The sequence below is a fragment of the Pteropus medius genome, unplaced genomic scaffold, assembly GCF_902729225.1.
Source record: "Pteropus medius unplaced genomic scaffold, Ma_sr-lr_union100, whole genome shotgun sequence".
Taxonomy (NCBI): Eukaryota; Metazoa; Chordata; class Mammalia; order Chiroptera; family Pteropodidae; genus Pteropus; species Pteropus medius.
The window spans coordinates 9624729-9746624 of NW_024350325.1; the positions used below are offsets into that span (position 1 = coordinate 9624729).

Sequence of the window (121896 nt, forward strand, 5' to 3'; positions counted from 1 at the left end):
GCACAAGCTGTAGCTGAACTTGACCTGCAGCTGGACTCCTTCCAGGACTGTGCCACTGGGCCCACAGGACACCTACTACATAGAGCCACTCTACTAAGGCTGGGACACTTAGGAGCCCTATCCAGCGTGTAAAAAAATACACAGGGAGGCAGGAAAAATGGGGAGACAAAGGAGCACATGAAAGAACAGAACAAAGCTCCAGAAAAAGACCCAACAAAAAGGAGACAAACAACCTACCAGATGCAAAATTCAAAACACTGATTATAAGGATGCTCAATGAACTTAGGGAAAGAGAAGATGAACTCAGTGAGAACTTTAACAAAGAAATAGAAATCATAAAAATGGAGATGGAAAACATTCAGAAATGAAGAATACAACATCTGAGATGAAGAGTACATTAGAGGGAACTGACAGAGTGGACGAAGTGGGGGATGGAGTGGAGGAGGACACCCAATAAAATAGCGACAAGAAAAAAAAGAATCCCCCCCAAAATGAAGATAATTTAAGGGCCTTTGGGACAACATAAGTATGAAAACATTCTCATCCTAGGGGTAACAGAAGCAAAAAAGTGAGAGCAAGGAATTGAAAACGTATTTGAAGAAATAATGACAGAAAATTTCCCTAACCTGGTGAAAGAAATAGACATACAACCCCAGGACTCACTGTTCTGAGCTCCAGTGCTGGGGCAGCACTGGAGAGAGTCCCAAACAAGATGAACCCAAAGAGGCCCACACCAAGGCACATCATAATTAAAAAGCTAAAGGTTTAATACAAAGAGAGAATCTTTAAAGCAACAAGAGAAAAGCAATTAGTTACCTACAAGGGAGCTCCCACAAAACTATCAGCCGATTTCTCAACAGAAACTTTGCAGGCCAGAAGGGCTTGCCACAAAATATTCAAAGTGCTGAAAACCCAAGACCTACAACCAAGATTACTTTACCCAGCAAGGCTATCATTTAAGATTGCAGGACAGATAAAGAGCTTCCCGGACAAGAAAAAGCTAAAGCCAGTATTACAGGAAATGCTGGAGGGACTTCTTTAAGAAGAAGAAAGAAATACTTATAAAAAATATGAATAAAGAATGGCACAACAAGTACTTCAAATGAAAACGAATTAAATGCTCCAATCAATAGCTAGTGTGGCTGAAAGGATAAGAAAACAAGACCCTTACATAAGCTGCTTATAAGAGACTCTCCTCAGTTGAAAAGACACACATGGACCGAAAGTAAAGGGATAGAAAAAAGCTATTTCATGATGAACTTAGAGGGTATTCTGCTGAGTGGAGTAAGTCAGATAAAGAAAGACAAATGCTATCCATTTCACACCTGTGGAATCTAAAGAGTAAAATAAACAAACAAAAACAGAAACAAACTCATGGATACAGGGAACATTCTGAGGGTTACCAGATGGGAGGAGGGTTGGGGCGGGTCAGTGAAAAAGGAGGAAGGGATTAAGAAATATAAATTAAGTTGATAGTTACAAAATAGTCATGGAGATAAAACTTATAGCATAAGGAATATAGTCAATAATATTGTGTCAGAGGGGTACTAGATTTATTGGGGTAATCACTTTGTAAGTTATGTTGATGTCTAATCACTATATTGTATACCCCAAACTAATATAATATTGTATGCCTACTATAACTGAAAAATAAAAATCAATAAATCAATAAACGTACCTTAAAAAAAAAGTGTTCACCATCATGCAAACTAGAGGCAAGCTGCCTGTGATGATGATAATCATCACCTCGCACCAAGATCATTCCCAGTCACAGAAGCACCTATTGGCCATGGTGAGCCTGCACTCTATATCTGTACCTGGCACTTCATAAGCCTTCCAGCAGGATCTGCCTTGGCCTGATGTTCCCACACACCACACTTCACAGACATGGCAGCAACTGAGAACATACGGCAACGACAGATCTGAACGACTTGAGTAACCTGTCAATTCAATGAAACAACTGTTATTGATGTCTGAATTTTTCCTCCCCACTGGTTGTTTAACTGAATTGTGGGTGTTCTGTGGAATTGATTGCACCAGCCAGTTCTTTATTGTGATAGAGACAAAATGATAGTGTGTTCCCTAGAAAGTGACTGAATCTGCTCAGTAAAGAGAATGCTCAGGCAAATATTTTTTTTCCCACGACAGTGGCTTTACTTCTTGGTTCCTTCTGAATTGAGAAGTATTTAAGGGGACTTTCATTGCCTGTCGATATGCTGATAAGCTGGCTCCCTTTCTATTTCCTTAACTGTTCTCGGAGACTGATTAAGTACCAAAACGACACTCCCAGTCTCTCCCCACACACAGACTTTTGTCAGTTCTGAGTCACTGAAACAATTATCTTTTACATGTCCTCCTCCCACCCACCACCACTAATCATTCACATGAAAGCCGATTTTCAGCATTAAATGGAAATGCAGATTCTCGTGCAAGTCAACTGTATGCCAGTTCTTGGGGGTGATGATTCACTCACCTTTGATTTATATTTTCTTCCCCAGAGGTTGTTTTTCATGGATTTCGGACAGCACTGCACTTGTTTTCACTGACAGTGATGAAAAAAACAGATGTCAAGATTGGACTAGAAGGGTGAGGGGGTTGAAGCGAAAGGTGTAAAATGACAATAAATGAAGGAGCTGAGTCTAGAATTCTGAAACCCTCAGAGTTGCTGAAAGCTTAAGCTTCCTCCAGACACAGGGAGAGACCAACTATCTGACCTTCTTTTAGAAAATAGATTATAGTTGAATTTTTATTGACTTTCAAAAAAAAAAAGATCAATCTCTGTCTCTCTCAGTCTTTGCCTTGTCATTGTTATCTCGCTGTGCTGAGATCTCACTGTTATTGTAATTAGCAGTGCAACTGAAATTCTCACAGATAATAAAAGAGAAAAGGATCCTAAGGAACCGGGGTCTCATTCATCATAAAGCCTCATTAAGTCAGCTGACTTAGACTTTGCAATGTGTATTTTGCATTTTTATGCATTTTATATAGCATGGAATGTCTTATTCCTGGCAACTCACATGTAATACAGTATGGCATTAAGACTGGGTTGACACAATGCCAATTTAAAAAAAAAATTGATTTGCTCTTCCATGATGCACAAAATATAAGGCAAGAAACGAACCTCCCTCATTGAAAACTAATGAGGAATTGTGAATTGGACCAAGAGGCACTGGAAAGCAAATAATTTCTCCCTGGTGTTAGAAGAACATCCCTCATAAGAGAACTCAAAAGTCAAAATAGCAGGTGTAAAATGAGTGGGAATGCCAATAAATGATGATTTTTTTAAAAAAAAAAAAAAAACCTCTTAGCAAGCTAGAAATAGAAAGAAAATTTTTTTACCTGATTTTTAAAATGTATCTGCTAAAATCACACAGATAGTGCTATCCCTAATAGCAATCAGTAAACGCATTTTCTCTAAAATAAGGAACAGGGCAGCGATGCCTGAGGCTAGCATTTCTAGTCAACATTGTGCTAGAGATCCTGCCAGCATAGTAAGAAAAATAAAATCTGCAAAGAATGGGATACAAACTATTATTTTTCACAGTTGATATGATTATCTACAAAGAAAACTCAAGAGATAATTCATAACTAAGTAGAATTAATAAATGAGTCCCACATTACTATTCAATATAAAAATTAATGTGCCAATATCAATTGGTTTCCTGTATCCAATTCATTTAGCCAAGAGATATTTATTTAACACTATGTGCCACTCTTCGAGGTGCTTATAGTGTATTAATAAAGGAAACAAGAAAAGAGCTCTGCCTTTAGAGCTTACTGGCCAGGGCCATTTAAACAATGTAATCGAAATGAGTGGGAAAAGGAAGACTAGATGGTCGATGAAAGCTGGGAGCCCTGTAAACATAGGGTCAGGATCCCTGGCAATTTGATGCATATCAAGATATGTATCTGCTCTTGGATCATCAAAGACAAGTGGGGTAGAGAGAACTCAGACCAGCTCAATAAAAGCCATGTTTGGCACTCGTTTAGCAGACAAAAATTTTTTTTAAAAAAATCACACCTCTAAAATGTAATATTTTTTCAACAATATCAACTGTTTAGCAATCCATATTCGAATTTCCCTCATTGTCCTAATGAAAGTTCTTTATAGCAGACTTTAAAAAATCTAGAATCTCATTAACACTCACACATTCATTTGTTTGTGATGTTTTCTTAGTCTCATTTAATCTGGAACAATCCACCCACCTGTCCTCTCATTCTGTATCAAAAGCCATAGCTCTCATCAGTCAGCCCACTTACTCAGCTACCCTTTCTGGGTTCTAGTAACCACTCCTGCTTCTACCCGCTCAGACTTCTCCCTGTTTGTAATTTCAGAATATTGGATTATTGATTGTTGATGTTCCTAAACTGTGTTCACATATTCATAAAAATCTCATTTTTTTATTAAACTCGCTTTAAATTACCTAGATTTTCCCCATCAGGTCCCTGACCAATGCAGGCAAAGAATACAGATAGAACAGAGACATGAGGACTGGGACCTGAGACAGTCAGCTTAATAGGTTGGGAAATAGGAACAAGCAAAGAAGACCAAGAAAAAGTAACTAGTGAGGTAGAACAAAACTCAAGAGAGTATGGGCATCCTGGACACCAAGTAAAGAAAGCATTTTAGGAAGAATGACCAACTGTGCCCGTGGTGCTAAGTCACGTGAGGTGAGTACCGACTGAGAGTATACCATTAATTCAGCAGCATGAAGGTCATTGATCGCCTTGGCAAGAGCAACGTCAGTGGAATGCCGATGAAATGTTTCCATGTACAGCAGTCACAGATAGAAAATGAGTGCAGATTCTGCTCATTTCTTCCCAATGGCAACAATTAATCATAGTTTCTGGAAAAATATATCTAAAACTACATTTAAGCCATGTTTATAATCAGCACAGCACTACACAAATAATGACAGCTACCATTAAACAAGCACTGAGGGCCATACTCAAGGCCAGGTGCTTTGCTTATATTGTCTTATTTAATCTTCATAAGATGTGAGACAGAATTATTACTCCCATTTAACTGATTCATCCAACAGATATTTATTGAAAACATACAATGGGCCAAGTACTGATCTAAATATAGGAGATACAGTAGTAATCAAAAGAGGAAAATGTGTCTGCTGTCATGGAACTTACATTCTGATAGCAGGGGTCAAATGAGGGACGCTGACAGAGGGAAGTTACATCATTTTTCCTAGTTCAGAAAGTTAGGAAGTAGAAAAGCAGGAATTTAAATACAACTGTTTTTCTCAACATGTTCTTTTTATTCTCAAAATGCAAACAAATGAATTTACAATGTAAAACGTCGTTAAAAAATAAGAATGACTTTACATTTTCTCTATGATAAACACAATTGTCAAGCAAGTCTCAATTCTATATTAAAATACGAAACATTCAATCATTCAACATTTGTTAAAGGCTAAAATAAGAACTTCAAATATCAAGTAATTCTGTCCAAGAAACCCACCAGAAGTTTGCTGCATTTGAAGGTAGTACAAATACACACACACATATACACACACTCTCTCTCTCTTACACTTGCACATGCTTTCGCATACATCTCTCTGGGAAGATTGGGGAGGGAGACCTAGACATTGCATGTCTTCAGGAACATCAGAGGAAGGAGTGGATTTCTAGAATAAAATATGTAAAACATCTTCTGAAGCTGAAAAGCCCTGTTTGGAGATCTGTCTAATGGCAATAGTTACAAAATCCATGACTCTGGGATTCCCCAAACCCTTCCCTGAAACAGAGCCGAAGAAATTAGCCACTGAAGACCCAGGCCTTCTCTTCCAGTGGTGGCACAGGTTGCACAGGGTAGAGGAACAGGCTTGCTCCTGGGCCCTGCAAATGTCTTCGTGAGGCAAAATGACAGGAAAGTGGCAAATGGCCTTTAAATTCCATTTTTGTGGTTAGAAAAGTCTCGGTATTCCATTTTTTTTATTTTTAATCTTCTGGGTATGTCTTTTTTATATAGGAACAAATGCTCGATTAGACCTCAACAAATCAACTCTAGTGGTTTCTGATTCCACTCAGGTATGTTGGAAGATAACACACTTTTCTAACTTGATTATCAAGCTTTGGATATACATTCTACTGCCTTATGGTTTTTATTTTTAATCTCTATAAGCTCTGTATGCTCAGAGAGAAGCTTTCAAAATCATTTATCTTAAGCTCGTCAGCTGCAGCCTCTCAGCGTGTGCATCCAGCCAGAAGATGAAATTCCCATGAACACATCTGGGTTCTAAGCCTTCTAACTGTACAATAAAGTTTTCCTGATAGGCTTGCCAGAGTTTCATTCTTTCTAAAAAGGGGAGAAGAAAGGGAGCCTTCATTGTCGACCACTTACTATGAAACAGATGTTCTAACAGATATTTTGTAAACATTAATCTCCATTTCTCATCTTTATTTCATAGACAAAAAAAAAAAAAGTATCTGTGCAAGGTCCAGTTAGTAAAAGGCAAAGATTTATTTAGATTATCAATTACTTAAATTGAATGAGCAGTTTTCCATTGTCGTGTAAAATCTTATGTGCCAGAGATTGCTAATGATCCCCCAGTAACCATTCTCCCTTCTGCCTCAGTTTTAGCTCAACAAATGGCTTCCAAAATCAAAGTTAAATTTTCCAGCCTTCCTTGCAACATGGTGTAGTCATGTAACAAAGTTTGACAAATGGAAAGTAAGTGGAAGTAGGTTGCTCCGTTAAAAGAATAGGGCTTTCCCCTGGTCTGTGTGTCTGTCTTTATGCCAGTATCATGCAATTTTGATTACTATAGCTTCATGATATAGGAGCTCTTTCAGTACTTGTTTGGGGGTGGGGGGAAAGGCAATGCATTTAGGAAAATATCTCACTCTTACAAAGTTGTTTCCGCTCTACAGTGTCTATTTCACCTTCTCTTTGTCCTGCCCGCTTTCCTGTGGTGCAAACAGAATGCCTCAAGTTATTCCTAAGTATAAATGTGTACCTTTGGGGTAGAAGTGAAGCTTCTGATGCAGCCTTTGATTTACTGAGTGCCCACACCTGGTCAAGCACCACACAGACCATAGATCCAACCCAAGGGCCACTCTACAGTTTCATTAAAATGCAATGGACCCACACTGGGAGTGTTAAGACACACACCAACATCTTGAAATCACACAGCTACAAGTTATTTCTGAAGGCAAGTTACCTTCTCCATCACTCCTTTAAATGTTCCCTGTGAAATTCAGCCCCTAGAATTGACTTCCCATGCCTTGAATGATGCTGGGCTTTCGAAATTCCTTGCACTCTGCCTCCACAAGGCCAGCCATCTGTCTTGGCTGTTGAATTCTGAATTCACAAGGGATACATTAAGCTCAAGACATTCCATTTCCAAGAACATATGCTACATTCTTTCTTTTTCTTTTGTATGAGTTTTCTTAGACAAATAAAATTGACATTTAATTCCAAATCCATCTGGGAAATCAGAGAAACTCTGCCCTCACTGAGTGCATTTCTTCTCTTCAAACCCAGGAAGGTCCTTGACCCCCAAAGTCAGTGTGGCTTGGTGGAAAAAAGATGGGTCTTGGGGCCCACAGACCTGGGATTGAATACAATTTCTTCAAATCACTAGCTATGTGACTTTGGGCAAATTTTTAATTCTTCCTGAGCCTTTGTTTCACCATCTGTGAATTGAAACCACTTGGGGGATGGTGATAATTCTGCTTTGGGGATGGTGGTAACATTACTTTGCCAAATTAGTAATAATAAACATATACTATTTGGTACTTTATATTAAGTCAATAAATAGAGGCTGGTATCATTTAACACGACAGAATATAGAAATGGTTAAAAATGTGAACTTCCGTGCCAGGCAGACCTGGCTTAGTATTTACATTGGGGCTATGATTTTGGAAAATTGTTTAACTTCCTGAGTTTGTTTCTGTGTCTAGAAAGTATTAATGAAAACTAATATACTTCTTGTTGAGAGGATTAGAGGTGATTTTTGTAAAGCACCTGGAATGTACTTAATAAATGATAACTTATTATCTTTGATGTTGCTACTATTATTATTGGACATCTTCCCAAACACTGACTCAGAATACTCCTTTCATCAAAATTATCTACCAAATCGGTCTGAGAGCCTTTAGGCCTTGGGGCCCATGTTTCCATCTTCCCTACCCTACAGCTGAATCCTGAATAAGAGGAGATGAAAGGTTTCTCATTTCCTGATTGTATACTTCATCAAGGACCTTTGTGGCCTCTTTGAAAAATATTTTGGTTACCACGTCCAATCTTCAAAGTGACCAAGAAAACTGTTAGCCATGACGAAAATTTCTTCTTCACAGGTGGGACAGTGGTCCAGGGGAACTATTAGCCTAAGGTAATGGAGACTTACAGGTCTGAAAGCCCTCCAAATTCAATGCTACCTGCTTTAAAGGGAGCCAGTGAAGACTACTGTTACTCAGGCAATAGTCTCTGAGGTCTCTGCCACACAGCACCTACTTCCTTTGAAGCCTCTCTAAATTTACATTTATGATCTCCATGTTAAGCCCCAAGTAACTTTCAGATTGTTGTGTAAAATTCCACATCATGTTCCAAAAGAAGATTATGCCACGCCCATCGATTTGAGTCCTTGCTGCCCAACTGCTCATCTTTTTGCCCACAGGCAGTCCCTCAGCGAATGTGTCTGGCTTTCTTACTAAAAGAAGAACAGTTGACTGGGTTTTAATGTTCAAGACCTAAGCAGGATGCGTAGGGGAAGAGTTACTTGTTAAAAACACATCCAAGCAACTGGCTTCAATTCACTTGAAATATGAGAAATTTTGTTATGTCATCTTTCATGAATAAGAGATTGGAAAAGGACTATACTCAGTTACATTTCCATGACCACACATGATAAAAGCCAACTCTATATCCAGCTTGTATGAGCATAAATATGGAGAAACAGCACCAAAAGGATTGTAAATTAAATTACTGCATGGAAAGCATGCACCTTGTATTGAAACGGAATTTACGGCTGTGTCATATTTGTCCATTTGTCAATACAATTTTAACTGATATTTGTGATCATGTCTCCAGAACCTCCAGAATGTGACTGTGATAACTAGTTCACAATATTTATACTCATGCATGGTGAATCTGTAAACCAGAATAATAATCATATATATATATATGCGATAATCATATATACATATACATAATAATAAAGATTATGTAATATACATATAACATACATATAAACATAATATATATTATATAATTTACATATATACATAATCATACACAATGATTATATAATGTATATATAATATGTATACATATTATATAAAATATATATACATAATAGTTATATATAGCATTATTGCACTTGGCAGCCATATATGCATATGCTTTGAATAATGGCTGTCATGTGCAATAGTGAGGCCAGAACAAATTCTTAGCACTGACATCCCTGACAACCTAATTAATAATCAGTACTTTATCAAGCAGTTGTAATTTCATAGGCAGTGCCTGTTTCACTCTCCTAACTTAAATGTCCATTAAAATATATTGAAAAGGCCAATACTGAGAACATTTGTTATTAATTTTTAATTTAATTCATAATATCCTGAATTTATCCATCTATATCATGTATGTGTGTATACGTATATATACACACACATACATCTTTTTAAATGACTTTTTTCTAATTATTATCCTTTGCTCACTTTAACTGTCAGAGCCTGAATGTGGTATCTACTAATGTGGTATCTACTAATCTCCAATCCTATCATCTCACCTTTGGCCATTACCACTCCACTCCCGCCGGCCAGAACAAATCTACTCTGGAACCGGTTTCAAGCATTCTCAATTAATCTTCATGGCAAAAAATAAATCTAATCAAACCTGTAATGACAGTTCCTGAAGATGCTTCTAATAAATGAACAGAAGAATTTGAGAAACAAATTATCACTCCACATATCTCTAAAAATTACACATGAACCATGTTTGGTCTTGCCATAGACCATACAGCAAATCACAATCAATTCCTCAGTAAATTCTGGTGGAATTAGGACCCAGTTTCCCATGGGTAGGTCACCTAGATAAAGCATGTTTATATTTTCCTCATTCACTTTATCAGTGCCACTCTGCTACTCTCTGGATCCCATCCCAAATAAACCATCTGCTCACAAGTACTTGTTTCAGGCTTTGTTTTCAGAGGAAACCAAATGTAAGATATGCTCTTACTTTTGCGCTTATTGTCTACATCTGGCTCACTTTGGATTCTACTCCTAGCAGTTCTCCTCGGTGCATAGTGTCCTGCAAGGGGCTGTTGTTTGTTAGTTCTGAGAGTGCACAGGGTCCAACCCACTCTAGCACTCACCTATTAATTGAAGGTTGTAAAATATTCTCAAGTTTTTGTGTTCTCAGAACAGCCAATGGCACTTTCCTGCAAAAACGTATTAACAATTTTAAGGGTTTTAGTTCTTAGAACTGCCAGAAATTCCTTTGGTTTCTCCCAATTTCTACCTATGTAGTTGTTGACATCAAGCAAGTTTGGTTGCTGTACATAATTCATGCCAACCCAGTTGTATGTGGGGTTCGTGTGAACATTTTTTTACCTGGATTTTATCTTTGATGTCTGTTTATTTGCTTTATTTGGAATGCAATTTTGTTTCATTCCACAGCCATACAGTATGGAAAGGATATATTTAGTAAATGATCTGCAAAATAGCTGATTGAAAAAAAATAGTCATCACTTTACAAGGCATACTAAAATATGTTGTAGATGAATTAAGATAAAAGATAAAAGTTAAAATGTAAAGATAATGAAGAAATAGTAGGTAAACATATATCTTATTTGTAAAGAGACAATTGTTTTTCTAAGATTAAAACTCTGGAATACAAAAAAAAAAACCACAATAGACTCATCTGTGTAAAAATTTCAAAACTTGCTGTAAAAGAATGACAAACAAATTAATAGCAATAAACAACAAGCAAGAAAAATACTGGCAGTTAATATGGCAGGCAAAAGATTAATATTTTTAATATACAAATGCTATACAATAAATAAGCATGGATGATACTAAAACATATATAAGAAAATGAACATAAGATATGAACATGTAATTTGTAGTAAAAGAAATACAGTTGGCTAAAAAAAAAAACATGAGTAATCTTTAAGTTCTCCAGTGAGCAAAAAATTGCAAATTAAAACAACAGTATATATTTTGCCTCAAAATTGCCAATGTTTAAAACCAGGTAATGTCTTTTCCTAGCAAGGATGTTGGAGAACTGGCATCTTCAAGGACTGCTATTGAGAATTAAATTGGTACAATATTTCTGGAAGGCAATTTGGCAATAGGTATTAAAGGGTTAAAAATCTTTAATATCCTTTGACCAAGTAGTTCAGGTTTTAAGAATCTACCTTAAGTAAACAATCAGAAAATAATACAAACAATTGATTACTAGATTAGTTTATATTACTCTATTAATATAATAGTGTCCTGTTAAGAGAGGCAGGTGTTGAGACTGGATGGGCCATATAGAAGGGCTTCTGGAGTGACTGGAAAAGTTCTTTTTCTTGACCTGATTGTTCACCTTATAATTCTTTAAGCAGACATTTGTTTTGCAACTCCTTTCGCATCTGGTTTTAAAAAAATATATGAAGGGTTTTTTTTAAAAAAAAGTCTATGTGTTTAACTACTATTCTTTACTGCTTCTCTACTGTGCTATTAAGGCGAATATGAGGACCTTATGATAAATGTCAAATTGAGAAATATATAAGGCTGAATTATTTACACTAAGAATTTGAGCCCTAAAACAACTGAACAAGTAGGAATAAAGAAGATGTAAGGTTTGCATGAAAAAAAAACTTGGGAGTTTTCTTTTATAGTAAGCTTAATGTGTGATAAAACAGTTCCTAAGAGCTAACTTGGTCTTTGGTTACATTAATAAAAATACAAAATCTGGACCCGGGCAAAACGGTGTAGGTGATAGAAGCTTTGTTCATCCCCCGCTGTGACCCCATCAAACTTGAAATGAAAACACGGAACAAACAGCAAGCAAAGTTGCCTGGGGTCTAGAGGAACAGAAGCCCTCCAATTAGGGAGAAAATCACCCTGCAACAGTTGGAGGTAGGAAGGGGCGAAGATATGAGGTTTCCCCATCCCCAGCAGCTGAATAGGACAGAGGCCAAAGCAGCGGCAGACACCTCTTAAAGGGGCCACGCCCACAACCGGACTTTCATGGTGACGGACATGCTCACTCCGAGCACCAGCGCCAAGTTGGCTGCTTGGGGGACACCAGGAATTTACAGGGGAACACTGAGTTTTTGGAGCGAGGGCCGGAAGCAAAGCTTTCTATCAGACAGAAGTGCCAAAATATCCATTGTTCCTCTGTTGAGCCCTTCCCCTTCCCGGTGGGCAGATGCAGCGCTGCCATAGCTGAGACTTCATCAATCTGGATAACAGAGGTCGCTCCACCCAGAGGATTTCCTGGAACTCTGCCTCCCCCAAATCACAGCCTCACCAAAGCCACATTCAGTTGTGTCCTTGGGGAGTCCTGTGCAACTTGCTGAGCAGCTCCAAGACTCACACTGGTGGCAACTGACCTCGGTTTCTGGAGTGGTTTCTTGATGCAACCATAAGCACAGCTTCTGTGGATTGCTTGTTGAATCTTAACAGGTAGCCCCAGAGGGGCACAGGCTGGGGCTAAGCTTGACCGGCAGCTGAACCCCTTTCAGGACTGTGCCACTGGACACCTATACACAAAGCCACACTAATAAGACCAGGAGACTTAGGAGCTTTGATTATTACATAGAAACAGACACAGAAAGGCAGCCAAATTGGGAAGTTGAAGAAGCAGAAATCATATGAAAGAACAGAACATAGGTCAAGGAAAAATGGAGTCAAGCAATCTAGCAAATGTAGATTTCAAAACGCTAGTTATAAAGATGCTCAGTGAAGTTAAGGAAAGTGTAGATAAATTCAGTGAGAACTTTAACAAAGAGATACAAAACATTTAAATGAAAATGGAAATTATAAAAGAGAACCAGTCAGAAATGAAGAATATATTATTTGAGATGAAGACTATATTAGATGGAATCAACAGAATGGAGAAAGAAGAGGATCAAAACACTGATATAGAAGATGGGGAAGCCAAGGTCACCCAACCAGAACGGCAAGAAAAAAGTAACCAAGGATATAATAATCATTTAAGAAGCCTAAGGACAAAATTAAGGATAACAACATTCGTGTCATAGGGATATCTGAAGAGGGAGAATAAGAAATTGAATATATAGGGGAAGAAATAATGATGGAAAACTTTCCTAACCTGGTCAAGGAAATAGACAAGCCCAGGAAGCTCAGAGGGCCCCCCCAAAATGTACCCAAAGGGCCTCACATCAAGACACATCAGAATTAGTTTAAATACAAAGAGAAAATCTTAAAAGCAGCAAGAGAAAATCAATTAGTTACCTGCAAGGAAGCTTCCATAAGACTGGCAGCCAATTTCTCAAAAGAAATTTTGCAGAACAGAAGGGCTTGGCACAAAATATTCAAAGTGTTGAAACCCCAGGATCTACAACCAAGAATACTTTATCCAGCAAAGCTATCATTTAGAGTCAAAGGACAGATAAAAAGCTTCTCACATAAAAATAAGATAAAGCAATTTATCAACACCAAACCGATATTACAGGAAATGTTGGAAGAACTTCTTTAAGAAAAAAGAAAAAAAACATGTATCAAAAACAGAAATAAAGAATGGTAATAACTACATATTTATCAACAAGTACCTCAAATGGTAAAGAATTAGATGCTCCAAGAGTAAGACAGAGAAGCTGAATGGACAAGAAAACAAGACCCCTACATGCGCTGCCTACAAGAGACTCACTTCAGATTAAAAGACACACAGACTAAAAGGAAGGGGATGGAAAAAGATATTACCTTGATTTCACATACTTGTGAAATCTAAAGAACAAAATAAACGACAACAGCAAAGAGATTAAGTACAAATGGATAGATACAAAATAGTCATGGAGATAGAAAGTGTAACATAAGGAAAATAGTCAATAATGTTGTAAAAAATATGTAAGAGGAGGGAGAGGTACTGTATAGAGTGGGATGACCACTTCATGAGTTATATAGATCTGTAATCACTGTGCTGTACAACTGAAATGAATATATTATTATATGCGAACTATACTTGAAAAAAAAACTCATTGAACTGTACAATGTAAATATGAGCAACTAATTGTCTATTATACTTTATAAAGCTGGGGGAAAAAATATAAAATATAAAATATAAAACCAGAGAGATGATAGTTATTCTCCACGCCATTTGAATAGTTGTGGGCTCTCTACTCTCACAGGGACACTGACAGGTAAGGTTCCGTAGAGGAGATAAACTAGAAAGTGAAGGTTCTCAAAACTGTCTTATACAAGGGGTGATGAAGCAACTAAAGATATTGACTCTGGAAAGACTGGACTGAAAGACATGTGATGGTTAACTTCAAACATTTGATGAACAGCCTGTTGTAAGAGAGAATATGGTCGCTCTAAATGATCCCAAGAACAGTGGGTGAAGAGACAGAGACAAATTTTGCCTCATAAAGAGTTTTTGAACATTGGAGTCTAAGAAAAGGTGTTGAATAGCTTTAGAAAGCACAAAGTTCTTGTCATTGGAATTCAGTCACAGCGGGCTGACCACTTGAGGACAGGTAATATATAAATACTAAAAGTTTGGATAAAAAGAAATCTATAGGTTCTTTTAACACTGAGGATCTTCAAATTATTATTATTTTACACAGCACAAGGATCTCTTGGAACAAGGAGTTATAGAAATAACAGTGTCTCAATTATTGTCAATTCTTAACTTCTTCACCATGATAAGAGTGAACTGTGAGAAAAAAATATATCTTTCTTTTATAAATGCTACCAAAACTCTACCTTTTATGCTATTTAATACAAACAAATTTGAGGAGTTCAGCTTCTGGCTAAAAACCTTTGTGTGATTCTTCAGGTCCAGCCATAAGCAGTTACAAAGGCTTACCCCGGCAGGGCTCATGGAGGAAACCTGCTCTTGCCCACACGATGCCTGGTGCACAGCCAGTGTATTACAGGCTCTGAAGAAAGTTGCAGTCAAGGACTCTAGCCCCCCTGGCTGGCCATACTCTTATGTGTATCTGCATTTCTGGCCCAGGTACCTCAATCTGGAGGTCTTCTTTTGTGGGCACCTTGAAGACACTTCCCCACATCGACTCAGTATCCAGCACTTTTCCACTTCTAGTACTCCCTTTTCTCCCTCCCTCAGCCCCCAGATTAAACATGAGTCTGTTCATGTTTAAAATGATCCATAACACTACAGGAGCCATGAAACTGTAGGAGTCTTGTGTTCAGGGCTCCCTCAACAGTGAGGCAACCTCATGTCTACACTGATCCACTTGAACCTCCCCAGGAGCACCATTCCATGGGAAAAGTGGAACACTGGGGACTCAGTTCTTTCTCTGGTTTTAGCCTCTTGCTTACACTATCACAGTGAGCAATTAGAGGCTTCACTCTTACTTTTGACTTGTTGCTTTAGTTGGCTACTCTGACACCTGAGAGCTCAGCTCTCTTGAACTCAGCTGAGCTCCTGACAAAACACATAATCATGATAATTGTGCTTTAAAAATATACAAAGTTAATTTTAGATCTAAGATCACACATCATTATGAACTATTCCTTGCACTTAATAATAATGTTTTTGTGCTTGTTAAGTCTTCTAAAAAGACCCACTGTAGCCAGTCAACTTTGCTTTCTGTTACAGGTCACTATAGCCTTGATAGCTTTTCTGAAATCCACTACCAATAGATATAAATCTTACTGCACACACACGCACATACATGTTAACTTGAGACTCCTCTGTTACATGCATGTCTTGTCCATCGAACTTCCTTGAGCTCCTTCCAGATACTTCTCTTCCTACCCTTGGCAGCACTCCCCTCCCCCCACCCCACCCTACTGAATCTCATCTTAACTACCATTCAAGATAGGGCTGTAAAGGAGTAGAAGTATATTAGCAGTTAGCCTACCATCCCTTCCTTTAGGGGAAACATCCTCTTTCATTCAAGGTTGTCAAGGTGGGGACCATACTGACCTCACTTTCGTCACGGGGATGGGCATGTGATCCAAGTGAGGCCAATGAAAGGATTCCAGCCCGATGGCCTTAATGATGGTTTCAGAGAAAGGCGTGTAAGCCAGGCTGCATCATATCTTTCCAAGGTTTTGTTTGTTTGTTTGTTTTTGTTTTCTGTTTGTTTGTTTGTTTGTTTGTTTGTTTTTTGCCATAGGTATGGGTAAAGGTGCTTTTGTCTTCTCTGGCATACTAAGTCCTATAGTCTATATAAATTCAAGCTGCTTTGAGACACCTTCCCCGACTGGAAAAAGCTCTCTGCAATAAGAATGAATAAAGCCAACATTCAAAGGAAATAGAAGATAAAGAGATTGAAAAATCGATGCTTTAGGTCTAATGTTACCTAATGTGTACCTCAACTTTGTAGTTACATAAATCAATAACTTCATTTTCCTTTAGTTTAAATCAGTGTGAGTTGAGTTTGTCACTTGCAAACATAAGAATTTTGATTAATACATACAGTACATAACAAATTATGGGTTTGTTTAACATAATGATTTTTTAGATAATTGTGTTAATGAAACAAGATCTGAAATTAAAACTATAAAGTGAAGATAATAGCATTCAATTAATTGTCACATATTCATTTTTTCAATTGTCATTGAGGAGGGTAAGATTTAGGGAGGAGGATAAGAAATCAATTAAAACATAAAGCTCTGATATCTGGATTGCAAAATTCTAAACTCTGTAAGATAGATATAATATGGCTATTTATGCTTGAGAAATAAGTAGTTTCTGTCTAAATTTGAATTTTTGCCTTATTGTATGCTCTGAATCAGTCTTTCTATGAATGGGAAACATTAATTCTCATCAGAATTAATTTGAATTCTGACAATAGTTGTGATTTGTATTTGCATCTAATCACATTCTACTAGAAAAAAAAATTGGATGTAGCACAGACTGAGCCCTGTTGAGTCCTGAAGAGGTAAGGGAGTCTAGAAAACTTAAAGAAAGAGTTTGGTGAAGTGAAAAAAAAATGTAGGTAATTGAAGAGCGTGTTATTTTTATCACCTGAATGTAATACAAAGTATAGCACTCACACAGGATGTCAGCATTTTTTGGCCCTGGGTTCCCAGTGAAAACAGAGTTTCTCTGACTAAACACACACACGCACACACACACACACACACACACACACACACACACACACACACACACACTTGCAATTTAAACACATAGACAGACATGCGTTCAGATACACACACACATTTTCTCTCCCTCTCTCTCTCCTTCGCTCCCTCTCTCTTTCTCTTCCTTCCTCTCTGTTCCCAGTTCCTTAAATACCTAGAAGCCACTCACTGGCCGCGTTTATTATCCAAACAATTAAAAGTATTAGCGAAGAAGCTACAAAAGTGTTAATGTGTCTACAGGTTTGCTCATTTCATCTATCCTTTTCTATCCACTCCAGGCCTTCAATATCTTTAAAAAAAAAATTGTAAGGTTTATTAAAAAATCCCCCCCCCCCAAAATTTATGATGGCTACTTTGGGTATTTTATACAAACATCTACAGTATTTTTTTTCCACATGCCACTGGGGGGGGGGAGTTTTATTTGAAGAAGCTTCATGACTGTCCTGATTCCTCTGGTTCTAACATTAATTAATCTCCAACGAGTTTTTCAATAGCTTTGGTTCCCAAATTTTGCTGCATATCTGTATTCCCTGGGAAGCTTTCTTGGGAATCCAGATGTGGAAATTTCTGCTCTACAGCCTTGTCAATCACAGTGTGCTTCTAGGACAAGTAGCACTGGCACCACCTGGAAGATTTAGAGAAACATGGAATCACTGGCTCCACTGCACACATATCTGCAAGCAAGATTCCAAGGCGATTTTGTGTACATTGGTGTTTAAGAAACATCTACAAAACACGGTCATTCTTTTCTCCATTCCTATGACCCAAAATTCTGACTTATTCTACTTAATTAAGAACATTATATAGCACACCTAATTTGATTTATTCTTTACCTGCACCTTGCACCAATAAAATTTAAATCTCTTCTTAGACCTCAGGTAAAAATAGGCTTTAAATTTTATAAAGTTCCTCTTTAATGTCTCATTTCATTTTATTTTTGGAAGAACATTCCCCATTGGGTTGCACCACTAGAGTGTCCTGAGCTTTTGCCTCCGACACTTTTTGACCTTTGCTGTTCATGTAGGTTTCACTTCCAAGGCTGTTACATCTTATCTGTGACATTGTCATTCATCTCCTGCTACCTAATTTTTCAAAATCTTTCCTTTGACAGACTTCCCAGACTCTTGTCTGGCTTTCATCTTTTTGGCCAGCTTTAATTTTGGCTAATATAGAGACCTCATTTTCTGTAGGATCTCAGGCTAGATGCAATGACCTATGCCAAATTCTAAATTTCATTTCTAGGAAATTGTTTACCAATATCCACTTTCTGGCTTTTCCTACTTAACTTCAAAATGTCTGGGTAAAGGTGATTCATCAATCACCTTGACATTTTATCTTCCCATTGTTGGATGCTTAATGTTACACAAGCCACCTTCTTGAAGATCCTCAATTTTTCACTTCCCATCCGTATATTTTGATGTTACATAGATGCACTAGATTAAATACACACAAGAAAGCAATTGGCTTGTCATAATGAAAGCAGTATGGAATAAACAATGATAACCAGAGCCTGAAGGTTGTTAGGAATCACTTCTGCCTCAGTGTCTTTACTTCTTCACTTCCGAAGACCTTTCTACCACTGCCTTTCAGCTACTTCTCCCAGGATCAGACTCTGGACCAGGACATCACCAGGAATTGTTTACCTCTAACACCCTAAATGCCAGTTTCCCACTGCCTGATGAAAAATCTTGTCTGCCAGACTTTGTATTCCCTCATCCACACCTGCTGACCTGGATTCAGACTAAATCAACCAGAACATGAACTCAGCCTTGCAGCAGCTTCCACAGGAAATTGAATTACTTAAGAATGTCATCATTTCTGCAGTCATTACTGAAGATTTTCTGGAATCACACAGAAAGGCTGTATCACATATGGTTCAATATTACTGTTCTCCAAAGTCCAGAGGTTCTCCTAGAAGGCTCTGTCCTCTTCACTCCCAGACTTACCCCACAGACTCCTCTCTTTGACACCACCTCTTCCCCAGCTCAGGATTCCACTCAAGTTCTCCTACTCCTTTTTCAGGGAAAGTCCATTCTGCTCCAGCTCCTACTCCCCAAAAGCCAGAGTGTCCATTGAAACTAATATCAGTGTCTAGTCTGAAATCAAGGTGTGTATGTACTCTCTATGCCTCATATTGATCTAGGTTTTTACATCTCTGGCTCTCATTGTATGAAAATTAGGTAATTTCACTATACTTGAAGTATTACTGTGGGCACATGTCCATCCATTAGGCCTTACAATGCAAAGGTTAGATTCAAGGGCTCTAGAGTTCAACTGCCTCTTTACTAGCTCTCAACAAACCACCTAACTCCTCTGTGCTTCATCCTTAAAATGGGGATTATAAAAATATCTGCCCCTAAGAGTAGTGATGAGGTTTGTATGAAATCATCATTACATAGTGCTCAACACAGAGCCTGGCCCAAAGTCAGCACTAAATGCATTTCAGTTATAGTAAAGATCAGTGTTGATCATAAACCCTTCTTCTGAATGGCTCACATTAAAAAACAGCATTTTATTTTGATAACTACCTTTTATTTTGACCTAGCTTCTGTGTGGACCAAAAGATCAAAGAAATGAAATGTAGAGTGAGGTAGAGGTAGGAGCATGGACTTTGGACTTTTAAATTAAAAAAGTGATGAAAAGGAATATAATTCCTCTGCCCCAATAAATTGTTGCAAATAGACTCCAAAATTAAGTCAATATTGTCAAGGAAAATGAAAGCTCACCCACTTTGCTCCCCTGCCTTCACACAGGCCCACATCCAACTTATTTCTGGCAGACAAGGATAAAATTTATTTTCTAAGGGCTTCTCAGCAAAGATTTGGTATTCTCTCCCTTTCTCTGGCTGTGAGACAAAAATGTGGGTCTTTTATTCTAGACATGGATGTATGTATAGAACAAAAACTCAGCAGGGTGAATGGGCATAGAATTGACAAGGTTTCTGTCTTTTATTTACATTTCTGTTTCCTAATTACCACACGTGATTTGCAATGAACAGAAAATAATTGCCAAATATGCTATACTTTTACTCATATACTCTCGGCAAAACTTCACATTATTCCCTTAATTTGTTAAATCTTTGTCACTAGTATAGTCTTGTCTATCTAAATTTGTAAATATTATGTTAATAATATCAAAATGCAACTGTCACTTCGAGAATGGACCTTCTTGGGTTGAAGAGGGATAGCTCTGGCCCTGGTCGAGAGGAAACTTAAGAAGGTGTGGGCAGAAGCAGGAAGACAAGCTCTGAGGCTGTTTGGTAAACAGCTAAGAAATAATGTTGAAAGCCCAGAGTAGGCAGTGCAGTGGGGATGGGGAAACAAAGAAGGATGGAACGATAGTATGGAAGTAGGGTGACAGGACATGCTAACAAATTTCTTCTGTCTAAATTTTCCTCATTTATTATAATTAGTCTTCAGTGGGAAAAAAAGAAAAACTTCTCATCTTTATGTCTGGCAATTATACTTATGTAGTGCTTCAGGAGAAGAAAAGAAGAGGATTACTGTTTCCTGATTGTCTGTTAGGTCTTTGGACCTCTTCTCTATCTGTACCCACTCCCTTGGTGATTTCAACCAATCTCAGTTTAAAATATCTATATCTTGAGGGCTTCAAATTTTCTATGTCTAGGTTTAACTTGTTCTCTTAATTCCAGCCTTATGTATCCAGCTGCCTACTCAACTTTTCCACCTCCATGCCTATTAAGCATCTTAAACTTAACACGCCCTTAAATAAACTTGTGATCCTTCATCCAGCCTGCTATCTTCTTCGTCTTTTTTCATCTGTTATTGGCTTCTCCACTCTTAAATGCTCAGGTCAAAAATCTTTCAATCATCCTCGACTCCTCTTTTTGTTACATATCTCTTACAGCCAGTCAAAAAATCCTATTAGCTTTATCTTCAAAATATATCCAAGAGGACTCCTTCTTTCCAGTGATAATAGGCTGTACTTTTCAAACCAACTCTAACAACAAAAAATTTGGAGACAAAATATTTTTTTTAAAACTAAGATCTGAAAGATAAGAGGGAATTACAAAAACTGAAGAGAAACTAATAATATGGGAACTAGGAAAAGACCAAACTAAGATATCTTTGCCCAGAGGACATGTGCCAATCCAAGAACATTTTCCTTGTGAACATAAACATTATTGAAATATAAAAAGAAACTCTCCCCACTGTAATTTGGGACTTTAAAGGATCTACAGTGTGAGGCTGGTCCATGAATGGTTTGGTTCTCACATGGAATTATACATGAGCTTTACTTCTAGTCATCTAGTGAATCTCAAGCTTTGAACTTGACTTAAGTTGATCCCAAACTAGTTGTATCCCCATGGCTGGCAGAAGCAATGACAAATCCTTTCTGGGTGAAGTTTCCTTAATTAATTATAAGCCTCGAATTATTCCTACTCTATTTTCAAATAAAACATCCAGTAGGTAGTCAAAAATAACTAGGCATACAAGGAAACTAGAAAGAACCAGCAGAAGCAACAGATAACACAGATTCAGAAGGCTTAAGAATTACCAGAGTCTATAAGGTAATTATGCTCACTAGCTTTGAATAAACAAATGACAAACTTGAGGATCTCTGCAAAACACACAAATACACACAACAATAAAAACACACACACACACACACAACGCACACACATATAATGATAAAGCAGATAAAAATAGAATTTTATATAAATAAAAACAAAATAAAATTTTAAATTACATGAATGGGTTCAACAGCAGATTAAACACAATTGAAGAGAATTAGTGAACTGGAGGATAAGTCATAAGAAATTATACAGAATGTAGCATGGAAAAACAAAATGATTAAAAAGCATAGCATAGAGGTAGCCAGCTGGGATGGCTGGGGATATGGAGGAGTGGGGGCAGGTGTTGCTTCTTTGCCTCATATTTTCCCAGCACTGCCTGGCCATCACACAGATCACCACCACCATGAGGATCTGGATTTCAAAGCATGTTTTACACCCATGGGAAACTGTTACAACAGCTGCAATGCAGTTACTCCCAAACTCTGTGAATTCAAATTCATTGGAGTTGATGTATTGGACAGACATATAAATTCCTCTGGAAAGTTGCACAGCTGTAGACTTCTCACCACAGAGAGAGAACTGCCTTCCATTGTGAATTCATTTATTGTTGCAGCAAGAACCAAAGCATATGTGTAAGAATGTGCCGTAGTTAATCCTGCAGAGAAAATAATGGAACTTAAATCTACTAATATTTCATTTATAAATATGGTTTCAGTAGTTGAGAGACAAATGCAAACCATATCCTCAAAACCCAGAAAAATGATTTTGACTCAAGAAATCATAATGACTTTGAAATGAATCCATTTTAGCAGTTACCTAGAAGGACTAATGGCAGGTGCCACATCTTTAAAAGATAATAAAGGCTGAGAAGCAATGGACTGAGTAATTCATAAATTAAGTGCCAAGACTGAAGAGTTGACAGTTTTAGCAAGGTGAAGATAAGGACAGCCATAGCAGCAGTAGCATTTGTAGAGAAATGATAATGAAAATTGGGATACAACATATGGTACCCCAGGTGTCTCTTTGATGGTTCCAGTATCTATGTGAAAATTTAACAATTTTTGAAAAAGTACTTTGAAATTGGTATTTGCCTATTCAATCTCCTTGAGGTAGAATCTTAAAGTTTTTCACATATTGATCTTCTCTGGCTTTGGACCAATCTAGAGCAAAGCAGAGTTACCTCTTATGCACACACTATTGCCCTAAGGTAAACTCCATTCAACAGCTTGCTTGAAGGACCTCACTTTCAAAGGAGAAACTGTACGATTTTGAAGGCATATTAATTTGTATAAGATAATCTGCTTTGCTATAAACCACCATTAAGAACCACAATGTTTTAATTTGATACTTAAGGATATTTCTAGAGTAAAAATTAAAACTAAATATAATTTGATTGCATTAATGAAAACTGTATAATTTTGCCAAAGTTTTGTAAGTTAGTAAAGTTATTACCTTCCTTCAGTTTGTACTTTCAAAGTCTTTATGATTTAATATGTTGTCCAATGGGCTGGTTATGTTAATTGAAAATCTAGACATAGCTGGAAAAGAAAACAGTTTAGAATAGAAAGTAACAGAAAATGTCCATAGTGAGAAAATCTCACATTAAATCACAGTCTCAAAATAGTAGAGAAAGTGAGGAAAAAGCAATATTTGATGAGATAGTGTCAATTTTCTAAACTATAGAAGGGTAACAAACACATCTTCCAGGAGCACTATGAATCCCAAGCAGAAAAATTAAAAGGACACCACACCAAGATACATCATGGTTAAAATTCAGAAAACCAAGGACAAAAAAGGATGTCTCAAACGTGATTAAAGAAAAAAGATGTGTTATCTTTAAAAAAAAGAAAAAACTGACAGACAGTAATACTTTATAAGAGCAATAAAAGAAGTCAGAATGCAGTGAAATTACTGCCTTGATTATTTTTTTTAAATCTAAAAGTCTACATCTAGCTAAAATACCCATAAAGAAACCAATAAAGATATGTTCAAACAAACAAAATGAGTTTTCCTCCAGCAGATCTGCACTGAAGGAAATACATTTCAGAAAAAAAATAAAATAATCCCAGTGAAAGGTCTAAAATACAAGAAGTAAATAAAGAGAAAAGACAGTAACAAGTATGAGCATAAGTTCAAATAAACATTAATTATGTAAATTAATGAGTATAATTTCTTATGTTTTTAAAAAATATATAGAATTAAAATATACAACAACGATAACAGCATAGTCAGAAGAGGCGTGAATAGATTTAAACTATTCTAATGTCCTATATCAGCCGAGACTAAAAGTATTTAACAATATTAGATTTTGATAAGGTAACAATGTATGTTGTAGTTTCTAGTGTAACCACTAAAAGAAAGGAAATATAACATATAACTTCCAAACCATTCTAGCAAAATAAAAGTAACAAATGTGGAAGAAAGGAAATAGTCAAAATAATAGCATAAATTAAATACATTAAAAACAATTATGTTATAGAAAAGATAAATAAAGTCAAATACTTTTAGTTGAATTGATAATTCTCATTAAAAAAAAAAAAGAAACACAAATAACCCATACAAAGAGTACAAAGGGAAGCATTATTACAGATCCTACAGTCATTAAAAAGGTGATAAGAAGAAATTAAAAATAATTTAAGGCAAATAAATTTGAAAATGTAGTTGAAGTAGACTAATTTCTAAAAAATAATCAACCAAATGTGATTTAAAAACAAAAATAGAGGTAGAAAAAAAATGATGTCAATGATAGAGGCTCTGTTCATCCCTCTGGCGACCAAATCAAAGTTATGACAGAAACAAAGAGCAAAAAGCAAGGAAAAATCACCTGAAATCTGGATGAATAAGCCCTACAACTAGGGAGAAATCTAAGAAATTGCTCTGCAATGGCAGAAGGTAGGACAGGGCAAGGACATGAGGCTACCTAGTCCTGGGCGGCTGAGTGGGACAGAGGCAGCAACAGTGGCAGACGCCTCTTAAAGGGGCTGTGCCCATGAGTGGACTTTCGCGGTGGCAGACCTGCTCTCTCTGAGCACCAGAGCTGGGCTGGATGCTCCAGAGGCACCAGGGACTTACAGGAGGACACTGAGTTATTGGAGTGAGGGCCGAGGTGAGACACACTCTGTATAGAAGTGTCAGCAGTATCCATTGTTCCTCTGTTACACCTTCCCCACTCCCAGTGTGCAGACATAGCACCTCTGAAGCAGAGATGTCATCAAACTGGATAACAGAGGTCGCTCTGCCCAGAGGGTTCCCTAAATTCCACCTCCCCTAAATCGCGGACCCATCCAAGCCACATTCAGTTGTGTCCTCGGGGAGTCCTGTGCAACATGCTGAGCAGCTCCAAGACTCACACTGGTGGCAGCTTACTTCAGTTTCTGGCGTGGTTTCTTGTTGCAACCACAAGCACAGCATCTGTGGATTGCTTGCTGAATCTTAGCAATTGGCTCCAGAGGAGCACAGGCTTGGGCTAAGCTTGTCTTGAAGCCAACCCATCTCAGGACTGTGCCACTGGACACCTACTACACAAAGCTACGCTAATAAGACTGGGAGGCTTGGGAGCTTTGATTATTACATAGAAACAGACACAGAAAGACAGCCAAAATGGGAAGACAAAGAAGCAGAAACCATATGAGAGAACAGAACAGAGGTCCAGAAATAATGGAGTCAAGCAATCTAACAGGTGCAGAGTTCAAAACACTGGTTATAAATATGCTCAATGAACTTATGGGAAGTGCAGATGAATTCAGTCAGAACTTCAACAAAGAGATAAAAAACATAAAAACGGAAATAGAAATTATAAAAGGAAGCAGTCAGAAATGAAGAACACATTATCTGAGATGAAAAGTATATTAAATGGAATAAACAAAATGAATAAAGAAGAGGATCAAATGACCTATATAGAGGATGGGGAAGCCAAGGACACTCAATCAAAATGTCAAGAAAAAAGAAGCCAAAACTATAATAATAATTTAAGAAGCCTACAGGATACTATTAAAAGTAAAAATATCTATACCATAGGAGTACCTGAAGGAAAACAAGATGTTAAAGAGCTATTGAAGAAATAATGATGGAAAACTTTCCTAACCTGGTCAAGGAAATAGACATAAAACCCTAGGAAGCTAAGAGAGTCCCCAAAGAAATGAACCCAAAGAGGCCCACACCAAGACACATCATAATTAAAATGCCAAAAGTTAACTACAAAGAGAGAATCTTAAAAGCAGCAAGAGAAAAGCAGTTAGTTACCCACAAGGGAGCAACCATAAGACTGACAGCTGATTTCTCAAAAGAAACTATGCAGGACAGAAGGGCTTGGCATAAAATATTTGACATGATGAAAACCTAGTATCTACAACCAAGAACACTTTATCCAGCAAAGCTGTCATTTAGAGATGAAGGACAGATAAAGATCTTCCCAGACAAAAATAAGCTAAGGGAATTTATCAACACCAAGCTAGAATTACAGGAATTGTTGGAGAGACTTCTTTAAGAAACAGGAATATAGAATATCAAAAACAGGAATAAAGAATGGTACTTCAAATGGAACAAGTACCTCAAATGGAAAAGAATTAAGTGCTTCAACCAAAAGATAGAGTGGCTGAATGGATAAGAAAACAAGACCCTTACATATGCTGCCTACAAAAGACTCACTTCAGATTAAAAGACACACACAGACTAAAAGGAAGGGGATAGAATAAGATATTGCTTTAATGGACCTATAGGGTATTGTGCTGAATGAAATGGGTCAGATAGCGAAAGACAAATATCGCATGATTTTATGTACATGTGGAATCTAAAGAACAGAATCAACAATAACAACAATAAAAACATAATAAACTCATAGATACAGAGGATATTTAGAGGGATACTAGATGGGAGGGACAAAAAAGGCAAAAAGATTAGAGGTACAAATGGATAGCTGCAGAAAAGAGATAGAGATATAAGTGTAGCATGGAAAGGATGGTTAATAATGTTGTGATATCTAAGGGGAAAGAGGGGTACTGGGTTTCATGGGGTGATTGCTTTGCAAATTATGCAGAGCTCTGATCACTATGCTATACAACTGAAACTGGTATATTATTTATGCCAACTTTAATTGAAAAAAACTCATTCAATTGCACAATGTAAATACAAGAAACTAATTGTCTATTATATTTCAATAAAAATGAAAAAGAAAAAAACAAAAAATAGAAAATCTGCATGATGACCTTTTAAAAAAATGGAATCAGTAAGATGAAGTCTTCCTATCAAGCTTCTAGGTCCAGATAACTTCACTGGAGAATTCTAAAAACCATTCACGAAATTCCATACTTTCTAATCAAACAAAGTCATCCAGACAATAGAAAAGCAACTCATTTTATGAGGCTGGCATGTACCCAACACAAAAATCTTCCTGAAACACATACGAAAGGAAATCACAAGCCAATCTTTCTAATAAACATAGATGCAAAAATCCCAATCAAAACATTAGCAAATAAGTTCAGCAATAGATAAAAATGCAATACATCACAATCAAATGGGGTTTATTCCAAAAATGCAAGGTTGTTTTGACATTAGATAATGAATGCAATGCAGCACAAAAATAGCAACAAGGAGAAAAATTATATGGTTATCTCAAGATATTCAGAAAGAATTTTGATAAAATTGAACATCTATTATTATAAAAACTCTTAGTAAACTAGGATAGAAGAGAATCACCTTAAACATGATGAAAAGTATCCACCAACATCATACCTACCTTGAAACACTGAAAGTGTACTTGAAACAAAGAATAAGATAGGGCTGCCTACTAGTAACACTTCTTTTCAACATTTTACTGGAGATTCTAGCAAATGCAGGAAAGCAATAAATAAATAGATAGATAGATAGATAGATAGATAGATAGATAGATAGATAGATAGATAGATGAATGAATGAATGAATGAATGAATAAGTAAGTGTTTTACAAATTAAATGGGAAAGATTGAAACTATCATTATTTGAAATGATGTGACTGCATAGCAAGTCTCAAACCAATTGCATTTGGACATCTTGCTATATCAAAAAGCAAAGAAGCACTTACAGACTAATAGAAGCAATGCAAAGAGACACAGAAGCCAGCTTAAAGAGGATCTCAGTGACCAAAATTCGAGAAAATTTGAACATTGAATAGAAAAATGACTGCAATTAATTATAAAGTATTTGATAAATAAAACTTCACAATGAGCAACAGAGAGACAGAGAGAAAGACAGACAGACGGACAAAAAGGCTCAGCTGGGGGCACTGGCAGAATTTGTTGGGGAGCCTCTGTGTGATGCTGCTAAACTTATTGGGAAGTTGTCCTCAGGAATGCAGTTGAAACTTTCTGGGGTGTGAACACCACTGGGTCCTGCATGCCAGATGCCACAGAAGCAAGAAGAAAAGGAAGCGCACTGGAATTAGGAAGAGAAGTCCCTGTCTTCTGCATTATTCCTCCAGCAGTGTATATAATACACACATATATACGTATGTATATAATACACACATATAAAACAGTTTCATGCTAATAAAGTTAACTATATTTCAAACTGAAATTGAAAGCTTTAAATTGAATGTGCATTTATATGTGTATGTATTTTGAAACATGGACGTATAAAGATATATTAAGACTAATTTAATAAATTTTATAAAAAATAAACCTTTTCAATAGGTCTTAAAAAGATAGATCTTTAAGTATACATTTTTTCCAGCTTTACTGAGACATAATTGACATATAACATTATGTAAGTTTAAGGTGTACAACATGTTGATTTGATCCACTTATATATATTACAAAATGATTACCACTATAACATCACATCGCATAATTACCATTTCATTTTTTGTGGTGAAAATGTTTAAGATCTACTCTCTTAGCAACTTTCAAATATATAATATGGTATTATTTACTATAGTCATAATGCTATACATTAGATCCCTAGAATTTATTCATCCTACAACTGGAAGTTTGTACTCTTTAAGCAATATCTCTCCCCCATTTTACTAACCCCACCCCATCCCCACACCCTGGTAACCACAATTTTGGTCTCTGTTTCTTTTTATACTTTTTAAAATTCTACATATAAATGATACAATCCAGCATTTGTCATTTTCTGTCTGATTTATTTTACTTAGTATATACCCTCAAGTTCCATCCATGTTATTGCAAATGGCAAGATTTCCTTCTTTCTCATGCCCCAATAATACTCCATTGTGTCTATATACCACATCTTCTTCATCTATGCTAAGTATACATTGGAGGCCTTTGCTACTTTAACTAATTTTAATAAATGTTCCTAACTTATGAAAAAAGTTTAAAGATTTTAATAATCATTGTTTCTTATTGCTGTACACTTTCAAAACAGTATCTATGACTCTTGCTTGCCTTTAGATTATTCTGACATATATTCATATCTGACAACTCTTCGTTTTTGCCTTACCCAGATTTAGGCCTGAAATCAGATTAATAAAAATGTTAACATGCCTATATATATAAACCATCTTTGAGTTTTGTGGGGTAGTCACCAGGTAACTCAAAGATTTGCTCCTTCACTCTATAAAAGAAAAGATTGTAGAAATAATTATTGGGTTGGTTTTACATTCTCCAAATTTTAGATAACTCATAACTTTAGATAAATGTGTCCCAGTGACTGTGGGTTTCTTTTTTCAAGTTAAAAATATAATCTTGTTCAAGCACAAATATTGGTACAATAAATGTCTATAATACATTAGAAAGAATAGTCTCTTTAATAAATTGTTCAGGGATAGCTGGATATCCATATGGAAAAAATAAATTTGCCCCCATTTACCCATGTTCAAAAATCAGAACCTAAAAATAGACCTAAATGTAAAAGACAAACTATAAAACTCTAACAGATAAAATTGGAAAATTTCTTCATGATCTTAGGCACATGAAAGAAAAAAATGGAAAAATTGAACTACACTAAAATTAAGAGCTTCAGTTTATCAAAAGACATCATGAAGCAAGACTTGTCAAGATGGCCTGGAAGGTAGGGGCTATGCACACCTCCTCTCACAACAATACCAAAATTATAATGAAACTACAGAGCAACCAGCATGCAGAGTCACCTGAGGTCTAGCCAAACAGAAGCCCTACAACTAAAGACAAAAATAAGAGGTCACCTCAAACAAGTAGGAGGGGCGAAGACGCAAAACTCCTGGTCCCACAATCACGTGCGACAATCAAGAATCAGGAGAGTTGTCTTGGCTGCAGAGCCCCTTCCCCAACCTGAGAAGTGGGGGGTCCCAGCCCACACTGGGCTTCTCAGCACAGGGCTCCAGTGCCAGAAAGAGAAGTCCCCACAATCTCTTGCTGTGAAAACCAGTGGAGGTTGCAGCTGAGTAAAACAGAGGGCTGCGAGAGTCACAGACATTCCTCTTAAAGTGCCCATGACTGGACTTACTCGCTGAAGGACTCACTCACTCACTCTGAGATACAGCACTGGGGCAGCTGCTTGAGGAGCACCAGGGACATACAGGAAGACACTGAGTTGTCAGGCTTCAGGGTGAGGGCCGGAGGAGTGGCTTCTTCCAGAAAAGAGTGCTGGCAGTATCTATTGTTCCTTTGTTCAGCACTCCTCCTCCCAGCCTGTGGATGCAGGTCCACCATATTAGAGTTACCATCAACCTGGATAACACAGGTCATTCCACTCAGATGATTCCCTGAGACTCCTCTTCTCCTAACTTGTGGGCCCACCCAAGCCGCTTCCAGTGGTTTATTCCATACAAATTGCCTGTCTTGGCTCTTGCTGCAGACTTTCCTAAAATCTCTCAGAAGCTCACAAAACCCAAAGAAGCAGCATCTGGCCTCGGTGTGCCCTGAACCTCTTGCTGAGCAGCCCCAAGCTCTGCACTAGTGGCAGCTGGCCTCAGTTTCTGGCTTGGCCTTTTAAGGCACCTATAAACCCAGCACAGATGGCAGCCATCTGTGGATTGCTGGGTGACTCTTACCAGGTGGCCCTGTAGGTGCACAGGCTGTGACTGAACTTGGCCTGTAGCTGGACTCCTCCCAGGACTGTGCCACTGAGCCCCACAGAACATCTACTACATAAAGCCACTCTACTAAGACTGGGAGACTTAGAAGCCTTACCTATCACATAGAAACAGCCACAGGCAATGCAGGCAAAATGGGGAGACAAAGAAGCATATTCCAAATGAAAGAACAGAACAAAGCTCCGGAAAAAGGACTCGACAAAATGGAGATAAGCAATCTACTGGAAGCAGAGTTCAAAACATTGATTAGAAAGATGCTCAATGAACTTAGGGGAAGAGTAAATAAACTCAGTGAGAACTTTAACAAAAAAATAGACAACATAAAAATGGAGATGGAAAACATAAAAGGGAATCGGTCAGAAATGAAGAATACAATATCTGAGATGAAGAGTACATTAGAGGGTATCAACAAAGTGGATGAAGTGGAGGATTGAATCGGCGATACAGAAGATGAGGTAGTGGAGGACACCCAATAAGAACAGCAACAAGAAAAAATAATTTAAAAAAATGAAGATAGTTTAAGGAGCCTCTGGGACAACATCAAGTGTAAAAACATTCTCATCCTAGGGGTAGCAGAAGGAGAAGAGAGAGAGCAAAGAATTGAAAGCCTATTTGAAGAAATGAAAGGAAACTTCCGTAACCTGGTGAAGGAAATAGACATACAACCCCAGGAAGAGCAGAGAGTACCAACAAGATGAACCCAAAGAGGCCCACACAAAGACACATCATTATTAAAATGCCAAAGATTAAATACAAAGAGAGAATCTTAAAAGCAGCAAAAGAAGAGTGGTTAGTTATCTACAAGGGAGCTCCCATAAGACTCAGCTGATTTCTCAACAGAAACTTTCCAGGACAGAAGGGCTTGGCACAAAATGTTCAAAGTGATAAAAAGCAAGTACCTACAAGCAAGATTACTCTACCAAGCAAAGCTATCATTTAGAATCAAAAGACAGATAAAGAGCTTCCCAAACCAGAAAAAGATAAAAGAGTTTATCACCACCAAGCCAGTATTACAAGAAATGTTGGAGGGACTTCTCTAAGAAGAAAAAATATGTATCAAAAATATGAAAGTATGGCAATAACTACATATCTATCAACAAGCTCATCAAGTGAAAAAGAATTAAATGTTCTAATATCACCCCAATAATTTTTAATTAAAAAAAAAAGATTGGGTGGCTGAATGGATAAGAAAACAAATCACTTACATTGGCTGCCTACTAGAGAATCACTTCTAATGAAAACACACACAGATGGAAAGTAAAGGGATAGAAAAAGATATTTCACGATGGACATAGAGGGTATTGTGCTGAGTGGAGTAAGTCAGAAAAAGACAAATGCATATGATTTCACATACATGTAGAATCTAAAGAACAAAACAAACAAACAAACAAGAAATAAACTTATAGATACAGAGAACATTTTGAGGGTTACTAAATGGGAGGAGGATTAGGAGTGAGTGAAAAAAGGGGAAGGGATTAAGAAGTACAAATTGGTAGTTACAAAATAGTTATGGAGGTGTAAAGTATAAAATAGGAAATACAGTCAATAATATTGTAATAACTATATATGGTGTCAGATGGGTACAGATGTCTAATTACTATGCTGTCCACCTGGAACTAATATAATATTGTATGCCAACTATAATTGAAAAAATACTATTTTAAAAAGACCCCATAAAGAGAGTCAAAAGGCAAGTCACTAAGTAGGAAAAAGAATTTTCAATAAAAATAACTGACATAAGTCTTGTGTGCAGGCTACATAAAAAGCCCCTACTAATCAATAAGTAAAAGATAGCCCAATAGAAAAAGGGAAAGTGACTTGAACAGGTACATCATGACATAGAAAATACAAATATCAAATAAATATGTTTAAAGGTGTTAACCTCATTAGCAATCAGGTAAAAACAAAGTAAAACCACACTTAGATATCACTACATAAGCAAAAGAATAGCTAAAATGTAAAAGAATGATGATAATAAGTATTAGCAACTGAATCTTTCATATATTGCTGGTGACAATATAAATTGAACAGCCACTTTCAAAAACAGTCTAGGATTATCTATTAAAGTTGAAAATACCCACACCACTATATTCAACTATATTCAAATATAGTTGGCATACAATATGATCCAGAAAGGAATATGTCCTGATATAGATATATAGGTGGATAGAGAGAGATAGATGGATAGATAGATAGATAGATAGATAGATAGATAGATAGACAGACAGACAGACAGACAGATAGATAATAGATAGATAGATGTACAGAGAGAGAGAGACATATTTGCAAATGTTAATATATCCAAGAGTAATATCTAGATAAGTAAAAGAATGTTCACAGCAACATTAGAAGTAACTGCAAAATGGGGACAAACCCAGACCCTTCAATATGCAATGGTTTTAAAGAATTGTAATCTATTTGTGCAATTTAAAGTCTTACAAACATAATATTGAGCAAAAGAAGCCAGACCCGAAAGAAACATGTAATATGAGTTCATCTTTTAACATACAAAAAACAGGCAAAACCAAACATCATGCTTAGGTAGAAAAACTATTAAGAAAAGCAAGGAAGTGATTCCCATAAAAGTCAGAGAAGTGGTTACTGGGAGAGTGGATGCTTACGCTTGGACCTGGGGAGTATTTCTTCTTATACAACGAGCTGTTACATCTCTCTTTATATACTTTTCTTAATGTACATTATATTTCTCTATATAAATGAATTGTTAATAGCATTTTTTTAAATAAAATCTTAACTTGTATAAGTTTCTTAACCTCTCTAAACTTCAGTTCCCCCATCATCTTTAAAATGTATATCTGTGGCATTATAAGAGATAGGGTTCTGAATATCATAGCACCTCAATACAAAAAAAAATTTTTTAATTTTCCCCAAACATTCAAATAGCTAAGAGTGAAGCAAAAGCAAAAAAGATTTCACTGTCCTTTCCTATTGCCTTGATCCTGGAGGCCATTGACTGGGGCTAAGGAAAGAGAGTGGAACACAATAAGAAAAAATTTCTCTCTCTCTCTCTCTCTCTCTCTCTCTCTCTCTCTCTCTCTTTCCCTCTTTCCCTCCCCCGTCTCTCCCTCTATCCTCTATCTCACCCCTCTGTGGCCTTCCTACTACAGTTTGCAAAGACTAAGTTCTTTAGAGTGGGAGCATATGTCTGCTTCTACTGTTGCTTCCCTATGCTCCTGGGTGCGAGAAGAAGGTAGTGGCAGGTTGAGAAAGTGTCTGAGGAGTGTATGAGGAGAATAAATATTTAAGTCTCAAGATCTTGAAATAAACCAAGGAATGTTTCAGGTAGAAAAGAAGATAAAATGAAATGGAGTGGGCAGATCCCTGGCAGCCTGCAAAGCTATTTTGTCCCGCCCATGTTATGGAAGAAAAAACAATGAAGGAGGGTCAGCAGGAGCGCACACGTCTTATCTCGCCCTGCTAATCTGGAACTCTAAGAGGGGTCCTTGTGCTCCCCTCTGCTTAAGAAGTCTCACACTTAATAGAAAGGAATAAATGGAGCAATAATAGTAACTGGGCCAACCAAAGGAAGATGTAGGAATGAATTTCAGCTACGTTATGGATCAAGGCTTTGATGATAGAAACTAACCGCCATGTTTAATATGGATTACACAGGAAAATACTTTCCAGTTTCCAAACTTACAGTACTCATTTATAAATTCCTCTACGCACCTAGTTTCTTAAATTAATATAATTTATAATTGTGTCTTCTAAAAATATCTGAGCTGTAAACTAAAAGCTGGGTAAAGCATACTCATTTAAAACAAACAGAAAATAAATTTTAATAGAGGTTAGCAGATGTTATAGGGCAACTGGGATAAATTTGTTACTGTGGTTGAGGATAAGACCTACTACCACGACCCCTGGAAACTCAAAGTAGTGACTGGAACATGTAGCATTTCCCCACAGGGCAGTGACTAGAGGACTGGGCTGAGAGGAGGGGAATTGCTTCTAGGGAGCCCAGGACATCTGCAGGTTCCCTAACACCTCTTCTGTAAAAGTGATGGGATTAACTACATTACAGTAAGGCTATTTTTAGTTCTAGAATGTTATGACTCATCTTTGATTCACTGATCCATATTTTTAAATGCCCCAGTTCATTCAGAGAAGCGATTTTATTTTTCCTGGTATTGATTTATAGGGTGAATTTGTCACAAAGTTCTTTACATAATGCTCATTGGGCAACTCATTTGATAATGTGCTTACTACTGTTTTGAAAAGGACAGAGAAATGCACATTTAGTAAGCTTTTCCTGTATCTTCCCTCTATAAAATTTAAAGACCAAAAATTAAGGTAAACTCGGCATTTCCTAAATTTTGTTCCATTAATTCCATAAAACACTACTTGAAAATTTTCTTAAAAAGTGAAGATGATGGAGTAAATAAATGCTATGCTTGCCTCCTCCCACAACCACATCAAAATTACAGCTAAATTCTAGCACAACCACCTTTGAAAACCACCTGAAGCCTAGCTGAACAGAATTATTTAAGGATATTAAAAAGTGACACAGCAGCCCTTTGTCTTATCCAAATGGATTCCTCACTGACTTCCACACCCATGTGCGGCAGTTAAGAATCAGGAGGGATATCTTGGCTGCAGAGGTCTATTCCTGAGAAGGGAGAGGTCCCATCTCCTCACCAGGCTCTTCAGCATGGAGCACCAGTGCTGGGAAGGGAACTCCCCACAATAACTGGCTGTGGAAGTCAGTGAGGAATCCATTTGGATAAGACAAAGGGCTGCTGTAAACTCAGGGATTCTCTTAAAGGGCCAGAGCATAGACTCATTCACTCATGAACACTCACACTAAGCTACAGAGAAGGGACAGCAGCTCAAAAAGTGCTAGGGACAGAGAAGGATTGTCTGGCTTCACAGTGAGGGCTGAAGGAACATCTCTATCTGGGAATAAAGTACCATCAGACACCATTGTTCCTTTGTTGAGCCCTGTTTCCCATCCAGTTGGTAGACACATGTAGGCGCCAAATCTGAGTCTCCATCAACCTAGCTAACACAGTTCTCGCCCTACCTCAGTAATTTTCTCAGACTCTGCCCCACTCAATTCACATGCCCAGTCCCAACTTCTTTCAGAGGCCAATTCACAAAGAGACCAGCCTATGCCCATACTGTGGCGTTTCCTAAGATCTCTCAAATGTCCACAAACACCAAACAAATAGCATCTGACCCCAGTGTAACAGGTACGTCTTGCTAAGCAGCCCCAAGTCAAGTACTAGTGGCAGCCAGCCTCAGATCACCAGAGCATAACCACTCCCAGGTGCCTCCATGCTCAGTACAGACAGCTACCAACCAAGATCACTTTGTAGCTTCTATCAGATGTCTTTGGGCTGGGCATAGGCAGCAGCTTATCTGGGCCTGCACCAAAACCCTTCCCTAAGGCCTCAGCACACCTGTTGGAGGGCTTCAGACCACTCCAAAGCACCACCTCATTAGTGCCACAAATGACATAACCAAAGAGTGGGCTCTGAAGGCATTCTTTAGCCCTTCCCTGTGAATCCTTCCTTGTGGGGTCAGCACCCACACGACAGTTTGTTTGCTGTAGTTATGGCTAGTCCTCACAACCAGTCAGCCTGGGGATTAATCCCCACCCACTGAAATGCCAATAATGATCAAGGCTCAATTACAACAGGAGGGGACACACAACCCACTCAAGGGACACTCCTGGAGCACTGGGCTCAGGTGAACAGGGAGATTGTCCCACTATGCCCAAAGGGACACCTACTACATAAGATGTCTCTGCCAAGACTGGGAGACATAGCATATCTACCTAATACACAGAAACAAGCACAGAGAGGCAGCCAGGATGAGGAGACAAAGAAACATGTCCCAAATATAAGAAAAGGACAAAACTCCAGAAAAAGAGCTAAACAAAATAAAGGCAAGCAATCTACCAGATACAGAGTTCAAAACATTTGTTATAAGGATGCTCAATGAACTTAGGAGAAGAATTGATGATCCCAGTGAGAACTTCAACAAAGATATAGGAAACATTAAAAAAAAAAGGAATAAAAAACATAAAAAGAACCAGTCAGAAATAAAGAATATAATAACTGAAATGAAGACTACATTAGATAAAATCAATGGCAGATCAGATTAATCAGAGAATTGAATCAGCAATTTGGAAGTCAAGGAAGCAGAAAACACTCAATCGGAACAGCAAAAACAAAAAAATTTAATGAGGATAGTTTAAGGTACCTCTGAGACAACATCAAGTGTACCAAAATTCGCATCATACGGGTACCAGAAGGAGAAAAGAGAGAGCAAGAGTTGAAAACCTGTTTGAAGAAATAATGATGAAAAACTTCCACAATCTGGTGAAGAACATAGACTTACAGGTCTAGGAAGCACAGAGAGTCCGAAATGAACCCACAGAAACCCACACCAAAATACATCATAATTTAAATGCCAAAGGTTAAAGACAAAGAGAGAATCATAAAAGCAACAAGAGAAAAGCAGTTAGTTACCTACAAGGGAGCTCCCATAAGACTGTTAACTGATGTTTTAACAGAAACTTTGCCAGCAGTAAGGGATTGGCATGAAATATTGAAAGTGATGACAAGCAAGAACTTACAACTAAGATTATACTACCCAACAAGGCTATCATTTAGAATCAAAGGAGAGATAAAGCGCATCCCAGACAAGGAGAAGCTGAAGGAGTTCATTACCACTGAACCAGTATTATAAGAAATGTTAAAAGGGCTGCTTTAAGAAAAGGGGGAAAAAATAAAAATACGAATAAGAAAATATTGCAAAAAAATTCTCACTGACAAAAGCAAGTGCATAATAAAAGCAGTGTATTGACCAACACTAAAGCTAGTGCAAACATTAAAAGGCAAAAGTAAGAAGATCAGGTGTAATTATAATAGAAATTAAAGTGTACACACACACACACACACACACACACACACACACATAAGAAACAAAAAATAATGAAAAAAACATAAACGTGGAAGGAGTGAGTAAAAATGGTAATGATTCTAGAATGTGTTCAAACTTAAATAATCATCAACTTAAAATAGACTTCTATAAACATAGCTTGGTATATATGAAGTACTTGGTAACCACAAACCAAAAGTTTTCAAAAGATATAAAAGAAATAAAGGAAAGGAATTCAAACAGAATACTACAGAAAGTCATCAACGTACAAGAGAAGAGAGTAAGAAAATAAAAAAGGAACAGAGAAGCATTGAAAAAACAATCAGAAAACAATTAATAAAATGGCAATACCTATATACCTATCAATACTTTAAATGTAAATGGATTAAATGCTCTAATAAAAAAATGAATGAATAAAAAAGAAGTGGTACATATATACAATGGAATATTACTCAGCCATAAAAAAATGAAATCTTTCCATTTGTGACAACATGGGTGGACCTAGACCTGAGGGTATTATGCTAAGTGAAATAAGTCAGAGAAAGACAAATACCATATGATTTCATTTATGTGTGGAATCTGAAAAACAAAGTAAACAAATAAAATAAACAGAAACAATCTCATAAATACAGAGAACAAACTGATGGTTACCAAATGGGAGGTGGTTTGGAGAGCTGGGTGAAAAAGATGAAGGACTTCAGAAGCACAAATTGGTAATTACAAAATATACACAGGGATGTGAAGTACAGCATAGGGAATATAGTCAATAATATTGTAATAACTGTATATGGTGTCAGGTGGATGCAACATTTATGGGGGGGATCACTGCATAAGTTATGTAAATGTCTAGCCACTGTGCTGTACACCTGAACTAATATAATATTGAATGTTAGCTGTAACTGAATTTTTTTCAGTTTTTTTTTTTTTTAAACTTTCTGGCATCAAATAAGGAGAAAAATTCATGATGCATATTAACTTACCAAGGCTCTCTAAAGATAGTTAGTAAAGACGTTTTTAAACCTGTTTCTCAAAACTTTTCATATGCATTAAACCAATTAATACCTAATATGAAATGGACTGAATGTTTGCCACCCCCCCAAATTTATACATGGAAATCCTAATCCCACCTATAACAACAGGTTTTACTTTATTAACAGTTGTTCTTCCAAGGCTCCTTAAAAGCCTGTATGTGACACTCTAAGAGCTACTCATGAGCCTAAGACTTGCAGGATGGTTCCCTCGTTCTAATGCCCTCTGCAAGGACTTCCACATGGGCTGTCTCAACTCTGCACTGTCCCTGACACACAGTTGAGGCAGAGGTGGAGCAAGCCCAGATGTTCTGAAAGGGGCTGAATGTCCTCATGATTCCCTAAAAGAAAGGGGTTTTCCTTCCTTCACTTAATGTGTGTCCGCAGAAGTCTCTCATGCTGGCCACAGTTGGGCCACTGAAAGTCTGGGCAGCTGCTGCAGTTTCGGATGGTGAAGCATGGAAAGTATACTCTGTACTCCTCTCTGTGGTAGCTGAGGACCACACATGTGACTGAGACATGCACAAAAGGCCCATGAATGAATCTTAATAAAGGCTTGTGGAATTGCACTGTGAAGTCAATTCTCCCATTGCGTAAGTGGTACTTGCTGGTGCCACTTTAATAAATTCCATCTCTAGTGTAGTGTTTACATAGCTATTAAATACCTTCATTATTAGAATAGAAAATTGGACAGCAAGGGATGAAGTATGAAGCCCTATGTTTGACTAATACAGTGGGAATGCTGGAAGTAAAACAAGGTTCTGCATTCATTCGAACTAGAGGTCGAGGAAGAAATACTTTAAATTCTTGTGTTATACACTCTCATGTACTCATATGAGCAATTCTGCTTCTAACAACTTATCCTACAAATATACTTACACATGAACAAATTAACAAAGATAAGAATGTTCATAGAGCCATGGTTTGGGTTCATCAGGAGGTTACTATTGTAAAATGTGGCAACTCATTCAGAGCAACATTCAAAGAAAAGCTTTTTTTAAAGGAGGCAAGTCTGTATGTATTCATATAAGAACATCTCTATATAGGTGAAGTGAAAGAAATCGAGGCAACGCAGTCTGTATAATATTCCAATTTCATTAAAAAGAATATATTCATATATGTGAGCATGTGCATGGAAAATATGTAGAAGGAAGCAGAAAAATTGTTGGTGGAATTTAGAAACAAAGGACAAGAAGTTTGGAATGAAAAGAGCCTCACTTTTTATTGTTTATGTTTTATTCTATTTGAAGTATTTTACCATATATTTCTAAGATAAAAAAAATCTTATCACTAACTCAACTTTTACTAACAATATAACTTAATAAAATAATTTGTGTTAAGATGTTTGACATCCTTTTAGATGATTTTGTCCTCGTTTTGATTGTGCCTGAGAAGACGTTTCAGTTTTCTTTGTTGCTCAACTCTGCCCTTGCAAGTTCATTCCAAGAAGCTCACAGAGACATTTTTCAAAAAAAAAAAAGTAAATCTGTTTTGTTTACCATTATATCTCCAGCACCTAGAATAGTACCTGGTGCACAGTAGAGACAAATCAACAATTAAAATATAGAATACGTCAGATGGTGGCTAGTGCTATGAAAAAAATAAAGCAGAGTGTGAAGGGGTGAAGTATAACTTTAAAAAGTGATTAGGAAAAGTTTTATTGATATTCGAGTAAAGATGCAAAGGATTTATTAAAGTAAGGCATGAGGCAATTGGGAATAAGAGATTTTCAGGCAAAAGAGTAGCAAGTGCAAAGGCCCTGGGGTGGGATTGTATTGCTCAAATAATACACTGGATTTCTTTTAAATTTTACACTACAAATATACACAGGTCATTTCTGAACTTAACACATGAGTATGAATGCAATATCTTTGATCTATTTCATCATTTCTTTATTTCCTAGGGTTTGTGTATAAATACAAAACTGATGCTATTTGTGTCTGTCCAACAGTCAAGCAAGTTTGGGAGTACCTTCATCTCAGAGAAACACAACTGGAGTGGGATTTTTAGCTAAGAAATCTGAAATGTGAACAATTGTATCTTGCATTTTCTGAAGAAAAACTTGAATAGAAGAATGTAGTCAGCAGGTGGCCTAGAGAAAGAGCAAGACATGTGGCTCTGTCTACGTGTCCAACGCACAGATCAGAGGAGAGGAAATCCATGTGGCCTGACTTGAGGGCTCACCTTGTGGTTCATGCTCTGTTCTCCCCAGCCTGCCTCATGGTTTGCCTGAAGCAAGAAGTCTGTAGCCAAGCTACTTAAGAAAAGAATCCCATTTTTTGATATGTGGGTAAGAAAGGAAAAACAGAGAAGGCGCCAACAATGCAGCCTCCATCTCAGACCCTTCTCCTACTCTAGGTCTCAGAAAGAACCCTTCCATGGCCAGAGGCGTATGTCTCCTCAAGCAGATGGTGACCTACTGCAGTCATGATGTTATTGGCTCTTCCCGGACCATGAATCTCCAACTTGGGACTTTCTCTCACTTCCAAGGAGAACAAAAGGAAGAGGTTGGGATCCTGAGACTCTGAACTCAGGAATCAAACCACCTGAGTTCAAATCCCAGGGCAGCCACTTTCTAACTATGTGACTTCAGCAAGTTATCTGCCTCAACATGCCTCAGTTTTCTTGTCTGCAAAGTGGCAATGAATAGAGCATTTACCTCACAGAATTTTAAGCATACAATGAGTTAATATATTTCAAGGATGTAGAACAGTGCTTGGCTGAGAGTTAAATTCTCACTGTCATCTTAATGGGCAGAGAGGAGCATGAGAAAGACTACAGATGTCAGCAGTTCTGAGCTTAGGACACTTATTGCGCCTCCCACAATTTTTGCTCATTAGAGCAGAGCTTGCTTCTCACTGATTCTTTTCCCCCAAGGCAATTACATTAGAAGCATGGTGCTGATCACTCTCTGGTTATTTTTTCCTAAGACTCAAGCAGAAGAGAGGATTCAAATGATTATTCTCTCAACTGCTTTATCTTCCTCAGGGCAAAAATTTTAATAAATTAGAACATTCTTCTAACTGGGTCCCATTGAGAGTACAAATTTACCTTTTGTAGGCAGTACATTTTGACAAAATATTTCTAACTTTATGCTGAACATTTCCATAGCCTTGTGTTTCTCTTTGGTTGTTTGCTGTTTTTTGTTTTGTTTTTATAAGGCAACGGAAACCATTTGTAGAAAAAAAATTCTCATATATAAGTAAAAATTGCTTCATTGTTTTTATCCAAACCTCAAGTTTAGCTAAGCATAAATAGAACTTTAAGACACAGCATCAACAGTGCCTGGAAACATGTATATGAATATTCTGGACCAAGAATTCAATGGAAACCATTCATCTCACTTCCCTAGCTTGGATTTTATGTTCACCAAGCAACTTTCTGATTATAATTTGTCTTACAGTAATTTCTCTTTGGAAAAAGAATGTTTGAGCAGTGAACTCAGTACCTTCTTTGGGCAAATTTGATAGTTATATTTCTCACTCTAAATTAATGAATTGACATGATAATACAGCAATTTCTTGTGAGTTAAGTGTATACAAAATAGCCCCTAAACAACTGAGGGCTTCAGCAAATTAGAGTTCCTTGTCCTCTGAAGCCTCAAGAATGCTGTGGTCACACCTAGTATGATTGCCATTCTGTGAACCCAATTGGGGGAACACCTAGATCACCTTTATAGTATCTCCATGTGATTCTCAGTTACGGCAGCAACTACTCCAATTATATCTCCTGCTGTGACCTCTACATACATCTGCCCTAAGGATCCTATCTGAATTTCCAACAGACATTTCAAGCTTAACATTTCTAAGACATAATTTATAGTCTTGACTTGCAAGCCCATTCTTTCTACTGCTCCTAGAGGTGTTGGAAGATCACAGACGGGCTTTAAGCAGAGTAGTAAGATGATTGAGTTTGCATTGCTATAAAATTTCTCTACCTGGTATAGAGATAGATTGTTAGAAGGTAGGAGTGGATACAACAGTGTCATGAGGTTATTGTAGTCATCTAGGTCAGCAATGATGTTGGCTTGGACTGAGGGGGTGATATTAGAGATGAACATGAGAGGATGATTCAAAAGATACTTATGAGGTGTATTTGTGATGATTGGATGTAAAAGGATGGGACAGATGGAGATATCAAAGATTACTCCTTGGTTTCTGGTGGATGGTGGGATCATTTACTAAAAAAATGCAGAAGAAAAGCAGCAGGTTTGGAGAGAAAGATTATCATTTCTGTTTTGGACATGTTGAATTTGACACATCTCTGAGACATCCAAGTGAAATGCCATGTAGGGAATTGGGCTGAGGGTTGGAGCTCAGCTGGAACAAATGGTCAAAGAAACAAATTTAGAAGTCATCAGCATAATGATAGCACTTGCAGTCATGAGCTTACATAGGATCACCAAGGAAATGAGTGAAGAATGAGTGAGGCTGAGGAGTGGAGTTGGGGTACAGAACGAGTGTTAACAGTGACTCCAACACAAGAAGTTCAACTGATCTGCAGGATCTGGCAAAAGAATCTGAAAAGCAGCAGCATCCAGAGATTTAGGAGGAAACCCAGCAGGGGTAATGTCAAGGGAAGGGAGTACTCTACGAAGACGGGTGAGGCTGTCTGTGTGGGCTGCTGCTGACAGGTTAAGTTGAAGTGTCTATAATCTTTCTCTTGGGAAAAATTCCATGATAGAGTCAGAAAAATGTTTATTTTTTTAAAACAACTCTCTGGATACCCATAGGTTATGTTTAGAAATGCAATGTAAATCCTACCTACATATAATAAGGAAACTTTTCAAAAATGATTTATGTGGCACCACAATAAGAAATTGAAAAAAATACATAATTGTTCATCCAGAAAGTTTGTCATTGCAATGCCAGACATTTGAATGTTTCCAAATATCTTAATGTAAACCAAATGGGCATGTAAACCAAGTGGGCAGATGTTTGGCAGTGTTTTATTTTTTTCACAAATTATTCCAAAATCTGGTATCATGTGCAAAATAACCTAAAGCTTTCCACAGCTCACTGACCCACATTCTACCTTTTTAACATAAGCCAGCATTTGCACCTTGATCTTTCTGGTTTATGCACTGTTGGTTTCTTAAATCACTTAGAACACCATTTGTCAGTGTTCCCAGACTCACAGATAAAATACCACATGTGTTCCCACCATGAAGCCAAATCCAGATAAATTTTGAGTCAGTAGCATAAGCCCTCCGAGATCCTCATATCGGGCTTTGCTTGTTTCCTAGGTGACCAAGCTGTGCAGCTAGTTACTATTCCAAAGCACACAGCCAGATTTCCATCACTATGATATATTCCATTTTCTATTCAGTTTCATCCCCAGGAGAAAACTCAAGGGTTATATGGAATTGCATATTTAGACTTGCCCTTCTGTCAAACATCAATAGGATCACAGAATCATCATGAAGAGGGAGACCTGGGAAACTCACGGAATCAATTCACTACCCTTCAGCAGAAGGATGTTTAACCTAACCCTGAGGAACTAAGGTATCCTATGTTTAAAAGGCAGCTCCTTTCCCCATCAGGAGAGAAGATTCCACAAACTCCACGAAACAATTCTCAGTGCTTAGCAACCTCTACTCTGTGATGACCCTGGGGTGACATGGCATCAACAACTGTCAACAACCATCAAAGTAGGACATTGCTAGTAAAGACAGACTGGGAAGAAAATTACCTCATTTACCTAGAGATAATTCAGATATAATACTTTGAATTCTGGAAAATATTACAGAAAAGTGAAAGCATAAAACCACAGCCAGTTCATAATATAATGTTTTCCACATTAAATTACTCATGCTTGGAAGAGTTCAGGGGTCACTTGGGTCAATTTTTGAGGGGTTGTGGGAATTAACCACTGTCATTCAGTGTATACTTTTTTCATGCTTCTTCCAGTAAGTAAATCTCCCAAAGGGATAAAACCTAATTATTTGAATTGTGTCTTCTCTGTTACATATTCTGTCCTGCCCATGAAGAATGCTGTAATAAAACTGTCTTTTTTAAGAGGAAAGTGAACATCTTTGAGAATTTTTCTAGTTTCCTCCAAGGGATTAGAAAAGTCATCATAACATTCACAGCCCATATGCTTAGTCATACTTTCAGCAACATTCGCAGAATACCTACTGTGTGTTAGGCTTGATATTAAGTGCTAGGCATAGAAGAATCTGCTATAATAGTACTCACCATGTGTCGAGCACTATTAGACAGTGAAGGTACAATGGTGAACAGAATCATCTGGTTTTCAAGAAGCTTCTAATTTAGAGGAGAAAACAGGAATGATGAAAGAACCACACAAACAAATATGAAATGACCACTTTTGTTAAGGTCTTCTGAATATATAAACAGGGGGATCTATCTAGTCAAGTAGGCAATAATGATTCAGAAGTGACCTGACAACCAAGTAGCAGTCAACCAGGTGAAGATGAACCAAGAAGAGTATTACAGAGAGAGAAATCGCCATATGCAAAAGTCTGGGCCTGGAAAGAAAGCATAGTTGGTCATTGGAGGAATTAAAGTAGGCTAGTATAATTGGAGCACAGAGAATGCTGAGAGAATTGGGAGTGGGCTGTGATGACACATGGCTGGAGGTTTGGTACGATTCTGGCCTCCATCCTATAGAGCAACAGAAAGCTATTGCAATTCTTTATGTTGTTACAGGAATAACATTCCAGATTTGCCTTTCAGGAAGAGAACTCTGGCTACAGCATGGTGACAAGATAAGAGGACAGGAATGGATATGAAGCTATTTGAAAGACTAGTGTAATGAGCTAGCCTAGAGAGGAGGGAAGAATGGATTAGTACGATGGCAACAGAATAGGAAGCAAGAAGAAATATTCCAGGGCACATCTCGCAAGCAGAAACGATAGCACCTGGTGATATATTGATAAATGATTAAGTTAAAGAGAGTTTTTTAAGGATGACATCTAATATCTGGCTTGCATACTAGGACAGATGATGAGAAATAGGGAAGAGAATCATAGGAGGATAAGGGGAGGGGAGAAGAGAGGGTGGGATGGTGATCATGAGTTCAGTTTGTATAACTTTAATTGGAAGTAACTTTGTAACATCCAAGAAAAGCTACTAAGGAGATAGTAAGATCAACAATAGGTCTGAGGCACAGAGATGTCACTGTTGGATTCTCATTGAGAGTCGTATGTGCATCAATTGAAATCATGGGCCAAGGGCAATGGTGCAAAGAAGAGAAGAGAGCTTAGAAACAGAGTTTATAAAGGGGAAGATGCATGGGAGACAAAGTAGACAAAGCCAGAGAGCTGAGAAGAAAACCCAGGAGCATCATACTGTGGAAACCAAGGGAAGAGACTGTTCCAAGAAGAAGGGAGGACTGAATAGTGTCTAGAGAAATTGAAACCTATCTATAATGGAAAGGAAGTGGAGTTTACAAATATGCACAACACTTTTAGGAAATTTGCTGTGTGAAAGAGTGGCAGTTAATGAAAGAGGATGTAGAATTATTACAAAGATTTTTTTTATTTTTCAACATGAGAGAGATGAATGTATTTAAATGTTGATAGGAGAAATCCCAGGAGAAGTTAAAGATAGAGCAGAGAGAAGTGGCCAAGCAATAGGGTAGTTTATGAGTAGGCCAGAGGAGATAGGATCTTTAGATGGAGAGATATTATTCTGAAGGTACTCACTGTGGGTGTTGACAAGGTCAGGTTCTCAGACTATATTAAAAACAGCAACCATCAGGCATGAAAGAGGAGAAGTTACAACAGACACCACAAAAATACAAAGGATCATACAAGAATACTATGAAAAAGTATGTAACACCAAATTTGATGACCTAAAAGAAATGGACAAGTACTTTGAAAGATACAACCTTCTGAGACTGAATCAAGAAGAACTGGAAAATCTAAGTAGACCGATCAGCGTATGGAGATTGAAACAATCATCAAAAACCTACCAAAAAGTAAAAGTCCAGGACCAGATGGCTTCATCAGTGAATTCTACCAAACATTCAAAGAGATTTAATACCTATTCTCCTCAAACTCTTCCAAAATATCAGAGAGGAAGGAATACGTCCCAACTCATTTTTTGAGGCTGATATTACCATGATACAAAACCTGGTAAAGATAACACAGAAAAAGAAAACTACAGACCGATATCTCTCATGAACACAGATGCAAAAATCCTAAATAAGATACTAGTGAACCGAATACAGTGACATATTGAAAAGATTATATACCATGATCGAGTGGGCTTCATCCCAGAGGCACAGGGATGGTTCAACATACACAAATCGATTCATGTGATACACCACATAAACAAATTAAAAAATAAGAATCATACGATCATATCAGTAGATGCAGAAAAAGCCTTTGACAGGATACAGCATCTATTTATGATAAAAACACTTAACAAAATTGGTATAGAAGGAAAGTATCTTAATATAATAAAGTTCATATATGACATATCCTCAGCCAACATTAAATTTAATGCTGAAAAACTAAAAGCCTTCCCTCTAAGATCAGGAACAAGACAAGGCTGTCCACTATCACCATTGTTGTTCAATATAACATTGGAGGTCCTAGCAAATGCAATCAGGCAAGGGAAGGATTAAAAAAAAGCATTCATATAGGAAATGAAGAAGTCAAACTGTCACTATTTGTGGATGACATGATTCTCTATATAGAAAATCCTAAAGACTCTACAAGAACACTAACAGAAACAACAAGAAAATACAATAAAGTTTCTGGATACAAAATTCAATGTTCAAAAACCCATAGTGTTCCTATACTCTAATAATGAAATGTCAGAAAAAGAAGTGGAAAAAATAATTCCTTTTGCAATTGCAACAAAAAGAATAAAATACCTAGGAATAAATTTAATGATACATATGAAGGATCTATATGATGAAAACTATCCGACCCTATTAAAAGACATTGAAGAAAATTAACATAGTTAGAATGATCTTATTACCTAAAGCATTATGTAGGTTTAATGCAATCTCCATCAAAATCTTATCAGCATTTTTTAAAATAAATAGAACAAAAAATCATCAGATTTGTATGGAAGCACAAAAGACCCCAAATCGCCAAAGCCATCCTGAGAAAAAAGAACAAACCTGGAGGCATCACTCTGCCTGACTTCAAATTATACTATACTATAAAGTGACAATAATCAAAACAGCATGATATTGGCAGAAAAACAGACACACAGACCACTGGAACAGAATCAAGAGTCCAGAAGTAAACTCATGGTAGTACAGGCAAATAACTTTTGACAAAAGAGCCAAAAGCATACAGTGGAGAAAAGAAAGCCTCTTCAAGAAATGGTGGTGGCAAAACTGGAAAGCCACCTGCAAAGAATGAAACTAGACTGTTGTCTATCACCACACACCAAAATTAACTCAACATGGATTAAGGACCTGAATATAAGACAATAAATTGCATAGAAGAAAACATAGGAACTAAACTCATGGACCTTGGACTTAAAGAGGATTTTATGAATTTGACCTCAAAAGCAAGGGAAATAAAGGCAAAAATAAATGAATGGGATTACATCAAACTAAAAAGCTTCTGCATAGCAAAATAAACCATCAACAAGGTAAAGAAACAACCATTGGAATGGGAAAATATATTTGCAAGCGATGTCTCCGATAAGGACTGAATATCCAAAATATACAAAGAACTCATACAACTCAATAACAACAACAACAACAACAACAAGTAATCCAGTTTAAAAATGGGCAGAAGACCTGAACAGACACTTCTCCCGAGAAGACATACAAATGGCCAACAAACATATGAAAAGATGTTCAACATCGCTAGCTATTAAAGAAATGCAAATCAAAACCACAATGAGATACCATCTCACACCTATTAAAATAGTTGTTATCAATGGAACAGGTAATAAAAAGTGTGAAGAGGAAATGGAGAAAAAGGAACCCTCATATATTGCTGGTGGGACTACAAATTGGTACAGCCACTATAGAAAACACTATGGAGGTTCCTCAAAAAACTAAGAGTTGATCTACCATATGATCCAGCAATCCCTCTACTGGGTGTTTACCCCAAAGACTTGAAAACATATATCTGAAAAGATATTTGCACACCAATGTTCACAGGAGCATTATTCACAGTGGCCAGGACATGGAAGCAACTGAAGCGTTCTACAACAGATGATTAGATAAAGAAGCTGTGGTACATACATGCAATGGAATATTATTCAGCCATAAGAAGAGATGAAATACTGCCATTTGTGACAATATAGATAGACCTTGAGATAATCATGCTAAGCAAAATAAGCCAGATAGAAAAAGTTGAAAACCACATAAAAATCACTTATACGTGGGATATAAACCTAAAAGCAACAAACAGACAGGACAAAGACTCATGGACATGGACAAAAGACTAGTGGTTACCAGAGGGTAAGGGGGTGGGGGAGGTAGATGGTGTAAGGTGGTTCAAATATGTGGTGACAGAAAGAAATCTAACTATGGGAGGTGAACATACAATGCAATATATATATGCCTTAGTTTTGAACTGTACACTTGAACTTACTGAATTTCGTTAACCAATGTTGCCATAAAACAAACAAACAAACAAAAAACAGCAGCTCTGTTGACAGAGCAAGCAGCACTATTGCTAGCCTCAGAGAACCCCAAAGATACTGTTAGTTTTTCCTCTTGTTGCCACCCTTTAAACAGCTGATCTAGTCAGGACACTGCTTGCTGGTTGACCCAGCAGAGCATTGTCTGAGACTGAGGTTTTAACAACCCCAGCTTGCCCACTCAGTGGGCTTCTCATTCAATGGCCATTGTAAAACCCACAACACAGAAAAAGGGCTCCAGACCTCCAGACATAGTTCTGGTTAAAAATTAAAATAAAGCAAACAAACAAGATGCGTATAACAATAGGTATTACATGCATGGTTTGGGATTTAGCGGGGAAAGGTGGATCCCATCATCCTTAGGGTTTAAGAAAGGTTATCACATTATTTTCAAACTGTCAGGTTACTTTTTAATTGTTGAATATAGTTGGCAGAAATTTAAGGGCAAAGATCGTGTCCTTTTTATATGTGTATCTCCAGTGCCTAGCGCCATCCCTCATATAGAGCAGTTGATGGACGAGGAGGACAGGATCCATTACAGAGAGCCGAAGGAGAGTAGAGAGAGAAATGAGGCTGGAAAGACAGGCAGTGTAGGAGGTAGGTGTTGTGGTGTTTGCCTGTATTCTGTGACTAGATGGTAGAAATGCAAGTTCTTAAAGCTGAGCTATATGGGAATCTCTCTCAAAGGAGCACATGTATCCAGAGACCTTTTAGGATAGTCAACTCTGAGATGCATAAATAAAAGTCTTTATGAGGTTGGGAATGGATGGGAAGACAGAGAGGAGAGTAAAAAGGACTGGCACTGGTAGTCATAAATTTGTTTCTTGGCGTCTTAAATTACTGTTGGAGGCAAGAATTAGGGTGCGAAGAGTGATTGTGAGCAAAGGGCAAGGTCCTCGTTGGACCTGGGGTGGCAGGGAGGGACTAGGATATCCATAACAGCAACACACCAGAAGCAGCAATAGGGGACAGGGGTAGAGGGCGGGCAGAGGTGATCGGGGATTTGGGATGGGAAAAGAAGGCTGAATGGCCTAGGCCTCAAAAAAAAGGGGGAGTTTCTGACCTTCCCCTTTCCGTGTATTCACTCTTTAAGTCCCAACCTTCATTTTCTACTCTATGTAATTTATTTCTATCAATGCCTCCTTTTTTCCCCCTTGCCTCCCACCCTACTCAGGATGTATTGTTTTTTCTCTTACACAGGCTCTAACAGCATCTTGTACATGTTTCTAAACTGAATCGCACACATGTCTGCCGTAACATTTATGACAATGTATTGAGGGTTTACTTGTCTGGATTGCCCACTAATGACTGTCAGCGTTCAAGGGCAGGGTCTCTATCTTATTGGGACCAGATCCAGTGGGATATCCAGGTCAATATCATTTTGAGAAGTGAGTGCGTAGCATTCATGTGGAGAGGGTCAAGAGCATTTGGACAGTAAAGACCCAAGAGAGCACATGAAGAGAGATACAGATTTGGAATTTGACTGCAGAGCAAAATGATAATATCCAACACTTTCCATGTTCCAGACACTATCTCAGAACTCTCCACGTAATCACTTCTCAGTCCTCTTAGAATGCCAGTGACACACAGGGAAACCGACTCTCAGAGGGGTGGAGTGACTTGCCCCAGATCGTAAACCTAGGGAGGAGGGAGGGTTTGACTAAGGCAGTCGGGCCAGCATCAAAATTCAGTCTAACCCTCAGGACCTCAGCATGTGACTGCATTTGGAGATAGTTTTTACAGAGGTTATTAAGTTAAAATGAGGCATTTAGGATGGGCCCTAATCCAATATTACTGGTGTTCTTATAGAAAGAGGAAATTCGGACACAAAAAGAGACACAGGGATGTGTGCACAGAGGAAAGACAAGGAAGGAGAACTCGGAAAAAACCAAACCCGCCAACAGCTTCCTCTTGGACTTCTATCCTCCAGAACTGTGAGAAAATAAATTTCTCTTGTTTAAGCCCCCCGGTCTATGGTGTTTTGTTATGACAGCCCTAGCAAACTAATACAGGCAGTTAGAGCTGTGGAAGATGGGGTCACTAAAGGAAAGTGTGAGAATGAAGAGACCACAGAGGGTCCAGCCTTTCCAAGTCTAGACGATTAATATGAGGATAAATAGGTGACGCAGCCACTGTCACCAGAAGGCAGGTCTATCCTCACAGGGGTCCAGAGGGCGCTGTCCTGGGTCTAGGGTTTCAGCGTATTCTTAAGTTTCCACAGCACTTTTCCAGACGCCTTTCTCATTCTGTCTCATCTTTCAGCCACCACCCTGCAGTTGGAGGGGCCACCGTGGGCTCATTGTCGGACGTCTGGCCTTGGACTCAGATCTCATCCCATACACTGCAGACCGAGAGTTCTTGGATAGGCTCCAAGGCAGGACCACTGTCTCTGCTCTCCCTTATCAAAACTGAGTCATTTATATTTTAATGAGATTATTTTCCAACTCAACAGTTTATCTTTAGTTTCATTTTCCCCTTACCATCTGGTCTCCTTATGCTTGCATGTAAGGCTAGTGGTTTTCTTTGTCTAAGTAGATTTGTCAATAGTTTATAATTTTTCTTGTCGTGATCATAATATTTATTTTTCACATGAGACAAACTCTTCTGGAGACTTGGAAGAAAGAGTTTTATTGTTTTTGGTTTTGGTTTTTGGTTTTGTTTTGTTTTGGGGGGGGGCGTGTTTGTTTGTCATGTCTCTCTTTAACCTGAAATTTTTGTTTCTGGGAAATATGTTTTAAAAATAAAGAATTAAATAAAAATAAATGAACAAAACTTCTCAAGCCACATCTTCAAGTAACCCCTTAACCAGTGGTCCCCAACTTTTTTGGTACCAGGGACCGGTGCTCCTATGCAAATCTAATGCCTGATGATCTGAGGCGGAGCTGAGGCGGTGATGCTAGTGCTGGGGAGCAGCTGCAAATATAGATGAAGCTTTGCTCACTCGCCTCCTGCCGTGCATCCCAGTTCCTCTCAGGCGATAAACCTCTACTGATCTGTGGCCCAGGGGGTTGGGGACTCCTGCTCTAAACTAATACTTCAATTAAAGAACTATATTAGATCAAGCTGGCCTTATAGCAAATGGAACAGAAGGTTTGGACTCATGCAGTGGAAATAGCCTAGCTTCCTCCTAACTTGAAACTCAAATCCAGGAAAATCTCATGCCCAGGAGATTTTTATTTTTATCTGTTTTCAATCTCTAGTCCTTACAGCAGCTTATTTTCTATTGTTCAAAACCCTTGGCGCCTTCCCAATTACTTTTGTCCTCTTGCTTACTAATTTCTTTCATCATCAAAACCAAAGCTTTTTATTTACCATCAGATTATTTTGAGATTTTTTTTCTTCAGATTTTCCAGTCCTACTCTAATGGCCCATGGCACTATGCACCTGTCAGGTGTGTGGTGGTGCTTAAGGAGCCCTCTAAAGAAGGGCAGTGTCGGTGGGGAGGCTAGCCCTGCCCATGGGGCCTGGGACATGATAAACTGCCCTCTCCTGACCTCGAAATCTCGATTAGGCCAGTCACTGCCTCTGGCCTGTTCCCAGTGTGTCCCTGGCACCCAGCCACTGCCTGGCACACTGAGTGCTCAATAAATAAATGGATGAATGGCCTTGTTTTCTAATACCAACATGTGCAATAACATCAACCAAGACTGAAACAAGTATTATGGGTGAAATACAACATGAGAGTGTTGTTCAGACCTGTTTGAGAAAAAGTGATTAAAAAATCAGTGACAACTTAAATTTATATGCTTCATAGTTTCTAGAAATCTTCAAGTCTCCTTTGAGATTTATATCAACAACCCTATTTTAAGAATGAGGGAGCCTCACAAGATTATCCTGATGATTAAAGAGATCATGTATATAAAGTGCCTACCACAGTGCCTGACATGTAGTAAGAGCTTTTAAAGTAGTTGGTGGTCTCACCCTTTTCCTCTGGTGACATGATGGATTCAGGTCCAGAGTTGGGTTTCATGGTTCCCGGCCTATTACACTTCCTGCCGTCCCTCAGTGTTCCACCTATACTGTCCTCAGACTCTGATGGGAACCTCTTTAGTGCAGCAGGCAGAGCAGCCTAAGCAGACCAGTGACACTCCTCTGCCCCCATCTTACAGGGGTGAGGGAGGAGGGCATTGCAACCCATGATTAAAATGATTGATACTAAATAGCTGCAAGTAGAGCCTGGGGACCATGTAAGGTTATGGGCATCACGATGAGGTCTTTGTGCTGATTTCCTGCTGATAGTCCTATTTCCAATAATAATAACGACAACAACAACAATAACAATAAAGTGGTACTCTTAACACCCAAGACTGAAGTGGGAGCCCATGCAGAGCCACCATACCTCTGCTCAGGGGGACCGTGATTACCATTCATACTTTTCTTCTGGATAATAAATGCATCACTAAAATGTCATCAAACACTGTGCCGATGATAAATAATAACACTTGTGCCCCTGTGGTCGAGGGGACCTGAATCAATGCATCATTTTGAGATGTGGCCTAGACTTTTTCTCTGGTCTGACCTTTCTCTGGATGTTATAAAAGACTGAAGTAATTTAAATAGCATCTCATTTTCTACAGCTCTCCTTTTAAGGGTCATGATAATTTCACTCTTCCTTCTCTGACCTTTTTCTTAATGCCATCTTCCTGAGGATGCAACTGGCCCATCCATTAGCCCTCCAAGTAGATGACATGGACTCCATTACATTTAAGGGCCACCTGGATCCTCCGATCACTCATTAGGTGGCCTGGGGCAGGCACTGGAATCGCTGGAGTTTAGTTTTTTCCACTGTAAAAAGGAAAAATAGACCTACTTTGCAGAACTTTCTTTGTCAAGGATTAAATGAGATGACAAATATGACTTATCCTTACACAGAATAGACAAAGGTGGCTGTAAGGATAACGAGATGGTAGAATGTGCATTATACTTAGTTATTGTTCCACTTTTCATCTGGTTTCATTGACACCATATTTGTCCTTCTGCTTTCTAAATAGGCTATACTTGTCTATCAATTTCCTGGAGATGTCATATTTATGTAGAAATGTCTACCATCTTTGCCATTTTGTGTTCTTCCGATCACCTAGCTTTCCTTAACTCTCCCCCTAATGGAATGCTCAGTGCCCCACCCTGCCTCACACTTGCTGGTCTCCACCAGGAATGCTTTCCTCACTCCCCATCTCCATGCTGGGGCTCCTTCCCTTTCATTCGCCCTTTCACAAAGAAAGAATAGAAATGCAATCTCATAATCAAGAAGAAACACAGGTGAATATGCTAACTCCAAATCTTAACTCAATTGTCCTTACTGAGCACACAATTCCTTTTATACAAAACAGAAATTGATATATTTATTTATTACTCCAGGTGTTGGGGATATAGCAGTGAACAAAACAGAGTCCGTGCTCTCATGGAGCCGGCATTGTTGGAGTAAAGTTGGGGAGGGAAGAGCAGGTAATCAGTAAATAAATCTCTTATATGCCAGGTGCCAGTCAAATTATAAGAGTAGAAGAGGTAAGGAGATTCTGTGATGTAGGATTAGTTTGGAAGGGCTCTCTGATGAAGTGTCATTTGAACAGAGTCCTGAAGGACATGTAGCAGGAGTCTTGCAGAAAATCTAGGAGAAGGTAATCCAGCGAGAAAGAATGTCAAGTGCAAAGGCCCTGAGGCAGCAGATAGCTAAAATATCTCTTCCTGAGAGAGCTTTCCCCAACATCCAAATTTAAACTATGTTCTCTTTCTCTCAGGGCACACTATTCTTTTCCTTCATAACATTTATCTTTATTTGTGTTATGTATATTTTAATATGTCTATTTCATTTAATTAGTTCCTCCCTCGGGATTATAGGCTCCATGAAGGCAGGCATCATATGTGTTACTGTTTTCTCTCATTTGTATATTCAAAATTCATCTTCCTGTCTGGTTATTCAATGAATTAATAAATTTAAAATGGTCGCTAATGACATTGTGCAGTAAATCACTCACAAAGTTTCTTTGCCTCTTGAGAATTTTCTTTTAGAAATTGGTACATGGGAGTGGGGAGACATCTCCCTTTAAAAAAACTGGCATGCTCCTTTCTTTCAGCTAATGTGCACAAACTGAGTAGACTATATTCGTGTCTGTTCTGTGTAAAAGGAATTTTATGCTCAGTAAGGAAAATTCAGTTAAGATTTGGGGTTGGCATATTTACCTGAGTTTTTCTTGATGATGAGATTGCCTTTCTATTCTTTTGTTAATTGGTTTCTCTTTTGTGTAATTTAATTAAGAGAAAGGAATGATATTTAGATAGTAAGTGAGAAGGAATAAATAAAGGGTTGAGGAGAAGGAGAGAGGAAAGAAAATATATTCCTCTTCACGGTATCACTTGTCACCCAGAGTGACACTGCTTTGCAAACTGAGAATGGGAATGTAGCTAGCTCACACTTTAAATGTAATGATAGTTGCCTTGTGTATAATGCTTGGCATGTATAAGGACCAATGCTAAGTATTTTACATACATGATCTTGTTAAATTCACAACAGGCAATAGAGTAGATATCACTAGCCTTATTTACAGATAGGTAAATTAAGCCTCAAGGAGGTTAAATAACTTGGCTTAAAATGGAAGAAAGGAGAAATGAGTGTCCTCCAATGGCTTGGACAGGGCTGTCAGAATTAAATCCAGATCGTTCTGATCCTCCCACCCCACCAAGCTTCCATCCTGCCTCACCTGACTAAGGGAAGTGAGCCCCTCCAATAGTGACCATTAACTCACTTTGAGGCCTTGACAGGGGTACTTTACAAACATCCATTATCCCCTTACTACAACGATCTCTGATTGAAGATACATCTAATGGTCTTTAGATGATTTTGAAGACATTTTGATATAAATAAATAAATAAATAAATAAATAAATAAATAAATAGCAAAAGAATGCATGACACCGACCATAAACTGGCAACTTGAATGGTGGGAAGCCACTCAGACCTGCGCTAACAAAAGTGATAACGAATTCAGTGTTGGCAATTGAGGAAACTGTAAGAAAACATCTAGATGTTCCAGCTGGTCTCAGAAGTGAAACAAATCCCCCCTTGCTTTCACCGTGCAGTCAGGTACTTCTCCGTGCTGCTCGCAGAGCCGGGCTGGAGAACCTTGAGGCAATCCCTGGAACTCCGATTCACAGACTGTGGGCCCAGGGAAAACACGCGCACACATACACACACACACCACAAGCGGTTACAAAGCACAGACAGGCGCAGGGTCATACACAGAAGAGTGCACCTACAAATACGTATCTCACCTGTCCACTCACGTTACACCACAAATAGGCGCACGCGGCCTCACACACTTCTTCCATTCATGCACGGACATCACACACAGCCGCGCGATACGCGAGCTCACACAGGCTCGCGCACATGTGCCCATCTGCGCGCACACGCTCACACTCCGTGCACACACCCTCTTGCGCACGCACATGCCCTCGTACACATGCATACACCACGCGCGCACACTCACACCCGGAGCACACAGCGTCTTGTGCACGCACATACTCTAGCGCGCCCACGCTCACACCGCCGAGCGGGAGGCGGGGCGGGGCGGGAGCGGCAGCCGGGGCCCCGCCGGCGCCGCCAGGAGAGGGCGCGGCGCAGGGGACCGCGGCCGGCGAGAGTGTGTTTGCCCTAGCCCGGCCCGGGAGACGCCTGCAGGGAGCACCGCCATCAGACTGCGCTGGGCTGGGCTGCTCGGAGGGAGCGCGCCCGGGTCACGCCCGCGTCCGTGAGCCGAGCGCGGCTGGGGGCGCGCCATGGACCCCAAGACGGGAGGCGGCGAGGAGGATGACTGCGTGGACTCGGGCGCGGAAACTGGAGGGTGAGCCGCGCCAGGCCGGGCCGTGGGCGGGGTCGCTCTCTGAGTTGCGCGGCAGCTCCTACCCCGCGCGGGACCTTCTTGGACCTCGCCGCGGAGCCGGAGCCGCTGCGGCGGAATGGGGCGGCGGGGACTGCTCCTCCCTCCGGGTCCCTTGCAAAAGCCGGAGGGACTGCGGTGGGCCCGCTTCCTCCCAGGCGGATCCCGAGGGTAGAGTTGCGCGGTCCACGGCTGCTCGCGGCAGATAGGACCTACCCCGGGGATGCGGGAAGAGTGGAAAGACTCCGGGTTCAGAGTACCCCCCTGCACAGCCCTCCACCCCGATCCCTCTTGCCCTCCATTATCACTGAGGTAATGTGGAGTGCCAGGCAAATGCAGTGTCTCTCTGAGATTATCATTAGACCAGAGATGCTCTTGCACTTGTTTCGACCTTCCTGTGAGGACTTTCTTCTTGTAGCTCCTGAGCCCTCCGGGGTCCGGGATGGGGGCTTGGGGAAGAGGAAAAGCGGGTAGGACAGCCGGCACCTAAAGTCTTTCAGAAGTCATCTAAGAGGATGGCATTTTTCATTTTATGGCTTTACTGAGCTTGCTGAGACCCCCAACCCTCTCCAGCACTCCCCCGCCGAACTTCCTCAGCTCTGTGCGCATCTGTCCCACCCGGAACGATTGCCTTGGGTACAGGTGGGATGAATTTGGGGGGACAAAGACATTTAAAGAAATACTCCTCTCTTTAACGGATTCAGTTACCCCAAACCTTTGGAGACTAATTAGCCCTCTCCCAGCAAAACCGGTTTCCTGAATGTCTTTTATGGGGTGTAGGTCATTGTAAAGGCTTCCACCCAGCCCCTATCTCTAGAGGATTTCCCTCTGCAGAGTCAGCGACACATCCGGGATGCCGGTACCAACTCAGGAGGAAAGGGTGTCTTTTCCTATCTGTAGTAATAACCCTGGAGAAAGTCTGGAGCTGCCCTGACAGAAAGCTTTTATCTCTGAAGGTTGGGGAGGGGGATGGGATGGGGACATAGACTAATCTCAGAGGTTGGTAACTCTGTGAGGGCAGGAAAAGAGTCCAGGTCCAGAATGGACCCAGGGGTCTGACCTGACCCAGAGAAGGAATTCCTACTCAGCCTTTCCTGCCAGCCCAACACCCACCCCCACTTCTTTGCAGCCTCCACTGGCACTGCTAGCCCAAATCTGGGACTTTATGCCCTAAAGCATTTACCTTGCAATGGACTTTCCCTGTTATCCAAACTTGTGATAATCTAAGGTTCACTACAGAACCTGATGACATTCCAGTGGAGTAATCTGATTCCAAATACTAAACTCCCTTGGTTTTTCCCACACTTCGCATATATGGCATTTATCAACTTTAATAAAAGATCCTTGGCTCCGCCCCCACCCCACCTTAGCTGGACCATGAATAGAAGAAAGCAAAATTAACCAGCTCATTTTCAGCTGAGTTAAATAAAGCACCAACTAGTCCATTTGTTTTCCATTTTCAGAGCTCACCTAAAACACTTTTTCCAAAGGCTCGCTCTTGAAGAAGTGGGTGGAGAGCAATCCCTGACATAGGGGGTGACATCACACCCAGTTACAAAGGAGCAACATGACAGCTGCCAGGGCTCCTGGGAGGGGCTTACTGAACAAACTGACACCAGAGCTGCTGTTCTCTGCCTGTCACGAAAGTGTGCAGTTGTAACAGGACAGTTGTTTAAATTCTTATTGCCTCGGTAGCAGCCTTGAAGATACAGGTAAAATGGCCTGCATTTAAATACAATAGTTTCTGTGTATGCTTATTAGTCTTGTATTTGCCACATAGTCACATTTTTTGAGTTTAGTTATCAAAAAACTGTTCACAGTTTTCCTACTTTTCCAGAGCTTGCAGTCTCTTACCCTTTCTAGCTTTCATATAGCCGCCTGTGGAGATTGTGTATAAAACACAGAGAAAGCGCTCAATACATGATGGCTACCATTATTTTTAAAACACAAATCTGCTCACGTCTCTCTCTCCCATTCAAACTTTTAGTGCCTCTGTCATCTATAAAAGGCAAAGATCTCAGCGTGGCCACAGGCCTCCATGTTGTGGGGTTCCTCTCTCTCTGGCCTTGTTTCTTAGTGGGTCCACCCTTGCACCCTGCATCTAGCTATGTCAATAGGGTGCTTCCAGTTCCTTGCCTTTGTCAAGCTGCCCTCTTTGCCACCTCTACCCTTCTCCACCTGGCATACCTATCTAGGTGATGAAACTCTACTCTTAAGACTCAGCTCAAGTGTCACATTCACAAAGACAGGGATGCTTAGTCCGGGGTCCATGAATTGCTTCAAGTTGTATGCAAAATGTTGTCGTTTGTGAAATTTTATGAGAACAGACTGATTTTTCATCAGATTCTCGAAGTAGCCTGATCCCTTCCAAACCAGGTTGGGGTTGGGTGTGAGAAGTTTCATTTTCAACATGTTGCATTTGAGGTATTGAGAGATGTCCAAGTAGAGATGATGAGCCAGCATGTGAGTCTATCTGCCTAAGGTTTAGAGAAGAGGTCTGCCTGATGACATCACATTTGGGAACTGTCAGCCTAAAAATGGCAATTGAAGCCACAGGAGTAGACTAAATAGTAGGGACAATAGCAACCACTTACCTAGCATTTACTATGTGCCAGGTACTGTTCTGAGCCTTTACTATAGTTCATTAACTCATTTAATCCTTCAACAACTCTGTGAAGCAGGTACTATTTAAGGCTAGCCTTGAGAAACTACAACAGTTAAGTGGCAGATAAAGGAGAATGAGCCCAAAAAAGTAGTCATGGAATAAAAAAGGAAGAATGTGATATCCCAGAAACCAAAGGAAGAAAAGAAACAGATCAACTGTGCTACTGAGAAACTAATTAAGAATGTGAAGTGTCTTCTTTGTAAAAGGAGATAATGAAGAGAAGGTAAAGAAGTATTTGACAGAGGAATGGCAGAGTAGAAGCCAGGAGGGAGTGGAAGGGGAGGAGGAGGAGGAGATAGTTGGAGTTCTCTGTCTGGAAAAGGGGAGGGAAGAGGTGGGGCAGTAGCTAGAGGAAAGAGTAGGGTGAGGGAAAGATTTTCTAAATATATATATGAGAAAAGCTGATAATCTGTCATGTCAGCTGTCTGAAAGGGTAGAAATTGGTGGACTTCAGACCATCTGTTTGATGGATTGGCTTTGGCTAGGATGGGGGACTTCTCCCCTCTTAAAACTAGCAGGAGAGAAGGGAATATGGGTTTCCATTTGGTGAAAATGCAGCCCTCCTCCCCCAGGAGAATGAAGATTTTAAATAGTTTGGACAATGTTGAGTGAAAACCCAGTTGAGATTAGTGGTTACATATTTATGGTGGTACCAGTCTACCTTGCTATTTATTTTCTTGCAACAGTGCTGGCAGAGAGAGACCATGGGTAGCTCGAATCATCAAGGCTAAGGGGAGATGAACTATTGTTATTGTAAACCAAAATTAATTTTAGGCTGTAATAAAGAATAAAAAGCATTTATTTGAGCAAAATGAGCTGCAGCCTGGCACACACAGATTCAGGTAGCAACTTAAATTGTGCTCCTCTGAGCCAAAGATGAGGCAGCCTTTTATAGTGAAAGTTTCTTCCCCTGTTCTTAATTAGGTCTGTTTTATGTAAATGAGATATCCAGATTTGTATACGCTGATTGGTCTGAATTGTGCAATCCTGATTGGTAGGCATTATGCCTCCTGATTGGTCATTATGGAGCAGTTCTGATCAGACAGGGCAGGTCTTAGTACTTGGTGAAAGAGGAAACCAGGAACTCCCTTAAAGTAGTTGACTCAGGTGGCATAAGTGAGCAAGGTGTAAGCTGAGAGTTCAATTTGAGGTTTTTCCTGGTACACAGGATATATTAGAAGCCCCTGTCAGCAAATGGCCACTAGGTGCTTATTATTTATACAATTTGGGCCCTCGGTTGGCCATGGGGGTCCGTCCTAGCAGAAAAAATTCCTTCTCAGGGTTCACATCAAATGAATCTTTCTTCTCAGGGTCCACACTAGGTTATTATGAACAAACGAGCAAAGGATTTGTGCGTAATGCTTGAGCTGATTATCAATCCTTTCCACATTATAGTCAAAGAGATGGTTCCAGGAACGCTTGCGGGTTCCACTAACAGTGGGCAGACTGTACTGATCATTTTGAAAGTTACAATCAAAAGAGCCACCCCACCAGGGTTCAAATTCTGCCTCTTCCACTTAAGCATTGTGGAAGCTTGAGCCAATTACTTAACCTCTCTCTGCCCTCAGTTGTCTCCTCTGAAATATGACAGTAATCGCACCCACCTCATAGGATGGTTATGAGGATTAAATTAGTGTATACATTTAAAGCCTGTAGAACAGTGCCCGGCATACGTGAACTCTCAGTACATTATTATTTCTCATCATAATATTGTTATGAAAAATACTCCAAATGATAAACTTAGTTTTATATAATAAAACTATGTATTTCCTGGTGCACTGAAGACCATGTGTTCTTTATACTCATCACAGTAGATGCTCTGGTGCTTTTCAATGCCTTAAGCAATTTACTCATCGCTCAGAACATCTGAGACTATAGAACATACCTCAGTATTATAAACATTATTTTACAGATGAGGAAATGGAAGTTCAGAGGGTACATGAGTAATTAGTGGTAAACGGAAGCAGAATTAGCCACCACAAAATATACCTCTTTGGGATGTTATTTTAGGCTGGGTAATTTTAAGGAGCAGCAGACTTGGGAGAAGCTCTGAAAGCCCAGCAGAAGCTACCCTGTGTAAAAGGACGTTTACATTCGTGAGGGTGTTCCCTTCACTGTACCAGCCCGGCCTACACTGTCCGCAAGAAGGCCTGAACTTAAATCTGCATAACAGTCTTACCCTCGTTTTCCTGGTAACCTTCTATAACTGATTTTTCATCACCAATGACTTCTTTTGTCTTCAGCTGAAGGTGGTATTTAAGGTGGTGGTTTCTGCCTTTTTGGCAAGTCACTCAGTTTTCCTGGGTCTCTCTCGTATATAGGAGGTATACATGTTATTAAACTTCAATTTGTTTTTCTCTTGCTAATCTGTATCATGTCAATTTGATTATTCAACCAACTAGAAGAACGTAAAAGAGTAGAGGAAATTTATTCCTCCCCCACAGTGGCCTAAAGTGAAGCCTGGATCTGTATCACACTTGCCACCTAGTGAAGTTGCCTCTCAAGAAGCTGTTTGATCTGGAATTCTTGTTTTTAGGTCAGACATTTTCTTTTGCCTGTACCTTTACTGTCTGACCCACCTAATACAGGCCAAAACTGAAAGCAAACTAGTGTTCTTCTGTGGTGATTGATGCCATTTTGAAACTCAAGTTTTCCACTTGAAAGCAAGCCTTGTGCTTTTGTGCACTTTTTGTTAGAAAAAAACTAGCAAGTCAGCTGCTGACGTTGGTAAACTATCTTAACAGAATCTTTTAATAGAGAGGCAGGCAATGCTGTAGGCCCAAATAAAAGACATAGAATAAGTAAGACAAATGCTTTATAATGGATGATGCTTCTTTAGTGATGTCTCCCAGATTTGGCCTCTAAGCCACTCTTTCCAATATGACTGTACCTGATGAATTATTTTCATTCAAATGTTTGGTTTGACATCAGTGGACCTCCTCTTCTGTGTCAGCTGTCCCCAGTCTTCTGAAAACATAGGGTCTGTCAACAAAAGAACATCCAGACTATGAAAAGTTTTATAAGAGTTTATTTGAGTGAAAACTGATGACAATTGCTGGTAAGCAAAATCTCAATGGTTTGAGAAAATGCTCAGGAGAATGGCAGTTTTGCTGCTTATTTTATACATTAGAATCAAAGGAGGACATGTAAGGAGGGTTACATGAAATTCGTTGGGGGTAGATTAAGGGTGACAAGAGAAAGCAAAGTGGGCAGGGGAAGGGGGAATCTCTGAGACTGGAATAAAAGCAAAATGAAGAGACACATACTTCTTTTACATTGGTGGGTCAGGATAGTTAATGTTTACAGTACACAGAGATGCTGTGAGGGCAATAAGACAACAGTGGGGTCTCGTGCTCTGGTGCTGGGCAGTTCGAGGGAAAAGAAAATTACTCTGACATTTCAAAGGTATGTTATCTTAGATACACAAAGACCATAGACAAGTTCAAAGGTAAAGACTGACGTTGTCAAGGAAGCTACAGGCCTCGGACATGACTACCTGCCCTGACTCACTTGTAGTTAGGAATTTTTATATTCAGACAATCCTGTGTGTCTACTTTTGGTTTCTGAGTTTGTAAGGCCTGCTATGCAGGCCTCCCCTGAGCTTCTCTGGTTTAGTATGTGGCCCCTTTTTTGTCCACAGGTCATACCATGTCCTTTATCTTTGGGTGACCTTGAACTGATATGTATTGTGATTTAAGAAATAACAAACAATTCACAGGTCTAGAGTTTATAAACAGGTGTATGGGAAAGAATAGGTGGAATAAATTTTAAAATGGGATGAGTTTAAAGAAGACAAAAGGAGAAATCTCGCATAGGAGACAAGATGATCTATTAGGTACTTTATTTTCTTCGTGTCCAGGGTGGAGCTAGTTAACTCTAAATTACCATGGCATCTGATTCAATAGACTGAGAGTTAACAGATGAGGTCCGTGATGCACTGTGCCAATGTTTTATAGAAACGTCAAGATCAATTTTACTGAAATGCCAAGATCAATTCTTTTGCCAAGTTTTTCCTAAAACAGAATTTAGGAAGGTATTTGTTATATACATATGAATTGACAAGTAGGCTACTAACAGTGGTAAACTATCTAAAGTGTAGAACCTTTTATATATGATTTCTATATGTATTATTATGATTAAAATACAGTCAAAGGACTGCATCTGATATTCTGTTCATTATTGGCACAGATACTAGATAAATGTGATATTTGGAAATGTGTCTACTATATGTGTCAAGTGTGTGAAAATATGTAATCCTTGCATTATTCTGCTCATCTGTATTATGTGTCTATGAATTTTTCATCCTAAAATTTATGGATTCACCTTTCATGCTTCATTCTGGCAGAGCTGAATGTCTTATGCAGAGCCAGCTGGGTAAATTCTTAGGATGTGCAACCAGTAAACAGATTCCTGAGACAGGTACCCTACTGCTATTCCTTCCTTCTCTAAAAAAGCTGAGGCATACATACCCCTCCAGAGATTGAAATTGTTTGAGCCTGCTTAGTATGCACAAAGTTGCTTTAAGCTTTACAGTTTGTCTTTCACTGACAGTATTTCCAGTAAATACTCTTTTGGGGTTATTCGGACTGTATTTTAAGAGCTATACCTCGACTCAATACCTGCTCCTCACGGTAACTTTTCTATGGAAAAGAAAGTAAATATCAAGCTGTATTTATAAATATCTCATCACCGTGTGCTTTGCAAAAGTGAACAATCAGGAACAGTCATATATCCAACAAAAGGGAAATGGTTGAATAAATTATAGTACATCACTTTATCTAAAATCATAATTACAGGAACTATTTAGCAGCATGTTTTGATGGCGGTTAGTGAAGAGAGCAGTTTAAAACTGTATCTTTATGGCAACTGTGTACAAATTATATAAACAAGATCAGAGGCTGGAAAGCAATGTGAGATTTTAGGTGACTTTTTTTTCTGTTGATATCTGTTTTGATGGCAGACAGGAATGAAAGTAGGGGTGGTGATAGATGAGACTGCAAAGCTGGGCAAGGGCCATTGGTCATGGAAAGAGAGGATTATGCTATATCATGTCAAGCTTGAACTTTATCCAGAGAAAGACACAGTCAGATTCGTACTTTGAAAAAATTGGCTGCTGTGTGGGGAAGGAGTTGGAGCAGGGTGAAGGTGACAATAAAGAGACTGACCAGTTGGCAGGCCTGACCTGGGCAATGCCTTTAGTCACAAGAAATGTGAAAGATTCATGGCAGGGGTATTATACTAGCACCTATCCCAAAATACTACTAGTGCACTTTAAGATTCTTGAAATATGTGTCAAGTGTAAATTTCATTCTACATATATTTCCATCTATATGCAGATCTTTAAAATGTATGCATATGTGAAACCCATCTGTCTCAGGAGTATTTGGAAAATCCTAGCTGAAAATACTGACAAATTGTTAATAATAAGATAAATAGCCCCATCGCACATTCTTATTGAACATTTTATTTGAATTGTCATAAAATTTCTCTCAGTCTGACCATCTTAAGATGATCATATTGTAATGGAATTGTTTTGCTGTTGCATATACCATGGTGGATGTTTGTCGAGCATTCATTGCATTTATATAGAGTTACATTTCTAAGTACTGTCCTAAAGTTTATTTGTGTCCTGCCTGATTCCAGAAAACATGGAGTGCACCAACACCGGGGTTACAAATCCTGGGTTTCAGAATGTTACTGATTCTTGACTGTCCTTTCTCGTTCATTTCCCTGAGCCAGCCTGTCATCTTGCCCTAGCCAATTCGTTCTACATTTTAACTTCTTCCTTGCCACCACCCTGCACACATAGTTCAAGTCCTTATCATTACTCTCCTCCTTGTCTCTTTACGAATAGTATCACTTTAGTTTCCTAATCAAAAATGTAAAAAATTGGATTAGATCTAGGCAGATGCAGTTGGTAATATATAAAGGGATATGCAAATGGTAGTAGTTGTTATTCTTTCCAGTTTTAAAATTCAGTGATTCTATGACTGCTGAAATATTTCATTTGAAAAGAGACCACATGCTGTTTTTCTTCCATTTTCTTTCTCTAACAATAAATCAGTGCATATTTTTGTGTGAGAGATTACTTTAACTAGTAAGAGGCATGCTTTTTATGTTTTTTTAAAGTTTCGCATATATTATACTTTTTTAATGTGATGAGAAACTCAGTGGAGTAAAAATTAGATGATTCAAGAAAGGCACTATGAGACTAAGTTAATAAAAGAAGTTAGAATCTACAAAATTAAATATAATTAACCACTTTATTTGCATAACTATGTCCCCTAACTACCACCTTGGCCTACATACCTGAGAGATTAATTCCTACTGTGAACGACTTTGGGACACTTGGGGGGAGAAAACTAATAGCTTCTATACCAAATACGTTGCTAGAGAGGGAAGGCTTAGGAGCCACACCAGTATGACAGAAGCTTAGTAGAGATTAAGCAGGCATATCCTTGGCCAGACGCCCATCCGCGCAGAGACCAAATGCCAGCAGCTGATTTCTTAGCATAGAAACTGATGGCTAATTTCACCCTGGCCCTAACCCTGCCTTTTCCCTTTCCTGCTCACAGCCCACATCCTGTTACTCTACTGTTCAGCAAGATTTCTCAGTCAGGCATCATTGTGCCTTTGTGTTTCCTGATGGTTGACCAGACCCTGAATGTGGAAGCCCTCACAGCCAGGGTCCCCGCGCTCTCCCCAGGGTACACCACTCCTCTGCACAGAGACATTTGCCTGTGCTGTGGTGATAACATTTGAAGGGTAGTCATTTGCAGTAGTTTAACTTTGAGGGAAGTCATGACCCTTTTTGAGAATCTGTTGAAAACTTCGAGCATCTCCCCAGAAAAATAAGCATCCATTCAAATATTTGCGAGCAAATTTAAATGGTTCAGTACCCAGCTGGTCTCCCATGTGAGAGAGTCATAGAGCTCATACTAAGGACCCCTGATTTCTAAAGTACCTTTAAAGTTTTGCTTTCAAGTTCAGACATAACTTTATTTGCACAAACAATACTCAGCACTGTATTTTTTTATTTATAGCATTTCTTTGCTAGTTAAATATTACGTACCATTGACTTTAAAATTCTAGCGAAGAAATTATTTGGATAAAGAAAAATAATGCCTAATCCTACTAATACTAAGATTTTGTGTTTCAGGTCTGACTACAGCCACATGTCTTCCACTAGCAGTAAGTATGGTTTAAATGTCCTTTAGCATTGTCTTCACAGTCCCCTAGGGGTCATTCTCATCTATGCATGTAGAGAAAGCCATCTATGTGACCCATGCTTTAATGGTAAGACTCACTGAAGGTATACTTGCCAAAGAATCTGAGACAGATCTTCTATCTCTGGAAATGGGGCTTTTCCCTGTGGACACTCAGCCTGGAGGAACTAGCTTTATTAGTACAAAATGCTTCTAAAACACCTTCTCTGAAGAATTTGAGATAACTCATTCATTCAACAAATACTTATCAAATACCTGCTGCCCGAAGGCTAACAGCTCAGAGCACTTTCGTTGGATCTGTGGGGTGGCCTCAGCTCATCTGTTGGGCAAACTTCCTCCCTTGTATTTCTGTGTCTGCAGGCAGATGTCATAGATAATTACTGTACATGGTTAAAAAAAAAAGATTGGGAATATGTTTATAAACATACTCTGAGCATAGAAAAAAGTGCCTCTACATTAAATATTAAATTACAAGTAAATCCATTTATGGGAAACAGGCTTTACATCTACGAACAATTTATAGTGATTAAGATCACTGTATAAATGACCAAAGCCATTCAAACATTTATTTTAAAATAACAAAAAATTCTTATAATAAATTCCTGATGTTTTGAGTTAGGACAAAACACTTCAGTATTCACTATCTCACTATCCTGTTAAACTCTCAGTTCAAAGTAGTTCCCAATTGGAAAGACATTTAATTGGATTATTCTGTTTACTGATGTTCTGGCTTAGTTTTCCCTTGCAATAAGAGACAGTGCAGAAAGCTGTAAATCTGAAATTGTAATTTAGTGTCAAACTATATTTAGTTATTAGTATAACTGCAAGGAGCATCTTCTGCTCATTTCAGCCAACTGGAGACTCAGCATTGCCCCTTCGTTATTAAGAACCATTAGTAATAATGAGAATAATGCTCCAGTGATTTGCATTCATTCCCTGAAGCTTTTGCATTCCTAAAATCAGAGCAAGCTCTCTTGAACTCTCTCTCTGTGCCACCATTTTCATTCCGGTTTTGCCCAGAGGCTATATTTTTTAAAGAATTATTTTTATAAAATACTTGCCCCAAGCCTTTGCTCAATTTGTAGCTCCCTAATCAGCCCTCTGGGTCACAACAAAGCACCTCTCTTGTCAGAGAAACCAGTAATTTGGTTTGGGATGTTTTCCTCTCCATTATTTTAATTGCAATCTCTGAATTGGAATTTCTCTTAGTGCAGCTGGGATCAATAGTTTTTTACTGCTCTTTATTTTCTCTTTAAATATTTGGTGATTCCTGTCTCACCATTTAGTGTTGGGGCTGCTTAATGAGTGAGGATGTGTATGTATGTATATGTATTTCATATTTCAGTTAGGAAATATATTTGCTTACAAATAATATAGGAAAAACAATGACTTGAACAAGTAGGGGTTTGTTTTCCTTTGACATTAAAAAAGAAACACCCAGAGGAGAGAGTGTAGGTGCGGTGTAGAAACTCTTTCAATCACTCTGCTGCACCATTCTCAGTTTTGGCTTCCAGCCTCAGGGTTGCCTCAGAGTCACAAAATGGCTGCCTCCACCATAGCCATCACATCCTTGTTCTGGGCAGGAAGAAGGGGTGAGTGGATACTGGTGGGCCCCTGGCTGTCTTTGCCTGGTATTTTGCCTGGCCTGCCTTTCCTCCCTGCCAGAAACATGAATCCTGGCCACACTCATACTCAGGAAAAGGCCCCTTAAGCAGTCAGTGAAAGGTAACAGCGTGGACCCTTTCTGAAAAGGAAAAGGAAAATTTAAGTCTAGAGTTTTAAATCTATCCTTTAAAACAGTGGTCCCCAGCCTCTGGGCCGCGGACCACTAGGGGTCTATGACCTGTTAGGACCTGGACCACACCACAGTAGGTGAGCAGTGGGCAAGCGAAGCTTCATCTGTATTTGCAGCTGTTCCCCAGCGCTAGCATCACCGCCTCAGCTCCACCTCAGATCATCAGATATTAGATTCTCATAGGAGCACTGGTCCCTGGTGCCAAAAAGGTTGGGGACCACTGCTTTAAAACATAAGTTCAATGGCACTGCAATTTAAAAAAAAAAAAAAGTATTTTCCGAGTAGATTTTAAAAATAGTATTTCCCCACAAACTATATAATCATACTCAGAGGACTGAATAGAGTGAAAGGTAATGTGTTTACTATCTACTCTGAATGATTCACTTCCAGGGTCACTCTCCCTTCACAACTGACTTGGTGCCAGTGCCCACGTGTGACCAGCAGGGCCCAGAGGCCTGACTGTCGCAGGTCTTTCCCACTTGTTGATCCTGGGAGCAGCTCCTGCATCTCATTGTCATTCCATTGCCCTGTCAGCCTCTCTCCGCTCAGTGGCTTGTTTCGGAATGATTCCCAGGTCCTGATAGGGATTCGAGCACTGGTTCTAACCATTCACGGTTACGAAATGAATTTTCCTGTCTGTGAATGGTTCTTACTCAACATTCATGTGATGCTCCTTTCCCTGTTTGTTCCTGCATTCACAAGGACATAAATGCTTCCTTGGGGTGAGCTAGGGTTAGAGTCTGTTTATCCACAGTTGGTTTTTCTCCTTACCACAATGATCAGGAAAGCTTTCTCCAAGAACAGCAGTAACTGTTTAGTCATCTTTTCCCTTGGAATGCAGGGGTTGCTTCCTCATGCTGCTTGCGCCTGATGGGAAAAGAAGAGAGGTCATCAGCAAAAGTACAAGACTTAGTTGTCCTAGGCCGTAGTCCTGGGTCCACCATGACTGAGCGGTATACCCTCAAGTCAGTTACCCTCTCTTAGCATCGCTTTCCTCATCTGTGAAGGAGATGTTGAGCTGGATGGCCTCTAAGGACCTTTCCAGAAGCTCTGGGATGCTATGATATAAATATCCTAGAAATTCCTCTAAACAGAGAAGAGAAGAAGGAAAAATGGAGGAGAGGAGGGAAGGAGTGAAGAATTGAGGAATCTGTACCTTTTTTCTTTGTCCCCAAATAGAGTTTGGAAGATGAGCATTCTCTCTGGTAACCTGTAGCATCAATCTACAGAATCAACCTGAGCTTCTGTACTGTGAGCTGCCTGTAAGTTGGTGGCGGTAGAGACATTGTGGTGAGGGGCAGTCAATGCTTTTTAATCCCCCTCGCCTCAAAAAAATGGACAAAGTATGGGACTGGGGAGGGCACGTGTGTTGCTGGGCCCTGTTTTTCCCCCACCTTATGGATCACGGAATTGCATCTCCACTGTGTCCGATGGATGTCACTTTCAACTCTTGGGGGAGTAGCTGAGCAGACTTCTTTAATGGATGGCTTGGTTTTGTGTGAGTGAATTTTTTCTAGTTGCGATTGATCCATTTGTCTTTCCAGATTGACAGGGCAGACAGGCTTTCTTTATGCTTTCTGCAGAGCCAAACACTGTTAGCACTCAGGAGATCTCAATAAGTCATAACACTTCCCAAGGAAGACAATAATTTAAACTCTCAGAATTTTAGGTTGTTTTTCTGGAATCCTGGTAAGAAGATCATCAAGCCACTATCTACAATTTGCATTCTTAAGTGAGTTAAATAAAAAGGGGAAATTTTATTAACAAGGTAAAAGAAAAACAATAATTATGCCAGGATGGAAAAATCAACTGTGCCACATAATGCTAATGAAACTTCCATCATGTATGATTGACTTTCCATTCAAATAAAAATTATAATTATACTTGGAGAACTACTCTCAGAAGATGCAGGGAGTTTTTAAATGGTATTTTTAGAACTGTATAAATTTCTCGAGGATTTCTAGCCCCAGGATAATGCCAGTAAGAAGTAGCCAAAGAATGAACGAGTTCTATTTGAAACTGTTCTCTATTCGCCCTCCTAATTTATGCCCTAAAATTATTCTTTCTCAAATATCAGGTGTAGTCATTGACCCTACCTGGCCCTTGTGAACTGCTGGGGATATCAGAAATGCCTTGCAGTTTTGTGCCCCATCATACTTTTCAAAGCACAAATGGTAAAAGATCAGTTGACGTGACAGAGGCCCTTGGCAATGCCCTGAGAATTCTCCTAGTCTGAAATTGTGGAGAAATTGCCATGAACAGTGTGTTCTGCTGATTTGAATCCAGAAGCATGAACCAAGCTGTGCCATAAAAGACACACATCATGGGCGGATGGGAGCCCCTGAATCTTCTTCATCCCTCTCAGACTTCAGATTCCTGCCCTTTTGTTTTTTCCCTAGAGTTTTTTTCTTAGCTTCCTGCTCCATCCTTCCAGCGACTCTGGTAGCTTCCTCATTTCCTGCCCACATGCTTCCTTCTGGCCCTGAGCTTCCGAAGTCCACAGGTCCAATGGAGTGCTGTCCCATCAGTTTTCCTGGGGTCTGTGACCTGCCCTGAGAGCAGCCCCATCTAGGCCCAACTGCTGCTGCGAGCCCCTGGATGTACTCTCATCTCAAGGAAAAAGGATCAGGTGATCACAGGTGTTTTTCAAATAGGAAAGTCGGTGTCTTGGTTAACTGCATGGCACTGTAGCTGGTCAGAGCCACCATGGGGACTTAACCAGTTCTGCTCACTGTCTGAGAGGACGTCTCATTGCTTCATGAGGCATCCTTTTCTTACAGGTGTATCTTTCTACATAAATGCTGTCTTTTCCCTTTCATTTCTCAGTAGTTTCATCATTTCCTTGCAGTTTCAGGATACTGAAGAAAAATATGCTTTGATTTTTTCTCTGGCCATATCTGTGCCTCTTCTCAGCATGGAGGAAAAGATAAGCCCATTGCGATTTAATTAATAACAAATGTAAGGAGCTTTAAAAGCAACACATTGAGAAGATATGATTGAATACTATAGAACTCATCACTGTTGGGGAGTATTTGAATGTATATAATCTGTGTCTTCATATCCAAGCGCTAAATTCAGACTTAGAATAATGAAATATTATTTTTTTCTGTTTTTATTAGAGGAGATAATAACTTATTGACATATTTTATTCATTTTGGCGCCAGTTTTTTATCATGTTACCAAAAAAGAAGATCAGAATTTTGGAAGAGGTGGTAGTAACCAATTTAACTTTGATCCATTTGTACATTTCAGTTTTTCATTTTTTTCTTCTGTGTACAATACTTTCCCCATTATGATTTTCAGAGCAAATATTCTTTCAGAGTCTTATTCAATAAGATCTAGGCAATCTCAAATCTATTCATTAGTCCTATGAAGAACAATTTTAGGTATTGAACATGCTTAATTTAGTGATTAGCATGGAGTTTGCAGATTAGAATATAGCCTTTTAGATAAAGTTAGTTCTGGATGGTGACATAGTTTTCAGGGACCAACCTACCTTATATCAGTTCAAGGCCATCACTACTTTCATTTTCTACTTCCTTAGTTTCCAAAGGGCTTATTAGTAATACTAATGATGTTGTTTGATATACTATTGTAAACCCAACAGTTGACATAAAGCAAAATCGAAGCATCGGGGAAATAGTATATTTATTTCCAAATGGAGGAAAATCGGGATTTTGAATTCTACTCTACCACACTGCAGAGCCAAGAGCACTTGAGTGTGCAACTTCTCACTAATGAACCTCACATAAGAACTACTTCCATTTTTATCATGTTGAAGACCATGTTCTGGCACAACAGTCACATTTACTCGCAGAGCTGTTCCCAGAGGAGGTTCATGGTGAGCTGTTGCACAGCTGGAATCAGTCTCCACGAGTGGCCTTGTGTTGGACGGTGGTGTCACTGGTAACGTGGCCCTCGATATGTGGTCATAGCTACAGAGACCAATCATAAACTGCCAAGGTGTTGAGCGAGTGGATGGATCAATCTGATTTCCTTGTCTGGTTTGTCCTCCTCTGTGGCTCTGCCTTCCAACATGACTGTAGGATTAAAGCTTTTACTCACCAGTACCTTTCGTTTTCCCCGGCATGGGGCATCTGGTACACCTCTAGCTGCTGCTCCTTAGCCGTGTGGGAAAGAACCCTTAAAGCTGCTGCTCTGCTCCTCGGAACGCACTGGCCTCACTCCAGCTTGCCCTGACTATGGAGAGAGGGCCCTGCTGCCAATGGCTCTTCCCATGTCTCCAAGCATGGAAGCTTTCTGGAGCAAGTATGGCTTCAGGTCTGAGATTTATGTTTCTGGACCTTATTCTATGTGCTGGAGCCACTTAGCGTGTAGCTTGTAGGAACACTCATAATAAAAACACTACAGTCCTGGGAGTGTCCTTTTTGACAGGCCTGGGTCTTGTAGCCACTCAGGTAAGGGGTTAGTCACAGCCTGAGAACCACGGAATGCCAGCTGGCACAAGTCGGGGTATCTGCTCCCTCCATGTTTTGTCAGTTACCTGGAGAAGACATTTTTGGCTCAGCAGAACACATAAAAATCACCAAACTGGAAAACTTGCCACTCGGAGTGGTATAAGAAGCACTGCATCAGCATCGCCCTGGCACTTGTTCGAAATGCCGTATCCTGGCCGGGCTGAGACCTTCCAGGTCAGGCGAGCTGCTTGTGCTGCGGGTTTGAGGAGTGCCGATCGAGCCTGTCTCCCCAGTAAGCAAGATTGCTCTTAAATCATCCCTGGTAAATGTGGTGTGTCCAGATTCCCTACTCTGAGAGTCTAACTTCTAATGGCATAATGAAATTTACCATTAGATTTGCATAATGTCTAGAGGAGAAAATGTTACATTTGATAAATATTTAAATTATTTTATTGATAAATTAAAAGAAGAAAAATGTGTTCATCTTCTAAGAATGGTTTATTTTAAAACATAGGATTTGTCATTTATTAGGCAAGCTCAACATAGGTATCTGGAGCTTTTTTAAGAAGCACGTGGCAGCCTTATCTATAAGATCATGAAAGTAGCAAATGAAACCTCTCAGGTAAATGAAACTACTGAGGCTGGAAGCGTGACCGCGCTTAGACTGTTAATTGATAGTATGAGGTCTGTATATTCAGAACCTTCCACATAGGAACCTGAAAAACTAGACAATATTACTGTTTGACAGTTGATAAGCAAAAAGCAATAACCAAAGATACACATCAGGAAATCAAAGGCTGAGGACACTATACCACACAGACAACTCCTCTGATGCTTTGTTCTACTGACATCCGCTTCTAAATAAAATATGGTGTAGTCCTTCTGGCTTCAAAATAAGTTTTAATTGTGAGGTTTCAACTATGTAGAGAATGTTGATTTCTATCCAGGATATGAAAAAAATGAAGGCAAATTTCTCATACCACATTTCCCCTGAGAAGCTGAAATGACACTTTAGGGACGTCTGGTCTACCAGGGTTATCAGGACGCCCCCACCCCTGCCTAAGGGAGCGAACAGAAGTGCATAGTTACCACTGTACATCCCCCTGATATGCCTGGTGCTTTTCTTAATTTTAAATAATTATTATTATCCAAATAATACATTATTATTATCCAAATAATACATAGTCATTATAGAAAAATAAGAAAATACAAATTAGTAAAAAGAATAAAACTCAGAATCCTACTATCCAGAAAAAAACAGTAGTCACAATTTGATATCTGCCTTTATAGGTTTTTTCCTTATTTGTACTAAGAACAGTTGTGAGAAATATTTCCTCTGTCATTCTATATTTAACATTTCATTGCCTCAGGCTTGAGCATTATTTGCCTAGACTCAGAGTTGGAGGTCTTTCTATGAGATGACATGCTTAAGGGTTCACCATCAATTAGATTATAACACTTTCTACTATCTGTTGAAATCTAAGAACTTCCTATGAATTTTCAGTCACATGCTCAGGAATAAAAATAGACTGATGTATTTCTCAATAATTGAGCTGAACTTCATTCTTGAGCTGCCACCCTCACACCCTGCCAAGTGAAGGCACAGGTCTGCTCTGCTGGGGGATTCCACCACTGCAGGGCTCAACCCATGGGAAGTTCGGTACGTGATCCTTTCTCAGAAATCTTCTGGTGTCCAGACTTTGGTCAGGTCCCTTCCAGTCTTCCTTTCACCAGAAGCCGAAACTCGACGTCTTCTGAGCTGGAAAAGCCACCCTTGCAGCATCACACATTGTTCTGCATCCCAGTTTGTGGGGTGAACCCTCTGTTCTAGGTTTTTGGCCTTTCCTGACTCAGAAATCCTTTTCTGTTTTCAAAACCCAGGCCTTCCATTAGAGAGCTTTGCCCTTCAAGACTGTTTCCTTCACCATGATTTGAAAATATATATATAAATTTAGTAACTTGACGAATGGGTCTATCTGCTCCCACCCTCCCTGAAGCAATGAACAATGCAGACTCTATGTGGAGGGCCATAGGCAATAAGGAAATTGTGGGAAAGGTAAACTTTGGTTATTATCTCTGAAATTCATCCAATGCATCATTTAGAACTTACCATCTCCCATTTATGTTTTTCTTATATTATTCACAAGTGAACATTTTGCTTCTTCAGCTAGGTCGTGAGCTCTGGAAGGGACCATGTTTCCTGCTTAGCAGCCCTTGGGGCTGTTAGCAGGAGTAGGCACTTCAGAGCCAGGGGCAGCTGAGGTGCAAAGGGGAGAGCCCGAAATTGGGAGTTCAGAGATGTTCATTCTCTTTCTAGACCTGCTACTGACTAAGTGCTCAACATGGGCAAGTCACCTGACCTCACCTGTAAAAGGAGGGGGCTGGCTTACATGCCTTACCTGCTTTTAATTTTCTCATCATGTTCAGTAAACTTGTTCTTCATATAGGCTTCAAGGTACATATATTCTAAGGAAATGTGGAAACAAGATCAGCAACTTGTGTCATATTCAAACTGGCAAAGCATTTGAATATTTCATTGAATTTTAGCCTCCCCCCGATCCCAAAAAATGAGTCCACAGGCTCCATTGCTAGTTTGATCATGAACAAAGCCAGTGCCAGATTTCATCAGTGATTTTTCTATTTCACATTCAGGATATGTTTTATAAGTATGCATGTAGTGCTTTCTCCTAGAACAGTTGTAATAGCTAATCATTGTTCATGTGATTTCTCTACATCTTGCCAGAATAAATCCCTTTGTAAAATAAATCTTAATTACTATAATTGTGAGGATTTCTCCAGCTAGCTCTAGTGTAAGACTGAAAAGTCTACATAGAGTTCTTTGATGAATAAGTCCTTGGGATAGGTTTTGATTAATATCCTCCTCTTTTGTCTGTTTTGTTTTGATAAATGTACTTTACTTCTTAAAAACAAAATGTATATTCTAATCCTGTCTTTGGCAAGCCCTGCTGCCTCGTCTCCAGATCTACAGAATTTTATTGAAGTCCTGGCTGTCTCAGGATGCTTTGCTACTGATAAAAATGACAAGACAATGTAGTTTAGAAAGAATGGAAATTACTGAGTAGAAGAAAGGATTCTATGTAAAATATGAGATACTTCATTTTGAATCCTTTAGCTTTGATACACAAAGGGTCTTAGTATATTATTAAGCATTGGACATTGGTATGTGTCAGACCTATTACCATCTCATAAACTTCCAAAGTCATGATAGTCCTAAGCACTCAGATAACTATACTAGGTATGTTTAAGTGTTTCTCCCTGCATTTATACCTTCTCAGACTAATTATGTATCAACCTCCTGGTGCTCTTCCAGAATTCAGGCCAAGCTGTGTCGGAATGTACAGTGTCTTTGTCACTACTCTCCGGTTAGTCTCTGGCCTTTGCTTCCACACCCCTCCTCTTCCCACCCAGAGGTTTGTTTCAGAATGAAGATCAGAAACACATTTTAAGTAAAATGGATGTCTCATTTCCACATGGAAAAAAAATGCAGCGGATCTGAAGTGTCTGCTTACTTTCTATATTATTTCTTTCTTAATAGCGTCCTGGTTTCAGAATGAGCTCAAGAACATCCAGATTCCTGATATCGTTTCCATAACAGTGATGAAAATTGAGAGAGCCATCCAGTAACACAGTTATAGAAAAGCGGCCCTTCTGACAAAAGCTTGAGAGAGGGGCCAAAGGATCAGAAAGATTCTGCATTCTTCTCCGTTGTCAAATGAATATATAGGTTCAGGCCTAACTGTTTCAGGCTATATTCCATTCCTCAATTACGGGAAAATTCTGTGAATTTGAGCTGAGAGAGGAGAACCTTATTATCTACATGATGAACACAGTTAAGCTTCCTTATGTTAAAAACTCTGCATGTCACCTCATTGCCAACACTAGATTCCCACTATTCCCAACTCTGCATCTAATTTCGACTTCAGTTTGGGGCTGGCACTGGGACCAGCCTTGCTACTTTCACAGCTCAAAGTTGTAGGCCGACCAAAGGCCTTGTCGAAATTATAAAATCGCTAAAAATTGAGAAAGTCTGAGATTTTATCCTAAGTATTGGCAGGGGCAAAGGGGATTGCTTCAATTTTTTCATTAGTTCAAAGGTTCAAGGAACTGGCTTTAAAAAAACTGCACAAAAAGAGAGGAAAGCAGATTATTCATTACATTGCAGATGAATAGACTCTTAGGGGAAGGAATTTGGGAGCTCTTTCAGAGAGCATTTATTTCAGGCATTCTGGGAAGACCAGGCAGCTTCATGGGGCAGCTGGCTCTCCTAGGGCACTTCGTAGATGCAATGGGTTTTGATTTCATTGTCATTCTGAGGCCTCTTTTTCCCTCTCGTTTTCTGACCTAATTGTTCTTCACTGCATCAACCTGTGCCCTGCATGTGTCTTGTTGCATACCTGACCCACCATCGCATGTGGGTTTACTGCCACTGGATCAGGTGGGTCTGGCTGAAGGGCCAAGTATCTAAGCCCCCTGAACTGTTCATTGCCACAGAGTGGGGCTTTAGAAATGCAAATGAGGAATTTATTTAACCTCTAAGGAGTTTCTTAGAGTCATGCATATGAGATTGGAAGATCTCAAGCCAGGCTCTAGGGCCAAATTCTCTAAACCAAGCAGCTTGTAGCAGCTAGAGGTGACTTTATTCAGACTGTTAGCCTCCTGGGGACTTAGGGGCACTGAGGCGCTAGCAGTTCTTATGGCACTGGAATGCTGCTTGGTGATTTATTCAGCTGATGGTAAATGGTTATGGCTGCTGCCGTGAATACCTCTTATTATACCTTCATTGAACATGGGTTTGTTCAGTGAAGTGTCTCTTACATTTAGCTACTTGACTTCATCTTACATATTTGTTAGTTTATTGTCTATCTCCCCCATTAGATTATATGTTTTAGGAAGGCAGAAATTCTTTTATTCACCACTGTATCTTACAGTGGCCAGTACATAATAGGTTCTCAATAAACATCCCTCGATTAAATAAATGATTGCAAATTGTCCATGATAAATTGTGGCTAAAATGACAGTGACATCAATCATTACCCAAAAATTCTATAAAGAGGTATTTGAGCTTTGGAATGAGAGATCTGGACCTTCAATTATATTTACCTATTGCTGGAAAGGAAGTGCTTTGGGGACATACCAGTGTGCCAGTTCTTGGAGGCGGGCCAGTCTGGCAGGCACTGGACAGATGGAGACAGTGCAGGCAAGGCTAGTGTGAAACCCTGGGATGCAGAGAATGGCAGCAAGGGGTCCCGGTGCCAGCAGCATTAAGATAGCTTAGGGGCTTCCAGCATCAACACATCACCAGGCAGAAGGACCTCAGTCTCCTTCCTCTCCTTCACCAGACTCAAACTTAGGATGTCCGTGCAGGTCAGGGATGGCCAGGAACTGCCCAGGAATAATGGTCAGTCCATTCACAGTAGAATCTCCCATCTATATTGCCTGCAGGAGCTAAGCCACAGTTTCAGAGTCCAAGCAAGGAAACTGAGGTTCTAGTCAAGAAACCCACGGGATGATTCTAAGGAGGATTGACTTGAGAGACAAGAAAGCACATGGTGAGGAGCACAGAGACCCTGAATGACCTTTAGCAAGACAGATGACATTTCACCTGCAAAATGGGGACAATACACCTACATGTAAAGCTTTTAAGACAGTGTCTGGCAAATATAAAGAGCTTAATACATGGTTATTATTGTCTAAATTATTTTCTGTTAAGAGACCAAAAAAAAGGTGGCAGGGGGGATGTACAGGGGAGGTGAAATATTGGAGAAAAATGTAAAAACTACTCAGATTGATAGTACACTTTCCACCTCGTAGAAGGCCTGAACTTGTGTGTTCTTACCCAAGGCTATTTTTTGTTTCACATTATGGAAGGGAAATCTAATAGTGTATAATCACATAGGAAAGACTCTTCCTTGTCCTCTTGGGAAGCACAAACTAATTTGAAAGCTTTGTTACTATTGTGTGGGTAGCTCCTTTCCGCTAACCAGCCTTGTGGGGGAGGGTGTCCGTCACCCAGTCTGTTTTGGGGCTGTGCTTTGCCCCAGATGAACAGGTGCTCTCTGAGGGCCTTTGAGAAGACATGTAACAGATATGATAAAGGCAGAGCATATCCCATAGTTGTGGCATCTTTGCTTCTCCAGGGAGGCTTTTCGTGACAATTAATTATTCACATTTTCTCTCCTACCCCTCAAATACTTGGTTTCCTGTCTAGCTCCACAGACGCAGTTTTTCCTTGGGGGATGTGTAACCCTAGCCCCCCGATGACAGTTAGGCGCTGTATACTGTGGCTCTTTGAGCCTGTTTATGTTAGGCTTATGTGCAGTGGGCACATGCTGGCGATGGCTGGAGCATACTAATGCTGCCACTCATTCTCCTTCCTCTTTTGAGGGCAAGACTTTAGCCACTGACCTGTCCCTGGTTCTTACAGTGCAGAGGGAGAGAGCTCTAGAGTCGGTCAATTGTGTGTACCCAGAGCTGCCCAGGCAAGCTGGTGCTTGAGCTGCTGCTTGGTCCAGTGCCCTTCAGCCCCACCCCCCTGCTCCTACTGGGCATCTTGCCCTTTGGCAAAGCTGTGAATATTCATTCACTCATCCATGCAGACTCAGAGTGGCCTTTGTAACTGCTCCCTGGGAAACCTTTGTGAGGCTGATAGAGGTGGCCCAATGCTGAGCACCCTGACAACTCTGTCTGGAGACTCGGAAGCTACCTTACCCCAGGTTTCTTCACAGCCGGGCTGCTTACGCATCCGCAGACTTTCTCTGTCACTCACTCTTCTGCTTTCCTTTCACTGTTGCACCCACCTACAGTGCTGGCCTGTTTCAGATGCTCTCTGCGGCAGTGCTCAGATGTAAAGACCTGGATATGTGCCATTGGTGAGGTGGTTTATGGGTTATTCTTCCTCAGAAACCCAGGGCCAGAAGAAAGAGGTGTAAATGGGTGTCCAAGACATGAAGCTATTGGCTGGTGGCTGAGAAGCCAGCTAGGCAGAAGGAGGCAGGAGAGCAGTAGAGAGAGGTAAAGTAGTAGCATTGTGGCCGGAGATGGCTGGAGAGTCACAGCAGCTCTCATTCTGCTGTGAAACAAATACAGAAGAGAGCGTGAGCATACCTCTCTTCAGAGCTGTGGTGACTGTGCCACAAAGTCAGATACTGGGTGACATGGGCAGGTGACCTCACCTCTTTGTGCCTCAATCTCCGGCTCTCTAACATGGGGATAATTATAGCACCCCCTCCTTCAGGGTTGTTGTGAAGATTAAATGGTTCATACATGTAGAACACCAGGAAAGTGCCAGCCCCCCTACAGTAGTGAATGTCATACGAGTGTTAGCTAATGTTGTCACCCCAGGTTCATGGCCATATGCACGCCCTGAGTGTGGTGCAGGATCGGAGCAGAGCTGCCTGACTGCTCCGACGACTTCTTTTCCCAAACACTCTTTATGTAACATGTGTCCTTTTTTCTCCTCACAGAAATCATCTCTAATTTTCTCAAGTAAATTTTATCCCCAAATTGTTTCAAAGCCTTTCTGCCCCCTTCCATTTATATTGGGCATTCATTAATATTTTAGCAAAGTCACATGTCTCCACTGTCAGGAGATCAAGTCACCATGGAAAAGTGAAATATGCATTTTAGGTGATTGTGGTATCTTCTCCTATCTTTACTAGAGTTACTGACTGGCAGAAAATTTCATTGATTTGCATTTTCACTACTTTTGTTTCTATTGCACTTTTGATAATGGTGCTAATGTTCAGTGAGACAGAAAATAGCCAGGTGTGCAGAAAGAGCAAGAGAAGAAAAGGACCAGAATAATCCACGAATTCGGATTGCTTTTTAAGCCATTGTGATGAATTCCCGCATAAGTGGGGCCACACACTAATGAGATAACTGCATAAAAGCAAGAATATAGTCTAAAAGTAACTGGCCCATCCTTATTCAGCCCATTACCTCAGCAACACACAGGTCCAGTGCCAGCAGGACATCTATCCTGGAAGTCATCTGGGCATCTCAGGCCAACATAGCCAGAATGGAACTTCTACCTTTCCCCTTCTTCCTCTGTTTCCTAGCTCTGTTAAGCATCAACATCAGGCCAGTGCTCAAGCTGGAAACAGCAAAGTGCACTCCTCTCCTGCTTTTCCTGCTCCCCACCAGGCCTGTGGGTTCCAAGTCCTGTCACATGTGCCACTAAATAGCGTCTTAATCTATGTCTCTTCCATATACCCACTGACTGCCTGAATCTATAATATTGCTCTATAACAACCATCCCCAAATGGTGGCTTACAAAACAGTCATTTATTATTTTCCATGTGTCTTGGGTCAGCTGATCTAGACCAAACTAGCTAGGTGGCTTGTACCATGTGCCATTGGAGGTCTGAGGTTGGCCGATGTAGGCGAGCTTGCCTAGGGTGGCTCTGCTCCATTATCTCTCATCCTCCTTTCTGGCAGCAGTGAGCTAACCTGAGCATGCTCTTCTCATGGAAATGTCAGAAGCACAAGAAGTCAGGCTGACAAACATGTCACCCTTGTTTCTTTCTACTGGCCTAGCTAGGCTTATGGTCTAACCCAAAGTCAAAGAGTAGCCAAACACACTTCACCCACTTAGTAGGAGTAACCAAGTCATATGGCAGAGAGCAAAGAGCTAGGGCAGGATAAAGAACTAGGGCCAATAATACCATCTCCTGCACTGACTTGTTATCTCTCGTCTAGACTCTCCACTCATCTTCTAACTTCTGACTTTGTCCTTGGTTAACCTCCCCCTGACTTGATGCTAACATCTCTTTGTTAAAACTTTCCATTGTCCCTTATCAGTACCAAATTGAGCTAAAGTCCTGTACAGCTTGGTTCCAATACATTTTTTCCGGCTGTATCTGTTGTGATGTTTCAGAATTACTCACCACCCCCTTCCAAATGTGCTTGTTTTTTGCACAGTTCTGTGCCTTCATAAACAGTCTTCCCTCTTCCCACTGTCATCTACCCCACATGGTGGTTATTATAAGTGAGATGTTGTTTACCTTTCAAGACCTATTCACTTGGCACCTCCTCCAGAAAGCCTCCTCAGAAACCCTCTGGAGAAAAAGTTGCTCCTTCCTTTGTCATGTGGTAGTAAATGAGAATTGTATCATGCTCATATTTAACTCATACAAATTAGGGAATACATGCTCAGCCAAAGTGGGGTCAGAGCGGCGGGGTGGGCAGGATTTAAATAAGTCCACTCTGTGATCATGGAGCACTGAGATTTAACGCTGCTGTTGCCTTTGTCATCCTTTGGTTCCAGAAGCCCCTCAAGCTCTCAGAATCCTCTTGTAGAGTGAAAAGAGTAAGGGGGAATAGTGTTTAATAATACAAGACTATTCTTTTTTAACAGCCACGAAGCAAACCTGTTGTTTCACTGGGTATTCAATCAAAGGGACATCTATCTGACTGTGTTGTCTTCTTGTAAGTCAATGCCTTCCATACAGTATTAGAAATTTAAGAGACTTTCAGTGATAATATTGTCTATAGGTACTTTTTCTTTTATGGTGGCTTTAGGATCCAACCCTTGCCTAAGATAGTCTATTGTATTTCCTATAGGCACATATCAGGTTGAATTTTAATTTTTTATGTCTTTGTTTCCCAACTAAATCTTGAAGTGGCTTATGATTCTCATTTGTGGCTTATGGTTCTTCAGAGGGCTACTGCCTGTGGCTGGGCAGTGCACAAGTCTCAGGGTACACTATTCACCCCAGAGTCTATGTAAACAGACTCCTGTAGTAGTCAATCGTACCAGCTTTCTTGTCTCCCCAATGCCTAGTACATATGGCTTGCTAAAGGAATGTGTGAATGAATGAATAAATGAGAAAAAGAAAAGGCAACAACAAATTAAACTAACTATTCCCAAGCGAGATATCTAAAAGTTGGAGTTGGGACGAAAATTCAGATAGGTTTTGATCCAACAAAATTAAAACTATGTTATTACAGTTGCATATGATGGAATATACCCATAAGTCCACTTAGAATGTCTGGTTTACCTACAACAACAAAAAAAATTACTTTCATCCTGTGAACTGACTTAAGATTATGGTTCCTGAAAGCACATCACACTTCTCAAACATGACTGATTGCATGGTTGCCCTATGCCTAACACCCTAGTAGACATTATGAGGCTCGTGTGTGAAGACAGATCTGGATTCTAGATGACTCTAGACCCCCAAGTCACAATAGACTTACAGATCTCTTGATTGCCCTTGGATGAGTCATAAAGCTTAAATATAGATGGCAAATAGAGCCATCTTTTAAAAGAGCAAGACGTTTGTCAAGTTATCTCATACGATATGCTGAATATTTCTGAATTAGAAGTATGTCAGTGTGGCCAGCAAACTGTTCACTCCGTAGAAAAGTGTTGCCAGGTTAAACAGTCAACTTCACACTTGGAACTTGATGCTTCCAGACGTTCTGCCAGAGGATACAGAGTAACTGACCCATCTAGGATGTATGGGCTTCTGAGTGGACATGGCCTGAGCAGAGTCCTAAAAGATAGCATTACACAGGCAGTAATGGTCCCACCCTGCATCTCCCACCCCTAACCATAGCCCCCGTAAGCTCCAACAGCAGGAACACTGTTCTTGTTCCAATTATTCTTCCCTGTATTCCAGCAGCAAGATGACCGTGATTAGGCCACCCATCATCAGGACACTGTTGGCAGAATGTCTCAACAGCCAGCACTTGATCTGTCAGAGTAAGTGCCTAGCATAGCACCTAGCCTAGGTCATGAAGAAAAGATTCCATAAATGTTTGTTAAATGAATGAACCAAAGAAACCAATGAAATAAGCAAACCAGAGGAGTACAAAGGTATAGGGAACATTTGCTCAGTAAGGCACTGTAGTTACTTCAGGAAATACTAAATGGTGTACACTTAATGCTACAGCATCTTACCTAATGGGCCTGTTATCCCTTCCAGATCAATGGAGACTTGACTTTCTGCTGCCTAATAGAAAGTATACTCAACCCGATGAAGCACAGAACCAGAATTTTCCTAACACTGCCAGGTTGGGAACCACTCTTAGCGACAGTTCTTTAGTTTTTGGCTGCTACAGTACTGGAACAATAGATTTTGCACATGAACTTGGGATCAGGGAGGCAATCAGTTAGAATTTAGTTTGTCTTCCTGCCAAGGCTTTGCATGTCGTTACAGGTCACCTGAATGACATAGTCACAATTTGGGGACTTTTTCGTTTTTGTGCTCCCAGGTGAGCTTTCCTTGGAGGAGGCGCAGGACCCTTTCCTGGTCAGCATCCACATAATCGCAGACCCAGGGGAATCCCAGCCCCTGCAGGAGGCCATCGACAAGGTCTTGGCTTGGATCCACCCAGACCTCCACTTGTTCCTGGTCTCTGAAAGGAGGGCTTCCCGGCGGCGCAGAAAGCCCCCAAAGGTGGCGCAGCCTGCCCTGGCGGTGGTCCTCTTCCTGCAGGAAGAGTATGGCGAGGAGCAGATCCTGCAGCTGCACCGCACGCTGCAGCGGCCACCCTGGCGCCACCACCACACAGAGCGCGTGCCCAGCAGGTTCCTGCCCTACCTGCCTTGCAGCCAGGACTTCTTCACGCTGGCCCCCGGGACGCCGCTGTGGGCCATCCGGCCTGTGCACTACGGCAGGGAAATCGTGCGCTTCACCATCTACTGCCGCCACGACAACTACGCCGACATCCTCAAGTTCTACGAGCTCATCCTCAGGCGGAGCCCCAGCCAGAGGAAAACGGACTTCTGCATCTTCCCCATTTTCTCCAACCTGGATGTGGACATCCAGTTCTCCCTGAAAAGACTGCCCTGTGACCAGAACCCGGTCCCCACTGACTCCTCGGTGCTGGAGTTCCGAGTCAAGGACATCGGCGAGCTAGTGCCGCTCCTGCCCAACCCCTGCAGCCCCATCAGTGAGGGACGCTGGCAGACAGAGGACCACGACGGGAACAAGATCCTTCTGCAGGTACCCTGGGGGAGGTCTGACTGCGTCTGTCTCCTTGTCTGTTTGCGGGACCAAGAAACAAGTGGGTGGGCTCTGCCATAAACCCTAGTTAGTAGAACAATGAGTTAAGAAAATGAGGGGTCCCCCTGTCTGCCCTTAGACTAAGTCAGGGTGTCTATACTCTACCGAAACAAAAGAGGAGGCATGGAGGCTCTTCCATGGTTCTTTTCACTTTACCATCATTGCCATGTACCTCAGGCAGCTGCCAGTCCACCCTGCCTCCTCACCCACCTGTGTCTGTGCACCCACTAAATGCTCGTGGCTCCTGGGGATTTCTGATGAGCTTGTATGGGGGGAACTTATTAAAGATTCCTGAATCTATTTCCTGACTCACTTAGAGAGTTTTTGTCAATGTATTCTTCACTCCCATAAAGGAACTTAGGGAAAACCCGTGAAAATAGTAAAATATGGAAATAGTAAAGTATATTGCAGTCAAGAGAGAAGATGTCTGTTCTCTTCTTCACTCTGATGCCACTTCCACCCTTCCACACGTCCTCCACTGGGCAATAGGTTGTTAAAATTCAGTGACCACTTGAAAAATGACTTTCTCATAAACATTTTAAGAAGTAAGTGATACCTGTGGAGTTTCTGGTTTCATTAAGCTTGGGAAGGGATGAGTGAATATTTTTTAAGGAAATGGATGCAGTAGACTACCCTGTTCCTGCCATGGTTAACGCCTTTCTCCTTCTATCCTTCCAGCACTTGTCCAACACTCTTTCAAGATCATAAATCACACTCTAGGATTCAAAATTCAGCATACAGATTTCTGAATGTCCTCCCCCTGGCCTTACCTGATAAATGCTTTCTAAACCCAGGCTTTCTTGAATTAACATGCACATCAGTTTGAGGGATATAGGACTTTGTTTTACTGAAAAGTCTCTGCCAGCTCAGTTTTCGCTTTTGACTACCTGAAAGGAGAAAGTTGATAGCAAATTAAGGGCCATTGTCTTGAAGGGTGCTGACTGTAGTTACTTGTATCACAGGTTAAGTTTCCGTTTTGGTTGGTTTGGGCATTAAACATCAGGACTGTAATCTACGTTATCACAAAATGAACTGAAATCTTGGCACATGTCAGATATGGGTTAAAACTACAGCCAGGCCACATTGCTTAAGTCAGAAAGGTCACCTTTCTATTTATAGGAACTAGATAATTTTCAGATTTCTCGTTGAACTATACAGATAAGTAAATAATATCGCTTTATTATTCAGTGAACTAAAAGCTAGCTCGCTTTGCTCTATAATCCTTTTCGAAAAGTGAGAAAAAAATTTTCTTCTGTGTTTGAAGACTGCCAGTTCTTTATGCAAAATATAATGCAGTTGAATAAAAAAGTTAATGGAAGGTTTTATTTATACTAAAAATGAATGTAATTGTTTCTGAAGGGACTTCTTCCTTTTTGCTCTTGATCCCTATAATAACGTAAGTGAAAGAACAAAGTGTGAAAGCTGGGCCTGGACTCTGCTCAAAAGAACCATTGAAAGAATATTTCAAAGAAGATCCACACATAAATGGTTATAAAATCTGTACAGGTGCAGGATTTTGAAGTTACAGCATCAAAGTGTGAAAAGGATAAGAAAAAAGATTGGTATCTTAGGCCTCAGAAATTCAGGTCTTTGTTCAAAATAGTAATATGTCAAGGAGTTAAATTAACGTGAGCAGAAATGACTAATAGCCCTCTCATAAATTTTGATCATGGCCATTTGAATGGGTTAGTTACTTCAGCACTGCAGAAAGCAACCTTCTGCTCTAGCATGATATATACACCTGCTCACCTCTTTAAGTTACTTTTAAAAGTAAAAATTTATGTTTCAGCCTTTAGCAAAATCAAGATATTTAGGTCATGGGGGAGGGATGAAGTTGAGAGAGTTCATTTTTTTCCACATTTTCTTTAGCAGTATATGTTTTCCCAAGTTCCATTTTCAACTATAATTTTTAATATAAATTATTTTGTTCAGTTGGGTGGAGTTATACATTGAAGAAAAATCTTTGTTGGGTAGTTTTTAATTACTTCTCGAAATATAGGTTGCATTTTATTTCCTTCTCCTGTCCCATTCACTTAAAATTCCACATTTCAGAGGCCTCTTCCCCCCATTTAATTCCTTTTCAGGAGAAAAGCTGAGAGGCTTTTTCTGAGAGCTACTCAGCCTTTCGTAAGAATTTGGAAATGTTTTTTACTAAGCTCTGATAAGATGAAGAGAAAGCCTTCTTCCTCCTGAAACTTATCTTTCCTTTTTTTCTTGGCATTGCTGGGTTCAGGGGAATAGGCAGGAGGTGGGTGTGCGGGGAGTTGCCAGCATTAGGAGTTGTCTGAGATCCCCCCGAAAAATGCATCTTAGAAATTTGCATTAATGGCTGATGATACTAAGCTTTCTGGAATCAAAGTCTGTGTTCGTGAATTTTTTCACATCTCCTAGAACTAAACTAATATAAATTATATACCTACAAAAAAATACACACATCATAAATATACAGCTCAGTGAATTTTCAAAAATTGAACATTTGCATTAGCAGAATCCAGATGAAAAAACAGAACAGAGATGAAAACAGAAAGAAGGCCTCTCCTCCCCACTCTTGGGACTTCCTGCCCTTAAACAAACATATTAATTACTCTATATTGCTTGAAAGTGGGACAGAAGTACCTAGTCAAAAGTGTAGGGAATATGGGCATAATATCTTTTTCTCTTTTTTGTATTTGCAAGTAGATTTCATATGTTTAAAACAAGATTTAAGATTGCCGACAAAGATATATACCACATAAGATTAGTAAAAATCATTACATGCTGAAGAGATTTGAAGTAGAAGAAAAATAAGAAAGTAAGGTAAACCAAGTATGACATCCAAAATGCACGTCATTTTCTGTATGCTGTCTAAAGCTGTACTATACAATTGGTAGCCACTAGCCACATGTGGCCATTTAAATTTAAAACTTAAGTTAATTAAAATTAAATAAAATTGAAAATTCACTATATACATTTCAAGCATTCAGGTGGCTACTATACATATACAGAAAATTTCCATCATCACAGAAAGTCTATTGAACAGTGTTCTAGAAGTAGGCCCCAAATTTGACTTTGAGTTTTCCAGCAGCAAAAGCAAAATGGAAAATCATCAGTGATATAATTTAGAGTCTGTGAGCTAAAAATAAACCAGATGTACGGTATTGCTGGTTTTGAGTCCTGATAGCAGTGTTCCCTGACTGACCTTCTCACGTTCCTGGTGGTGTCAACAGCCCACCATCAACTGTACCTCTACAACAACTACAAAGCCTCACGGGCTTTTTCTTATATAGTGCCTGTGATGTGGGCCAGGGCGCCCAGCCAAGTGTTAGCACAGGAAAGTCACTGCACAGAAGGAGGCTGGGCGAAACAAGGTGGTCCTGCTTGCAGCTCCTGGGGGTTTAGCTTAATCCTAGAGGGAGGGATAATCTCCCAAAATATGTTTCTCACAGCCAAGCTTTCAGTAGTGACAGTGAGCTTGGCATTTTTATTCCCAGCCAAGTGCCTGGGGTAGACCTGTTCCGTGTAGCTGGTAAAGGACAGAGTTATATGCCCTGTGACTTAGCCAAGCTGGGGTATGTATTGGCATATTCTTAGAGAACCCTGAGGAGACTGACAAGGACATGGGCCTGAACTGAAGGCCACCCTACTCATTTGGAGGCCTGCCATGGATATGCCTGGGCAGGGTCAAAGCGCTCCTTAAGAATGATTTGGGGTTCACCCAAACACACAGACAAAAGCACAGTTGAGGATCCAAAGCTCGATTCCACAGAGAAAATGTGGCCTCAGTTTTAGGTTAGAAAATGTTGAGAGCAGGTTGCTCCATGTCTTCACAGTAGCAAGGTGATTTAATAATGGTATTTAGGTCTATAGAAGACTTCTCCCACGGGATATAGTCACCGGATGTTCTTTGTGCCCTCATAAGGCAGAAGAGGAAATGAGTTTTTAAAAAGGTTTTTAATTAAGAAGTAAAAGGCAAGAAATCCTGACACAAAGGATTGTTACCAATTGAAAGAGTTACCAGGCTCAGTCTCTGGGATTGTCTTCACTGGAGAACTTTTAAGATCTCATCCACACCACTGGTTTAATTGTCTTCTTCATGCAGGGAGGAGATTGACTTGGAGGTCAGTCCTAGAATACCAGGGACACAGGTGCTGTGAGGACAGGGAGAGGGATGCTTATGAGGATGCAGTTGAGGGGCTGAGTTGGCCCCAGAAACTTAAAAAATGTTTAATTATGGTAACACACATAACAATAAAATTTACCATCTTAACCATTTTTTAAATGTAATTTAAGTGGTGTTAAGTACATTTATATTGTTGTTCAACTGTCACCACCATCCATCTTGGAATTCCTTTCATCTTTCAAGACTCAAACATACCTATTAAACAATAACTCTTCATTCCCTCCTCCCCTGTGGCCCTGGCAACCTCTATTCTACTTCCCATCTCTATGAATTTGACTACGTACCTCATATAAGTCTTTTCGTGACTGGCTTATTTCACTTAGCATAATGTCCTCAAGGTTTATCCATGTTATAGCATGTGTCAGAATTTCCTTCTTTTTTAATTAAGGCTAAATAATATTCCACAGAACATACCACAGTTCTTTTATCCATTCTTCTGTTGATGGATACTTGAGTTGCTTTCACCTTTGCGCTATTGTAAATAATGCTGCTATATGAACATGGGTGAGAAAATATCTCTTCAAGTTTCTGCTTTTATTTCTTTTGGGTATATACCCAAAAGTGCAGTTGCTGGCTTATATGGTAATTTTACATTTCCAGCAACAATGCAAAGGGTGAAACTTGTTTTTTAAGGAAGCTAGAAAGGCTTTCTCTTTGTGAGGTACAGTTCATCTTTTCCTACACTGGGAGGTACAGAAGGTGATGGTAGTTAGAGCAAACATTGAAATGGGGCTTATTTTATTATGCTTCACCCTGCACATTCTAGATCTAGACTCTACAGCAAGATCCCAAGGACAATTTGCATGCATGTGTTTATATGCATCATCATGAAAAGTACATATGTCTCTTTCAAAATTAAGACTCTAAGGGCTTCCCATGTCCTTTGCAATCCCTTCCAGATCATCACCAAGGTGTAAGACTTTATAATAGTTGGCCACTGCTTACCTCTCTGGCTTTATCTCATTCTTCTCTCCTGTTCCCTCTGTGCCTTCTACATTGGCTTGCCTTCTGTTCATCAGATGTAACAAGCTCTTTCCTCTCTTGGGACCTTTGCATCTACTGTTTTCTCTGCCTGGAACAATCTCTTCCAAGGTCTTTACATGGCAGACCATGTTCTTATCATCATTCAGGTTGCCGAGGCACTTTCCCTGCCTACCCTACCAAAAATAGTTCCCTTCCCTCAACCCCAACACTCTGTGTTACATCATTTCATTTTTCTTTTCACATACTTGCCACTATCTAAAATTATTTTGTTTACCTGTATATCGTAAAATTATGTTTACTTGTATCCTATCTGTCTCTATCACTAGATTGTTGAATGAAGGAAGGAAGAGGGCCAAGAGCCATCATTGGAATTTCACTTGGACCCATAATCCCTCTACAGCCTCTATGTCTGGATTATGACCCCACATTAAGGGAATAACATTTGGCAAACATTTATTGGACAACCCCTCTGTGCCAGATCCCCCTACTTTTCAGTAGCTCGTAGTCCAATAGAGGCAACAGACAAGAAAACCAAAAAGTTCAGCAAAGTGTTCTAGATGCTGTGATTTAAAAAACTCATAGAAGGCAGTGTGTGGCACAGGCTTTAGGGTCAGATGTATCTGGGTTCAATTCTGACTCTTCTACTCACTAGTTGAATAATCCTGGGCGTGTGACATTATACTGCTGAAAACTCCATTTCCCAGTTTGAAATTTTAGGATAATAATTGTTAACCTTGCAGTGTTACTCGGACATTTAGAAAGAATGTCTTTTAGGTGCCCCCAGTTAGCAGTTAATGAACCAGTAAACAGTAGATGTTATTATACAAAGGCAGATTTGTCGATGCTGGCCAGTGGTGGGAAGACAGTCATGAAAGGCTTCTTAGAAGAAGCAATGCCTGAGCTGAGCTGAGGGTGGGCATGGGTTCAGGGTGTCCAGGGGAGCCCCAGGGCAGCACACAAAGGCCTGGGCAGGATGGTCTGGCCAGGACAGTGGTCAGGTTCCTGAGCTGCTGTCCTGAGGGCAGGGAAATGACTAGTGAGAAACCAACTCAGGAAAAGGCAAACCACTTTTCAGTTTCTCAGGCTCCAAACACTGGAGTTACTCTGAGCTCTTCTCTTTCAGAAGACCCCGTTTACTCCACTGCCAGAATACATGCAGAATCTAATACTCACCACTGCTACCACCTGCTCCAAGCCACCGATGTTTCCTCAGGAGACTTTTGACCTATCACTTTATTTCTGCCCTCACCTTTCTACAATTGATTCTCCACCAGACCGTTAGTGGGTCCTTTTGAACATAACTCAGATCACATTGACTCCTCTGCTCAGAATCCCCAGGAGCTGCCCATTTCATCCCACCTGAAGCAAAAGCCAGTTTCTTCATAGTGGCTGTTATTACCTCCCCCTTCTACTCTTCTCACTTCCCTTGGCCTCCTTGTTGACCCTTCAGTACACCCTGTGCCCACTCTGTCCCCTCTGCCTGGAGCAGCCCTCCCCCTACCCGCAGCTGGCCACATGACTCTCTCCCTCACCCCTCTTAGGTCTCTTCTCAACATCCCCCTCATTTGCAAGGCCTTCCCTGACCCTCTGTGACACGCTCCCCCTCTCCTGTTCCCTCACACACAGACACAGCAGCAGCCTCCTCCCTACCTGCTTTCTCTCTGAATTACAGGCTTATCTATCTCCCCCGGCAGAACAGAAGCACCTGATGGCAGGGACTTTATCTGTTTTGCCCATGGCCATATCCCTCGTTCCTCTAACAGTGTCTTGCACATAGTAGATGCCCAGTGTTGAATGAATAAAAGAAGTAAAGAAGGAAAGACAAAAGCAAAGAGAGGTGGCAGACTTTGGGATGTTTCAGGAATACCCAGTAGAGGCAGATCGAGGGGTGGAAAGCCTTGGCATAGTGGTTAAGAGGTGGTTGGAGACAAGGATGTAGTGACAAGGGCCCAGAGACTGGACAGGAGGTACCTGGGGGGAGGACTCCTGGGCCATGGTGTTTATTGGCTGACTGTGAGTAGGATGCCAATCACTGAACACAGGGCAGAGGCAAAGAGAGGAAGCATGGGTAGCCTCCCATGGCCTCTCTCTGCCCTTCACACCAGGCTGGAGGCCCTGTGGGCCAGCTTCTCTCCACACACGGAACAGTGGCCACTGCCTCTACCGCTGCTCTACCATTCATCCATGGGAGAGGCCCCTTTCCCTCAGGGGAGGCTAGAAGAGTAAGGGAGAGCTCAGCCGGTTTCTCTGCAAAGGCCCAAAGACCACACAGCAGTGGTCCATCCTTCAGTTTTGTCACCTCTGCTTCCAGCTGCCAGAAACCAGGTATAGACCAGCGCCAGTTGGTCAGCTTCTTGACTGAGTATGAGCTTATGTGGGGAAGAATTTACCTAAGAAATAATGATGACGTGGTAATGAATGTTAATTGCTTGCTTAGTAGGCACCACACTTTGTGCTAAGTGCACTCTAGCACCTTACTTAACCCTCTTGGCATTTCTACCACCTGGAGACCATCCATATCTCCAACTTACAGATGAATATCCTCAGATTTAGGTTAGATAACTGCCACACTCAGTGTTACCAACAGCAAATGGTGCTTAGGCACATCTGACTCATGAACACACACTGGCTGTGCTGCCTTCAGTTCTTTTCCAAGGAACCCAGTAGCCCTTTGGCATTCCCTCTACCAGTGCTTCTTGAACTTCAGCAGGCATGAAAATCACAGATTCCTGGAGCCCACCCCCAGAGACTCTGATCTGGGAGGGCTAGGGCCAGGCCTGAGATCCTGCATTTGTAATCAGCTTCCAGGTGCTGCTGCCCCAAGCACCCTCTGTGGACATTAACCAGGCACAGGTTATTATTCTAAGGCAGGACTACCTAGTTGTTGCTTCATGGTTTGTTTTTCTTTTTTTTTTTTTTTAAGCAATGTCTGGGACAATTTCACTTTTCAAAATATATTATAATTGTGCTTAGTAGGAGGCTCAGGGCAGAACATTAAGAGTATAAGTCACATGGTTCCAGGCAAGATGGTGGAATAGATAAATGCCATGCTTGCCTCCTCTCACTACCACATCAAAATTACATCTGAACTACAAAACAGCCATCACTGAGAACTGCCTGAAGTCTAACTGAACAGAAGTCCTATAACTAAGGACATACAGAAGAAGCCATTTCGAACCTGGTAGGAGGGGCAGAGATGCCGAATGAGCTGGTCCCACACCCATGTGTGGTGGTTAAAAATCAGGAGAGATATCTTGGCTGCAGAGGAGCCCCCAGAGGAACATGGGCTCTAGTACTGGGAAGAGAAGTCCTTATACTTCCAGCTGTAAAAACCAGTAGAGATTGTGGCTAAGTGAATCGGAAAGCTACTGGAGTCTCAGGCCATCCTCTTAAAAGGCCCACACATGGACTTAGTTGCTGATGAACTCACTTGCTCTGAACTCTGGCACAGGAACAGTAGCTCTAAAGTCATCAGGGACATACCAGGAGGAACTGAATTGTCTGGCTTTGGGGCGAGGCATGGAGAGGCAGCTTTCCCCCAGACAGAAGTGCTAGCAGAAGCCATTGTCTCTTTGTTGAGCTCTCTCCCCACCCTAAAAATAGAGATGGAGGCAGGCAGCAGGTTATTTTACCTGTGCAGATTACCCAGGGTGCTTGAAAGTCACCCCTAGAAAATCATTTCCCAAGCATCATCTGCGTATGATATTTCATTTCTGCAGAATTTGTAAGTGACATCATAGCCCTTTCAGGCCTGGAACGAAGAGTCATTTTCTTTTAGGAAAACAAAAACCAGAAAGCGAAGTATTATAAGCTTTGGCAGAACCTGGAATCAGATCTTTGAGGCTGAGAGGAAAGTAAGAATTATTTCTGCTCTTTGTGGGAATCATAGTTTTCCCTCTTGGCCTGCCTGTGTCACTTAGCTTATTTAGTTTGCTCTCCCCAAGGATCTACTTCTGAAGGGGTCTAGACCAGCTGGTGGTAGATTTGGAAGAAAGTGTTTCTGTGTGTGGCAAGTCGCTTTCAGCAGATAGGGCCTGTTCCCTGCAGGCCAGTCGTGTTGTACCTGTGAATGAACCGCAACAGAAGTAGACAGTCCAGAGCTTTTTGAGGTTGTTAGAGTCAGCAAAAACTGAATATCTCCTCTCAGCCAGATATGGTACTAGAGGGGCACCAAGATGAACAAGAGAGTTCCAGTGCCCCAAGTTCACAGCTGGTCTAGACCGTTCTGTGGGGTTATGATGTATGCAAGCCACAGTACAGGAAAGTGGAGTACAGTGAGTGTGCTCTGGAGAGTCGTCTCCCTCCATGGCTGGGAAAATAAGGAGACTATAGCAGAAACTTTCTGGAAGCCAGCAGTTGGGAGTTCGGAAGCTAGATCCCATAGATCTAGACCAAATCCTATTTGCCTGGTGACCTAACAGCTCTGTCAGGTTGGTCTAACTTTAAAACACTAGGCCAAAAAAAGAAAAAGGTGAACTTTAATTTCCAGTGAATTTTCTTCCTATGTTAATATATTTTTATTAGAAAGAAAACCAAAATATCCAAAAAATTTTTGGAAATTAGAAAATTTTAAAAAATCACTCTGCTACTACCACCATAACAGAACATTTTGGTACATTTTCTTCCAGGTATTTTTTGTCATAAGCTATCTATGTCAATTTTTTTTTATTTTTTTTTTCATTTTTTTCTTCCTCATTTATCCCCCCAAATGGAGGAAAATAACCTTTTACTAAATGGGCTTCAGACCCTTTGGTTAGTTTTCTCTTTCCCACCATCAACCTTCTACCCTCCCAAGTGGAAAGTCAAACATTATGTGACTTTAAGGAACTTTCTACCTGATTCTTGGCTTCATGCTGAGAATATGAGCCTCTGGACCCTCTGGAACATTATGTAAAAGGAATCTGTCTCCCTTTTTGTATGCAGATACAGCTTTGCCATCCAGAAAGTCTAGATTCCACTAGTTTGGACTTTTGTCACCTCAAAGGAATCACTTTCTTCCCAAGGAAGGAGATGTGTGACACTTCACTTAATATGTACCATTGCAGTTGTCATACTGCCCATTCACAGCAGGCTTTCAATAAACAGCCGCTTTTATAAAAAGTAGCACCACATTACAAGCACCAACTTGCCTCAGAAGTTTAGAACCATCCACCCAGCCCCCATAGAGGGCTTCTCGGCCCCTTATAGCCCCTGCTATAGTCAGTGGTAGCCAGAAAGTCTTCAGCCCCTCAGGCAGAAGCCCTAACCTTTCTCACTGGGCAATATCTAGCTGTGACCCCTCCCTCTGCTGTGTGGACCAGGGATGGAGATGGGTAAACAGTGAGCCCAGAAGGGAAGAGGGAAGGCAGGAAGAGCCTCAGTCATGGAGAGGGGTGGGCAGCAGTGGGGGCAGAGCCTGGACAAACTCCATGCCTGTCCCACAGGGTGCTCTGCTCTCCATTTGCTCCTGAAAGCTGTTGGCCTGTGTGCCACAATGCCACCCCTGCTCTGGGACCAAGTATGACTCTACATCTGCTGGGAGATTAGGCAGAACCTGCTTTCTCTGTTGCATTCTCCAGCCCAGGAAGCAAATGGTTAGACTCAACAGTCCTGCTCAGAGCAAAAATGACCTAAATGGTTCCTGGCCTCTTTGTCCACCTTGCTGCCCCCTGGACCTCACTACATCCCTGAAGATGCCTGTTGGTTGGGTCTTGCCATGCCAAATATGAGAGCATTGTGCATCCCCAGGCTGAAGAGTGACCGTGATTAACAAGTGATGGAGCCACATCTCCACAGTGTCTTACAGTGGAGCTCTCATGTGGCCAATGAACCTTTTCTAAATGGGCTTCAGTCTCAATGACTTACAAGTAGGGGAGAACATAGTTAAAACAAACATTCGCCTGGGCATGCAAATGTCTCTAATCTGCTTTAGAAGGAAGCAGGTCAACAATATCTCTAATTCACATCTACTTATTGAGAACATTATATAATGCTGTTTAGTTTTATTTTTTTTAATATTTCTTGATGTCTGTATTTGGCATTTTTAAATTATCTGCTGCCTTCTAAAAATATTTTAAGTAAACAGATATTTCAGGATAGTTGTCTTACGACATCAGAAAGCATATAGGGAAGGGTGGAGAGAAGGAACTGGAGACCAAATGTTGAGCTTCCTGGAAGCCAAAGCAGAAAAAGAAGCCCAGTGTTCATTGTTTGATTGAAGGGGGGAAAAAAGAGTCCAGATCTGAAAACTCAAACATTTCTGGGTGCTAAAACTCATGTTCCTTTTATAAGAATCATTCAAGATAACAATGAATGGTCTTCCACTATGGCTTTTTGGAAGATGTAGAAATGTTTTTCGTGGAGCTGTGGCTAAAGTCAGGGATGACTGATGATTTTAATAGCTATAACCATTAATGTCTTTAGGCCAGGGATGCTGTCCTATTTGCTCTGGAACAATGTTTTAATGCCAATGATTGCTATTTGTCAAAGAATTTAGAAGTGGAAATAAATTAGAAATGTCATAAATAAAACCCTATAGTAGTAACAGGATGGGAGCACCTACTTGGGTCAACCCATGAGGTGCCCTCTCTTTCTGTCATTTGTCCATGTTCTTGTTCTCATAGGGTCCCTCAAACCCGAGCCAACTTCTTCTGCATCCTTAGGGGCTCAATGCTCTCCTCTCCCCACTCTGCCAACGCCCTGTATGTCATTCTGTGAGTTTGGTGGCCCGTGCTTTGAGATGTCTCTTAACTGAAACTAGATAGAGCTTTAAAATTGCATACACCATGTTATCTTCCATAGCAATGGCTTCCACTTATTAAGCATATATCTGCATCTCTTATGGTCCAGACATTGTTTATATATAATCTATAATACTCGAAAGCTAAGAATTATTTTTACCATTACGTATGTATCACAACTTTGGCCTCTGAGGCCAGTTTTGCATTTACATCCTATCTCTTCCAGACATTATCTCCATGACCCTGAGCAAATTACTTTCCCTCTCTATGCCTCAGTTTCTTTAACCATCAAACAGGGGTAATACAAATAAGTATCTTGTGGGACTGCTGAATCAGCCAGGCCTCACTCAGAGAGATTTATGAAGAATCTAGCATAAGGACCACACACAATCGTGGGAGCGGGCAGAGACAGCTGTGTCTCTGGCGTTAGACCTGAGATCTCCCCAGATCAGCTAGGCCAACAATCAGGAGAAAACACTGATGGCAAGTTGAGATCAAGAAAATTCTGGAACCCACAAGGACAAAGTGGAACCCGGGTTTGTCTGTCACCACCTCAACTTATGTGATGTAGTGACCTGAAGAAAAACCGGCACCTTTTTTCATGGGCCTAAAACACACCTGCCCAAGGCCAGGAGAAACTGAAAATGGAGCTCCTGGGAGAGATGAAGTTGCTGCAGGCCCAGGGACAGCCTCATGCCCAAGGGCGAGCCAGCAGATGAGCAACAGCATGTGCAAGCTGCCACAGTGCCTGAGACCCTGCTTCAACCTTCAGAGCATGAAAATTGGCTGCTCCTTCTTTTCTAGCTCACATCCCAAGCATATTTCTGTTGTGACTAAGCTTAAACAGAATCATATGGAGAAAGGAATTCAGGGAAACAGTGCCAGTGTAGCTGAGATGACACAATGTAAAGCCACATGGTTATGGGATGGAGCGAGTAAAATATAGGGGAAGGATATTTTTTCTGGTTTTATTGAGATATAATTGACATATAGCACTGTATAAGATTAAGGCGTACAGCCTAATGACTTGACTTACATATATTGTGAAATGATCACCACAGTAAGTTTAGTTAACACCCATCATCTCATATAGTTATCAAAAAAAGAAAAAAACAATTGTTTTTTTTTCCTTGTGATGAGAACTCAAGGAAATGGCGAGATTTCCTTTTTTTGTGGCTGAATAACATTCCACTGTATATATAGACCACAACTTCTTTATTCATTCATCTGTTGATGGACATTTAGGTTGTTTCCATGTTTTGGCTATTGCAAATGATGCTGCCATGTACATGGAAGTACAGATACCCCTTCAACATAGTGTTTTCGTTTCTTTCGGACATAAACCTACAAATCGAGTTGATGGATCATATGGTAGTTTTGCTATTAATTTTTTTAAAGAAACTTCATATTCTTTTTCATGATGGCTCTACCAATTTATATTCCCACCAACAGTGTTCAAGGGTTCCCTTTTCTCTACATCTTCACCAGCATTTGTTATCTCTTATCTTTTTGATGATAACCATTCTAACAGGCATGAGGTAATATCACATCATGGTTTTGATTTGCATTTCCCTAGTGGTTAGCAATATTGAGCACCTTTCATGTTCCACTTGGCCATTTGTATATCTTCTTTAGAAAAATGTGTATTCAGGGCCTTTGTCCATTTTTAATTGGATTATTTGGTTGTTTTGTTAGGGTTTTTGTTTTGTTTTTGTTTTCTGTTATTGAGCTGTATGAGTTCTTTATATATTTTAGATATTAACCCCTTATCAGATATATGATTTGCAAATATTTTCCCCTTCCATAGGTTCTCTTTTGATTTCGTTATTCATTTCTTTTGCTGTGCAGAAGCTTTTTAGTTTGATGTAGTCTCTCTTGTTTGTTGGCTTTGTCTCTGGTGTCAAATCTAAAAATAATCATTGCTAAGACCCATGTCAAGGAGATTTTTCCTGTTTTCTTCTAGGATTTTTATTGCTTCAAGTCTTATATTTAAGTCTTTAATCCATTTTGAGTTAATTTTTTGTGAGTGGTATAAGTAGAGGTTATAATTTCATTCTTTTAAAATGTGAATATTCAATTTTCCCACACCATTTATTGAAGTGACTGTCTTTTCTCCATTGAGAACTCTTGGCTTCCTTGTCAAATGACCAGATATGCATGTATTTATGTCTTGGCTCTCAAGTTTGTTCTTTTGGTCTGTGTGTCTGTTTTTATTTCAAAACCATATAGCTCGAAATTAGAAAATGTGATGCCTGCTACTTTGTTCTTTCTCCAGATTGCTTTGGCTATTTGGGGTCTTTTGTAGTTCCATACAAATTTTAGGATTGTTTGTTCTATTTCTATGAAAAATGCTATTGGAACTTTGGTAGGGATTGCATTGAATTTGTAGATTGGTTTGGGCAGTATGGACATTTTAACAATTTTAATTCTTCTACTCCGATAGCATGGAATACCTTTCCATTTATTTGTGTCTTCTATTTCTTTCAGTGTACAGATATTTCACCTCCTTGGTTAAATTCATCCCTAGGTATTTTATTATTTTTGATGCAATTATAAATGAGATTATTTTCTTAATTTCTCTTTCTCATAGTTTGTTATTAGTGTATAGAAATGCAACAGATTTTTATACATTGACTTTTGTATCCTATAACTTTACCAAATTTATTAATTCTAATTTTTTTTTTAGTGGAGTCTTTAGAGTTTTCTATGTATAATATGTTATTTGCAAATAGTGACTGTTTTACGTTTTAATTTTTGATTTGGATAACTTTTATTTCTTTATTTCTTTTTGATTTGGATAACTTTTATTTCTTTTATTTCTTTTTCTTATCCAATTACTTTGCTAGTGGCAAGGGTGGGCTTCTTTGGCTTGTTCCTAATACTAGAGAAAAAGCTTTTGGCTTTTTGCCATTAAATACAATGTTAGCTGTTGGCTTGTCATTTCTGGCCTTTATGTTGTTGAGGTATGTTCCCTCTATATTCACCTTATTGAAAGTTTTTGTCATAAATGGATGCTGAATTCTGTCAAATGCATTTTTTGCATGTATTGAAATAACCATATGATTTTTATTCTTCATTATGTTAATGAAGTGGTGTATCACACTGATTAATGTTGAACCAAACTTGCATTCTTGGAATAAATTCCACATAAACATAGTATATGATCCTTTTGATGTTTGTTTAATTCAGTTTGCTAATATTTCGTTGAGGATTTTTCCATCTGTGTTCATCAGGGATATTGACCTGTAATTTTTTTCTTGTGTTTTCTTTGTCTGGTTTTGGTATCATATTAATGCTGGCCTGGCAAAATGAGTTTAGAAGTATTCCCTCCTCTTCTGTTTTTTGGAATAGTTTAAAAAGGATTGGAATTAATTCTTCCTTAAATGTTTGGTAGAAATCACCAGTGAAGCTACCTAGTTCTGTACTTCGTTTGCTGGGAAGTTTTTGATTACTAATTCAATCTTATTAGTAATTGATCTGTTCAGATTTTCTATTGTATGTTTCTAAGAATTTATCCATTCCTTCTTGGTTGTTCAACTTGTTGTCATATAATTTTTCATAGTAGTTTCCTATGATCTTTTATGTTTCTGCGGTATCAGTTGTAACAGCTCTTTCATTTCTGATTTCATTTATTTGAGTCCCCTTTTTTTCTTGGTAGGTCTCACTAAAGGTTGTCAATTTTATCTTTAAAAAACTCTTTTCCATTGATCATTTCTATTATCTTTTTAGTCTATCATTTATTTCTGATCTGATCTTAGTTATTTCCTTTCTTTTGCTAATTTTGGGCTTCATTTTTTCTTGGTTTTCTACTTCCTTGAGGTGTAAAGTGAGGTTGTTTATTTGTGATCTTCCTTATTTTTTGATATAAGCATTTATCACTATGAACTTTTCTCCAAGAATTGCTTTTGCTCCATCTCATAAGTTTTGGTATTTTGTATTTCCATTTTTATTTGTGTCAAAGTTATTTTTACTTCTTTTTTTATTTCTTCTTGGACCAATTGGTTTTTCAGTAGCATGTTATTTAACCCATTTCCCATTTGGAGGAAAAAACAAAAAACAAAACGTGTAGCTCACTGTCAGCATTAATTTTAATAAACATGCTGTTTGAGGCTGAAACAAATCTGACTGGTTTTCAACGTGAAAATAAAATATAAAAACTGTTCTTGGAGTTATTTCTAAACAGAACTTGTCTCTAATCCTAATGTAATAGAAATGTATATATAAATCAAATTCATCAAGTGAATCTTCAGCTGACAACTGAGAACAATGTTAACATAACCTGTAGGAATGCTATGTTTTCTAGGATTTGAAATTTTCAGCAATCGAGAATGGAAATATCACTACTAAGAACAGAATGCTATAAATAGAATGATGTCATTTGTTTCCAAAGACTATCAATATACTAGATAGTCTAAATGTGAAAATAATAATAAAAGCAAAGTATTTCAAAAGGCAAACTTTGGCCATAAGGTTAGGACTGTAATCCACTAGTTATCTCGGAGTAAACACTTTCAGCCACAAGTGCTGCCAGCGAGTATTCTTGGGGCAAACTGGAAATGGGTTAATCTCTACATGTTTGTGAATCATTTAGTTTTCTTCTTGAAACTGAGTTCTAGCTTTATACCATTGTGGTTGGAATAGATGGTTGCTATGATTTCAATCTTCTTAAATTTATTAAGATTTTGTTTTGTGGTCTAACCTATGATCTGTGCTAGAGAATGTTTCGTGCGTGCTTGACAATATGTGTACAATTTTGAAAATTCCAAAATGTGCATCATTTTAGTCTGATCCCAAGGTATTGCTTATCTGAAATAGCTGTTGTAAGAAATTACAAATGAATTTTCTCCCTTGGACCTCAAAAGAGAATGATATCTTCCTAAAATTGAGAAGCAAAGAAAATACCAAAAACTGCAAGGCTGAAATCACATCCAAATCATTAGGCTATTGGCTACCCATTCATTTCCTACAAATTTCCAGGAAATTGGGTTTCACAGTTTTACCTGTCACTTAGCTTTCATATGAATAAGATTTTTTTCAATGTTCTCCATTTCTGATTCAAAAGACATTCAAATGCCATAAATGAGAAATGTACTTTTAGTTGTTTGAGAGAAAGCCTAAACGTTGAACCATTTAAGCAATCGTCTGAGGTATAATGGTTAAGATGCCCTTCTGGTAATGCTCAGCACCGGTCATCTCCACATTGTGGCCAAATAAGAGATTCTCTTCCCAGTCACACAGGTATAGCTGAAGCACCATGTTAGAATAACCAATCCTGCCTCCCAGATGTAGTCGATGTAGCTAGACTGTCTTTGCACTGATATCATTTTGGCATTGGGGAACCGGCATTGAATGAGAAAGAAAAGTTAGTCTCCCTCTAGATGACTGAAGCTTTAACAGGGAAAGCTTAGGAGTGGTCAGCAGCTGAGTTTTCCACCACGTAGAGAAAACCACCCTGCTATGAGAGAGAAGAATATTTCTGTGCACAAGAAAAAGCCAGAGAAAGAAGGGGCCTTATTACATGTGAATCCTTAGCTCTGCTTATTCCTGTGTTTCATTGTACTTCTGCAGTTGTGTCTCCTCAATATTCTTATATTAAATCTCTCTTTTTAATAGTGTGAGATGAGTTTCTTGTCTTAACAATCAAAAGAGTGATACGTTCAGTCTTACAGGACAAAATTCTATTTTGATCGCCACCTTTTAAAAGGCCAGAGAAAGGATTTGTGAAAAGAGTAGAAGAAACAGTAAATAAGAACAAGGAGGAAGTTTCTAGGGCTTGGGCATGCCATGTTGTAGGGCCTTGGAAGCCAGTACATGAAAGTGCTTTCCAAGATCTCCTTAACTCTAATGAATTTGATAATTGAGTTATGAGCAGTTTAGCACCTCTCTTTCCTGAGTCTACCTCTCTCTTCAGTTGCCCAGCTGCTGTGTGATCACTTCTTTAACACCAGATTCACATGGGACATTTCAAGTAGCTGGGCCTTCCAGGCTCAACTGCCTCCTCTCTTCCATGAACCCAAGAATGCCTGATTATCAGAGGACTTCAGAGGCACTGAAGCTTTGAGAGCTTCAGAATCCAATGAGATAACGTGTAACTATCTTAAGAGAAACAAAAACATACAGAGCTAATGAAGCAGTGATGAAAGTTAACCACCATCGGGGAGAAGGTTGTATAAATCCATTAGTAGAGAGGAATTAGATAATAGTTTGACTTAAATCCAGGAAGATGGACCATGTGAACAACCCCTTTAAATTCTGAAATCCGTGCTATAGCAACCACCAAAGAGGGTCCTACTTGTCCCTCCTTGTTGGACACTTCTTAGCCAAAATAGCTGTCCACGTATAACCTCAGTCATCTAGAAAAACAACCCCAAATTGTTTGGAATAACATAGTTATCTCTTTAGTGGATATTTATATTTTAATCTGAGAAAAAAAATTAAAATTAAGTATAGGAATAATAAACAAAACCTATAATACTAAAATTTTTGTGTTAGGTTCAGAAATAGTTTGTTCATGTTTGGTATTTTAAGAATTTGTTGTGTTTTAGAGAATTTGGTCTATTGGAACAAAAGATCAACCTGTGATTCCACTTTAAAATGTAGTTTAGAATTGATTTATATTTGCAGTTTTAAGTTGAGGAATAGAAAGTTAAAGTTTTAGTAAATTTATAACATTGAAACATTTAAGAGGATTCAATATTTGCCATGTTTATATGTTTAATTCATTAGATTTACAAGAGTTATTTAAGTACTTTAAAAGGTTTTGTTTATTAATCATACCACTGAACAACTTAAAACTAAAATCAATATATTAAATGTATAAATAAAATTTAAGATGTGAAAGGAAATTAAGCCAAAGGAGCCCTTTTAAAAATAAATGTTAATTGTTAACATTTGTTAGATTAGTTAGGCAAGTAATAAGATTTGAGAGTCAAACTTAAATCAGTAAGTTTAATAAAAAAGTTGGTCTAGAAATTGGTACTTTAATTAAATATTAGTTTTTCAAAAGTAGCTTTTGGATATTTTTCTGTGCACAAAAGCAGATCAGAAAACCTACATTGATACTCTAAAATTTTAACTGAGTAACTAATGGAAGGTTAGCTTAATTCCAGCTAGAACTAGTCCAAGTACAGCCAGGTCTGGTGCCTAAGACAGAAGGCCCAAGGACCCAGCTACTGAACTGGATGAGTTCAGGACCAGTGGAACAATTTGGGGGGCTCACTCTCAGTGTTGTTCGAGAGAAGTCCTTTTTACTCAGGGCTCTCCCAGATCCCATGGACATGAGGATCTGGCCCATCCCTCAATGGTCTTCTGCAACTCCTGCGTGAGCCCAACCCAAAGTAGTGACCCCAGACTCATATTCATCCTCTAGCCCTGATACCACAACAGGTTAAAGTGATAATTTTTCAGGCAAATGGCCAACTGAACACATGTCAGGTTGTTGCCAAATCTGAAAATGCAAGCCTGGAATGACTCACCCATTACAACATATGAAGATACATTGCATTCTATCTTATCTTCAGTGAAAATGCTTACTTAATTGACATATTCATCACGCACCTATCAAGTCGTCCTGTCTTTAGGTCCTTCTGTTTCTGCATCTGTGTCTTGAATAGTAAGCACTACAAGGACAAGATTTTTAAAAATGTAATATTTTTACTTTCTTGTCAATTACCCAAGAAAGCCCACACACAATTCTGGCCAGGAGAGCACCTAAGGACATAATAAGTAGCAGTAGTGAGGTCTTGACACATTCTTGGCATGCTGACTAACCCACAAACTTTGAGGTGCTGTCCTAAATTCTGTTTGCTAAGTAGAGGCATTGTTAGAACAAGACTACACTCAACAGTCAGCATTTTCCCCAGCGAGGCTGATTTATGAAGATTAGATCCATCTTTGCTCTTTAGAATCTAGTGGCAGTGACGTGCATGTAGATTTTATTCAGCCTGGGTTTTTGTTCTGTGAGGCAGTTAGTTGATCTCTTCTGATGTAAGCAGCCTCATTTCTGGCACAAGCATTACAAATATATCCAATAATTTTCTGTTTTAAGTGAGTTAGCAGATAATACTGCAAGAGGAAACTTATGTAAGCCATAGAAATGATTGGAACTAATGAGAATTCAAAGCTAAAAAACAAGTTTTGTTATTAAAACAGATTTGCAGATAAGAACAAAGTGAAAATTTATTGAGAGAGGAACATGGGACTGGAAATTCATTCTTCAGAATTTCCATTATCCATGTCATTTTCCAGATGAAGGTTAATTGAGAGGGCAAGTTCAGTGTACTTTAGCCAGAATAATTGTATAAAATGGGGAAAAGTGAATGCTAATCTGATTAACACAGTGAGGGGAAGACAGAGAAAAGAATATTCCTGTGTGCTAGCTCTGCCTCTCCCACTAGCTTCCTCATTCCGGATTATACAAGGCACTCTTTTGAGTCTCGGTTTTCAGTTTCTCAGAATCACAGATATTTGGAATTGGAAGGTTGCAAGAGTTTACTTCACAGAGAGTAGGAAAGAGGGTTTTTAAATTTTGAAGAGTACATAGTTATGAAATAATATACTATCTAGTCATTTAAAGTATCATTTTCAGTAGCAATAAAAATAGGTACTCAGGAGAAATAAAGCCTAGGCATAAGGGCAAATCAGGAAGTTGGCCTAAAACAGCTGTCCCTGTCTTGGCTGCCCGTCAGTATCACCTGGGAAGCTTTTCCACTGATGCCTGGGACCCATCCCAGAGATTGTTTCAATTGCTCTGGATTGGGCTATTTTTCAAAGCTTCCCAGGTGTTTCTTATGTGCAGCCAGGATTGCAAACTATTGGCCTACATACTATACTAATTATCTCATTTCTGCTCTCAGCATGATTTCATGACAGCCTCAGTCTTGAGGACTCTGTCAATGTCTGTTCTGGCAAATACATGTATTCACTAATCCTGATGACAGTATGGGGGCTGAAGTTGAGGACAGCAGGAAGGAATGTGATGACTGGCAGTAGTCTGGCAGTTATGTAACTTTGGCCAAATCCACTGGAAGGTTTTGAAGATGTTTCGTAGACCTGACTCATGTTAGGTATGGTTCCTTTTCTGACATAGGCAACTAGCTCAGCCTTGTAATAGCGCTGCCTTTGAGTTTTGATAATCCACTTTAATTTATTTATGTCAGACAATGGTGATGGCGCCCACTTATCCCTGAATTAGTGGTTGGAGTACACCTGAAAAACAAGTAACTCACACTTGAAATTGAGAGGTGCTCCAACAATTTTCCTCTTTGAAGCATGCTGGGTAGCCCAGTTCAGCAGAATCAGAACTCCACCCACCCGCACTTCCATATAAGAGGACTGGGGGCAGGGACATCAGGTCGATAGATTATCTTTGGGAAAACACATCCCTTCGGCTCCCTACAAGGTCGAGGGTCCCCAGACCATACACCTTTCCTGCTCTCATGAACTAGAGAACTAGTGATTGTCTTGTCTTTATCATTCTGAGCTGCTAAAACCAAGACGATGCATCAGGCCCGGTGTTGCCAGGGCCCTGAGGAAGGGGCCAGAGGGAGATGGCAAAGCTGAAAGGGAGGTGGGGCAGAGTTGCATGCACAGTGCTTATACCTAGGTTAGGGGGTGGTAAAATTGGAAAATTGGTTTAAAAGTCTGCATAAAAAGCAATTGACAGGAGTCAAAAGACTGTAGACCATATCTGGCCTGCTGCCTATTTTTATAAATAAAGTTTTCTTGGATCACACACACAGAGTAGTTGAACTCCTAGATCAGCCACCTCTTCCTTATCTTATCAGAAGACTGAAGCTTATTCTCTAGAAAGGTGGGTGACCTAGACGTGAGGATGTGAAGCATAGTCAAGGGTGGGAGTGCTACACTGAACCTAGGAAGGAGTGCAATTCTGTATCCTCAGCAGTATTCCCACCAGCCCAACACTCTCCACGACTGGCTTCAAAAATATGGGCTGCCTTGTTTCTAACACCTGCCCAGGACTGATGGACTGAGGGATACTGGGGGGAACTGAGGCTAGTGACTATCACACCAGACAGTGCAGATATAGAACACTTCTGTCACTGCAGGAAGTTCTATTTAACAGTGCTGCTCTAAGAAATGAGACTCAGGTAAGAGCAGAACCTTTTTTTCCCCATTATAAGCTTTGTAAAACTACTTTGTTTTTAAAACTGTTTACTTATCAGTTTATAAAAATAAAAAGTTATTTAAAAAATGATAGGGAGGCATTCTCATAGAATTTTGACACCTGAATTTATGTAAGGACATTAAGTTTCCATAATACAAAAGGTTAGCAGTAGTTCTCAAGTGGGGACATTTTTTTTCACCCCTCTCATGCCTGGGAACATCTGGAGACATTTTTGGTTGTCATGATATGGGGGGAACGGAGGGGTGCTACTGGCATCTAGTGGGCAGAGGGCAGGGATGCTGCTAAACATCCTACAATGCACAGCAGAGAACTACCCAGCCCAAAATGTCAATTGTGCCAAGGTACAATTAAATTAAATCTCTAAGATTCCAATCAGGCTCCTAAATTGTGTGTGTGTGTGTGTTTAAATGAATAATCTTGTGACCTGCAATATGGTAATCGGCTAAAGTTCAGTGCCACAGGCTAGCATTATACCCTCTGGGCACTAGAAAACTGAAAGGAAGAATGGAAGGAATTATCTGTATAATTCAAACCAAAAATATCCTTTCTCTTGATTATTGCTCAAATAAAAGAAAATGAGATTTTTTTAATTATTACTTTTTTATTGAGATGTAATTGACATATCATTGTATAAATCACAGGTTGGCAACATGTTGGTTTGATAACATGTTGCATATATTGCAGTATGACAACTATAGTAGCATTAGCAAACACCTTTATCATGTCACATAATTATTTCTTTTTTGTGTTGAGAACAGTTAATACCTTCTCTCTTAGCAACTTGGAAATTTCTAATAAGCATCGTTGATTATAATCACTTTGTTGTGCATCTAAGCTCCAAAACTTATTTATCTACTAGTTACAAGTTTGTACCCTTATTGTTATTGCATTGCTATTTCCTTCTTCAGATCTTTTAATAATTGTTTACTATTTTCAGGTGTCCCAAAATTGGGTTCATGTATGTTTACAATTATTATATTCTCCTGATGAATGGACCTCTTTATTATTATATAATTTTCTTTATTTCTCATTACAGTTTTGACTTAACATCTATTTTATCTGATATAACTACCCCTGCTCTCTTTGCTTTTCTTTTGCTTTAAATATCTTTTTTCATCCATTCACATTCAGCCTGTGAATATCCTTAATGCTTCAGTTAGTCTCTTGTAGGCAACATATAGATGGATCATGTCTTATCCATTCAATCAGTCTGTGTCTTTTAATTGGAAAATTTAGCCCATTTACATTTAAAGTAATTGTTGATAGCTGAGGACTTAACTATCTCCACCTTGCTAATTGCTTTCTGATTTTTTTAGTTCTTTAGTTTCTTTTTTCTTTTCTTGATGTTTTTCTTTGTAGTTGATAATTTTTTGTAGTGGTTTGCTTTGGTTTTTTTCTCTTTATCATTCGTGAAGCTATTATAGGTTTTTACTCTGTGGTTACCTAGAGGCTTTCATAATACATCTTATAACCATCTATTTTAAGCTAAAAACAATTTAATTTCAGCTGCATATGAAAGTTCTACCCATTTATCTGCCTGCCCCCACAATTTATGCTGATATCCCAAATTATCTTTTTATATTGTGTCATTAACATAATATTACAGCTAATTATTTCCCACACTTGTCTCTTGACCTATATGCTAAATTTCAAAATGATTTACACACCACAATTGCAGTATTCGGGTATTTTGAATTTGACTATTTATTCACCTTTACCAGTGAATTTTAAACTTTAATAGGTTTTAATGTTACTAATTAACATCTTTTTGTTTCAACTTGAAGAACTTCGTTCAAGCATTTCTTGTAGGGCAGGCCTAGTGGTGATAAATTCCATCAGTTTCTGTCTGGATATCTCTTATTTCTGAATGGCAGCTTTGCTGGGTAGAATATTCTTGGATTAGTTGGTTTTTTTTTTTTCTTTGAATATATCTTCCCATTTTCTCCTGGCCTGCAAGGTTTCTGCTGAGAAATCTGCGGAAAGCCGTATCAGGATTTCCTTATATATGTGATGACTCTTTTCTCTCTTGCTGCTCTCAAGATCCTCTCTTTATCTTTGATTTTGAGATATTGATTATGATGTATCTCAGTTAAGATTTCTTTGGGTTGAAGCTGTTTGGGGATTTTTGAGCTTCCTTTCCTGGATGGTCATATCTCTCCCCAGATTTGGGAAGTTTTCAACCATTATTTCCTTAAATTAGATTTATGTTTCTCCTTCTTTTCTCTTCCTGAGACTCCCTAAATGAAGATACTGTTTCTTTTAAACATGTCTTACAGTAGGCTTACCTCTTTTTCATTCTAATTTCGAAAGTGGAATTCTTGCTTAAGTCATTGCTAATTATTTGTCAGCTATTTCTAATCTCTTTGTTGTATTATAGGAAGGAATATTTCTCTTTTGAAAGGCCTTAAATCAGTGATAATCAACTTCCTGTGGTCTTTTGTTAATATAAACATCAATGCAGTCTACTCCTGTGTTTTACAGCCAATGGGTATTTCATAAATCATACTGAAAAATAAATATTCCGAGAAAAAATGCAGAACTTATACAAGATAGTATCAATCTCACTGGTAAAGGTAAATATATAGTAAATTTTAGAATAACCTAATGTTGTAAAGGATCTGAGTTAATCACTTATAAAGTTGGATGGAGGTTAAAAGATAAAAGTAGTAAAAAGAATTATAGCTACCATAATTTGTTAATAAATACACAAGATAAAAAGATGTAAATTTTGACATCGAAAACAAAAAACACGAGGAAGTGTAAAAATGTAGATTGTTAAAAATATAAGTTGTTTTTTGTAAGCCTCATCATCCCCCAAAGCAAAAATCTATAGCATATACACAAAAGAGAAAGAAAGGAATCTGAGAATACCATTGTCAACCAAAGGTTATCTTCATCAATTGAATGCCAACAAGAATCCCTAGTTTGGGGTACGGTAAAGGAGGAGAGCTAAATTGTGAAACAGCATGCCTTTAGAGCTCAATAGTGATATAGGTCAATTATGATACGGCACAACTGTGGAACAGCATGGCTGTTAGGCAGCCAGGCGAGGCAGCCCAGGTGTTACTGCTCCACTCTGCTCCAGTGTTACAGCTCCTGCCCGGGAAATGCAGCCTTCAATGGAAACCGAAGGCATGCTCCACCAAGACAGAGGTGAAGCTGGCTTACATAGATAAGAGTGCCTGTCTCCATTCCTTGATTGGCCTGTTTAAATGAGGACTCTAAATCCTCACAAAAAGCACTAAAATAAGTGTCCTCATTGGTCAGAATGGAGCCACTGATTGGTCCGTGAAGATGGAAATGAGGATATAGCTGCACGGCCTTGACTGGCTGGGTCGGGTCTTCAGTCTACTAACTGATTTACAAGCCTAGGAGTTCCTTTATAAGGGTTGGCTCAGACGTCAGAAGGCAAGCAACTCAGTGCATTTTTTTCCTGAAGTGCAGAGAGCAATGACTACTAGACTCCATTTATAAATTTGAGCCCAATTAGCCACCGCGAGTCCTTCTTAACAGGCACATTCATTCTTGGGGTCAACACCCCTATAGGATATTGTCAAGTCACAGGAAGAAAGCAAGAGAAGAAGGAACAAAGGAATTATTTTTAAAAAGCCAGAAAACAATTCACAGAATGGCAGTACGTAGTTACCTATCAATAAGTACTCTAAATGTAAATGGAATAAGTTTTCCAATCCAAAGATATAGAGTGGCTAAATGGATTTTAAAAAAAAAAAAAAGGATGCACATATATGCTGCCTACAAGATACTTTGAATGTAAGGACACACACAGACTGAAAGTGAAGAGATGGAAAAATAAATGTCATGCAAATACAAACTAAAAGAAAGCTGGAGTATCTATACTTAGACAAATTGACTAAGAAAAAGACTAATAAGAGACAAAAAAAAAGGGTCATTTTTTAATGGTGAAGGGGTCAATACAACAGAGAATATAATATTTAAAAATAGTTATACACCCACATAGGCGCATCTAAATTTATAAAACAAATATCAACAGACCTAAAGAGAGAACCATACAACAATACAATATTAAATGAGGAGTTTAATACTCCACTTTTACCAATGGAGAGATCATCCAAATAGAAAATCAATAAGGAACTATTGACTTTAAGTGACAAGTTAGACCTGAGGACTTAACAGATATATACAAAATATTTCATCTAAATACAACAGAATACACATTCATCTGAAGTGCACGTGGAATATTCTCCAGGATTAATCATATGTTAGGCCATAAAACAGGTTTTAATAAATTTAAGATTGAAATTATATGAAGCATCTTTTCCAACCAAAATGGTATAAAACCAGAAATTGATTCCAAGAAAAAAACTGAAAAATTCACAAGTGTGTGGAGGTTAAACAACACACTACTGAAAAAACAATGGGTCAAAGAAGAAATCAAAAGAGAAATTAAAAAAAAAAACCTTGAGACATGAAAATGGAAATACGACATAACAAAACTTGTAGGATACAGCAAAAGCAGTTCTAAGAGGTAAGGTTACGTCTACCTCAAGAAGCAAGAAAGATCTCAAGTAAACAATCTAACCCTTAACTTTACACCTCAACATACTAGAAAAAGAAGAAGAAATTAAGCCAAAATTTAGTAGAAAGAAATAACAATGATCCAAGCAGAAATAAATGAAATAGAGACAAAAGAGACAAAAAGATCAATGAACATATTCTTTGAAACATACACAAAATTGACAAACGTTTAGGTAGACTCACCAAGAAAAATAGAAGACTCGGATAAACAAAACCAGAAATGAAAAAGAAGACATTAAAATGTTTACCACAGAAATGCAATGGATCATAAGAGACAGCAGTGAACAATCATACACCAACAAATGGGACAATCTAGAAGAAATGGATAAATTCCTAGAAACATACAACTCTGCCAAGATTGAATCATGAAAGAATAGAAAATCTGAACAGACCAATTGTTAGTAAAGAGATTGAATAAGTAATCGAAAACCTCCCAGCAAACAGAAGTCCAGACCAAATGACTTCAGTGGTGAATTCTACCAAACATTTAAGGAAAAATTAATGGCAATCCTTCTTAAACTCTACCAAAAAAATAGAAGACGCGGGAACACTTCCAAACTTATTTTACCAGGCCAACACTACCCTGGTACCAAACACAGACAAGGAAACCACAAGAAAGGAAAACGACAGGTCAATATCCCTGATGAACATAGATGCAAAAATCCTCAACAAAAAAATAGCAATATGAATTCAGCAGTACATGAAAAGGATTATACACCATGATCAAGTAGGATTTATTCCAGGGATACAAGGATAGTTCTTTATTCACAAATCAATCAATGTTATACACCACATTATCAAAATAAACAGTGAAAATCATGTAGTCATCTGAATAGGTACAGGAAAAGCATTTGACAAGATTCAACATTTATTTATGATAAAAAAAAAACTCTCACATCCTGGATATAGAGGAAATGTACACTAACATAATAAAGCCCATATATGACAAGCCCACAGCTAACATAATATTTAATGGTGACAAGCTGAAATCTCTTTTTTTTTTAAGATCAGAAAAACACAAGGATTTGGACTCTAACTACTTTCACTCAACATAGTATTACAAGCCCTAGCTAGAGCCATTAGGCAAAGAAAAGAAAAAGAAAAAGAAAAAGAAAAAGAAAAGAAAAGAGAGGAGAGGAGAAGAGAAGAGAAAGGCATCTAATTTAAAAGAAGTAAAACATCAGTATTTTCAGATAACATAATTATATAATGAAAATCCTAAAGTCTCCACCAAAAAAAGTTACAATAAATAAAAATAAATTCAGTAAAGTTGAAGGATGCAATATCAATATACAAAAATCTGTTGTGTGCCTATACACTAAACGAACTATCAGAGAAATTAAGAAAACAATCTCATTTATAACTGCATCAAAAGAATAAAAAATACCCAGGAATAAATTTAACCAACGAGGTGAAAGACCAGTATACTATAAACTATGAGAAAAAAAATAACGAAGATATAAATGACTGGAAAGGTATTCCATGCTCATGGACTGAAAGAATTAATGCTGTTAAAATGTCCATACTACCCAAAGCAATCTACAGATTCAATGCAATCCCTACCAAAATTTTAATGGTATTTTTCACAGAAGTAGAACAAATCATTCTAAAATTTGTATGGGATCATAAAAGACCTTGAATAGCCAAAGACTCTTGAGAAAGAAGAACAAAGCCAGAAGCATCATTTCTCCTGATTTCAAACTATATTACAAGGCTACAGTAATCAAAACAGTATGATATTGGCATAAAAACAGACACAGATCAATAGAACAGAATAGAGAGCCCAGAAATAAACCCAAATTTATATGGTCAATTAATTTACAACAAAGGAGCCAAGACTGTACAATGGAGAACAGACAGTCTCTTCAATAACCATTTAAGGAAAACTGGACAGCCATATGCAAAAGAATGAAATTGGACCACTATCTTACACCATGCACAAAAATTAACTCAAAATGGATTAAAGACTTAAAAGTAAGACCTGAAACCATAAAACTCCTACAAGAAAACACAGTGGTAATTTCCTTGAGATCAGTCTTGGTGATTTTTTGGATTTGACACCAAAAGTATAAGCAACAAAAGGAAAAGAAAACAAGTGTGGCTACATAAAATTTGAAAACTTCTACACAGCAAGGAAAACCATCAGCAATAAAAGATTCACCTACCAAATGGGAGAAAATATTTGCAAATCATATATCTGAAAAGAGGTTAACATCCAAAACATATAAAGAATTTATATAACTTAAAAGCAAAAAAAAAAAAATCTAATTAAAAAATAGGCAGAGAATCTGAATAGACATTTTCCCACAGACATTCAAATGACCAAGAGGTACATGAAATCATGCTCCACATCACTAATCATTAGGGAAAGGCAGATCTATACAATAATGCGATACCACCTCATCTATTAGAATGGCTATTATCAAACAGCCAAGGATATGGAGAAAGCTACCCCTCACGCACTGTTGGTGGGAATTAAATTTGTGCAACCACTATGGAAAACAATGTGGAGGTTTCTCAAAAAATTTAAAATAGGACTACCATATAATCTAACAATTCCACTTCTGGGTGTTTATATAAAGAAAATGACAACACTAACTCAAAAGACATTTGTACCCTTCATATTTATTATGGCATTATTTACAATAGCCAAGACATGGAAGCAACCCAAGTGTCCATCATTGGATGACTGGATAAGGAAAATGTGGTGTGTATATATACAATGTTATTTTATTCAGCCATAAAAAAAAAGAAGGCAATCTTGCCGTTTGCAACAACATGGATGGACCCTGAGTGCATTTTGCTAAGTGAAATAAGTCAAATACCATATGATTTCACTTATATATGGAATAAAAAATCTAATTCATACATATAGAAAGACATATTTGTGGTTTCTGGGAGGTGGAAGAGGTGAAGGTAGCCAAAACGTACAAACTTCTCATTATAAAATAAGAACTGGGGATGTAATGTACAGCATTGGTGACTATAGTTAATAACATGTTGTATATTAAAAGTTGCTAAGAAAGATTAAAAGTCCTCATTATAAGAAAAAAACTTAACTATATAAGGTAAGAGGTTAACTACACTTATTGAGGTGTCATTTCACAATATATACAAATATCAAATCATTATGTTGTACATCTGAAACTAATAAAATGTTATATATCTATTATAATTGAAATTTTTAATTAAAATTTTTAGAAATATTTTTAAAAACAGGCTTTGCCTGTGGGTAGTCTTCTTTGTAGATATATGAAAACCACCCAGAGGACAGTGAAAGAACAAGCAAAATGTGCTGTTCTTTGTAGAACAAAAATCTGATTTCTCATGTGAACCCACTGCCCGATTTCCTTGAGACTGTTCCTAATTTTTATTAGTCCCTGAATTAAAAGATCCATTGCTAGTTCTTTACACAACAGACAACGCCACAGTAGTCAAGGACAGAACAAGAGGAAATGAATGACCTTTCTCAGAAAGAGGAGGAGTGAAGGTGAGAAAGAACTCCCTGACCGTGAATGACCTGTGAGACACCATGAATGACCCATGCTACCCTGCCAAGGGTACTAGGTCAAGGCAGAGTCACCTTCACTAGGGGTTCTATCCATATGCCAGAAAATGAGAGCCTGTTGATACCCATATCCTTGAAAAAGATGCTTTGGCTCACACCTCTTTACTTCATCAGCGGCAAACTGCCTCTGCTTGAGTTGCATGAGAAATTCATGAGTCTATTACTGCATTTCAGGTTTTGTTGGTGGTTTCAGGGACATAACCAGATTTCCTTGGCTGGTTGCCCTAACCAGATTCATTTATGTAATGCTAACTGTTCCTTAGAGAAAGTTCCATAAATAGCAAAGAAGGAAACTACTGGATTCCAGTGAGTCAGCTAGCCTGCACTGCTTCAAAGAGAAAGGAAGCCGCTCCAAAGTACATCGCTGCTGTCACTTGGAGAAGCTCTGGAGGGCAGCCCCTGAGAGCTGAAAGCCAGAGAAGCAGGGAGGCTTCCAGGGGAGGCAGGCACAGGGTGTCATTTCACTCTAGAAAGGTTCACTGAGGAAGAGTTTCCTGAATCGCCTACTCCAATTTATTCTCAGCATTTAGTGTTCCTGGTCAAGTCAGCAAGCAGATGAGAGGCTGGAAAAAGCCACGGTCAGAGTTAGGGCACAGAAAGAAGCTCCGTCTCTTGAATATGCAATTTGTCTTTAGGATAGACAAGACTATTCTCCCTCAGGGCAGAAGTGGAGAATACCACCAGATCTGCTACAGGTGCATCCTGCATCACATTAGCCCTTGGCCCAGAGAGGGAGCTGGGAGTGTGGAGTCTCTGCAGCCACCCTCCTCCAACTCCCCACCCCAAGATTTTGCCCTTATCACCAGCCAGCACTGTGCCAGCTGGAATCCCACCGACCTAGCAGGTCCCCCCATGGTACATAGGCAACCTTCCAGTGAAAAACACTGGTGTTCCCTCTCTTCAAAGCAGCAGAATTTAGGGTCTATTTGAACTCCTGATGTGGTAAAAATAAGACAGAGCACAGGCAATGAAAATCTGCAAAACCACCAAGTATTCCTCCTCCACCAGTTGTTTCTGATTTGGGGGCACATTTAACACTGCTGTGTCTCTGCCAGTGGAAAGACTCAGATGTCCCCTAGCAGTTCATTGCATGAGAACTTTGGCTGTTGGCTTTTTGCTTCTCATGAAGCAATACTCACAGAGGCTTCCTTTTTAAGGCAGATTAAGACTGCACACGTAGTCATCAAGAGCATGCTCCTCAGATAAGATTCAGAAGATGGAAGTCACAGTGTGGCGCACACTTAACCAAGACAGAAAATGACATTGGGGCACCCAAGGATTTGGCCCTTGGGAAAAATAAGACATTTTAACTACTAAGTAGTGTCCTTCCTGGAAGCAGCCTCCAGGACTACCTTTTCTAATGATCCTCGTGACATATTTTCTCTCTTATTTAGCCAAACTCAAATGATTGGTTTGTCTCTCTAACAGCCACCCAACTGTGACACGTCTCAGGCACAACAGGGCCTTCTGAGGCTGCTCCTTACCCCATCCTGAAGGTGTGACTCTTCATTTATACGGACACTCCTGTTATGTGCCAGGCACTGGGCAGGGCATGTGCTAAGAAGGCTCTCCCTTGTGGAGCACAGGGTCTTGCAGAGATCGTTAACCAGAGCAGGACAGAGCAGTAATACCAGAGTCAGAAGGGCTGGATTGGGAGTCGAGGGCACACTGGAGCACAGAGCAGCAAGCCCTGGTGAGAGGATCATGCCCCAGGAGAAACCAGCTCAGCTCACAACCTTTCTTGCCATATTCAGCTAAGTCTCCCATGCACATAAAATCTGGACCTGCTTAAAAAATGTCATTGTCATGCCTTGTGGACTATGATCCTTAGAAGAACAATACCTTACCCAGTTACAACCTGTACTAAAAGCATTCGCATCATGGTCTTTAATTCAGATCATCAGAAATCTTAATTGCTGCTGCTTCTCCTTTAGCCTCTTAAGCCACCCCTAGCAGAACAACTTGGAAACCCCGATATGCTGTACGGAGCCTGAAGAGCAGGAACAGGACCAGCAGATTATAGGGACAAACACACACCTACATACCCCACACACAGAATATACAGACTGGGGATTAAGAGAGGATCAGGAAGGCTGGATAGAGAATCCACAGAAAATTCTGAATACCTGAATCAGTGATCGAGAGGAAACACATGCAAGCAACTGAAAGTATGGCTTATTTGTCCCAAATCTTTAAAAGTGAAAGACCACTATGGTATCTTCTAAATGTTCTTCCTACCACCAGTCTAGCCCTTTCTCCCTCACAAGACCATGCCCCTCCCCATCAATCCTTCTTCTTCAATCCACTGCCCCAAATCTGGCCATGCCACCGTCTTGCTTTCAAGCCTTCAGGTTTTGAAGTGACAGTCCTTCTACTTGCATGTGACTCGGGGTTCATGGTAATGAGACTCCTCTCACTTCTCAGGACTCACCTCCTATTTATGCCTCCAGCCTCTGCTCAGGATGCTTCTGTGCCTGAATGCCCTTCCACACTGCACCTGCTGCCTGCCAGCTGGCAAACACCTCTTCCACTTCCAAGATTTCATCTAAGCATGACTTTCCAAGGCCATCTTTTTCTACCTTTTCCCCAGGCTGCCTCACACCTCTATAAACTCAATCATTCCTTCCTTTGTGCCCCAACATGTGCCATATATTGCTACTCACTTTATCATCATGGCTCACTTTGTTATACTTAAATTTTGTGTTCTTAATCGTTGGGAATTAAGGCCACATCTTATTCAGAATTATCTGTGCCTGTGCCCGACCCTCTGGACCTTTATCACATCAAAGAGCACATAGAAAATGATAATGATAACATTTATGTGGGTGCAAGAGGCTGCTAATGAAAGAGATTAGTATCTCTGCACACCTTTAATAGCCCATTCAAAACTTAAACACGCTAGTTGAGAAGCTCTGCATAAAAGACCCGCAGTTAATATTGGTTGAAAGAATGAGTCAATCATTCTGTTTACAGGATTAAGAGATATCTGGAATTAGAAAAATAAAGATCTTAGAAATCAACGAAAGGAATGGTCATATAGAAAAAACGTAACTAAGACTGAATATGACCCCAGCAGAAGGATAATAAATATGTGGATTTCTTAAGCACTAGACTCCTTTCCAAACTGCTTTTCATGCACTTGGACTCTAATCAAGCCAAACTGCTTGCTGCCTCCTGCAAGTCCCTCACTCACAGGTCAGGCCCTGTGTTGGCCTCTCTCTCCAACCAGGCCACCTACAAGAACAGCTGCCCCTCTCGAATGCTCACCCATAGGGCCACCTCCACCAAGACTCTTGTGCCCCCACTCGGTGGGCGTGGTCTGTCCTCAGCCCTAGTATTGTACCTGTCATCATATTCTCTTGTCTGAGTTATTTCTTTTTGTCTTCTTTTGATGAAATATGTTTCATATGGTTAACGACTGAGTCCTTCTCATTGTCGTTTCCTCGCCTTTACCTGTAACAAGTATTCAATAAACATACATTGAACTGAATTACCCAAGTGGCTGTGGGAAAACCAGGTTCCTGCTGACTGAGGAGGCAGGGGTGTTTCTTGTCTAGGGAAGGGCCGGCGTCTCAGCCTGCTGGGTGCCAGGAAATATCCTTTATAGTAAAGCGCAGTCAGAACCGTTTTTGTAAACAGAGCCAGACCTGCTATCCCCAAATCCATTATTTGATTGAAACTTTGCATTGTAAGGTTGCCCTGTAGGCTTGAGCTCCGAGCCAGACCAAGGGAAGAATCTAAGAGAAGCAGACCTAGGTGGAGGAGAGGTCCCCAGGTCCGTGCAACAGAAACAGGTTCCTACTGAGCTGCAGGGGGAGGTGCGGAGAACTGGAGGACGGGGGTGAGGCATGAAAGGGGTGAGGCATGCTTGTCCATGCCCTGTGGGGCATCCAAGCGATTTAGTCATAGTTGCAAATCCTTTCCTATGCAGTCTCAAAGTCAAAAGATATCGTCAGTGGTTCCTAATAGTAAGTAAATATGTGCTAATCTGATAGGCCCTCACTTATTGAAGATTTACGACCCTGAACCATTGGCCAGCCTTAGGCTGTGTCCTGATGAGCACACGTGTACTGGAGTCAAGTCTCATGCTGATCTGATCTGACATCGTCCTGATAACTTCCATCCTTTCATCAATAATAACTTTTCCAAACAGTGATGCCTTGGTAAAGAGAAGGAACCCTTCAAGCATTCCTTCTACATGTAATGGGTAATTCTTAGCTCCTTTATCGGCCCCTCATTCTTGTGGCTAATTGTTGAGCTCCTTGCATGTGTACTTGAAGAAGTGTCATTCTTATTGTGACAACGGGCTGCATCTCCTCTATGTCCTGATTAGTATCACCCCAAGCTCTGCTACCTCGTCTTTACTTTAGAGTTTGGAGAATAAAATTTCTGGTAATGCCTTATTGCCATGACATTGCTGGCAGTTTCCAGTTATGAAGAAATATGTTTCATGATGTGTGCATCCCCAGGTGACTAACAGGACATGCCCTCTTCTCCCTATAGGCACAAAGGATGCACAGGAAGTTTCCTAAACCCAGCAGAGTTCACCACTCCTCAGAGCAGGAACCTCACTCCACACCTTCCCCAGGTGCCACCACACCAAGCCGTACACCTGGCAGCAGCCAGCAGCCCCTGCTGGACAGTCCACACGTGGGGCCCAGCCCGGTAGGCCTGCCTGCTGGGCACCAGCAGGAATTTGCCAGACAAGCCAGCAGCGCCCCCTGCCTTCGTGGGTCTTTCCAGAGAAGCAAGTCCTTGTTCTGTTTGCCCACAGAAGACCCCTCCCCGGCCTCCTCAGCTGTACCGCAGTGGTTTTCAAACACAAGTGCCCCAGGGCACTGTGCATCAGAGTGGAGGCACACCCACCTCCTCTCCGTTGATGACTTAGACGGGGCCCAGGAGACGGATGTGGACACGGGCCTGCGGCTCTCCTCCTCGGACCTGTCTGTTGTCTCTGCGTACTCTGCACCCAGCAGGTTCTGCAGCGCGTTGGAAACGCCCCTCCCTCCTGGAAGTTGCAGCAACCACTGGTCCAAGCACAACAGTCCCAGAGGAGTGCCGCTGCCTGCTCCCAGCGCGGGGACCTCGGAGACCTCCCACACGTCCCTCCCTTTCTTCACGGAAGGGCCTTCCAGCTACTCGGCCACAGCGGTTGCTGTTCCCCCTGCATCTGGTGCCACCTCACTCACAGAGACACCCCCCGAGCTCCCTGGTGATGTTCCCAATGGCGAGTGGACCGGCAGAGACGTCCCGGCGTCCCCAGCACTGGCTGGGCCTGGAGACGACGACACAGAGGAATTCTACATCTGAACACCCTCTGCTCTGGTTTTTCAGACACACGAGCTCAGGACCCACTGCCCCTCTGGGGTCCCCTCTGCGAACCACCCGTGTTCGCAGCCCAGCTTCCCAGGTCTGCCTGGAACCTAATTGTCTGTTTCACGGGGATCGTTAGCACCTTTGCCATGCCCCCCACTTTTACCTGAGAGGTAGTATACTTATAGGGACTCGGCGGAAAAACACTGGCATTTTTATGCAAATAAATTCTCAACAAACTTGTCATAAAATATATTTTCTGAATACTCACTTCCCTTTGAGATATGGTTGAGTGCACTTACACAATTTAAATCCTTCATACAATTATTTGAAATGAAAAGAAAACCTAGTCAGCCAGAGCTGATTTGGCAGTTTTTCATGCTGTGAGGGAAAAACAAAGCCAAAATGTTGAATGTGGGAAAGATACTAAGTGGCTTGTATGAGAGATTAGTGCACAATAACAAAATATACAACTTACTGGATTCTCCAGATAGATTTGCATTACCAGAGAACAGTGACCCTAAGATTTCCAAATACTGCATATATTGAAAAAAGACAGCTTGATGAGACAGCTGTAAACATATTACAGACTACAGTATTACCTTGCTTTGATACCACACATCTGAAAATCTGGATTTACACTAAAGTGGCTAATATGCTTTATAAGAATTTAGCATGAGTAACAGACTCTTGGTGCATTTAAAATATGATCTAAGTTCCAAAAACTAGATTTGCCTCCACCTTTCAAAAACACATTCACTGTAACAAGTGAAGGGCTACAGAAGACCACTCCACCTGGATTTATTTGGATCACTAAGGAAGAATCGTTCGTTGGAGTTACAGAATAATAGGATTTATACATAGTAGTAGATAGTCTTAGGATTCTTCCATTTAAAAACCACAGTCTAAGGGCTGTATATGTTTAATCTATATGAATGACAGGAGCCACATTTTTACTGCTTTCTCCAGTAAATATGCATTGTCACCCTGCCTTTTTCATTTTTAAATAATTTGAAACATTTTAACTGGCATTTTAATTGTACAGATTAATAAATGCCCCCTTTTCTCCAAATGGGAGGCTTTACACAAAATGCTCCCTCGAACAAACACGGTTGTATTGCTAGCCTTG

General features: G+C 39.7%; 1 protein-coding gene and 1 pseudogene across 1 annotated transcript; both read left to right on the plus strand.

Moving 5' to 3' along the window:
• The first annotated feature begins 22190 nt into the window (after positions 1 to 22190).
• LOC120583810 (PRELI domain containing protein 3B-like) lies at positions 22191 to 22767 on the plus strand (annotated as a pseudogene).
• Positions 22768 to 56906: 34139 nt separating this feature from the next.
• Positions 56907 to 121009, plus strand: FAM124A (family with sequence similarity 124 member A). Its single transcript, XM_039839407.1, has 4 exons — positions 56907 to 57148; positions 67009 to 67040; positions 84527 to 85260; positions 119958 to 121009. The coding sequence occupies exons 1-4, from the start codon at positions 57084 to 57086 to the stop codon at positions 120762 to 120764; spliced, it is 1638 nt and encodes a 545-aa protein (XP_039695341.1). The 5' UTR covers positions 56907 to 57083; the 3' UTR covers positions 120765 to 121009.
• The last annotated feature ends 887 nt before the right edge of the window (positions 121010 to 121896 follow it).

Coding starts and splice junctions, on each gene's coding strand:
- FAM124A (XM_039839407.1), top strand. CDS start 57,084: ATGGACCCCAAGACGGGAGGCGGCGAGGAGGATGACTGCGTGGACTCG. Junction 67,041..84,526: donor CCACATGTCTTCCACTAGCA/GTAAGTATGGTT, acceptor TTGTGCTCCCAG/GTGAGCTTTCCTTGGAGGAG. Junction 85,261..119,957: donor GGAACAAGATCCTTCTGCAG/GTACCCTGGGGG, acceptor TTCTCCCTATAG/GCACAAAGGATGCACAGGAA.